At 38.9% G+C, this 144179-nt stretch overlaps 1 protein-coding gene, 1 long non-coding RNA gene and 1 pseudogene across 2 annotated transcripts; 2 read left to right on the top strand and 1 right to left on the bottom strand.

Annotated features, from left to right (window-relative positions):
- Positions 1 to 9376: 9376 nt before the first annotated feature.
- Positions 9377 to 13262, top strand: LOC116704555 (uncharacterized). The gene is made up of 3 exons (XR_004335710.1): positions 9377 to 9482; positions 12696 to 12935; positions 13030 to 13262. It is a non-coding gene; the product is annotated as an uncharacterized LOC116704555 (long non-coding RNA).
- A 13582-nt stretch (positions 13263 to 26844) lies between these two features.
- Positions 26845 to 90467, top strand: trabd2a (TraB domain containing 2A). Its single transcript, XM_032540128.1, has 7 exons — positions 26845 to 27525; positions 28876 to 29436; positions 56302 to 56448; positions 56897 to 57071; positions 79537 to 79627; positions 82630 to 82899; positions 88718 to 90467. The coding sequence occupies exons 1-7, from the start codon at positions 27421 to 27423 to the stop codon at positions 88920 to 88922; spliced, it is 1554 nt and encodes a 517-aa protein (XP_032396019.1). The 5' UTR covers positions 26845 to 27420; the 3' UTR covers positions 88923 to 90467.
- A 43166-nt stretch (positions 90468 to 133633) lies between these two features.
- On the bottom strand, positions 133634 to 135399 carry LOC116704549 (tripartite motif-containing protein 16-like; annotated as a pseudogene).
- Positions 135400 to 144179: the final 8780 nt, after the last annotated feature.

Raw genomic sequence — 144179 nt, 5'->3', positions numbered from 1 at the left:
ACGTTTCTTAAATCCTGTGTTCATGTTGTACCCATTCATTATTGCATTGGTACTGTATTATTGTAATCATTTGTAATTAATTCCTGTTCATTGTTCATGCACTTGTATATTGTTGTTGGTTTTGATACGGGACACTGATGATATGTGAGGGGGGGGGGGGGTTACTGGCCAACAGGCTTCAGACTGGTCTGGAATATCAGAAGAGCTGTAGTTAATTTGTTTGTTTGTGGCCTTGTTTGTATTTTTTAGTTTTACACATTTGAAGCCTTTTTATGTGTGTGACCTGTTAGTTATGGTTCTAATAGTTGATAATGGTTCTGTAACATAATTTCATGTAACGTTTTTGCCGGTTATGTTCAATTTATCACCAAGAAAGACAGATTTTTGTCAACAAAATGTTTTTGTGAACATCAATGACATTCTAAAGGTTGATAACTGAAACAGATATACACACACCATGTATACAGGTTGTATATGTATGTATACACCCTGTATACAGGGTGTATATGTATGTATACATGATACATGTGTATACACATTTGTATAGCAAACAGACCTAAGTACTACACGGATAACAACATCTACCTCTGCACTACCAAAGTGAACCTAAATATATAAATATTTAAATACATATGACACTGTTGTCCAAACCCACACAATCAACAGACAGAGACGGCATCTTGGAGGTTTGTGATCAATACTGCATGGGGATGTCACCAAGTGGTGTCCCATTTCAAAGGGGTATGTTTTCACCCTTACCCCTTGGTTTCAAGGGCCAAGGGGTAGGGGTAAGATGGAGAAATGGGATTCAGCCTAAAGTTAGTTGCATTCAATAACTTCTGCTGTGTTCTTCGCCGTGGCGGCCGCGATAGCAGAGTTACCCGCGGAAACACTGGGACAAATACAGGTTTGCCCCTCATACTTAACAATATACAGCTGTGTTAATAAAAAATGAAAACTGTGGTCAGAAGTGTGGACCGAGCCGCTGTGTGGCCGGGGGCGGAGTAAGAGGAGAGAGAGTAGAGGAGAGATCCAACACAGGCACGGCTTTACAGACGAAATGGGTCATGTAACGCAAAATTAAACCATATCCATATAAACAGCATTGCAGCGGATGCGAGGACATTAGCACCGGTGCGTCCTAGAGGAGCTAACAGCTAACAGACGCTACTAGCTAACAGCTAACAGACGCTACTAGCACCGACTTGCACTGGTCACTGCTGTTGTCTGAAAAACAACAGACGGGACAAAATGTTGCATTTACTGGTAAACTGGTAAACCTTGAGACCGATGTATAACCAACTGCTATCTGTTGAGTTTTCCTCCTCTTACTCTGTCCTCTGTGACTGTCTACATCTAGAATAGGGATGAGCCGAATGTTAAGAATTCGTATTAAGCATATCTTAATAATTGCTATGGACGTTGATATTTTAATTTTAATATGACTAACATGTTGTTTCCAGCATAAGTTGTGATCTATGAGAACTCCCAGAAATCTGTTATCTTATACTCTTTCTTTTTCATTATCTAACGTAATCTGCCTAAAATTCTTGAAATTCCGATGTACAATATAATGTTTTTAGTTTTATTCATATTCAGTGACAGCTTGATAAGCTTAAATAGTTTTTTAAAGAGTCAAGTTCTGTTTCCACTGTATCCAAAAAGCTGCACAAGGTTTTTGCCAGAACAAAAGAAATTGGTGTCATCAGAAAACAAAACAAAATTTAATATTTTAGACACATTACAGATGTCATTTATGTACAATGGAAACAATTTTGGACCCAGCACTGATCCTTGTGGGACCTGTTGGGATTAAAAATGTTATATGTGCTTAAACATTGTGTGTGATTTGCATTATACATTCAAGCTAAAAAGTAAAATCATAATTTCAACATAAATGAAGACATGTTGGTCATGCATTAAGTTTGTTGTTATAAGTATGTAGTTTGTTGTTGGTTGTTTGTTGCATTAAGTTGTTTTGCAATACTCTGTTCTATAACATAAGATGTTGTGGTACATTCCATTAGAATCCAGCCTCTCCTAAATGTGTCAGAAGTAGAATTGATTGTTAGAGACCATCCTGAATCAGGTTTCAGTCCCACTTTTACGTCCACTGATCTTTTGCTCTGCAAGTCCTGAACTGAGGGTCATAAACTTTCAGTCACATTCCAACTGAAAGATAACAAATAAGCACACAAACACATCACTGTGACCTGAAGACCCCACCCTTTGTGGATAAGACCAGGGGTACAAGAGCCAAAGAGCCAAACAAATTTGGGGGAGAGCTGGGTTAGTTTGACTCTGTATTTGTCTCTAGGATATCCTATGTAATAAAAAGGATTCACACATCAACATCTGAGATTTTAAATACTACAGTGGCGAGGAAAAACTTTTAGGCAGAAACCTCGGACAGACCCAGGCTCTTGGTAGGCGGTCTCTGACGGGCCGGTTGGGGTTAGAGTGAAGAGTGGCAATAACAGTCACAAATAAATAGTAGTTTGTACTAGTTCTTTGTAGTAGTTCATGGCATAGCAGGGCACTGTGCGGCAGTACAAGTCACTGCAGGACATAGCAGGGCACCGCAGAGCGTAGCAGGGCACAGCAGAGCGTAGCAGGACGAAGCAGGGCACCGCAGAGCGTAGCAGGGCACAGCAGAGCGTAGCAGGACGAAGCAGGGCACCGCAGAGCGTAGCAGGGCACAGCAGAGTGTAGCAGGACGTAACAGGGCACAGCAGAGCGTAGCAGGACGTAGCAGGGCACAGGAGAGCGTAGCAGGGCACCGCAGGGCACCGCAGGGCACAGCAGAGCGTAGCAGCACGTAGCAGAAGGTAGCCTAACAATATTCAATTCTATGCCCTAACTATAAGCTTTATCAAAAAAGAAAATCTTAAGCCTACTCTTTAATGTTGGGACGGTGTCTGCCTCCTGAACACAAACTGGAACCTGGTTCCACAAGAGTGGAGCCTGATAGCTGAACGCTCTGGCTCCCGTTCTACTTTTGGAGACTCTAGGAACCACAAGTAACCCTGCATTCTGGGAGCGTAGTGCTCTTGTAGGGTTGTAAGGTACTATGAGCTGTTTAAGATAAGATGGTGCCTGACCATGAAGAGCTTTGTAGGTGAGAAGAAGGATTTTAAATTCTATTCTGGATTTTACAGGAAGCCAATGCAGAGAAGCTAAAACAGGAGAGATGTGATCTCTTTTCCTGGTTCCTGTCAGAACACGTGCTGCAGCATTCTGGATCAGCTGAAGAGTCTTTATAGACTTTTTCGCGCAGCCTGATAATAAAGAATTGCAGTAATCCAGCCTAGAAGTAACAAATGCATGAACTAGTTGATCAAAAATAACTCCAAGATTCCTCACAGTGGTGCTGGAGGCCAGGGTGATGCCATCCAGAGTAACTATCTCTTTGGATAATGCGTCACGGAGGTGCTTGGGTCCCAGAGCAATAATTAATTTATAATTAATAATTGATTATCATCTGCATAACAATGAAAGTTTATGGAGTGCTTCCTGATAATACTGCCTAAAGGAAGCATATATAAAGTGAACAGGATTGGACCAAGCACAGATCCTTGTGGGACTCCATGACTAACTTTGGCGTGCACAGAGGATTCATCGTTAACAAACTGAGATCGATCTGATAAATAAGACTTTAACCAGCTTAGAGCAGTCCCTTTAATACCAATTAAATGTTCCAATCTCTGTAATAAGATATGATGGTCAATGGTATCAAATGCAGCACTAAGATCTAATAACACAAGAACAGAGATAAGTCCTTTGTCTGATGCAATTAGGAGGACATTAGTAATTTTCACAAGTGCTGTCTCTGTGCTATGATTAACTCTAAATCCTGACTGAAAATCCGCAAATAAGCTGTTGCTATGCAGGAAGTCACATAGCTGTTTGGCGACTGCTTTCTCAAGAATCTTAGAGAGAAATGGAAGATTTGATATAGGTCTATAGTTAACTAAAACATCTGGATCAAGGTTGGGCTTTTTCAGAAGAGGTTTGATTACAGCTACTTTAAAGTGCTGTGGTACATAGCCTGTTAATAAAGACAGATTGGTTATATCTAGTAGAGAAGTGTTAACTAAGGGTAAAACTTCTTTGAGTAGCCTACAGTCCCTGACAAAAGTCTTGTCGCTTGTGTGCAAATTGACCTGAAGTGCCGCTGAAATATATTTCTAATCAAGATTTATTTTCAAGAAATGGCTCATTTTAATCCCAACAGCTTTTGTAATAATGTTTCAGTGCAAAACGAAACTGTCAAAAAGTATTCTAATATTCACAGCTTGGTAAAGCCCATTGAGTCAATTTGTGCAAAGACATAAGTGTTGTCGCCTTGTCATATGAGCTTCACCTGTGACTAATAATGGATCAATTAGGTCTCAGGTGTGTATAAAAACAACCCCAGTACACTAGACCTTCACATCAACTGCAACTAGACCTCTGCAAACATGCCTAAGATTCACCCTGAGACTAAAACATTTGAAGACACTGGAGATGTTTTTGACAAGCCCAGGTCAGGCAGACCCCGCAAGACAACTGCTCGAGAGGACCGTTTGTTGGCTCGAAAATCCAAGGCCAGCCCATTTTCCACTGCAGCAGAGCTCCACCAGACCTGGTCCCCTGAAGTCCCTTTGTCAACCAGAACGGTTTGTCGGATTCTGTCTCAAAATGGCCTCCATGGTCGAATCAGTGCCCAGAAGCCGGCACTAAACAAAAGACAATTGAAAAACCGTGTGGCATTTGCCAAGGCCCACAGCCTGCTAAAAGGATGGACGCTGGAGAAGCGGAAGAAAGTGGATTTTTCAGATGAATCTTCTGTTGTATTACACCACAGTTGCCGCAAATATTGCAGGAGACCTACTGGAGCCCTCATGGATCCAAGATTCACCCAGAAAACAGTGAAGTTTGGTGGCGGAAAAATCATGGTCTGGGGTTACATCCAGTATGGGGGTGTGCGAGAGATCTGCAGGGTGGAAGGCAGCATCAATAGTCTCAAATACCAAGAAATCTTAGCTACCTCTTATATTCTATATATATATACTATAAAAGAGGCCAAATTCTCCAGCAGGATGGTGCTCCATTGCATACTTCCATCTCCACTTCAAAGTTCCTCAAGGCAAAGAAGATCAAGATGCTCCAGGATTGGCCGGCCCAGTCACCAGACATGAACATCATGGAGCATATGTGGGGTGGGATGAAAGAGGAAGCATGGAAGACCAAACCAAAGAATATTGATGAACTCTGGGAGGCATGCAAGACTGCTTTCCTAGCTATTCCTGATGACTTCATCAATACATTGTATGAATCCTTGCCAAACCGCATTCATTTGCTGACATATTTTATTATTTGCAGTAAATTTGTTCAATTTCTGTATAGGCGACAAGACTTTTGTCTTGCCAAAATTTGACCTTTCTTTCTTGTTTAAATTATAAATCTTTTTTCAGTGAAACTAATTTATTTCAGTGCAATGAACATCATTTGGGAGGGTTTTAGCTTTTCATATGAGCTATTTCTGACACCAATTGATTAATTAAAAGTCAGGTTAATAGGTGTTTCTACAAAATAGATAAGCAACAAGACTTTTGTCAGGGACTGTAGTCGGGATGGGGTCTAAGAGGCAGGTTGATGGTTTAGCTGAAGAAATAATTGAATTAGATTGATAAAGATTGAGTGAAGCAAAGCAGTCTAAACATATATCTGGTTTTAGAGCTGTTTCTGAGGTTCATGAGTTTAGAGATAAGTCAGTGTCAGTTAAAGGCAGGTCTTGGTGAATTTTGCTTCTAATAGTTATAATTTTATCATTGAAGAATTTCATAAAGTCGTTACTACTAAGAGCTATGGGAATACCTGGCTCAGTAGAGCTGTGACCTTCCGTTAGCCTTGCTACAGTGCTGTACAGAAACCTGGGGTTGTTCCTATTTTCCTCTATTAATGACGAGTAGTACGCTGCTCTGGCATTACGGAGGGCCTTCCTATACGTTTCAAGACCATCTTGCCAGATTAAACGAGAATTTTCCAATTTGGTGGAACACCAAATCTTCTCAAGTTTCCGCAATATTTGCTTTAATTTGCGAGTTTCAGTGTGACCGAAAATTAGCATAGGAGTCCTCCGTTACTTTGTGACTTGGTAATGTATTAAATGCTAATGAAATCACATCCTTAAATTTAGCTTCAGCACTATCAGATAGACATCTTGTATAGAAGGTTTTGCCTGCTGGCGTGTAGTTCAGCAGTATAAACTCAAAAGTGATCACAGTGGTCAGATAGAAAGGGATTCTGTGGGAACACTATTAAATGTTCAATTTCAACACCATATACCAGAACAAGATCGAGGGTGTGGTTAAAACAGTGAGTCGGTTTATGAACACTTTGAGAGAAGCCAATAGAATCTAATAGAGAGATAAACACAGTACTAAGGCTATCATTCTCATCATCCTTGTGAATATTAAAATCCCCTACAATAAGAACTTTGTCCGTTTTTAGCACTAAGATTTTAAGATATAATTACATTCATACTTAATTTTATATTATATCATGCTGTGTCTCAAATCGCGCACTTCTGTACTAAATACTAACTATTTGAGTACATAGTGCGTTCACATTGTCGAAGTGCGGTCAAATGCAGTGTACTTAAAATACCCGGATGGTGTACTCAAACCGTTAAGTGTAGATTGATGCACACTTTCCACACTCAACGGTCGCCATCTTGGCTACGTAGCGGAAGGGGCGGAGCTAACAACCGTTGAAAAACTTTTGATAGCGGCGGCCGAAGACGCGTTAGCGAGACCGACGGAGCAATACAAAGTTGAACGTGAGTCTTTTTGCTAAACATATAAGCCACTTGTAAATGTATACTTGGTTAATTTTACAGTAGATAATAATTTTTGTACCACGAATTATAACGTTTATTAGTACCGTAATTTGACGTGCTAGCAAGCCAACCTTAGCTAGCTAACAGCGGCAGTTTAACCATATTGGCAAATAAGTTATAAGCTAACGTTACATGTGTTGTAGTATACTGTTGTTTGTGTTAAACTTTCGTCCCATTGTAGACAATTTTAGTGTTAGATGTATGATCTTAACAAGTTGTACACAATCCGATGTGAGCGTTAGCTCAGCAATACAGCGATCAGCTGATTGTCTGCAGGTAACGTTATGAGTGGCGTAACGCTAATGGTAAAACGTATCTGCTGTTACTGCCTCCACCTGATGTAGATCCTGTTTATACTGCCTCCACCTGATGTAGATCCTGTTTATACTGCCTCCACCTGATGTAGATCCTGTTTATACTGCCTCCACCTGATGTAGATCCTGTTTATACTGCCTCCACCTGATGTAGATCCTGTATAACCCGTCTCTTCAGGGACCAACGAGGAATAGAGGTCCATCATTTAGGGGCGACGATGGCCATCAGACCATAGAAGGATCCCCTGGAGAGTCTGCTCCCCCTCAGGTCCCTGTCCCCATCAGACTATCTACGGCCTGGTGGGGGGGGGGGGGGGAGACTGCAGAACTACAAGCACATTTTTAAATAAAATTATATTAAAAGTATTTAACTTTGTTATCTTTTGTATTACACGTTGCATGACTGTAGCAAACATATAATGAATATAAAGGAATGGGTCCATTTAAATGTCTATTCTGTTCCCTCTGCTTTCACTATTGTATTGTCACTGTATGAAGACCATTTAGAACAAAAATACAACTTATATAAAAGATTTAATGATGGTTTGTCTATTAGGTAAGTTGTAAGGGGTAATGCTTCATAACAACAGTCTTATCTATGGGCAACAATGTCCTCATGAAACCGTTGAGCATTAAAATGAACAGTAACGTAATATTTACTTTACTTATTTTTTTAGAGCAGAAACAAGTATATACATAAAAGAGTGGACTGCAAAGAATAGGTATAATTAAGAGTGCAGTAAGAACGAATAATACGATACAGTTGTGTGTACTGTTTTCAGCTAAGGGGGGGGGGGGTGACATGACGGCGGTGTCGCAGTCGTCATTCTGGCGTGACACGGAGCAAATATATCACATTTATTTTTGTTAAAATATCAAAAACAAAGCAGGAATTATTTTTCGCGAAACACAATAGCAGACTGGAATGCTCTCCCTGGTGAAATTCCCAATTGTACAGAAGAAGAAGGGATGAAATGTGATCGTCATTTCCGGTAAGTGCACATGGAAGTGCGCGATTTGAGACAACACTCCTCTGTCAAAATTTACGCACTATGCAAGATAGTACGTAGTGCACGAAGTGTACTTCTGTAAGTGCACTAAGGGAAGTGCGCGATTTGAGACAGCCCATGTGTATTACTTATTTATGTACAGTTTTATAGTTAAGAATTGAGGTGACTGAATGTTTGAAAATTTAATCCTAAAAATAAATAAATACATTTAGTTTTGAAGGTAAATCCCTAAATTAAGCCTGTCAGGAGATCTCCCACCCTGCCTGGAAAACAATCCAACGTCCTTTACATTGTGGCTGCATAACTCCATGGAAACCTTCCATATGTGTATATAGCTAACCATTTGAAGAGTGCCGTTTTGCTAATAAGAAGAGTGACATTTACTTAAGCATATGTCAAATGTCAAAGTATACTAGGCGCAAGTGTAGTGGGTGAAATGGTTGCCGTGATGATGCTTGGCAAAAAAATCCTTCTGATCTGCTACCTGCTTTACCTTCTTCTGTTCCAGTAATTTTTCGTCCGGTTGCCCTGGTTCCTCAGCAACTGTTCCAGTAATTTTTCGTCCAGTTGCCCTGGTTCCTCAGCAACTTTGCCGGTGTGGCACATCTGTTCCAGTAATTTTTCGTCCAGTTGCCCTGGTTCCTCAGCAACTATGCCAGTATTTACATATATACATAGGGCAGTAGCATTAAGGATCTTGCCCAAGGATCCACCTGGATACACCCACCATGACTGGGATTCGAACCATGGATCAACTGTACCGACGTCAGTGGCGTAAACCACTGAGCTATCCAGGGGCTAATATAGATTCGATATATACATACTATATATACATTATATATATTAAGATTTAAAGATATAATTACATTCATACTTAATTTCATACTATATCATGTGTAGTACTTATTTATGTTCAGTTTTATTGTTAAGAATTGAGGTGACTGAATGTTTGAAGATTAATCCTAAAAATAAATACATTTAGTTTTGAAGGTAAATCCCTAAATTAAGCCTGTCAGGAGATTTCCCACCCTGCCTGCCTGGAAATTGCATTGCATATTGCAGATTGAGTAACGCCTCAGCGTGGCTGGTCACCATAGCTACGCGTGATGTTGTAATTTTCAACGCGACTCACAACAGCACGTCAGCTACTTGCCACAGCCAGAAGAAATGTTTTGTTTCAAAAGAAGCTGAAGGAAGCAACAAAAATCACCGTTAAAAAAACAGGAGTTTGGGAATTCCGACGGAGTTCAGACGGTTGTTCGCCGACACAAAAGGGTAAGTTAAGTTTCCTGGTAACGTTAGCTGACATTTGCATGTGTTAGGGGGCCCGGGGCCTGTTGCACGAAACTAGGATAAGGGATTAAGCCGGGATATTCAAGTTATCCTGGATGAATTTAGCTTGGACTCGGTTGCACGAAACCAGATTGAATTAAGCCCAGCCAAGTAACCATGGAGATTTATTCTTTGCGGCTAGCCTGGTCCAGAGCAGGCTAACAGCCAGGCTAAGATTAATCCTGGAGTCTCATGTGTCAAATCAGCTGCCGTCTGATCCGAAATAAACGTGTTTAACAGTTATTGCGTTGTCTTCTGCATGTGTTCTGCTTTATTTTTATGAACATGCATTAGCCTACTTGTCACTATTGTTGTCGCGAGTTTGATTTAAACCCTACAGTTGTTTAGATGGTCAGAAATGGTTGCACTAGCACCCTGATGCGGAGTGGGACTTTTCCCGGTGGGACGGTACTATGTCGAGGCTGCATGGCGTGCGGCCGCTGCCCGGTGGCCGGTGCCCGGTGGCCGGTGGCTATTGCCTGCCAGCAGACTTGCGAGTTGTGTCAGTGTCCACTCTCTCTGTAAAAGTAGAGATGAGCAGCGCAGCGTCCGTGGTCTCCGCTTCAGGTTTCTACAGGACGCGCTCCGGAGATTAAGTGTAACGATATTAATGTAGCGATATTCCAGATGATAATAATGGCAGACTGGTCAGAGACCAATACATTCATGATTTCATTTTCTTGTTGCTTGTCCTTCTCTAATGAAGGGTAGTTTGTGTTACTCCTTAATATGTAGGCATAATGTTTTTTATTATAGCTTACATTAGTTTCATAACCTTCTCAATTAGTCTCACATCACCGGACTAATAACGTGGTCTATATACAGCACGTATGTGGTGGAGTTTACATTCATCACACTGGGAACACCACAATGCTTCTTAATCTTTAAATTTTGGTGCGGTCACTTGTCAGAAGAATAAAAAAACATGAATATTGTTTTACATATATGTTCACAGCGTGTATTGAAGTCATTTACTTTTTTTCTAGTTGTTGTCCCTTTCTGATTGTTCGGTATGAACATTAATTGTACAGCATTAGATATGTCTTATAGAGATTTGTGCATGGTTGTAAAACATGTTCTCACGTTGTAAATAAGGGTTTGAAATTAAGCCTAAAGTCCGTAGGGTCCATTTCCCGAGGAACATTAATTCCCTCTGCTCACTTTTGAGGCAAAGTAGATATTTTTAAACCTCCACACATTCAGTAGGGTCCGCTATGTTGGGCTTTTTTTCTCCGTTTGATAAGAGCCGTATTTCCCTTTTTGCATATTCTTCCCTCCTCGTTATATTCCATTAGAAGAGGCTGCTCATTGGGTGAAACATTTGGCGCATACGTCTTCTCATCTCTGCATCAGTAAATCTGTGATCGATAACGTGGTCTATTTGAGAAAGACGTGAACGTGCACTTATCCTGGCTATCTACACCCGGCTTGACATAGCTCCACCTGTTTATCCTGGCTCGGCAAACGTGCAACCGATTAAGCCGCGATGAGCAGGTCACACTAAGTCAAGCTGCGCTTTTTCACTTATCCTGGATATCTTTATTCTACTTTCGTGCAACAGGCCCCTGTTGGGTTTAGGGGGGGGGGGCTACAATGGAGTTTTATGTCCGCCCTGCCATGCTACATATGTGTACCAAGTTTCGTGAGTCTACATTAAACGTAGTGCAGGGGCTGAATTTACGTAATATTGTAGGTGGCGCTAGCGAGCCATTTTTGTGCGCCCATTCCCGAAACCATTAAAATACGTAAATTTTCACCAGACTTGATGCGACCGCCAAATTTGGTGAGTTTTTGAATATGATAGGTCCTCCAAAAAGGCAATTCATTTGACGGAAAAATAATAATAATAATAATAATAATAATAATAATAATAATAATAACAATAATTCCTTCAGTTCCAATAGGGCCTTCGCCGCTGTCGGCGCTCGGGCCCTAATAAAGACAATTTCTGAGCAAGAGCAACTTGTGAGTTATTTGCACGCAGTGTGGTGTGGTCACCAGTTGATCTGGATGCCTCTTCATTTTAAGAGACGCTGTGTGACCTTTGAGTTGATATAAGACCATGCCCCACACTTACCGATGCGATGCTGTGGCGTGCTGCGTTAAGCCCCTAAATCTCAAATATTTTCTCACTAAGGCAGCTACGAGTTCGAATCCAAGTTGAAGCATTCATTTTTTTCCACTTTTAAAAGCGCTAAATACTTTTCTACGTGACAAGTGTTTACTTAAACAGGCTCTGAAGACGAATAGGTGTATTTAATAAAACGTATTCTAGACATTAACAGGAAGAGCAACGCTGTGTTTGTTTTCCTTAACAGCAAACCACATTCCAAACGCGACGGACAAGTTTCCTCAGATTAGACTCCAAAGAGAAATCAGAGAAGTAATGTACGTCGTTATGTTGAACATTTTAATGACAACTTAATAAAAAGGCATTCACGCGGACAGATAGCAGTTACGTATTCTCTTCCCGTTTTCAACAGCTGTCGTCACTACGACAACAACAGACGCTTTTGGCTGACGGTCGCCAGTTAAGATGGACTCTCGTTGGACCAGGCTAGCCGCAAAGAATAAATCTCCATGGTAACTTGGCTGGATTTAATTCAATCTGGTTTCGTGCAACCGAGTCCAAGCTAAATTCATCCAGGATAACTTGAATATCCCGGCTTAATCCCTTATCCTAGTTTCGTGCAACAGGCCCCAGGTGGATTTGAACGTGCTTACAATTGACAAACATACAAGGCGTGTATTTTGTGGGAATTAAACAAAATAAAGACAATTTCTGAGCAAGAGCAACTTGTGAGTTATTTGCACGCAGTGTGGTGTGGTCACCAGTCTATCTGGCTGCCTCCTCGTCTTAAGAGACGCTGTGTGACATTGGAGTTGATATGAAGTCATGCCCCATTTCTCTTGATGCGATGCTATGGCGCGCTTCGTTAGGTCGCTGAAACTTATATTTTCTCACATAGGCTGCTACGAGTTCGAATTCAAGTTATTACTCATTATTCATTTTTTTTCTACTTTTAAATGCGCTAAATACTTTTCTACGTGACACGTGTTTACTGAAACAGGCTCTGAAGACGAATAGGTGTATTTAATAAAACGTATTCTAGACATTAACAGGAAGAGCAACGCTGTGTTTGTTTTCCTTAACAGCAAACCACGTTCCTAACGCGACGGACACGTTTCCTCAGACTAGACTCCAAAGAGAATTCAGAGAAGTAATGTGCTACACGTTGTTATGTTGAACATAATGACAACCTAACAAAAAGGCATTCACGCGGACAGCTACGTTTTCTCTTCCCGTTTTCAACAGCTGTCGTCACTACGACAACAACAGACGCTTTTGGCTGACGGTCGCCAGTTAACATGGACTCTCGTTAAACCGGATAACCGGTCAGTATTTACTATACGCTATATAAAGTACATGAACTTTAGCAACCATGATTACACACCAAAATATGTCTGCTGTGTACTGTTTGTGTTTCAGAGCATTCACGCTTTGCAAAATCGCCGCCGCAGACCGTCTGGTGGGCGTTCGATGTCCGACCGGAGAGATCTCTGGTTCTGATTAACGGTCTATGGTTCTGACCTGCTGAGCTTCGTATAATCTTTATGAGAGTCATGAAGAGGCTTGTGACTGGGATGCATGTGGGACAGCAGAGCCGGTGGTGACACTGTCACAAGGGGCAGAGGAAGAAGACCGGGTTGTTACTTGAAAAGCTAAATAAAAACTTTCTTTGATATATTGTCTTGTTTTTTTAAAGTAACATTGTGCAATATTGGAAACGACATGAAGCCCCTAATAGCCCTTAATATTGAACAGTTGATAAGTGAGAATAGTGCAGAGAGTAGATAATCTGTCAGTGTCTGGCTAGATTTTTTTTAAATGTCCCGTTTGTTCTGGACACACACTCCGCACTCTTGTTTGCTATAAACGCAGTGATCCGACCAACCAGCAGTCTGGAGGTTTCCACGTCACCTTTTGGTATCCCTCAGCTCGCTTGGAACCTCGACTGAGGTAGTACTAAAAAAAGTACCTGGTAGCAGGTCCCAGGGACTTTTTTTCGTAATGGAAAAACAAAAAAGGCGAGTCGAGGCAAGTAGATACCACGCAGTGGAAAACCGCCATATGTGTGTGTTGTCTGGAACTGCCCCTTGTGGGATTAGTACTTATACTTAAGTACAAATGTGAGGTACTTGTACTTTACTTGAGTCTTTTCTTTTCACGCCACTTTCTACTTCCACTCCACTTTATTTGAGAGAGAAATATTGTACTTTTTACTCCACTACATTAATCTGTAAGGTTTAGTTCCAAGTTACTTTACAAATTAAGATATTTTACACATACTACATGTTTACATAAAACAGTTTTGATTGTTTCTAGTTTCTTAAATGTCAGGATTTTTCTGCATAGAGTACTTTTACTTTCAGACAGAACATTTTCCTGATGATACATTACATACTTTTACTTAACTCACATTTCCTATGCAGGACCTTTACTTGTAACTGAGTATTTTTACAGTGATGTAATAATACTTTTACTTAAGTAAAGTATCTGAGTACTTCTTCAACCCTGGTTATATATTACTTTGACTGTTTAGGATGTTGTTTGCACATCAGTGTAATATTTTAAACAAGACCATTGACATGTTCTTTATTAATAGCAAATCTGTTTTTGTGCTGCAGGACTTTGAGAGATACACCACGGCAATTCTGAAGAGATGTGTAGATGATGGGAGGTAATGTAAAGATACAGTACAGCAGTGTCCTTGCTAAAATAATGATGTGTTTATTTATGGTATATTATTTTTACGTTTTGAGTAAAAAAAATACGTGTCCACATCACAGATTCCATGCTGGCTGTTGGCCTGTCCACCACTTTGGTTGGACTGAAATATTTCAACAATTATTGTATGGATTGCCACAACATTTTGTACAGGCGTTTGCAGAGGATGAGTCCTACAGATGCCGGGGATCACCATACTTCCTATAGTGCCAACATGATGTTAAAGCTTGAAATGACAAACTCTCATTTCACACTTTCAACAGCTATGTCTTACTGTAAATCATAGTTCCAGTCTGCTCCATTACGTCATTATGGTTTTCAAAGAGGAGAAAAAAAAGTCAGGGAAAATCAATGAGAAATGAAACGACACCATGGGCAGACAGTGAGTCATGAACTTTATGAATAGGGTGGACAACCAGCAGCACTGACACGGTTCCACTTGTGTGGTCCAGACAAAAGCCCCAAATTCTGCTGTTATTTGAAACATGATCACAAGGTGTCTGATTTATCATCATTCCCTTATGGTTAGACATTTCCTCAAATATACGACGTAGAGATGAATTCATCTTAAAAAGCCAAACTCTGTATAGATGCAACTATATACATGTAGTTTGAGATGCAGTGAGCTGTACAGCATTCATATTTATGAGAATTTCATTTTATATGGCTTAAATGTATTTTCATTGAAAAAAAGGTCTGACACATTTAGCCACTGTCAGCTAAAAGGCAATGCAGAAGGTGCAAAGACTGCACACTACACTCATTTTACAGAACATTGTTGCTGCCAGAGTAAGAACATTGTTTTTAATATCCAAAGAAAATGTTGTCATTGATCCCAGATGTTTTACTCTCAATATTAAAGTAATTACGGAAACATTCCATCGGGAGGAAAGTCAGAGCAAACAAGAGCTGTCATTTCCCTAATGAAAGAGGCTGTTAATATTTCTCCATAACTTAACGTCTGGCTGACAATATTGAGCTTCATGACACTTTCAATTTCCATTTCAATCAACCTGGTGGGGGGGGGGGAGGGGGGGGGGGAGGCCTGATAACACAAGGCTCTCATTGATGCACACACTCCAGCGTGCTCCACACAATCAGACACACACAGATCGGGTAGAGTTTCAGCGCTTTGGTTTCACAGCCCGGCTTAACACACATGCACACAAATAAGACGGACACACACCTTCCGACACATACACACAGGGCACTTTCACCGTGCGCCAACACGCAGGCAACCTCCCCACTTCTACACGATCATTTTTGGCCCGACTTCAATGAGACGCAGGTGAGAAGTGCACTGGTGAAACTGAAACCTCATGTGCTCTGCATGTTGACACAGTCAGAGAGTAAAAGGAAGGCAGAGTGGCTCTTTGGATTGACTTGACCCCTGCGAGCTAGGAGAGCCAAGCAGAGTTCAAGGGGGAGCAGTTTGACTGACAACCACTGTGTACATCTTTGTAAAAGGCTAGCAGGCAGGCTAGGTAGGGTTAGGATATTTCTTTGAGACACAAAACTTTTTTATTTGGCACTGAGGTTTAATTTATTCCGGGCAGTTTTTGGTCTCCTCTCAGGCTTGGTGTTGAGCGATAGGTCACTAGAAAAACTACTGGTCTAATTTCCTATACAAAGGCTGACATTTTCATTCAGATTCTCAGGCTTGACCCTACTGTCTTCTAGACCAGTGATTCCTAAAGTGGGGGTCGGGACCGTACAGATTTTTTTCACAAGCTCTCAAGTCATATTCTACAAGCGCTCACATCGCATCTACGCGCTCTCACTTTTGCACCAAATTTACCTTCATAAGAGGGACTCACGGCAGCTCCCGTGGTTGAGCACAGTTTTTTTCCCCTCCCATCCTGTAGTCTACTCGCGCCCCCCCGGGAGAGAGTCCGCGCCCCCCCCACCAGTTGAGAACCACTGTTCTAGACAAACCAAGACCACTTGTTAGCCCTTGTGTTTTCTTCCCGTCAATCATGAAACACACCAACATTGCTTTTTCTGACATTATTGTCACTTTTTCAATGTTGTGGGTGCTTTTTTTAATGGTTTTTTTCTAAAGTTATTTGATATTTCTAATGTTGACCTTTTCAGCGCTTATTCCGAAGGCCCATTTTTTGTGATTAAAAAAACTGAAAACGGGTCAAATTTGACCTGAGGACAACATGAGGGTTAATTATACACATTTTTGTTGCTCATGTGCAGAAAAAACTACTACTAGCAGATAAACGTGAATGTAAACAAAAGCATGTTTTAAATGTATTAACTTTGCTAATATTGTATTAGGGACTTGCACACGTATAGCTCTGGGGACTCATTGATTCAGGGGTGAAGTTGTAACGTTGTTGCCTTTTTTATTTGGTTCTGTTAGCGACACTTTGTCAAACAAATGTCACGCGGCCTAAATGATTGTTTGATACTCGCCATCGCTTCCTGGTCTTAGAAATGAAGGAGCAACACTAAACTAATGGGCTTTCTGGTTTTGCTTTAGCGTTTCTAATATTTTATAAGAAGGTGAACAATCTGAGGAGCTGACAAGACAGCGAGTCAAAGAGAGAGCGGGCCCTAATGAGAGAGAAATTATGCCATGTTGTCCCACAGACGACAAGCGATGTCATCCATTAAATCACATATAAGTTTGTTAGTTGTGTGCAAGGTTGAAATCATTTAAATTGGAGGCTAGTAGAAGTTGCACTGTTTTTTCGGTTCAAGGCAACCGAACTCTGGTGCACTTGGAAGGGAACCAAGACCCGCGTTTTCAAGTGGACCGTTTGGTCCGCAGCAGAGTTCGAATGAGCTTTCACACCACCCCAAACAAACCAGACTAGCCAAAGAATTGGGTTCAGTTAAATCGGCCCGAAATGCTCAGGTGTGAAAGCACCCTTATGAACTTGTGTGTTAGGCCTTGTACACACAATAGGTCTTGGTGAGAAACACTCAATTTAAACAGAAACTTTGTTTGTCCACAGACAGATCCACAGGGCGTGTTGAATTAAAATTTATAATTTCACACGTAAGCGTGCGCACGCACACATAGAGGCCGACACAGAGCAGAAAACCCCCTGGACCAGAGGGATGGACGTCTGAGTGATGTCCACGGTGTTATAGCCAGAGTGAGTCACGCTGGGCGCCCTGACCACTAAATCAAAGAGCTGTTTGAACAGCTGCATTCCTTCACACCCCTTCATCCTCTCTCTCTCTCTCTTGCTGTGCAGTGATACTAACTTTGGTTTTCTGGCTCCCCCTCCCTAGTAATGTTCTGGTGTGATGGAGATCAAGCTTGTCCCTTGTGTTGTTCCTCCGTCGACCATGCAATTTTGTACTTCTGGGTCAAAATCTAAAATTAGATCTTGGGGGTCTATTTTGACACTTTTCGCTTTTCCTGATGTTTTTGTCACTTTTCTGCATTGTTATTTTTAACATTTTTGGTTATTTCTTTTCAACATTTTACTCACTTTTTTTCAAGAATTTCCAAATGCTATGAAATTGAATAAAACACCCAAATTCAATGAAAGTAGTGAAGTGAACATTTATTTTACTTGTGAAGAGCGTTATAGGAAACTAACCATCCACGTTATTTCTTTTTAGTGGGTCAAATTTGACCCCCGGACAACAGGAGGGTTAGTGGAAAAAGAGTGCAAAAGCGAGGCGAGTCATCCTTTGACTGTGGACAGGTGTGTACTACAGGTCGTGCGTAAAGATGAAACGGAGAACTCTGTGAGGCTTCACAGCAGCGACTGCAGCTGATTTATGGACCCATGACAGCCCTGAGTGAGTCATTATGGAGCTTCCATTTCTTTTCACACATATACAGCTGGCCACCTCCAGAGTCGCATACTGTTGGGCCATTCATTTTCAATGACAGCCACAGTAATTGCAATTGTATGGACAAACCCGGCACTGAAACCTTTCTTTTGAACGTTTCCAAAGTTTTGTTGGTTCTCTGGATTTGTTTAGACATGAGTCAGCAGACAGTAGGGAGTGATGGTTGCTCACTGAACTGCTAGCAATAAGGTTGATTTAGTGTTGCTTAATATTGAAAATGTAGTGCGTCTTAGCATAGCAAAATTCAACTAAATACAACTTGGTCAACAACTTAAAGGAATACTCAACAGATGATAAATGCATGATGAGGTCCTTAAACTACCACCCTTGATTTAAGATAAGATTAGATAGACTTTATTTATCTCACACTGGGGAATTCCCTGTGCTGTGTGATTTGGTTTACTTCTGTAACCATAGTCTCGGAACAGTGGACTTAGTTAATAACAATAACAATTAAAAAGCATTGATTGGTATTGATATGTTTTATGTAAATCACTTTGAATTGCCTTGTTGCTGAAATGTGCTATATAAATAAGGTTGCCTTGATATTGGTGTTTGGATGGTTTAACAGATTATAAATAAAATGAAAGTAAGACAGGCTTGTAAAAACACATGTAGCCGTAAAGAGTGACTTTTTCCTTTTTTTTCAGTTTGAAGTGGAAAGAACTGTTGGTTTTGAGCATGTTGAAGCCTCTGGCCGTGACAGAGAACTGAGACATCAATTTAAGCATATCATGGAACCTAATGATCTGAGTCCACATGCACACTGCACATAAGAGAGAGAGAGGGAGAGAGAGAGAGGGAGACACTTTTTGGAATGGCTGGATGTCTAGGGTGGAGTTGGAATGATAATAGTAGGAAAGATAAATTATTATTGTTCTTTACCTAACACTGGCTGGAAGCCATAAACAAATCTAAATCAACTTTTGACCTCAACTTGAGACAATCTTAGGAAAAGCAGCAGGATAGATTTCAACTGGATTTTGTTTTCAGTAAATCAAATGAGCAAAACGGAACATTCATAAGACTGTCTTGGTCTGTTTGTGATTTGATGCCAAACATACCAATAAACTAAGAAATCAAACCCACATCTGAACAGAATCACCACTCACGGATGTCGCATGTAAGGGCATGTGCAGTCTTAAACTATGTAGTGTGATACAATGTAACTGAGAAAACACCGTTGTATTGATGTTTACAACTTTTTGTAAGGAAGACACTGACACCAGAAATGACGTTTCACTATTGACATTTCTTATTGATCAGCCATAAGACTTTGTTGACCAAAATATTGGCCCTGCCAATTTATTGGTCTGTAATCACTAAAAATCAGTATCCAGTTGTTAACAACTTTCATTGTCCACTGATTTAATCCGTCCATAAGTCCTACAGTAGAGGTGACTCTAGGTGGAAAAAAGGACTCATGTTATTTTATTTTTTTGCCCGTTGAAAATATAAGTGCATGAATATAGATTTTCCTCTAAATAGGATTAATCAATAAACCTTAGATCCCTATCTTACATGCCTTGGTAGACTCGGACTCAGTCAACCAGGCAGTAGTCAGCAATACACTAAATGAATTACTGACAAACAAAAGGGCAAAAAAACTTCACACAAATATACCACACTATTGACTTAAACTGCCAACATTTAAAGACATTCCTCAAGATTAACTCCTTCAGCAGTTGAAGTTTAAATTAGTTTGGTTTTCTTATTAGAGGTTTGAAAGGAGATGAGCCTTTTATTGGTATTATTAAGTGGCATGCCCTTGGAGACAAGAAAGATGTTTCCTAATGAAGAGTGGGGGAACAGAGCGATGGTGGGGTTGGTAATTAAGTACATGAGCTTGGGGCAGACCTTTGGATCTATATGTGGCATAGTTGTCTGCCCGCAGAGCTGCCACGACACTCTGGATTCCAGTAAGTGCTTTTTACCGTGAACACCATTTTTGCTTTGAAGCTGTGACTAAAGGCTCACTCACAAACCACATCCATCACAACTAACCCTTCAGTCGTGCCTCTTCTGCTCTGTGTGTCATTTGGAGTTAGTGTCGTGTTTGTTTTTGAAATATGAAACTATAGATGTTTACAAGAACCGGATAATTGAATGTGTTGTGAATATCAAAAACAGCAATCGTGTGGTTTGCATCCCTGCTTAAACTGGAAGGCCAGTGTATAAATCTCTGTGACGTTGAGTTATTTGGAAGGTCTGTTTGCTTGTGTTGGGAAATCACAGATTAGAATAGATGGCATTCCTGTAAACAGCACAAAGAAATCCCTTTTAGATTGTAAGTGTAGTCAAGTTAGATTATCATTTCATAGTTCACATCTCCGTTTTTTTTTTTTTTTTTTACTAATGACTCTACTATTGATGCTGTTGAAATAACTACAGAAATCCAGATCAGCACTTTGTAACCACCACAATGGCTCTGACTCCACGCTTCACTCAGAAATGGAGAATTTCAGGAAGTCACTGTTTACTGAGATCACATAGATCAAGATTTGTCTGTATAACACATGCCATAGAAGAAAGCTCCCATACTTTACATAAACACTAACATGTCTGGGCGCCGGGCTAGCTCACCTTTAGAGCAGACGCACATATGGAGAGGTTTACTCCTTGACTCAGCGGTCGCAGGTTTGACTCCAACCTGCATGTAACCCCCCCCCGTTCATGTCTTCATCTGTCCTATAGAAATAAAGGCCTAAAATACCCCAAAAAAAGCTTCAGTCACTGTTTGAGTTGTGAGAAATTAACAAAATTGCCTTCATCATGAGACATTAGACACTGAGGTTTGTGTCCTGGGCGCCTTTTTCATAATGTACTGTACATTGTAAGTGAGCTGTTTGAAAATTCCTGTTTAAAATGAATAGATAAGGAAAGTCCACAAGTCCAACAGGTAAACAGATCTGTACCAGTGAAGTAGACAATAAGATGCTGAAGTCAACAGCCATGACTGATGGAATCCACAGACAGAGTTGTGAGTGTCTTGCAGGTGGTGGGGCGTTCTGCTGAACCACTGAGGGAGAGACCGCGTGAGCCCTGCATCCATGGACAGTTCCGTAAGGTATGTCCATGTCCTTCTGGTATGTCCTGAAGACCTGTGAGATTCTTAGTTTGCTTTGAACCTATGGACACTATCCTGCAGTGTGTTTGTTGAGCGACTGCACCTAACATGACTCAGACCAGGAAACCATTAACGCATTCATATAGCTTAAAACACAAATGCTGATATTAGATGGATACATATTTGCAGATTGTTAGATTTGTTAGTTTAAAACATGATAGATTAGACATTTTTAAATGTAAAAATAAAAGAAATAAAAAATTAATTTAGAAAGCCTTTTGTAAAAAGAATATACAGTATATGATAAATTAGATAAATCAATCTAAAAACATTTCACGAACCCCTGGCAGACCACCACAGACCCCCACTTTGAGAATCACTGGTACAAATAATAGATGAGAGAAGAGAGAATGTTGTTGAAATTCACAAATGACACTTTTTGCAGGTAGTTAGATGAAAACACCAATACAACTCTCATATACGTTAAATATTAATCTACAGACAGCAGACTGTTAGCTTAGTTAGCATAAAGACTTGGAGCAAAGGGAAACAATGACGCTAGCCGGCTGTGTCTTGAACCCTCCACGCACACACACACACACACACACACACACACACACACACTTAGAATTCCAGATACTAGTGCCAGGTCTTTTCAATCAGAGTCTAATGGGGTGTGAAGGAAGTGGACCATGGTCGATATGACTGACCAGTTGTAATGGACTGAGTCATATGAGCTCAAATTATTACTGGAAGGCTTACACAGTTGTCCGTGTGCTTCTTTTCACTTCTTGTGTGTAACAGCATGGATAACTCGGTCCAGCAGTCTGCTTACTGACAGACATGTTTTCTGTGGTCCATTTTCAGGATTGTAAAAACATCAGGAATGTGTCAACCGGGTGTACAGTACATGCACACATTCTGTAAACTAGGCCTATAGATAGCAATCTGGAAGCCCTTGCAAGCTTGCATACACACATTTGCTGTCTTTGTTTGTTGCTATTTATATTTTTTCCAACTTTGCTTTGGGCAAAATCAATCAGAGATCACATGTTAAGACTTCATTGAAAACCTATTGAAAAATAAATTAGATATTTGTCCCTATTTTGTCATTTTGCCATGCCAAAGAGGCAGACAGAGTTGTCACCTGACAGGATCAAATACATCCACCTCACAGTCTTTATAAAATGAAACATATGTGATCATTTCCATATATTCAGATCCTTTTGAAGTTTCTAAAGAGGTAGAATCAGATGTTTGCTCGGGAACCCTCAGTAGACCCCAGCGCTGTTTGATCTTCACAAACAGAGACACTTTATAGTGGAAATGGACAGATGTGCTGTAGTATCAGTATTGACAGAGGTCACTGAAGCAGGCTTCAAAACAGACTCGCCTTTCATAGAATAATGGAATGAATACTTTAAAATACATTAAATGTTGGAGAGGAAAAGATTATGAAGATTATTTATGTCTTGAATGGTTTTTACTGGTCATTAGACAACATGTGAAGGGTTCTGCAAATTAGGTATCAGTCAACAAAAAAATGCAAACAAAGAAGGAAATTACTAATAAAACATCAAAAGCAAGGATTGGACTTTTCATGAAAACCTGTTTTACACAACGTGTTGTAAAACTTTAAATTAGCCTTCTTTTTAAAATGAAATAACCATCATTCAAAATAATCTTAACTGAACATCACATTAAAACCACATTAACATAACCTTCGCTATAAAAGAATAAAGTAAACTAAAGGGGTCACACAGGTTTCTAGTCACCTGACGAAAACACTTGTCAACTCCTATGATTAGGCCATTATTTATCATTATTATTATGAATAAATCTCACATGCTGGTGTGTCATATATGGTTTGAGTTATTGAAACAATGTGTGTGTGACATTATGTTGTGCTGGCTAGTGGATTCCCGACTATCCGAGGGGTCGTGACCCCCAGACTTTGTCCTGATCCCATATTTAGTTTCAGTGAGGAGCTAAAATATGTGGATCCAGTTCCTCAGACAAAAGTAATGCTGCACAGAGCTAGAGAGGATGATGTGTGTGTGTGTGTGTGTGGGGGGGGGGGGGGGGGGGGGGGGGGCATCTATCTACAAGTCTCAGGCCTCTTGACCTTTTTGGAAATGAAAGAGGAAGCAGCTGCATGTGTTCTTTTTACCTTTGTTCAAATGGACAATAAAGCTGAACACACACACACACACACTATTTTCATTACACTTCCTTTTTCGTTGGGATTTTACAACAGCTTGTATAGATTACCTTGAGACAGAAGTAATTTCAAAATAAATGATTGGCATTTTCTTCATTACTCAGACAACATGACTGGACAAATTCATGTTTTCAAGGGCCATTGTTTTTCAGATTTTCACACATATTCTTGGAATTATCCATCTAAATAAGTGGAATCTGAACATATTTTAGGTAAGGAACAGGCTATGCATTCAAGCTTTAATTTTATATCTGCTCGGCAAGATTCAGACTTAGAACTTGTTGTGAAAATCTTCTGAGAAGAGAGCCTGGTACTATATGATGTATTTCTTAAAAAATTCTCCTAGCATTTCACTGTTGAAATAATTTCTTTTGTTGAGTCAAAAGGTATTGCAATTGATTTTGAACAGAGAAGAGGGCCCAAAAGTTAAAAATTGAATAAGACATTTTTTGGGGGACCAGTGAGGCTGACCCAGCCACATCCTGTCTTCAGTCTTCAGATCGATGGATGCTGGCGAGAAATCCATCACAAAGTCTGTATCTGTGTCCAGTGAGTGGAGGCTAAACGCACGTAAACGCCGTTTATGCACCTCTCAAAATTCGGAAATGGCGTTTACCCACCTCCAAAGTGCGTTTACCCACCTCTGAATAGCCTATTGTCCCAAAGCCATTCTAAATTAAGCTTATGTCGTTTTAGTTTCATATTGTTCATTATTAGTTTCATAGGTTGTTAAACCTAAAACGAAGTCCATCATATTGCGCTGCATTACTGTCAGTGTTGACTAATCTCTTGCGGTGTTTGGGGTACTGAGCCCCCAGCGTTGCCTTCCAGGCAGCGCTACCTGTAATGTACTAGGATTGGGCAATGGTTGGGTGCCTTGAAGTCCCGGTCGCAGCGTTTGCCTGGAAGTCAAGTTCAGGGCTTAAAACATAAGCAGGAAGCGGCAGACTAAAGTCAAAGATTCGTCAGTCATGTCATAACTATCCTACATGTAGTTAATGATGAATGGGTTTGAAAATGGTAAACATGTGACTTTATGTCAGATTGTTGTGTCTTGCAAAATGTGTGTGAAGCATTAAATATGTGTAGACTTTGGGGACTTGAGAGAGGTTTTGCTCTGTGTGTCAGTTTAAAAATTGTTCTATGCATGTCATTTTATTGTGTTAGCAATTGGAAAAAACAACTATGTATTAGTTGTATTCACCAACTATTTTGTTAATCAATTAGTTGGTTTGAGTAATTTTTGTTAGAACAAAGTAAAAGGTCTTTGATTCCAGCTTGTTGTATGTGAATATTTTGCACATATTTTTGTTGTCTCTGTTTTGTCATTTAGTAACTTTATAGATTTCAACCATATAATTCCTTCTAGAGTCTTTTTAACAAGAACTTTGATTAATGTATGAACTGAATACTGATTGTGCGACCTATGAGGGAACAACCAGTGATAAATTGCCTGTAGCAATGTCATCAGGGTGCACCGGTAGGCCGTGGCCCCCCTTATCGGTGATCGCGTCGTGGTCCACCTGATCGCAGAATTTATAGTTTACCCACCTCTTTTTTTACCACTACACCTCTGTCTGTGTCTGATGCTTCTCTTCTTGCCTGTGTTTTGTCCTTGCGTCTTCTATCCTCATTTTCACCTTCCTGACTACTCTTTCTTCTTCTGTGTTTTTAATTCCTCCAAGTCACTGAATGACCAGACCAGACCTGGTGCAGTGTTGACAAAACACAGACTATATACAACTGTAAAACACAGACGTAGAGAATCCAGCTGGCAAAAGTATTTTGTCCACAAGGGGGAGATGTAACGGGGCCACAATACAATCAAGGGTCCTTATTGCACTACAGATAGAAGCGCTGTAGCATGGGTCCAATAATCATGCGTATGTAGGCTATTTGAAATAAATACAGTTTAGTCTATACATATCCCTATCAAATTCCCCTTTCCTATTTTCATTTCAATTTTAAACTGGGTAAGTGTGTTCTCCCCTTATTAGTAGGCCAGCTGGGAAAAGTCAGTGATGAAACTGTCTGTTCATGTACATGCTTTTCCCAATCACTGTTTTTTCGCAGCTGGGAGATCGCATTTGCCTGCTGATTCGTCTTGCCAGGAATCCCGGCCTGATCCCGTACTTTTGCCTTTTCTTTGTCTGCGTGATGAAGCCCCTGAAGTCGTTCTCCGCGTAAACAACCCGCTTAATATTTACTCAGACGTCTGACAACACCAACATGTGTTCGCTGCCATCGTGTGAACCAGGAGTTTGACGCTGTGGAGCATAGATTCCGAGCGCATAGATCGGCCTTCAGCTGCACATTTTGTCAAAAGATTCCACTCTCGACGTGTGTGAGTAGGATCTGAAACCGGCGCTTCTGCGTGAGATTACTGACTCTAAAGTCCACACAACGAATGTTGACTTTGTCGATTCTGTTCAGAAAGCTTTCTGATATAAAACAGTGAGTGATGAGCTGGTGTAGTCATATATTTGAACATTCCTTATCCAGGTTTCACTAATATCTACATTTGTACTTAACAAGAGTGTAGGCTATTTTGTTTATTACTGATTCATTATTGTGGCATGCAGTGTCCAGCTGAGCGTGTAACACAGCACTTATAGGCCATAGCGTCCTTTCCCCTTTTATAACCATTCAATTAACACAAAAACAAAGTCAAATATGATTTCAATGCAATCTTATACTCAATTAATGTGCAAAATTATCAATTTTAATAGCCATTTACCACTAAAACATCAGTAGGCTACTATAAACATAGATACATTTCATAGAGCATACATGTGATAGAGCAGCAGTTATGTCATGGCAGTGTGACAGGCTCCATAAGGGTCACCAAACTACTGTATTGAGGTAGACGAGCCTATGCTTCCCAATGCCGCGTAAAGTCTGCTGATCTTTTCTGGGGTCTCCATGTCTGGGCTGTGAAGCAGACAGCGCTGATCTTGCGGGCTTTTTCTCATGTTAATGCATCCAGTTTGTCAGGCATTACCAGGGCATGGCAATCTAGCCACGGGATCTCCACTGGCACCCTTGATTGCCCGAAGGCCTCCTATAGGGTGACAATAAGAGACCCCATCAGTCTGAAACTGAAGATATAAAAAGTAATGGTATAGGTTACCACTGTGAATTAAAGATGAAAAATCCTGATGAAATAGGCTATGACAGTAGTTATTAAGTTATTGTGATTGTTAAACGTGTGTGAGTGAGTGAGTGAGTGAGAGAGAAAGAGAGAGAGAGAGAGAGCAACGCAGGGGGTAGGTATCATAGAATTGCCCGACAGATGCTCACACACGTCAGAGAGAGAGAGAGAGAGAGAGGAGAGAGAGAGAGAGAGAGAGAGAGAGAGAGAGAGAGAGGAGAAGAGAGAGAGAGAGAGTTGCATATGCAGACAGGGAGGACTGGGCAGACAGACAGAGCAGTGTGCAGAGAGGTTTGGGGTTTTAAAGTGCAGGTCAGCGGTGCAGTTTGCTCATTCACACCAGTCTCATCATCACTAACTATCCTAAACAACTAGGAATCCAGATTTAGACGCTTTGTTGGGCTCTAGGTGCGTTAACGCGTGCATCGACCTGTTGGTTCAATCTGGCTCGAAACTCTCAATTCTTCGGATAAACTCGCGCAAACTTCTTTGCAAAACGCCGCGAAGAAGGCAATGTAGAGAAGGAGGTGTGGAGAGAGCTGCCTCGCTGAGAGGGTGATGTGACCCTGCGTAAACTCCAATGACCAGCTCTCTCTCGCGCTCTCTCTCAAACACACGTGAAACAGCAGCAGCGTGTCCGTGTCCAGGGCTGGAGCCAGCATGACTCTGTCCGGCGGTTTGTCGGATACTTGTCAGCTCATTTTACGCGACCGCACGGAGCCGGAGATGTGGAAGTAGGCTTCTTCACCCATGCTTTCTGGGGAATAGTTGCTGCAACACGTCGGGAAGTGAAAACAAGCTACCTTGCACACTTTGGAGAGAGCTACGATGCGGGGCACTTTGGGCGCATTCATTCAGTCCTGTGCGCTACTGCTGGTCCGAGCAGACCAGTGGAGGCTGAAGGACTCCGCCAACTGCGAGCTCAACAAGAAAGTAAGTCACTATGAAGCGAAAATAAATAGGGAATTACACTGCTCCAATGCTGCAGTAGGCTATGGTTATATCCACTGTAAGTTATTATCTCTCGGAACTGCCACATTGTATTTTATATTGCAGTAGCTATAAAGTGTCAGTAAAGCAGCCCTAAAGTGCCATCCATCCTCTTTTTTGCTGTTTGACATAGGCTGCTGGTACATCAGGGACACAATATTTGGTCCAACTTCCTAATGTTTAGTTGAACCTCTATGTGGTATACTTGTGTAATTTGGGAACCTGGTTCCCACTTTGTATTGATGAAGTGTATTGTACTGGTGGAAACCAGCCTTGTCTTATGTTTTGTATAGGTTTGTAACAAATGACTATTTTCATGATTGATTTATTATTTATATCATATTCTTTCAATGAATCTATTACTTCTAAAATAAGGAAAAAGATTTTGCCCATCACAAGTCCCAATAGCCCAATGTGTTGTCTTCAAATAGTTTTCAAATAGTTTAATAATCATATAATGGTAATTAATAATTATATAAACATTAATCAGTTATCAAAATTACTTATGATTTCTCTTCTGTCAGTGGACAAATAGACACATTGAGTCATCGTTCCAGCTAGTTGTGCGCATTGGCTTTTAGTAACATGCAGGTCTTTACACACTCTAAATGTGTGTATTTGGGGGGAATGGCATTCATTCAAGACTTACTCTGTCCTTTTGTCCCTTTTATTGATCAGCTTTCATGCAGTCAATCACGCCCTTTAAACTCACCCAGAGCATTTCAGGAAACAGGAAGTGGGAACTTTCTTAGCTTAGCTTAACATTCTGGGCTCACAGTCTGACAATCACTAACATGTGTATTGTTTGTTTGGCACTTGGGTCCTAAGTGGCCTGTTAATAAGTCATTATCAGTCTGTTAGCAGTCTGTCTAATAAACAGCCTCTCACAGACAAAGTGGTGGCTTGGTGTCAGACAGGCCCAGCGTCGGTTCAAGTAGATGGCATAAAGCAAGTCTTTCTGTTTCCTGATTTCTCTCTCCTATATGGGGATATCATCATGTTCTGACTTACTCACTTATTTACGGGTAAAAGTGTTATAAAATTGAGCAACAACAATTTTGAAAATCAACATGGCAAACATTTACTGGTTCCAGCTTACCAAATGTAAGGGTTTCCTGATTTTCAGTGTTTTATATCACTGTAAATGGAATGACTTTGGGTCACAAAATAACAAGCAATTGGAAAACAACTCCTTGGTCATTTTTAACTATTTTTGACAAGGCCATTAATAGATCAATCAGAAATACAGAATACGGAAAGTAATGTTTTTTTGCTTATTCTTATCCCCCCCAGCAAACTGACTTAAACTCCTTCCTGTGGACGATCAAAAGGGATCCCCCGTCATATTTCTATGGTACAATCCATGTTCCCTACACACGCGTTTGGGACTTCATCCCCGAAAACTCCAAGCAGGCCTTCCAGGAGAGCAACATCGTCTACTTTGAGCTGGACCTGACGGACCCTTACACAATCTCAGCCCTGACCAGCTGCCAGCTGCTCCCTCAGGGCGAGAACCTGCAGGATGTCCTGCCTAGAGACATCTATCGGAGACTTAAAAGACACCTTGAGTATGTAAAACTCATGATGCCTTCATGGATGACCCCAGATCAGAGAGGGAAGGGACTCTATGCGGACTACCTCTTTAACGCCATTGCTGGGAACTGGGAGAGGAAGCGTCCCGTGTGGGTGATGCTGATGGTGAATTCGTTAACCGAGGCAGATATTAAGACACGAGGGGTGCCGGTGTTGGACTTGTACCTGGCTCAGGAGGCCGAGAGGATGAGGAAGAGGACGGGGGCTGTCGAGAAGGTGGAGGAGCAGTGCCATCCACTCAACGGGCTCAACTTCTCCCAGGTGAGTTCCGGCTTGTTTTACATTTGCACCCTGTCAGCAGTGTTTGGAATTGTCTCTGTGTTTCTGTGTGACCAAACAAGATAACGGTATTGACATAAAAACAGAAATGCATGTCAGCATTTGTATTGAGCCAGTTTGGTAAACACAATGGGTGAGGGGGGAGAAAAAGTTAGATTTATGCAACCTTACGGTATGTGTTACGGGTGTCTAATGGTGGTTGCTTTGTGACGCAGCTCGTGAGTTTACCCTTCACACTTTTTAGGTTGTTTCAATAAACTCAATGTCACATCTACTCCGCTGAAGGGGCTTCACATCTCCTAAAACACACCAGCACTGAGATGTGTAATGCAAATGACAGATGAAAAGACCAGATGTATAGATTCAAAGTCAATTTTTTTAAATAACAGAGGCCTCTAGTTTAGTCTTTTCCTCTCTTTCCCATAGCTCAGTTGGGCAGAGAAAGGTGTGGTGTTAATAATCAGCTGTACAAACATTCAGCCGTGCTCCGCCACGTTCTTTGTTATTAAAGAAAAATGGATCCTAATGACTCGAGTCTGAAATTGCCAGAAAAAAAAGAAACCTTGTTCCCAAAGCACACTTAAGTCCCCTTGTCTGCCTGTCAGTCTGTGCCCCTCTGTGACCCTTTCATTATTACAAACATCTCTCCAAAGCAGCAGTCACTATGAAATCATGTTGTGTATTATTGAGGAATTTCTGCTAATGCTGGTCAGGAGCTAAGGGGATTACACTTGACCATTTACCCTAACACCCATAAGTTTAAAGTGTTGTTATTTTAATGCAGCTAGGTCGGCCCTTCAGACTATAAGTCTCTTCCCCAACCACCAAGCAGCACTTTTATTAGCATTCTCTTAAATCCTAGATGAACAATGTGTACGGCTTGATAAACACATTGAGTTTAAGTCGCAAGGAGGGAAGATTTTATTCTCTGACTGAGATGAGATGATTAAATTTACACTTCTGTTAGGGAAGCATTTTCACACAATGAACATTTAAGTCATTATTTCTTGTTATTACACCCTTTTTGTGTTATGTAGAAGTGTTCTGGATGTGACCGTCACCACCAGAAATACTGCAGCAGTTGGTTTGGTTGATATTTTTTTGTGGTTGTGCAAATAATGACTTTGATATTTGAGACTAGGGTTTACATCACGTCCCCGTCGTTGGTTTCTTTGAGAGCTGGATTTAGGCTTGACACAAAGATTAGCAGGAATCCAGTCATAGATACCTATGGCATGAGTTTCAATTTGGAATTCAGCGTCAGATTCCAGTTCATATCACATTTTTTTTTCAAAAGTATTTTTTGGGGCATTTTTAGGGATTTATTTCCACAGGACAGATGAAGACAGAAAAAGGAGGAATGACATGCAGCCAAGGGCAACAGGTCGGAGTTGAACCCACAGCCGCTGCGTCGAGGAGTAAACCTCTATATATGTGCGCCTGCCTTACCAACTGAGCAATCCCAGCCACAGAATCAGAAAAGTTTACGCGTACATCAGCTGTGGCGTACTGACTGAGCAGCCACAGGTAGAGTGTGACCACTAACCTAAAGGAGGTAGCAGACCATCATAAATCATTCTCCTAATGGTCGTATTGCCTCTTTTGGAACTTGGAAGACATTGACAAACTATTTAGCCATTTAAACATGGGGACTATCTGTTATGAATATCACAGAAATAAAATGGATGGCTGAAATTGGGTTTGTCAACAGGGCTATTAAGAGAGAAAACCTCCCATCATCACAGCTTTCATTAATTAGATCCACAAAGCCTCCAGAGGGCTCGACAATAAATTCTAGTGTCCCAGAAACAACCCTGACACTGCACCAGGACAGCACACTGCTTGGCACTCCATAATTTCCACACTCGGTTTCAATCTGATCAACAGCGGCTTGATGAACGCCTTAACCGCGCCTGTAACAGCCCGCTTGATATTTCACTAAACATTTTCTTTCACAGTCGTCACAGTGTAGTTGAAAAGAGCAGTTCAATTTAATGCCTTTTAGCTCAACTCAAGTGTAAGATGTCCTGATATAGTGTGATGAGTGAGATACACTCTTGGCTAAACAATACTGCCGCCTCAGACGCCATTCTTGACTGAAAGTACTGTTTAATGAGGCTAAAGCTAGTGAACCATATTTACGGTCTGTAATAGTCTCTGCAATGTTTTCACTGGCCATTGACATCTGGCATTAAATCTACTTTAGAGGAAAGGCAAATTGAAAATAAAATATTCATGTATTGAGGAAGAGAAAATTCCTCTCCTCCTGCCTTTGTTAAAACATGTGCACAGCTGATTGGATGAACCCATCGCTCATAGGGCTGCCACTGGTCTTTGTTTCTGATATCCACAGTGGAGAATGTTGATGGTGATGGCTGTTCTGGAGTCATAGAAATCTAGTTCTTAAGAAGTTTGGGGTGAGAATAGGCTTCATATGTCCTCTACAGCACAGTTTGAAAAGTTGTTGGTGAGGTTTGGGAGTTTTAATGAGGTGGTGAATCCCACAGGACATTTTTAATTTCACTGAGGCACTGGAGAAATTGGTCAGCAGAGTGGAGCCTTCAGCTTGTCAATACAATCTTTAGCTAATTCCGATGAGGAAAGGCTCTCATCCAACCTTGTTTTCTGTTTTCTTAACATTGTGATGTGCTGCTTTGATTACAGCTGCAAAGCAAACACCCATACTGTGATGACCAGTCACCTGCTGAGCTAAATCAGACAGATCCTGATGCATTGCATCTTATCAATGTGGTTGTTCAACAGTTACATTATGTATATATATATATATATATATATATATATATATATATATATATATATATATATATATATGTGGCCTTTGGCGTAAGATGTATGGATATAACTCATATTTTCTCTAAAGCGAATTACACATTATGTTTCATAAATATGCAATATATCCTCGTAAGAGGAGTTTTGTTTTTAAAAATAATTTTTTCGAAATGTTTATTGTGTTCATCTTCACAGTGTTTCTTCAAATGCAGTTAAAGGTCCCGTGACATGGTGCTCTTTGGATGCTTTTATATAGACCTTAGTGGTCCCCTAATACCATACATGAAGTCTCTTTCCCAAAACTCAGCCTTGGTGCAGAATTACAGCCATTAGAGCTAGTCCCACAAAGAGCTTTCCTTAGTATGTGCCATTTCTGAGTCTGTAGCTTTTGAGGAGGAGAGGGGGGGCCTTGACCAACTGCCACTTTGCTCGTTTGAAATCCATGATGTCTCTCTCTCATGGGTGGGCCAAATTCTCAGGACGGGTAAAGCAGAGAAAGGGAAGGTAACCTTGCCTCTTATGACCTCATAAGGGGAAGATTCAGGCCCGTCAGAGCTTTTATTTTGTCTGGGGGGGGGGGTATATTAATGGTTAAAAACCTCATAAAGTGAAATTTTCATGCCATGGGAAGTGTAAAGAAATATGTTGGTACTTTAGTCCTGGCTTTGTACAGCTTTAACGTTTTGTACTTATAGGCTATAAGATGCAAACTAATGCATTTAGAAAATAGGGTGCTTTTTATCTCATATAACAAGTGACGTGTCCATTTTTGCCTGCCACTATATATCAAGCCCATTAAGCTCACTATTTTCAAACCACAATGGATTATACTTTCTATACTGGGATCCCTAATCTGGCTAAGCATGACTGCTCTTATTCTTGCATGGTGCCCCTCGTCTTTTGAAGAGCAGGCTCAGCCTTGCCCATTACACTAAGTGAGCTTGTTGAGGACAACAATGGCCGTATGAAGGCCGGCATTCTCTGACGCTGTTGTTGGAAACCCGCGGGACATTCCACACCTCAGTGGAGCAGACCTGCTAATGAAAGTGTTGTTTCTTTCCTCCCATCACTGGGAGTAATGGTGCATGGAGAGGTGATGAATGCAGGTCTCAGTGTACGTCTATGAGAACAGGGAAGGGGAATGTTTGAAGCCCATTTGGTTCATTCATGACAAAGAGGGACTGGAACAGGGAGAGTTGAGATGCAGACTGAGATCAGTAGAGGAGCCATTAAGGAAGGAAGGCGTGACTCCGTCTCCATTAAAAGTATCATGACGTTACCTCTGTTTGACAACCTTGCTGCTTTAGATGTGGTTTTTTCTTTTCCCTTGAACTGAAGGCCAAAGGGCTCTGGATCTGCTGGGCTTAACTAGGCAAGGTCTGATGTTATCCAAACATAAAGAAGAGATAGCCCCCATAACATTTCACTCAATTATCATATTGTCCTGGCTGTCTGTAATTTAGACTTTTCCATACCCAATTTCAGAAAGAATGCTCCTCCTTAAATTTGGCTGTAACAATTGCCCTTGTTCCTGCTTCAGTTCACATGTCTTAACATAACATCTTTCAATATTTGGGGTTAGAATTTTTTAACAGATCAACTTGACCCTGTGGTCAACAAATATCTCTGAACACAGGGAGTGAAGTCTGTTCTCAATTACAGCAACATGGCAGTGTTCTCTTGGTTAGCGGTTTTAAACTTTAACATTGAATAAATCAAAGTACAGTTTGTTACTGACTCTGCAGATTTGTGGGAAAATGACTAGTACCATAAACCAGATCAGAGAGGTCGTGTTTGAACAGACCAAAACTCATTGGACAGGATAGACGGCTGTCACAAAGTGTGAGCATCCCGAAACTCCCACACCATGCACTGTCTGGCTCGTAACGACTGCTAAGTGTGTTGGTCATGTACATGCTATGAAAAGTGAAGCTCGACATCCTGGACAGTACAATGGCAGTCCTTATTTTTCAGCTCTGCATGGGCAGCTCTTTTGGGCAACCCGTCACTGATTTCCAGAGTTAGCCCACAGAGGAAAATATGTCTCAGTTTCCCCTCGTTAATGAGATTAGACGGCAAAATAAGAATGAAGATGACAATGATGATGAGTAAGGGTGACTTTGGGAATCCTGCAATTCATTTTGATTCAGAATATTGGTGTCCTAGTTAATATTGGGCACACTATTTCTTTAGGCTCTTACTCCACAGAAATGCATTCAGAAAATACTTTGCTTGGGTCATGCAAAGCTAATTAAATTAATTAAATTGCCAGTTTTGAACAAAACTACGTGGCATTTTTGAATCGATTTGAGAATCACAGAGGGTAAAAATCACGATTCATAATGTACATTTTATTACTCCCACTTATTGTATGTGTGTACGCGTGTTCGGCACTATTTCTTGACTGATGGACCTCCCATAGTCACTACACCTGGACAAAATGTAGTCCCACACATAACCCCCTGTAAAGCCACATATTGTTGTTTTTACACTTTAGTGTTTGTACATATTTACCTAACAATATGCACGGCAGTAAGCATGATCGAACAATTTGAAAAACCAAAATGTATATTATCCAAGAGTATATGAAACCCAAATTAACTAAAGAAATGGTTACAAAAATCTCCAGGAGTGTCTGGTAGTCTGACTCTCACATTTAAGTTAATGTTCAGCTTGTTTAAAGGTTGTTTGGTAATTTGCTCCTAAACACATCATTTTGGTGCTGGTGATTTTCCCTTGGGTCTGGCTAAAACCTCTTTGGAGGGTGCCAAAAAATTCCTCTATATTCAGGAAAAATCCTGTAGTAACAATCTTTTTATTTCATTTTTGGATGAAAGCAAATGTGTGTATTTGTGTGTGTAAGGGAAAGAGAGAGAACATATGCTTGAATGATGACAGTATTACACAGCAAAACCCTGGCAGCGAATCAGATTAAATCTCATTTGTCCCACTGGAAAGAACCAATTAATTAAGTGGTCACCAGAGCAGAATGGCCGGCAGTGATGAAATGTATACATGTGCTCAAATGGGTAGACACAGCCAAAAAATGACAAGAACAGCAATAAATCTTAACCTGTGCTCGAACGTATTAAGGCATTTCAAGGAGGACTTTCATGCTGTGCCAGATGATTGTCTTGGCTTAAAGAATATTCATTTGTTATTGAAACAAATGATTAATCACACGCACGTGTTTTAGTAAACCGATGAAAGATTTTCTAAGTACAAGTTATCATAATATACATATTAACAGGAAACCAGAAAAAGTAGATGTTTGAGCCGTGAGTTAGATTAAAGTCAGATATGTTAACATATAGGCTACTTGAACAGTCTTTCTCTAAGATAAATACACATGATAAGATGCTCACACGCACATGTATTCCTCCTCGTAAGCGATTTGTTTCACAAACATCTTATTATTTCTTTGTCCTCAAATAGTTTGCAACCTTTAATCTGACTTCACTCTACTTTGTTCAAAGGGAGTAAACTTTCCATGTTCAGTTGCAGTGTGCTGCGTGTTTGCCCAGTGTAATTGCCTGTATCCGTTTATTATTGTTTGCGTCTGTGTGTGCATGAATGTTTGTGTGCAGTGTGCACATGTGCACTTCCGTGCATGTTTGCAGGAGTTTATGTTCACGTGTAAATGAGCGTTTGTATGTATGCATTTATAAAGTTATACGGTTGAATTTTCCAACATGTCCTCACAGCTTCCTTCCAGTCCCTGGTTTCATGTGGCACTGAGGTGCTTGATTTCTTCCCCACTGTTGACCAAACAGTCACATATTAGATGTCTGACATTCCCTTGTCATTATCTGTCCATCTGTGTGGATACTTGACACCAGAGACAAAGATGCTGAGCTCCTTTTACTTCCAAAAAACGTTTTTTGATATACATAGAACGAAATTGAAGAGTAAGGTCTGTCAACAAGTCATCATGAAGAGAACTGACTGAACAAGGTCATCAGTGGGATTTGCTTACTGTATGGACTATTGATAGACATTGATGCCAGTGAGTTAGTTTTATAATAAGAGGATTTGAACCAGCCTTGCTTCTATTTTTTAGGGGTATGTCCGTTTCCACTAAACACTTTTTGTATGATCATTAGCAAATCCCCCCTCTTTGCTGCTGTCATATCAAGGTTAAATAATTTCACCAATTTGATTTTCCATTCCTGTGCAAGTCCACCCATTTGCAACGTTTTTTTCTTTTTCAAGTGTATTTGATTGAAAGTGGATCGGATGCAGCTGGATGGTACCAACTGCGTGCCAAGAAAAAGAGCTTAGATCCTTGAAAGTATATACAGTAACACACTCCAGTGGAGGGGAGTCTGACTTCTGGAGACTGCTGCAGGCTTTTCCTGGTTGTGTAACGCAGGCTTCTGCAGCTCAAATGGGGATTTAATAGCTTGTCTCTCTGACTTAACACCGGGTCATGAAATCTTGTGCAGGCTGAAGAGCCTCGTAGCACGGTCATTGCTCTGGACCCATGCTAATGTTCAATACTGTAAAATAATTTGATGCTTATTACCACGTTTCATCTGCACTTATTAATCATCATAGAAAGCTGCATATTGAGGCCGGTAAAGCCACCTGGCAGTAAAGGATGTACCTTACTGATAATGGTTTAGTTGGCCAAATGGGTCCAAGGAAACACTCAAGTTAATTAATTAATGAATCAATTACTTGAGCTACTCCAAAGACTAATGCATAATAACTCAAATGAAATAAGTAGAGATATCTCTGCATGTAATTGCAGACGAAATATCAAATATCTCTATCACTGCTTTGTTTTAGGAGGCAGTTTTCCACTCACTGTTCCAACATCTGATTGTGAAACCTGGCAGAGGGCGGCCAATAGAGAAACACATTTGGGATTCTGCTGTTTCGCAGTGTGCCTCCACCTTAATTTAAGTAATAAAAGCTCAGCATCTACAATTGTACTTAACACTCACTAACAGCGGCCTTCCCATATTTAAAGCTAATGTAAGTTATACGTAACAGCAATTAGAGTCAATACGATGCTAATTTCAATTTGTGTGGTGCCTATCATTCCTTCCATTGTTGTGTTAAATTAAGAGTTTTGCAGGCCTGAATGTGGCCAGGACCCCGGGGTCATTGTTTTTACTAAGCTATGACCAACAAGCACTGAATTAGCATGTGACTGACAATAATATAGGAATGCCATACAGGCTCTTTTTTTGGGAAAAAAGTCATTATATGAATTCACGTGTATTAAAAAAAAAAAGTAAATTTGCAGAACTACTGTAACATTGTAACACTGTAAGCTACAGTATCAAAATACAGTTGTGAAAAACGTTGAGGTTAACATATCTCCTGTTACATCAAAACACTGCAGATTTCAGTTAATCCTTGATGTAAAACACGTATATAACACCTTGTATGAGGTTTCTATTGTTTTAACATTTTAACTTACAATGACTTACCGGTGCCTACTTTTTTCCCTTAATGATACAATACCGATATTTTGTTTGCAGGCTGAAATAGGGTTGCGCGATGTGAGGAAAATCTCCAATTGCAATTATTTTGACTTATATTGTAATTGTGATACGATTCACGATATTGGAGGGAATGATCATTTTTGCATCATTATTCTCATTTTCATTTTAAAATTATTAACATTGAAAAAAATTAAAATGATTATAGTGTGATTTTTGAGAATCGATTTGTAGGCCGGGACATCTCTGCAGCACCACAATACTTAATTCAGAATGGTTTGACATATTTGCTATTAACAAATATTGCGCGCCCTTGCAATTTGGATATTGTGATTTATTACAGTTGCGATTAATTGTACAGCCCTAGGCTGAAACATTAATTCATCGTGTTCACTTGGGCTTTTCATTAACACTTGTTAATTAAAATTGTTAAATAAGATAAACATTTACTTGACTAATAGCTGTCATTTGTTTTCACATATGCAGCATTCACTATTGACACTTACTTTTGGGGCTTATTTAATCCTCTATTAAGAAGATACTGTATCAGTTGCAGTAATTGGTCAATTCAACATCAATTTCCATGCTGCCACATTGTGTGAATTAAGGCTACACCCACACATATATGGATTATAAATATGGAAATATAGTGATAGGATGGAGCCTAAGTGTTAAAGGAATCCACAACTTCAACACGACACTTCTATTTTTCTGTAAGAATGGATTTGGCTGCATTAAACAATGTTAAGGTGTTGCATATGTGTGAGAAGAAAGTCGGTGGCTATATGCCAACAGATAAAAGGTGGTCCCCGGACATGATAGCTATCTGATATGATGGTAACAATGATCTTCTTTGCATTCCTATACATCAGTCGTGAAAATATTTATGCATTTTTCCAAAGCCTAGTGTTAAAAATTCAAGAAGTCAAAATTAGAAAAGAATCTTATATCCGCACTGTTTATAAAATGTATTGGATTTTTAGTTTTGAGAATCCGAGTCATACAGTTTCACAGTAATGAGCACAACTACAATTATTTTAATTAAAATGCATATAAATGAAAGATAAATGTTTTTTTTTAAGATAGGGTAAATTACTACTGGTATACGCTTTCTCTGTACTGGCCAGGTTTGTGGCTGGTCTGCATTAAATCAACACTGTAGAAAAGAGCCAAACCTGGCTGGACTTCAGCCGAGCAATACGAGGCCAAAGTTGTCCACAAGCTCCCACACAGGATTAATAGTTAGTGCTTCCTCGCAGAGTGTCACCTGAATCTTGTGGAAAGGTTTTGTGCAGCAGCCACTTTGTGACTTAATTGGTTTGTTATTTGACTGTAAAACGAAAGAGGATTCTTTTTTTTCCAACTATTTGCTTTGAGGAAACTTTACTTTTGCATAGAAATGTTGAAACCTGAGAGTCTTTAGCTGGTTAGTTAATACAAATATACATAGAGTTTACTCAATAATGCTTTTACTAACTAAAGCTAAAACTAAGTGATATAAACAAAAATTATATTAATCTTATAGAGGAACTATATGCAGTTATTTTTTAGTTTAATTTACCTTAACTGAACAGCTTTGGAGTCATTGGAATAGTTATATGACTTTTTTCGAGTTAAATGGTGGTCGTCTCACCTCCCCCTAGCGAGCCGCCGGCCTCAGCATCACGAAGGATTGCGTAATATCACACATACGGCCATTTAGGAATCGGTTAACAAGGTAGCGAAGCGGCAGACTGACCGAGCGAGGAGTCAGACACAAGTATCTGCCAAATATCTATTCCGAAGCTGTAGGGGGAGCTCTATAGAGTAACCTGTGAGGAAGAAATGGCCAAAACTGCATAGTGGCCCTTTTAAATTGAGTAATAAAGGGTGATTTCACATGAAAATACAGATGCTGAAACAACATTTTTAAACCTATAGAAAGTTGAACCACATGGTTTCTGAGCTAACCTGCCCATAAATCCACTTGTGTCATTCTGGCTTCCATCTACATTTTAGGTGGCTCTAGTGGAATTTCACAGGTGGGCACGACATAAGAGGGTTTTGTGAGACTTCTCCACAGATGTTTTGACCAGATTTAAATTCAGACAAGAAAATATCTTGGCACTGTCATGGGTGTTTACACAAACCTGGAGTGAAATTCAGTTTCTTTCACTCTTTCTTACACTGCAAAGTTGCTCTCTAAGATAACTTGCCAAGTTAGCATTGCTGTCTTAATAATTACAGGCTGCTTAAGTCATCATTAGGTGCTTGTAAGATATTTGACTGGATAACAGTTTCTACCAATTGGCTAGAAAGTTTAATGTAACAACAGTTGGACAAAAATAATTCCAATAGAATCGCCACGATCAGGTGTTTCACTGGTGGAGCTGAAATTATTCAGCACTATTGTTCTGCCGTTGATTGACAAAGAGAAAGCCATCTTGACAGTGTTGGTCGGAGAGCTGGAGAGTCTAGAGATAGAAGAAGCTATCATAGCTTATTAGCATTGTTGCACCATTCACTTTTATTTAACCTCCTCTGTTGGACTAAAACTTTTCCACAAAAGCGAATGAGTTTGCTAGCTGACAGTTAGCATTAAATCCACTTGCAACAGAGGATACACAGTACCCAGCATGTTAAAAATGGTTGAGAACAGTGTTGCCTGCTCTAAAAGTCAGTTGTTGTATCTTTTTAGTGGAACACATTTCATCTTGATTCATAGTTGTTGCCTCATGGATGACTGACAGATATAGGTCCGAACACAACTGGAAATGTGATGGTCTGCTGCTTTCACTTTTTTTGCCCCCGTAAAGGAGAGAAAGGAAGCAATATTGTATAAACCCGTGGTGTGTGGTTGAGTTTTTATCTCTGAAGTTTCCTGTGAAGCAAGCAGCAGATAATGTTTCTGACTTCTAATGGAGACACTGCTATTTCTCTTTTTTTCTCACACACTTTCTTCCTCCCCATTACTGTAGTATATACACCTGACACACACACACACACACACACACACACACACACACACACACACGCACACACTTTAAGCATTCACATTAAAGTGTCCATACACGTCAGACCAGCACATACATAAACATGTGTATCAGATTACTCCTACCACCCAGAGTCAGTTCCACGCTGTGGACGAAGTTTTCAGGGTTGTCTCTTCCCAAAGACTGTTTGTGTTTTGGGGGTTTGTCTGAGCTGGGGTAGCTGAGATCATAAAACTTGAGAGAGCTTAACAGCGACGCCACTGTTTGGCCTCCCAGCTCATTTCACCACTCTGTTTCCCTCTGTGTGTGTCTGTCTTCATGTTTTGGTTCCTTTACAAAGGTTTTTACAACCTTGGTGTCATTTTCATAGCTTTGGACACCGTTCTGGATATGAACACTTTTTTAAAAACTTTTCAGATAGCATGGCTTTACGGATGGCACTGTTGGTCTGTCCACCACTTTGTTACAGAAAGAAATAACTCAGCATTAAGATAGATTGTCATGAAATTTGATACAGATATTTATGGTCCCAGAGGTAGAAATACACTGACACCAATAGTTCAACAAAATGTTTTCAGTGAAATGTCCAGACAGCTATGGGGTGGATTGCCATGAAATTTGGTACAGACATTCATGGTCTCCAAAGGATGAACATTAATGACTTACGTGATCATGTGACTTTAGCTCAAAGCCACTGCTATACCTCAGTGCAGCATTGCAGAGCTGCTAGCGTGAGACCTGAGTAGACTGTTGATCTTGTTATTTAACAGATAGAAGATCACTCAGTTGTACCATAAAATGCATGGGACGTAAGTGAATTTTTTTAAAGTTAAAGAAGTTTTAAACAAGTCCAGTGCCACTTGGGACATACAAAAACTAAAATTTTCCATAAATACAAATTCATTTGCAACAGATAGATATGACCAAAAATACAGAAAAGCATAATCCTTTAAGAATACTTTGCAGCTGAATCCCACAATTGTAATCTAAAATCTGATGCAAACCACTCTCTGTCCCTGTATTTCTCAGTGTGTCTTTCTCTTCCCACAGCACTACACTGATCTAAAATTAGCAGAAATCTTTTTTTTTTTGTATCTTGTGTCGTTAGTTTAGCTTCGACAGTTGTTATTTTGGTCGTAACCTCACATGACAGCAGCATGTTTATGCGAGTACCATCCTTAGTGAATGCAAAGGATACACTTTTCTGAAAACTGAACTCTCAACACACAATTGTTTGGATGCTTTTCATATTTTGTTGGCTGTTTATAAGTCTGTGATTGTGAGGATGTGGGTCGTGGCAGACGTCTGCACAACAACAACCATCTCTCTCTTCCCTCTGTCTTGCTCTCTTTCTGTCTTTCCATCTTGCCATCTTGCCACCTATACCTCTTAATCACTTTCTCTCGTTTTCCCTCTCCTTGCTCCCACTGTCTGTCTCTGAATATTGATTTTGCCTTCTGTTTAATCCTCTTAACCCTTTTGTCTCCTTTATTGATTAGTCTTTCACCACAATACACAGATGCATTTCTCAGATGGTTTGGACGTTTGGTCCCATTTCCTTGACATAGCCTCATTCAGTATGTGTGAGGTTTAGGATTTGTACTGGTGGTTAAAGGTCGAGTGTCTTGTACTTTGAGTCAGTGTTGTTGTTTAGAGCAAGGGAACAGAGGCAAGCTGACAGAAAGGGTTTACATGCATGGCTGAGTGCTAGTATGTGTGCAAACCCGTTCAGTTGGGTTTGCCAGCGGTGCTTTGGTTCTGAGTCCGGGCCAGTGGTTTAAAGGGAATTACAGATACTCGTAAATAGCGCTGTGTGGGTTTTTGATTCCTGCTGTCTCTCTATCTGACTTCTGCACAGTCAAGAAGTTGGAGATTGATTTCTGGCACTGCTCGGGTGATCAGATGAGAATGGGTGAAATGTGGGACTGGATGATTTATTATTTATATTCAGGAATTCAACTGTCTGCCATGTAAACCCAAACCTACAAATAATAAATCATAAAAATTATGAACTTAAGCGTAATTCTGAAACAAATAAAACAAACACAAAGTTTTGGTCTGTACAGTTGTGCTGTTAGTTATATACTAGGCTACTATCACTAACTTATACTGTGTGTAGTTTGCTGCTAGCATGCAGCCTGACGTCTGACTCTCTCCCATGTGAAACACCAAACTCCTTCCTACATACATTGCAAAACGCTTTGTTTGCATCAAAATTTGAGCCTAGCCTCCTACGTAAGGCCTACATACTTTTGCAGCCGCCTCATTGAACTGTTTTTAATGTTCTATGAGAGTACAATTACTCAAGAGTCTGCTCTTGAGACTTGAGACTTCCTCTAATTTTTGGGACAGTTAGGGCAGAATTCGGGATTTAGGACAACTGCTTGGATTTCGGGATTGTCCCGAATTTTTCGGGACGTCTGGTCAACCTAGGCACTGCTGTCAGAGCTGATTGAGAACATGTTGTCTTGACAACATGTACCCGTCATCCTTTGCAGTAGGAGACTGGATGTCTTTAAGACCAAAGGCATTGTTTCGTAAATGAGCTGTGTCATTTAAGATAAGCTGTAATCCTGTTAACTGAACACGTTATTATTATAATGTTGTGACTCCTGAATTGAAACCAAGCAACTTATGGCATGAAATGTAAATCTAACAAACAATAACAACAACAACAAGCTCAGAAGAACAGCACCGTTTTCAGCCTTTTACCAATGCATTTTTCAGAAAGTCCATTGTGGATTTATTTGTTTTCATTTGCTGAAGAACTAAGACAACATCAACCCAGAAACACTTTATCCTTTACTTCGTCTGAAAAACAAAACAAAATGTAAAAATGTATGTTCAGCACATGTGTATTTTATTGGAAAATGTGAAATGTGTTGCTGAGGGCTTTTTATTTCCTTTCCATTTGCATCATTAAAGGTTTTTTTTGTTGAAATAATTCACAGTACCAATAGGCCTGCACAATTAATTGGTATAAAATTGCAATCTCGATGCAGCCTTTATTTTTTTTAATTTTTTTTATTACTTCAATTCTCATTTAATTTTACGAGCCAACTGCATCAAAAACGCTACTACTTTCTTCTATGAGGTTTTAAACATTGACTATTATAGAATATAATAGTTTTTAAAGTGCTTCCAAGCGCTTCAATGCTGTCTCGACACTCTTCATTGAGGCCTTTAGGCTTACAGGCTTGTGGTGATGCGGTTCATGTGTGCAATAAACATTACACTTCATGGTCAAAAAAAAAATGGCAGAGAATTTTGATATCAATTGTAAGCTAAAAAAATCACGATTCATATTTTCCCACGATTCGTTCAGGCCTAGTAACCAGTCTCTTCTTTACTTTCTTACTTGTCTTAAACTCACTGCTGTCTAACCTTGGGTCACCCAGCAACCCCGGGAGATGAAATACATGCATAAAGGACACATATCGCAAAAAGGTGTATACATTTGTTTGAGTTTGTAGCTCCAAAATTAGATATGTTGAAACATTAAAGGAACATTTGCTGTATGCACGGGTTTTAATTTGAAGACAGTCCTTTGTATGTACAAACTGCTCTGATGGAGCAAATACTTCCTATTATTAGTATTAGGGCCAGAGCTGGGAGAATGTTGAGAATTAAGTCATAGAGAATACTGAGAATACTGTTGTAGTAAACAGGTGGGATCAGTCTGGCACCTTTTAGCTGTCCAAAGATACTTTAATGAATTATTACCTTTTTTCTCGAAATATAGCGTTCCTCCAAAAAATAACTATTACTTTATTCCCTCAAAATATTATGACTTTATTCCTGAAACAGTGGCTCTAATATTCTGTCTTTCATGGAGAATAATAACGTAATAAAATAAAAAATACTAGGCATTTATGTCACTCTTAAGTTAAACCAACAATGTTGGTTGCTAATTTATAAATTATCACAAAAAAAGATTAACAATAGTATACTTACCTTGTGTCCTTCACGTTCGCATGCATGACATAATTAATAAAGGATAAAAATGAGTCAAATATGAACCATTCTAATGGCGCTTTTCCAATGCATGGTACCTACTTGACTCGCCTCGACTCTACTCGCCTTTTTTGGTTTTCCATTATGAAAAAATGTCCCTGGTACCAGCTAACAGGTACTTTGTTCAGTACCACCTCAGTTGAGGTTCCAAGCGAGCTGAGGTGATATCAAAAGGTGAAAACCTGCAGACTACTGATTGGTCGGCGAGAATCGTCTCTATTCACTTCGTCATCATTCTTGCGACAGATTAGAGGGGGGTGAACTGAACAAACCCGCCATGTTTAAATAGTTTAGCCATCATTTTTCTTTTTGCTGCATCCAGCTTCTTTTAAAACTAAATTGTCTTCTGGCTGTGGCAACAGTCCCATGCTGAAAATCAAAAGCAACACACCTTTGACATTCTGTGTGTGTGTTGCGTTAGGTCACGTCAGTTACCTGCTACCAGAAGACCAGCTCGAATCGAGTCGAGTCGAGTCGAGGCGAGTTGATTTGAGTCGAGCTGAGCTGAGCCGAGTCAAAGCACCATTAATGGAAAAACACCACAAAAGTATTCCCAAAAATGATATAGTGTCAGTTAGCAGGTGAATCTTTGGTGCTGACAGTGGTTGCAACTTGGCTACATTTTTATGCATGAATACAGATAATATTGATCTTATTTGCTACTCTTTTTCCGTTTGCGTGACAGCACACACAATGTGAACACTTGGATGGTCAGTGTGTATCCACACTAAGTGCTTGCAGCTGTATTGGTATGAATCTCGGCATGAAACAGTGTTGTTCTTGACTCGTGCCGTCCTGAAGATTAACAGCGTTCCTTCAGTTGACAGACAAGCCATGTAGATTGATGGCTGTTTTCCTTGTGGCTCGCTGTGTTTTTAAGAGCCTTGTGTTGTTTCTTAGTGGACTGATGGGCTGAGGGAGAGGGAGAGGGAGAGGGAGAGGGAGAGGGAGAGGGAGAGGGAGGTTAAGTCTGTGTACAGTAGATATCTGTGGTTGCCAACTCTCACAAACTCTTCTCTTGAAGGTTTGTGTGTGTAATTATCTGCATACTAATATAATAATGAGGGAATTGACTTTTGTTGTCAGGCTTAGAACTCATCTCATGTTGACATTGTTTTTCAGTTGATAATCAGATTATTCTAAATATTTTAATTGGTTTTAATATTTTGATTACCGATTAATCTGTCAGTAAGTTTTCATTCATTCATTATTTAACCTATAAAATGTCAGAAAAAAGTTCAAAGAGCGTAAGGTGATATCATGGAACTGCTAGTTTTGAAGAATTGTTGGCAATTAATTTACTGTCGATCAGCTAATCACTGACTGTGAGTGACCCTTTATTTCTTTAAATTTTCATTCTTTTATGATTCAATGTTTTATCATAATAGAAGTGTACACATGTTGGCATGTCTGTGTCTCAGGGTGTGTTGGTTTGGACTCATGTGCAGCTTGTTCATCTTGTAGTGCAGCATGAGAGTGGGGGTTTGAGAAGTTGACATTTCAATCACCACAATCCCCAAGACACACACACACACACACACACACACACACACACACACACACACACACACACACACACACACCACACACACACACACACACACACACACACCACACACACGAACCTTCAGCCATTTGGTTTGAGGCTGATTCCCTGTGACAGCCTAAATATTTGGCTGCGTCCGGGCACCAGGGTAAATGCACCCCACAAGAATGTTTTTATAGGGAGAGAGAGAGCGAGAAAGAAAGCGAGAGCAAGAGAGAGAGAGAGAGAGAGAGAGAGAGAGGCCATCAATGTGATCTACGCAGATCATATGTTCATTGTAACAGACCCCCAGTTTTGCATTCATAGGCAGTATACACTGTCAGCAGATAGACTTGTTTATAAACAGATAATGAATGACAATAATAAAATGCAAATGTAATACAAAGTAATATTAATTTGTATTTATGTTTTAAGCGTTGACAAGTACTGTATTACTTAAAATGTCTAGATGCTTACAACTCTTTGGTGGACTGACAGGAAATAATCAACAATACATCTGATAATCAGTTAATCTTTTCCTTTACCTATAATGTCTTCAAAGGGAAATGTGTCTCAAAGACATGGTGAAAGATAGTGTGCACACAGACTTTCACATTGGTTACATAAAACAATACAAATCCTTATGACAGTTTGATGTCATGGGATTTAAAATCATTTAAAAAAAGCTGTCCTTCTGTAACGCCATATTTCAAGTTCAATTTTGATTGTCTTTGCGTTTTGGACTGTTGATCAGCTGCAACAAGCAATATGAAGACGTCATTGTCTGCTATTCAAAGATTGATTGAATGCTCAGAAAAATAACTAACTGAGTAATCAATAAAAATGACAACCCCTGCTTAATTATATCCGGTACAGTGAAAACCCATTTTTTCACATTTTGAAGAGAAAGAAACTTTGTTTGTGCATAGACCCCAGCTGTCTGGCTCTATGAGAGAGCTGTTCATTAACATTCTTTGATTTATCTTAACAAGATCAAAAGGAATAAGCTATATCAATTATGCCAGAGGATGGATTTTCCTTTCAAAGAGAGGAGAAAAAAATGTTTTTGGTCATGATAATTGCCAAAGATGTAGGCCTAGGGATTTTCTCTGTGTGACTTGGCGATGATATCATCATCTTTTTTTCTTTTCTTTTTTGTTTCATATCCTCCTGTGTAGAACTCTAGGCCCCTTTTCCCCTTTCTTTTGTCTCATATTTGAAAATTAATATAGCTATCTTCAAAGGACTGCTTCGAGCTCAGCAGAGGCTACGGTAATCCACAATGATGAAGCATTTAAACACACACAAACATACACACACACACACAAAATCACACACACACACATGTTCATGTGTACATGGACAGACACGTACATGCACATACAAATCCGTAGAGAAAAGTCCTAATCTTGTACAGGTGTACACACGCTTTAATGCACAAAAATACACACACACACACACACACACACACACACACACCACACACACAACACACCACACACACACACACACACACACACACACACACACACACACACACACACACATCATGAGGGACCTAAGGAATGCAGGGGTCAAATCTTTAAAGACCTGGCTGATAGAGGGGATGTATAGGATCAAAGGAAAGAGAAAGGGAGGGATAGATGGATGGAAGGAGGCACAGGAGGAGAGAGAGGCAGTGAATGTACAGGATCAAAGGGGAGAGGAAGGGAGTGAAATGATGGAAGGATGAATGGAGGAGCGAGAGCTAAGGTGCAGGCTACGGGGGAGAAAACTCAGGAGGGAGTTTGAAAGAGGGTTTGGAGGAGAGAAAAGAGGAGACGGGAGGAAAAAGAGGTAGATGGGGAGAAATATAGTGACAAAGTGTAAAAACAATATAGATAACTGAAAGGTAAGTGTGTGTATGTGTGTGTGGGTGGGTGTGTGGGTGGGTTTGTGTGTGTGTGTGTGTGTGTGTGTATGTTTAAATGGTGGGGTCTCAGCCAGAAAGTAAAAGTTCACTTGTGCAGTGGTGAGAGATTTATATATGTGTGTGTGTGGTGTGTGTGTGTGTGTGTGTGTGTGTGTGTGTGTGTGTGTGTGTCTGTGTGTGTGTGTGTCTGTGTGTGAATGCCAGTGAATAACTGCTGAATGAAGCTGTGATAGACGCAGTACCCATTAGCTACTTTTGACACAAATTTCTTTTAAAAAATGTTTGTTTTACATTTTCCCTGTCCTTAATAAGCAGCTTTCGCATTTTCTACAACCAAAAACATTTGTTGAAGAATTTGAAATGAAAAACATTTAACTTCAATTATGCTAGGGGAATACTCCACCAAATGTTTTTGGTATTCCAAACCAACATTACTTGGAGGCTTTAGAAGTGACTCTGAAAGATTTTTGAGGTTACTTCTGTCAGAAGATGGCTGCTGTAATCAGCTTAGATTCACAGGAGTTACAATGGTTTACAATGCAGACTCAATGTCGTGGCTGTGTACAAATTGTAAATAGAAACTTCTCAAACTACTTGTGCAGCAAATCAAATTCTCCACTGTTTATTGGTGTAGTATTTAATATTATTACATGGCTTGGTTGAATTCTAAGGCATTCTGCGGTCTGTGATGTCTTGATAATAGACCTACTACTTAGCTGTAGTCTACTGCTACTACTAGCCTACTACTTAGCAGAGCGTTGCCATGGAGGCAGTTCTGTTCACTCTTTAAGACAGCAGCTATCAATCCGCTGAAAGACGTCCGGATAATTTATCAGCTGTGGCAAAAAGTGGGAAAATGTGGATCAACTTCTGTCCTCCAATTCAAGTAAACAGCAGATCCGGTTGAGTGTCCATCGCTACATCTTTATATACGCTCCATGATCGCTATGCAGTAACAGCTGTAGGGACAACAATGCTAATTGGTCAATGTTACAGGTGTGTCAACTGCAGCGGCTGTGCAAAAAGGAAACAAGCTGAATGAGGACATAAACGTTAACATAAATGTCCCCAAAGAAGCCATTAAACGTGTCTCACTTCACCGTCAACAGAAATGTTCCTGCAGTGATTAAAACAGCAGCTGGGTGATGTCCACTGCGCCCCCCCCCTGGGGTCAGCTGAGAAAAAAAACTCTGTGTGCACAGAATAAAAACCTGTTCCCTCAGTTTAATAAACCGTACGCACAGATGCATAATCCATGCTCTGGGTTTTATAAACGTGAGCAAAGTTAGAATAATATTCACAGATTCAAACTTTCAATTACAAAGATCAAGTACTCTATAGTAAAATTATATTAAATCAGTTTTAACAAAACGAGCCGTCCTCCAAGCTGGAGAAATAAGATTGGACCATCTATAAACTACAACACAAAAATATCTATTAATTTAATGATTAAATAAGGTAGTGTCCATCCATCCATCCATCTTCATCCGCTTATCCGGTATCGGGTCGCGGGGGCAGCAGCTCCAGTAGGGGACCCCAAACTTCCCTTTCCCGAGCCACATCAACCAGCTCCGACTGGGGGATCCCGAGGCGTTCCCAGGCCAGGTTGGAGATATAATCTCTCCACCTAGTCCTGGGTCTTCCCCGAGGCCTCCTCCCAGCTGGACGTGCCTGGAACACCTCCCTAGGGAGGCGCCCAGGAGGCATCCTTACCAGATGCCCGAACCACCTCAACTGGCTCCTTTCAACGCGAAGGAGCAGCGGCTCTACTCCGAGCTCCTCTCGGATGACTGAGCTTCTCACCCTATCTCTAAGGGAGACGCCAGCCACCCTCCTGAGGAAACCCATTCGGCCGCTTGTACCCTTGATCTCGTTCTTTCGGTCATGACCCAGCCTTCATGACCATAGGTGAGGGTAGGAACGAAAATGCCCGGTAGATCGAGAGCTTTGCCTTCTGGCTCAGCTCTCTTTCGTCACAACGGTGCGATAAACAGAATGTAATACCGCACCAGCTGCTCCGATTCTCCGACCAATCTCACGCTCCATAGTCCCCTCACTCGCGAACAAGACCCCAAGGTACTTAAACTCCTTCACTTGAGGTAAGGACTCAATCCCTACCCGGAGAGAGCACTCCATCGGTTTCCTGCTGAGAACCATGGCCTCAGATTTAGAGGTGCTGATCCTCAAGGTAGTGTCTCCAAACTTATTACAACTAGGAGGAGACATATTATAATTGAGGCAAGTTTACAAACATTTGTGTCAAATTATTGATTTCTTAGAATGCTCATCCGATTTTGTCAACTAATCTATTAGTTGATTTAATCGACAACTCTGTAAAACTGTGATTCTCCACAAAGGGTAACGCTAAAGCATCACTTTAAATCTTGTTTTTACCAGTGACATTCTCATATGTTTCTCAGAAATAAGTCATTCAACATGAAAAACCATAAAAAAAAAGACTATGACCAAAATGCCAGATTAGTCAAATAATCCACTAAAAGTGGACAGTGTATGGCAGCATAATCAAAGTTAGGGTTATGGGTGGAACTAGAAAACCTTCAGCATGGACAGCCGTGACCTATGACCTCATCATGTATTGGTATGTATTCTTTTACAATCAGCCCTGAAATCCGCTGCTAAAATCAGTCCCTTAACCCCCACATCACCTGGAAGATGAAATAGAGGACAAGTTACTTCCCGCAGTTCAAATTAAATAATGTAGTCAAATAAGTAGGTGTTGGCATGTAAATAAATGGGACTGCCCGAGGACAGAGTCTCTGTAAAACCCTGGCAGTGCTGCTGTTCTACTAGGTCTTGTTTTAAGGCTGACTGCTCACATTTCAACATTTCACTGATAACATCCCTCATACAGTAACTCAGAATCCCTATCTCTGTCTATTTCTGTCTGCCTTCATGCTCTCCTCCTCTGACATTTCACTGATATCATCAGTACTTAGAGGCCATTTCTCTCATTATCTCTCTCTTTCTGTCTGTCTTTCCCTATTGGTTCAGCTGTAGTGTTTCTTTCTCTCCTGCTTTCTGGTGGAAATGATAGCCTGCTCGCCCCACTCTCTCTCTTACATCTCTCTCTATATGATGAATGGATTGAATGAATGAATGAATGAATGAGTCATTTTATTATTGTGTCATGCATACAACAAAATATGCCCAGCCCACACAGGCTTACGAGACACCATTAATTAGAACAAAGTATCAGATGCAACTAACAATAAACCCTTAACAAGTAAACCTTCTAGTCTTTTTTTGCCAAGCTTTAGAAACAAAGTCGCCAACTTATCTATATTAAATTTAAACAACCACTCCAATTGGTCATCATCCGTGCACCAAAACATTTCAGGAATTTGGACAGACATTTCATGTAAGGTCATGTTCTTAATTCATCATAATACGGACAATACGAAATAAAATGTGATTCGTTTAGAGAGAGCCTTGTATTACTCTGATATTATCAGGGAGTCAGGAGGAAACAGAGGAGCTATTGGAAGTCTTCATTTGTACTTGGGAGATGGCCAAGGCTCATTGAATTGGCTTCAAGTGCTTTGTGTGTGTGTGTCTGTGTGTCTGTGTGTCTGTGTGGTTTGTGGTGTGTGTGTGTGTGTGTGTGTGTGTGTGTGTGTGTGTGTGTGTGTGTGTGTGTGTGTGTGTGTGTGTGTGTGTGTGTGTGTGGGGCTGTATGAGCACATGGTTTGTCATCAAAGTGTGGACAGGTTACTTTTTGAGACTCTTGTTTCAACTCATAGACACGTTTTTCTGCTCACACAGTTAGTCGGAAAAAAACACACTCACCAAGAGAAAGATAGTTGCATGCAGGCAAACACATGCTCCTCTTTAGTTTCCTACGAAGTTAAATTGGAAATGTCACTGAAACATTCTCCAACTCCAGATTCAGCACGTACAATCAGAATGACATCAATTAGCCTGAGGCTTTACCATACAAGGAGTTTATCTTGATGTTTACGAGCCGCTCACATTGCACCAGATTCATACTGTGACAGGACCTCAAATACAGTTTACATACACTATACATTTATATACAGACAAAATGTGTTTCTGACAAATGGAGATTAAATACCTCAAGTTATGTTATCTATTAGACAGCAGTGTTGAGTTTGAAATAGTATAGCCTACTGGGGATGATAGTGACGTGGCGTGAAAGCAGTCTGATGTTGAACAGCGGTTTGAGCGTTGCAGGCTGTCGTGCGTTCATGCAGTCCTGCTGTTTAAAGTGGGCTTCCTCCTCAGTAGGGCTGAGTGATGAATTACAACTAAAACACACAGTAAATAGCTCAAATTTCAGCCCATAGATTTCAACACCTATTTAAAGAGATCCACTCTTTTTACATTTTCAAATGATTTTCAAAGAAAAAATGAGAGGGCTACTACTCACTATTGCCGTTTTTCAATTACATGGTACCTGCTGGACTCGGTTTGACTCGACTCAGCCGCGGTGCCCCATCCTCCTTTTTCCATTGCAGATTAGTACCGCCTCATGCGTGAGGCAAGCGTGGCTGGTCGTCACGGCAGGACCTAACGCAATATGCCCAGAACGTCAAAGGTGTGTTGCTTTTGATTCTCGGCATGTAGCTGTTGCCACAGCCAGAAGACACATTAAAAGAAGCTGGAGGCAGCAACAAAACACAGCTGGCTAAACTATTTAAAAACGTCGGGTTTGTTAAGGACACCCCCATCTGTTGATAGCAATGACGACAAAGTGATTAGTGACGATTTTCTCTGATCAATCAGTAGTCTGCAGTTTTTCACGTCACCTTTTGGTATCGCCTCAACTCGCTTGGAACCTCAACTGAGGTGGTGCTAATAAAAGTACCATTTAGCTGGTACCAGGGACTTTTTCAAAATGTAAAACCAAAAAAGGCGATTAGATGCAAGTTCTGCAGGTACCATGTAATGGAAAAAACGCCATATAACTGCTGAATTTGTATGATGTATGGCTTGTGTTAAGTGTGTCTTCTTTTGTGGAACTGTGAAAACTGGTTGACATGTCTTGCTTCTAATGATGCTGGCAAATTGATTATTGGCCCTAGTGCGTACAGTTGCTAAGTGGATATTCTCAACAGAATAACGATTGGAAAGTGAGCCAACATTTCATAAATGCAATTAATTTAACCTCTTCTCAGAGACACTCCACTAAGCATGCTTGCTACTTTTCTTGCAAATGCTAAGCTGAGCTAACACACTTCAGAGCGAGAGCAGAGTTTTTTCAGCCGAGCCACCGAACACTCCAAATCTCCACATGTGGGAATCCGACTGTGATGATGTTTGCTCTGGATGCACACACCCACCCCACTCCATCTCAACAAGAGGGGACATTTCCATGACAAAGGACAATTATTGACTTTCATTGGCTGCGCTTGCTTTGATATCAGCAAGGGGTGTGTCTGTGTGTCTGTGTGTGCGTGCTGATGGGGGTGGGATAGGGGGCAGCAGTGGAGGAGAAGAAGAAGAAACAGGGGGACCTGATGAAAGGAGCTGAGTGGGAAAATGCACCCACTGACCCACAGTGCACTAACAGAAGAGGAGGATCACAGTAGAAAGAAAGAAATCATTCATTAAGGGTTTCTTTCTTTCACTCCAGCTCGCCGCTCCTGTTTTTTGTATCCTTCCTCACTTTCTTGCTTGTGTTTTCTTTATATCTCTTTCCATCCCTTAACCTCCCACTTTTTTTAACTTTCCTTTTTATCTGGCTATGGCTGTTCCTCCCCCTCTCTCTCCCCCTCCGCCTCCTCCCTTCACAGCCATAATTTAAGGGGCTGAAAGGCACGGCGAGTGGAGAAAGAGGAGAAGAGAGAGCTCAGAAAAAGGGGAGACCCTGCAGATGAGGGCCTTCCTTCACGGACGTGGCACAGATGTGAGGGTGTTTTGTGAAATGAGTCGGGGAGGGGCGGCGATAGGCTAATTTGCGTGGCATAAAGACGGGGCCCTTTTCATATGCAGAGCGCTACTTTGATGCGCGGCCGATGAAAGCTGGATGGAGCGCAGGGGAGAGGAGAAGAGAGACTGACCGAGGGGTTCTTTGTCCCCTGACAAGAAGGCATCTGCTCCAGGCTGCCCTCCTCTCCTCCTCTCCTCTGCTATACCGAGGCTCCCACAATGGGCCAACCGAGAGAGAAAAGTGTCATCAGAGCACCTTAGAAAACAGAACTTGAAAAAAAGAAAACAGCCGCTTGGGTTGGCCTGGTTGGCGTACGGGTATGCATATCAATACAGAATTCACTTGACAAAGATCTGAGAGTACACACACACACATACACACACACACACACACACACACAGACAAATACATACACAGTATGCATACTGAATTGTAAAAACATGCAGACATACTGTAGAGACATTTACATAGTTCCACAGCTGACAAAACACATCTTCACTTTGACTGATAGCTCCCATTGAGAAACAAATAAGCCATACAAACTTTCCTCTTTTATTGGACTAAAGATCAATAGCTGCAGGGTAAAAGGTGTGTGTGTGTGTGTGTGTGTGTGTGTGTGTGTGTGCGTGCATGTGTGCGTGCTTGAGAGATCAGAGGGAGAGCGTGTGCTGAGGTGAGTGGTGGTGGTTTCTGTGTATCTCTCTTTCTCTCTTGCGTATGTGTGTGTAGAGACCATAGAACCTTCAGAGTGTGTGTTTAATGTGTATTGGTGTGCATGTATGCATATGTGTGTCCCCGCGTTACTGATCATAGGCGGCAGGCTCACCAGGGTCCTCTCACCAAACACTGGCTGATTTCACGCTCGCACAATAGCTGAATCTCTGCAGCAGAGCACAGAGGGTTTGGGCAGGAAAAACTCAAACGGTCTCCTTTGCTATATTAGTTAGTTCAGAAAATCTAAATACTTTTTACTACCTGTTGGGTTTTAGACATCACATCACATCTGGACTTTTGTCACTCAAGATGGTGTAATAAAATAATATGTGTGAGTATTTCTGAATTTTATTCATGCTAGCAGCATAGCTGGAGTGATGGCAATGTTTTTTTTGGCCTGTAAGTTGGTTGTCCCACTACTTTGGTCCAGACTGAAATATTTCCAAAACTATTGGACGGATTGAGATGACATTTTATTTACACATTCATCCCAGACTCCTTCCGATTTTAGATCCTCTGACCTTTCCTCTAACGCCACCAGATGGTTCACATATGGTTCTGCACAAATATTGGATGGATACAGACAATTATGTTTCCATCAGGAGGAGTCCTAATAACTTTGTTACAAAACATAATTTTCCCAATGCTTGATAACCAGACACCTGCAAAACTAGTAACTAGATATTCCCATCAGCTTCAAATGCACTGTGGTCTTCGTTTAGTGCTGTTGCCAACAAACTAAACTAAACTAAAGGGGATTTCACACCGCTGCACGCTTTTTTAGAAAAATGCCCTTAAAGGTAGGCAGTTGTCTGGAAGGTTGCCATGTGGCGCTGTGAATTCAGCTTAAGATAATGCATCAAGCTTAAAGTACCACTGTGCTTAAATACAGCCTCACAAAGCTGTTACCATGATTGCAGACTGTTTGTATATGTTTGCATTTGTGACCGGCTGTGACAGATGAAACACATCTTCTACTTTTAACTTAACAGCTTCCATCTATAACCCCCCTCCAGAGCCGGAAACATGAGCATGAACATAAATGGGCATTTAACTCAAGGAAGTTCTTTAACTTAAGGCCAACATTTTATACTTTTGAAACAGGTGATCATGAGCAAGGTTACTTAACCTTACTTTGTTAATCCTGTAACTTAATTTACTTTCTCATCACACTGTGTGACACGTCAGTTGCACCCATACTTTTCAGTCAAATTATTCTACGTTTACTTGCTCTGGCTTAATCAACTTTTTTTTTTAAAGATTATTTTTTGGGGCATGTTTTTCCCCATCATTAGATAGTGACATTGGATAGACAGTAAAGGTGGGAGAGAGATGCGGGGTGACCTGCAGCAAAGGGCCGCAAGTCGGACTCTAACCCGGGCCGCTGCAAACGACTCAGGTTACATGGGTTGCACGCTCTAACTGGGAGAGCTAGAGGTCGCCCCTTGCTGAATCAACTTTAATGTTTGCGAGGCCACAGGGCACTTCGGTCTTCTATCAAGGTAAAAAAAGAATAATCCACCAATCAATAATAAATTGTTGTTGTCTCCTTCTAGGTCATCTTTGCCCTGAACCAGACGCTATTACAGCAGGAGTCTTTACGGGCAGGAAGCCTACAGGTCCCGTACACCACTGAAGACCTCATCAGACACTACAACTGTGGAGATCTCAACTCTATCATCTTCAATCATGACACCTCACAGGTGAGTCTTATCTTATGTAGCAGTGGACTTTACGTACTTTCCCTTTAGTTAATAAACTAAGAGTTATTTTGACACCTTAACCTTTTGGAGTGTTCCCAGTGACACGACCCTTGACCTTTCACCTCCACCCCTAACCCTTTGACCGACCTTTTTATCCCCCACACCTCCTCTATAAACTCTACCTTCTACCAGATTCTCCATACTATGGCCAATTTAGTTCTTCTGTTATTCCTTCCACCAACCTTGCCTTTCTCTCTATTATTTGCTGTTTGTCCTCCTAACGATCCCTGCGCAACGTGGTCAGTTCAAATACAAATTATAGAGTAATGCTTTCTTAGAATTTATTTTTCTTTTGTGAAAATTGATTGAAAGTGCCGGGAAAGGCAAAACAAAAGAAATCCCGTCTCCTTTTCACCTCTGTGGCCTGACTGAACCATCACCCCTGCAGGTCCCTAACTTCAATAATGTGACACTGCCACCCAGCGAGCAGGAGACCGCCCAGGAAATAGACAGCTACTTTCGACAGGAACTCATCTACAAGAGGAACGAGAGGATGGGGACGAGGGTCAAGGCACTACTTGAGGATCACCCTGACAAGAGCTTCTTCTTTGCCTTTGGAGCAGGTTGGTGCTAAATACACACAAGGAATAAAATGGAATAAAGTAACAAAGAATAATGTGTTAGCGGTATGAAAGCATCATATCCACAGATGCCAGTGTTTTGGCCTAAAATGTCAAAATAATATTTAACATTAACTTAACTTATTAGTCACCATTCAGCAAAGCACTTAATAAGATTACTTTCCTCTTTTTGCTAAAAGAGTACTTCTGCAAATTAGAGCTCAACCAACTAAGAAGCTTAGCCAATTCATGTAGCGGCAGAGAAAACAAAGACAACAGAACAGAAAGTGAAGACAGAAATCCCAGCGGATCAACTTTCTCTTTCTAATCTGCAAGGCAATACAGCTCCTTTCAGATAAAGAAATATAGAAATATAGTATACAATATAAATGTACATGTCTTTCTTCTTCACATCTGTCTTTTTCTACCTTGTTCCCCAGGACACTTCTTTTACTTACCTTTTATAAATTCCCATTTTTCTGTTTCCCCTCTCAATGTTTTTTTGTTATTTTCCTGTTGATGAGCAGCCCTGTAATTAATCAGCGGCTTCATTCACTAAACTAGACTAGACTGGGCTAAACCATTGATCTACAGCTTTATCAGCTTAGGGTCCAAACAAACCAGAGTTGTTGGATGTTTCTCCAAAGCAGAGGTTCAATAAAACACCCTTTCATCAGTTCAGGACTGACCATGTAACCAGACATGTGGCCTGTTTGAGTCCTTTCACATAGTTTTAAAAATGTCAGTTCAATTCTTTGAATTCCTCTATAACCGTGCTGCATCCTCATAAGTAGCTCCCACCTGATAAGAGTCTTGACTTAAAACAGGGAGGATAAAGCAAAGCAGATTCCACAAAGTTGTCTTTTCAAGCGTGGATGCCTCAGTGTGTGTGTGTGTGTGTGTGTGTGTGTGTGTGTGTGTGTGTGTGTGTGTGTGTGTGTGTGTGTGTGTGAATTCCTCTATAACCATGCTGCATCCTCATGAGTAGCACCCACTTGATAAGAGTCTTGACTTAAAACAGGGAGGATAAAGCAAAGAAGATTCTACAAAGTTTTCTTTTCAAGCATGGAGGCCTCAGTGTGTGTGTGTGTGTGTGGTGTGTGTGTGTGTGTGTGTGTGTGTGTGTGTGTGTGTGTGTGTGTGTGTGTGTGTGTGGGAGAGAGAATGCATTTCATGTTTCTTGGTTGGACAATGTCCATCCAAGGCAGATATTATTTTCCCTTTGGTTGTTTATACAAAGCATTGCTCAACAAGAACCATACCACTATATCTACATACTGTAAAGTAATAGGTTTATGTTAACCATTTCAAATAAATGATGCACTGAACAGCAGAAGAAAGAATACAAATGCTACAAGCCTACAGATAAACTTTAAATGTAAATTACATGTAGGGACTGTAAATAGTTATCATGTGAATATGTAAAACCTATACTTGGGGTTTTGAACCTAACACACATCTGCAGGTTAAGTACCATTTCCATGAACAAGTAGTTTTAGTTATTCTCGCCCTACACAGTTTATTTCATTTTGTTTCTAGCAGGGTACCTGTAGCAGTAAATATGTACAGTATGCATTTAGTAAAACATTTTAATTATTTAATGGAGGAACATCATTTATAGGGCTGCACCTAACACTTATTTTCATTATTAATTCATCTTTTCTTGATTAATGATTTTGTCTATAAAATGTCAGAAAAATGCCCCTCATATTTTTTTCCTGCATCCCTGAGCGATATATAATTACCTCTTTTAACTGACCAAAAGTCCAAAACCCAAATATCTTTTATTTTCTATCAAATATGACACAGAGAAGCATCAAATACTAGGTATTGTAAGCTGAGAACTACAAATATTTTGTGATATTTTACAAAAAGTAACTAAAACGATAAATCTGTTATGAAAACAGTTGCAACTGAATTACTGTTAACTATCGTTGCAGCTCAAATTACTTTATTTATTCATTGATATATTTATATTGATATCTCTACCTGTATTGTAAATCATTTCTTAAAACTTCTACTCAAGTGTTCATACATCAATTTTAAACTTAACATCTGGAACTCGCTAAGTCATAAATTTGTAGTTCATAACATGTACACGTAAATGGTACAATATGGACTTTGGAGTTAATGTTCATAATGTGAAACCATAAAAGTGTTACTCTAAGACAATTTATGATAATCTTACAGTCAACGTCACATACACTTTGGAAAAAAATCTGTTTGGCCAAAATTTGATTTAGCTCATTATAGCATATGTATGGAGGAGAGAGGATCAAATTTTAGTGCTATCAATTTCACAGTCATACTTTCCTTGTGATGACATCGTCAGAAACTCATCGCATCCAAAAATTCTTTGGTCATTTAGAAGAAGCACAGTTTGAGGAGAGAGAGAGAGAGAGAGAGAACGAAAGAGAGAGAGAGGCCTTCACAGTCTGTTGCTCTCCGAGCTGGCAGGAAACAGCTGAGGAAAAGCAGACACACACACACACACATACACACACACACACACACACACACACACACACACACACACACACATATGCACACTCAAGCCCTAACAAGGAGTACATTTCACGGAGCGTCCCTGAGGAGGTGCCTTTACAAGGGCTTGGTCTAAAAAGGTGTGTGTGTGTGTGTGTGTGTGTGTGTGTTTGTGTGTTTGTGTGTTTGTGTGTGTGTGTGTGTGTGTGTGTGTGTGTGTGTGTGTGTGTGAACCTGTAAGTGAAAGCGATACGGGCAATCAGCCCAGAAGCACTAGTCTTAGACATACGGAGGGCAGGTTGGGTCGGCGAGTACAAGGGACGGGATGGGGAACATTAGGGTGGACGCACATATGCATGAATACACACACACACACACACACACACACACACACACGCACACGCACACACATGCACACACATGCACACATACTCCCCAGCCCCCAAGACAGACCTGGGTAAAATGTGTCCTTAATTATCCCTGGAGGGGTCAGAGGACACACACAGACACACACACACAGACACACAGACACAGACACACACACACAGACACACACACACACACACACACACACACACATAGACACACACACATAGACACACACACACTCACATACTACAATGGAGCCCATTATGTTGGCATACCCAACTTCCCTGTTACAATTAGGTGTGAGAGCAGTCTTATCGGTGACCATCTCATGTCTCTCTGAATTTGTGCAAAAGGAAGTCTCAACAGGTTCAGGGTGTGATTATTGTCTTCTGTGCATTATATATTTGTTATTTAGCTAATAATTTACTGAACTGTCAGTGTGACATGTTGCAATGACCAGGAACTTGGAAAGAACCTAAATTGTAATGCTTTAGGTAAATTACGATTACTTGAAATTCATCCAGACTTCAAACTAAATTGGATTCAGAGGAATTAGCCACATATTTAGCATACTTCTCTTCCCCAGTAATGATCCCATTACCCTGCAGGGATTGGCCAACGGATTCCTGACTGACCTATGTGGAAAATTGTTGAAGGTTTTCATTTTTCTCCATTATAAGCTTTATTGCCACAACAAATTAACAGAACAGTTTATACATAATAATTTAGTCCCTGTCAAATTGGATGGATGCAGGAGACTTCAGGAGATATCATTAGAGTTGAGAGTAAACGGGATTGGGTATCCTAGCGATATAATGTTAATGGAAGCCTAATGTTTGTTGTCAGGATTGATGAACGAGGAGTGAGCGTCTAAAAAACTAAAATGCATCAACATCAATCTAATAAAGAAAACTTTGTAAACATATTTGCCAAAAAGACCACAAAAGACCGCAACAATAAGATCATGTAGTATTAAAAGGGGATACATGTGCTGTTTTTCATTCTTATCTGTGTCTATGGGGAAGCAACATATAGTTGTATTTTGGGGTTTTGGGAATTGTTTATGGAGAAAGCATTACTGGCTGACAATCACACACTGCCAAACCAGAGGTAATGTTTTCTAACCCTAAATTATTTCTCAATTGCCTACAGCCTCACACATACACACACACACAAACACACACAAACACACATACACACACACACACACAGACACACACACACACACACACACACACACACACACACACACACACACACACACACACAGCCACCCACTCATTCTCTCTCTGTCTTTTTTGCATGTTGTGGACCAAGTCTTGAGCCATTGTTAGAAAAGAAAAAACAAAGATACAAATCTATGATTTAACATCTATATTTTATCAGAGTAAAGACATCTATCAGGGTTCCTACTGTATTTGTTACCGAGATAGTTAGGGCTTAGACAGTAGGACTGTTTTTTTGTCTGTGGAACCACATGCCATTTGTCAATAGTCATTTACATCTTTGCGCCAAATCAGTAAACACACTGGAAGTGGAACAGCACGTTACGAGATGCAGTTTGTTTGTAAGAAATCTATTTAGAGATATCCCAAATGTAAATCAAGTATTTAATTAGTCAGCAAAATCGTCCTCCATAAGAGTACTCCTATACAAAGCTACTTCATACTTACTCGAAGATTTTGATTCTTTGGTTATATTCAGGCCAGAATCAGACCTGTGACCAATTTTGCATCCCAGCATGTTTTTTGGAGAACCGTTGTTATTGCAGCGCTCTGGTCAGAGAGGTGGTCAGAAAGGCAACAGTCAAATAAACATAAGTGGTCACTGGCCAGCCCAGAGGAACACACACATCTTTCTCCGTCTCTCTCCTTCTCTCTCTCGCTCTCTCTGCACACTTGCTCTTTCTTTGCCCCCACCATACCAACACATTCTCAATCCTATCTCTTAAAAGACGGACGCTTGGTCAGGTGCCTTTGTTGTTGTTAATGCCGCTAAAAGTCTCCTTTAGCGTCCCTTTTGACACTGTTATGTGAGGGAAAAGGTTGTGGGTGGGCTTACGTATCTGTGACACACGGGAATAACGGTACGGTTAAAGAAGAAAGTGGCTCATGTTTAATCCATCCACCACCTTAACCAGCCTGCCTGTGCTGTCTTACATACTACACGCTAAACCCTGTGTAGCTGCTGCTCTCCCCGGTATGTTATACAAACACCCTGAAGGGCACCTTTTTTGTCACTTTAGACACTGACAGCCACTGTGCAAACGTCCATATTTTACAAGTTTGGAGTGAGGACCGGTTGACCATACACTGATGTCTGTCAAAGATCTGTCTAAGATCTGTCTTCATCTCATCAACTTTTGCAGACTGCAATTTTAGCTGAATTACACAAAACAGACAGAAAGAGAGAGACTGGAAGACGATAAGAGCTCTTTACAACAATGTTGCGCTTATGTCGCGCACACTTATGACGACCACCCAGTAGTTTGTTTTAATATTATGAGGATGTTGTGAGATGATTAATGACTTAAGAAACTTAGCATGAAACACAAAGTTCCTTATCATATAATTTTCCCCCTGATTTGTGTGAATATTTTTCATCCTCTCTGTGCTAAATGAAACAAAAAAGGGTCAGAAGGGTAACAGAACCGTTGCCTCAACCTTTACTGACATCCATATCCAACAGTTTGTGAATTATAAGGCTCTGACCGAAGTTTTGGAATCTGGCAATCTTACAGTGATCTGCTTATTTTTGTTAAGCAACATTACTCAAAAACTTGCTTACTGGCTGGAGTAGTGTTTTTGACAGATACGATTTGCCAGTTCTTACACTCTGTCAGAAAGCATTTGAATCTCAGCAGGCCTGCAGTGTTTTAGAATAACTTAGATGGAACTTAACATAAAGCACTCTATTCTATCCATGAAGATAGAAATATGAACATTTTTCCAGTTTTCTGATAACTTAAACGCTGCTCTATCCTACCCTGGTTTGAGTTTAGTGTATTGTCCTGCATCGCTATACTTGACTGTACTGTAAGTAAATACCTCCTTGAAATTTGTCTATTCCATCCATCTGTTTGTCTGAAATACCATGGCCATCACTCAACGTAAATGATTATGTTTAAAAAGGGCCATATGTTCAGACAAGCATATGGAAACGGTTATTGCTGCTCTGCAAAGGTACAGTAACCCAATCCATGAATACAATCCGAACCAGTATTCCCTTTATAATCTCTGCCATGCACTTTTGACGTTAATAAAATGATGTGTTTACATATCGCTGAAGGCCAACGGCTCCGTTTCTGCCGGCTCTTACTACTTTTTGTCTCTTTTTTCTTCTCCAGGCTGATCTTGAATGCGTTCATGTTTCAGTCTCAACCCCAAGCTGCTTAGCACATCATGATTCCCCTCAAACTGCGCTCCAAAACCACAAATTTAAATATGTGCGGTGGTGTAATTGCCGGCGTGGTTGACAGGCTTTGACGGTTACTGTACTTTGAAATGTTTGACTCTTTTCACAGACAATTAAGGTTTTGCCGTTGGATCATTTGGTATTTGGTTGGTAGGGCCACGCTGAAGTGTATACCCCTCGGTCACCAAGCTGTTTAGTGCAGTGGGTAGGTTGTAATAAATGGATGGCTTGGCCTGTGAGCTGTGGCTCATGACAGAGGTTGACAGGAACTCATAACTCACACAGAGGACCTTGACTTTTCAGTGTGTGGGTAGCTGTCGGTACTAGAGCAGGGTAATAGTCACTTAATACAATGTACAACAATGCAGTTTAAAAGTCAGCCCTGTGTACTGACTGAGCCAAATTTGTATTTAATGTAGTACAGAAGGCATATGACATAATGAGTGTTAAAGGTGGTATTTTGGAAATGCCTTCTGGTGCATAGTCACCTTTAAAAAAAAATCAGACAATGCGCATTTTGCTGCCCGAGGCAGCTTTTTGTAATTCTTTTTATTGAGAATTAAGGGTTTTGTGCTCTTTGCAAAATAACAATTGTCTGAGGACGGTTGATTCACTGGTTGTGAGCAAACTGGCATGAGTCTTTCTGATCGTGGCATCTTCAACAAAAAAGGCAGTATTTTGCAACCTGCATATCCGCTCTGTCTGATCTGGGCCTAAATCAGCAGTCTTTTATGTTTTAATTTACTAGGCCATATTGTCATCACTGGTGCCCAGGAACCACAGAAGTTTTTAACCTTATGCAGTTCATGTATTGTACACTTCCCCAGATAAATTAACGATAAAATAAACAAACTTTATTAAAAGGTTTTAATAGTGACCCATGGTAAACTGTGCAAATAGTAAAACAACTGCAAAATGCTGTATATCATTATTACGAACTCATGCAGTGCAGACAAATTTTGTTCAAACCCACAAACCTTTATTTGGAATTCTAGTGGAGAGAATTCTAGGAGCTTCAATAAAGATTTGGAACAACACACACAGCGTATGAGATATGTCAGACAGTGTGAAATAAGATTATTTTAACTCATTGAGAAAACAGTCCTAAACACATTAAATATATTTCTATATAATGCATTTTGTATGTAAACCATTCTTTAACTACCCCTGTGTGCGTGATATTTTAGACTGAGAGTTATAGCTGATTGACTGGACTTTTCTTTTGAAATCCCCAGGCCAAACCTTACACATACCTGGCACAAATCCGTCAAGTGTGTTTTCACACTGAGCACTACATCGTTGCGGTCACTGCCCTCTTTCGCTTTTTTCTTCCCCAGATGGTGTGAAAGTCAAAAATGTGGTGCTTTTTTCACAGCACCTCACACTCATAAACAGCCAGTTTACAACTGTTTGGGGCAGTCGCTGACATGAGTACACACATGTCATACAGCACCACTAAAATCCAGACCAGACCTACCACACACTTGGTAGGGAAGAGGGCAGGCAGGGGCGAAACGTCTGCCAAAGTCCCGAGTTTGGCAGAAGTTGGAATTACACCTTTTTTCTGCAACTTTTTTTTTTTTTTTTACTGGGATAGAGACTGTGCTGCTGTTCTTTTTTCCTACTAATTCCACACATGTTTAAACTTACTGGGACTTTATTTATTTATTTTGCGTTGGATCACATATGTTGACGTTTTCCTGACATGGATCCTCTAGTGGCCATGGTAATTAATTATGACTCTTGTCTGTGAGGACCAACGGTGGAAGTAGCAGGAGCTATATATTTTGGGAAGGAGGTCAGGGTGGGTTGATGGTTCAACAAGGCATTGCTTGACATGGAAGACCTGTCTTCCTTTTAACGGTAAACATGGTTTCCTTTTAACCATAACCACGGTATTTTCCTAACATTAACCACATATCTTTTGCACCGAACACTTACCAAACATTAAACACTGAAGTAGCAGAGGACACATTTTTTGTTGTTTTTCATTTGTAACAGTTTTTACCCATAGACAGAACATGCTCATATGGGTGATTTTGAACAGCAATGACAAACAGCATACAGCCGATTTGTTAGTTTGTTTTTTAACTACTCCTTGCCATTCCACTAAACAATTACTTTCTAATCAAATTGGTCTTGGATTTAAAGTTACAATCCTTAAGATTTCAACCCTGTTTGATTTGGCGACACCCGTGGTTCCTGGTGGCAACCATGTTTTAAAACCACACGTGAGAATTGTTGGGGGCAGAAAACTACTTTGTCAGAAATAGAATAAAGAAGCAAATGGTGTTCCCGTTTACTGCGCAGACAAACAAACCTGCATTTTTTTTATAAAGAAGTCAGTGAATAATCAGTCTAATACACTTTGTGTGACTTCGTCACAATAAAAGCCTCATGTTTTGCCAGTTGAATGCTTTTGGTGTAAACAAGTAGAAAATGTTTGGTTAGCATTATTGGTAACTTAACTTGACTGATTGAATTACAACAGTTATGCTGGATTGCATGCATGTAATCATGCATGCATTGTTTCCTATGAGTCCCTCCCTAGATGTACATATCAGAAAACACACAAACACACACACACAAATATACACACACACACACACACACACACACACACACACACACACACACACACACACACACACACACACACACACACACACACTGCTTCCCAGGCAGTCTGTGTGGAGCTTCCTCTTAATCTTTTTCTTCTTCAGAAGTATAACATTATTGTACATATTTCCAATCCTAAATTCAACCATGAAAAAGCATTTAACCAGTGGGATGTTAACATGTCAGGAGCATCTGTGATGTATCATCTGGTTCATCTCTGTCTCTTCTTAAATGGGGGGATAAACCTGTCAGCCACTCTGAAGAAGTAACTGGCTGTTAGGCTGCTGAGTGAAAGACACCTAAACATATATATTTTGTTGCACTCATCGGGTCAAAGGCCTCAGTCTCTGCACTTAAAAGACATATTTCATACAGCACACACTTCTCTACCAGTGATTACAGTAAACACTTGTCACAACAGCTTGTTTTGATTTATTGAAAGAGTTGAACTCCTCACCCCTGACCCCATTCAAACCCAGCAGTATTTCCGTATGCTCCTGGAACAGGCTGTTAACGTGCCTGCCAGGGGGCTTAACTTTCATTTGGACCAGAAATACCTCACTTCTATTAAAGGAAAAGGGAAAAGAAAATTATATACATAGCTTACAAGCAGCCGTGAATCTATTGATGATTCTGAGTGGGAATTGTTATGAAGGAGCTGTCCCTTTTCATTTTGGGTCTAAAACATGAAGGAGAGCAACACGTTGCCTGGAGGGGATGAAGATAGGAAGAGACAGAGGAAAACATGACTTGTGTGATTTGTGGCTTCCACTCTCTCCCTCTCTCTCTCTCACTGCCATTGAATACTTTTTTTGTTTTGCTGGAGTAGGAAGTTTTCTGGTTCACTGTAGGAATGAGCGTGTGTTGTTGGCCGTGCATGGCGCAAATGCTTTGTCTTACAAGCTGTGTGAGTACATGCATGATTTTGGTATGCCACAGAGCACCAGTCTGAGTTTTTAGGCTCAAATTAGCTTTAGTATCTAAACTTTACATTTGTCATCATCTTGGTGAGAGCACCAGCTCAAGAGTATGTATCTCCTTTGCTTATACTCACAACCTTTTGCTATTCAGGTAATTACCATGTTTGCTGTAGCTGTTGCTGTAATTTATCAAACTCAACACAATCCAAAAGCAAAGATACTCAGTGCAGGTCTCGCCGTATTTTGAAGTAAGTTGGGGGTTTTCAGGTGCTGCGGGATATCTCTGCGCCCTAGTAACAGTGCTGCGGCTGTGCTTTGCCCCAATATAGACCCAAGTCAAAATCTGCATAGGTAATTGCCTTGTATTAATCTACAAAGATGTTGTGTTACTTTAAGAGTTATGGTTTTCTGTAGGGCTGCACAATATGTGATTTTTTTCATCGTCATCACAATATTAACTAGCAGAATACACATCACGGAAGGCTGTGGCATATCGCGAAAGACACTCAGAGATTTCTTATCAGGAGAAAACTGCATTTTAAAATTTTGTCCTTTTTTTAGTGGTGCCTCACATTCAATTCAATGTTGAATTTCTTCAGTAAATGTCCATTGGAAGCGGTTTACTGTCTTTTTTTTTTTATTCAACAAGCAATATTACAGCAATTTCTACAAACCTTTTTCTCAGCCACATCGTATACAGCATATACATATATCTTTCACAGTGTAGTTTTTAAAGAGTTTTAGATCAGCCATATATGGTAATATATATTAATCAAATGAAAGAAAAAGAAAGATTTGTAGAATGATATGATGCCATTCTCCTCAGCGGCAATAACAAAAACAATCTTCTGCATTCCACACAAACAGGCTCGACTTTCAACTCATGTTGAAATGAATGTAGCAGGTTTTGTAACTTCTGTTTTACGTCACTAAAATTGATTTTCTGTGTTATTGTTGAGGCTGCTTCAGATGCTTTAGTTGGTGCAGATGTGGAAGTTGGCCATGTTTGATTGTGATTTGCAAGGAGGCACGGGGCTTTCTAGAAAATTAAATCCACAGTTTTCTATCCAGAACACACTAGTTAGTGAGAGATAGAGAAGATAATGATTAGGGATGAAATGGGATCAGCAGATGTTTGGTAATTGACAAAGAGAGACAAACTATGTGTCATAGTAACAAAATCTGACAGAAAGGGAGATAAAAAGGGAAAAAAATGACACAGAGATAGGGTGAGATATGACAGCCAAAGACAGAGTGTGTGTGTGTGTGTGTGTGTGTGTGTGTGTGTGTGTGTGTGTGTGTGTGTGTGTGTGTGTGTGTGTGTGTGTGTGTGTGTGTGTGTGTGTGTGTGTGTGTGTGTGTGAATATACAGGCCTCTATCCCGTGGATCTGCTCTTAGTTATAATCTAGACCTAAATCACAGATGATCTGCAGGCCTCATTTGACATCGGCAAGATCTCTTGCAGATTATGCAAACCAAATAGGCACAAAATTGCCCTCTAAGCCACATGTTTTAGATGGAAGCTCTGTGAGAAAACATCTGAGACAAACTACGATGTGGAATGCTTTTTAAAAAGGGAGCAGCCGTCCGACTCCCCCTTGGTTTCCCTTTTCTGGACTGAGACAGTTGAAAGGACTGAGCAGAGACTCGCAGCAGGATGCGAGGCTTGCAGGGAAACGTTTGTTTTCAGAGGAAGCTGTCTGGAGGCCGCAGTATGCAAACTGCAGGAATACATTTTGGAGGGTTCAGACAGGCAAAAGCACACATTTGTAGAAGAGAAACACTGTTATGGCTTCAGAGCTCCTGCTGGTTGAATGAGCTGACTGATTCTTGATTCTCGACTGAGTCTGCAGTTGATTTAAGTGTAACATGGCTTGCTGTGTTGTTTGGTAGGAGCCAGTCTCAATTTCCTCCTTAAGTTCTCTTTAGATTCATTTGTCTTTAAACAATTCCAAACAGTTTGGTGTCATTTAAGAGTTATGGTTTTACAGTTGAAAATCCTGTTCTTTTTAACCTACAGTGCACCCTTAAACTCTGCAGTGTGTAGCCTAATTCAGTCATTGTAGTCTATCACAGAAGTTCGCAACTTTTTCTTTTGACTTGTAACCATAAACAAAGCTTTGCCTTGTGGCACATAGCACTACATGTGTGGTGGCCATTTTAACCAAATACTAAAATCAGTTTATTTGTGCTTGATATGCAATCATCCAGTAATTCACAAGCAACTGTATGGTTGACGAAAAGTAAAAAAGCATTGTTTGCACACTGATATTGTCATGTGCATGTTTAAATAAATAGCTTTTACTCAACAAAAAGTATATCAGCAGCTTACTGAATAAGCAGAAAAAATAGAACTAAAACTATTGCTCCAATGTTGATCTGATAGTGTGCAAGTAACAGTACAATACAAGTATGTACATTTTAAGACTTACAATTATACTACTTATACTTAAAGTCAACACAATAATCAGTGTAATACTTGTATGTTGCACCTCACTGCATTTATTTGACAGCTTAAGTTACACAAGATAAATTCAATGACTGTATATATGGGACTTTACTGTCAACATAAAAGCTCAGCCACACCATAGGTCAGGTGGAGGTATCCCCCACCTCATAAAGCTAGTTCTATAAAATTGTTTCAATCGTTTTATAGGAGATTTCTGAGACAGTACGCTAGTAAGCAAGGGTGGAGGTATTCCAACGGCAATGCATCCGGTTTAATGTTATCAAAATGCAGTCCTGTACAGAAGGAGTGCATTTTCGAACTTTGATCACTGTTTCATACGACCACAGTGAATGAGCTGGTGTGTGCTTAAGCGCCATCATTTCTTGGCAGAAAAAGCCAAACTGAGAGAGAGTGTAGAGACTATTGCAGCCTGACAGATGTAATCCCTAACACTGCTCCAAAGTGCTGTGTGCCACCACAAATTTTGAGCGAGGGTTTATTTAAAAAACAACCTCACACCACAGGCCTCTTATGTGCTCTGTTTCTCATTTATTCTCAGCATAAATTCAAAGCTGAAGTTGCCCAGCACAATCTTAAGAGAACTTGTGCAGAACATTTAGCCGTTTTTACTCTAATGATAAACACTTTGACACTTAATTCATTTAAAAGAAAAGACAAAGTAACAAAACTGTGGGCATGTTGAATGATCCATCTGTTTAATTTTCACAAGTGAACATGAAGGTGCAGAAAATTATACATTTTACATGGAATTTTACTCATCAAGTTGTCTTTGTAAGCTGAAAAAAAAGCCTCTCCCAACATCCCTGTCACATTCCCCCAAATACTATACATAATAAATTTCACTTGTATTCTTTTTAACAGAACATCAGTCCTAAACATTTGTCTGGGGCAGTGACATTAGTCACTTTGAGAAAATAAATTAGCCCAAGGTCATTTATGAAAGTTACATGAGGTGGAAGTCAAGAAAGCCAAGACTCACATTTCCTCTGCTATAGTCACAACTACTGTATGTTTAACATTTTCTGTTAAAATATTTTAAGAGGTGAGAGGTTCTTTAACTTACATCTCGTCAAGGATTTGCATTTTTTCACTCAGTCTACATGGTTTAGCTTTGGAAATGGTTGGTAAAGCTGCATGCCAAACGGAGATACCACTTCAAGCAGCTCCGGCTCCACTCCTGTTTTGTATAGCAGACTTTACATGGGCATCATGTCAAAATACAGTCTACATCGTCAATAGAGAAACTGAAGGCCTTAAAGGATACTCTTATCCCCGACTATCACAGTCTGGCATCTGACGACTTAACATTCCTGTGTTGTTTTGCATGCCCTTTTCCTTTGTCTCTTCTTCTGTTTTTCTTTCCATGTTAAAATCTGCAATTGACATCAGCGCTTATTCCGCTCTCTCGTCTCTGGTTCTGTCTGTCTTGAATTGTCTTGTGTTTTTTATGTCTGCGTCCCGTCTGTTGTTGCTGCTTGTCTCTTTTCTTCCCTCCATGTCTCCTTCAACAGCCTATGTCTGTCCATAGCGATCGGTATCACTTTTACAATAAAGGAATGACCTGTTGAATTCAGGCTGTTTGTGAAGTGTGCGTCTCACTATGGCTGAGAGAAATCCAAAGAGAAATGTTTTGGGTGTGATTGAGATGTTAGCATTTTTGGGCTTGGTTTAAGAAAGGCTTATGTCATGGAGCAGAGGTGTATTTGTTCCTTTGGCTTTATGTCTTTCATATTCACACAACCATATCACAGCTGTCTTTTATCCCAGCTTTCTCATATCACTGGTATCTTGCATTCAGAACCATATAATGGAAGAATTCCAATAGAAAAGCTGTCCGATTCTCAGGATAAGTTATGTTTTAAGTTTTGCCAATAATTATAACAGTGATTTTTAAACTTTTTTACCTGTGAGGAAGTCATAACAGATGATGAAATGCATTTTATTGTTTGAAATCACATCACTGCTCTTATGTTTAAATACAGTATATCTCCCAAATGTTTAGAAGATCATCACTAAACACTCATAACATATCATTAAAACTTCCAGCATCTCAAATAAACATTAATATGTTTGATCAAATTTGAATAAATTGCACATAAATATAATATAACCCTCATGAATAATCTGTGAATACACTGAGCATGGTTCATTTATAGTAAAATTACTTTAATTATACCATATATCATGTAGAGACAAGCTGAGTAAACCCGTTCAGAGTGTAAATGGGGCTTTCACAGCATCTTATTCATTGTCTGTAGACCATAAAAATCATCATGAATGAATCATTATTTTTTCAGTGATTTACAGTCATACATGAACTTTAAATAAAAACGAACAAAAAAGTAGATTGACAAGCCAGACACACATCATCATGATGTTGGGTCTGGGAACTCCCCATTGGCAGGGCTCAATCCGAGGGGCGGGATAAACGGTTGTCTTTCAAATACCCTTTGCACGCAATAGGATAGCGCTACAACCAACCAGAGCAACGCTAGGTGGCAGACTAAACTTTTGTCGTATCCAGTTGACAACTCCAAACACATCTTCCTTTTTTAAGAATGACTTCAGTGCCGTTCTTTTTTCTTTTCTCAAAGAAAAGCTTAACTCCAAGTCTTCCAGAGTCGCGGCCAAAGCCGATTTGAAAGACCGCTGTTTGCCAGCAACAGTCATCTTCTTTGTTTTAGTAGCAGGTTATTCACGCCGAACCATTGCAACTCTGCCGTCATTATGTTAGGCCCGCCCACCGACTCTATACACGATGTGATTGGCCTAAATAGAGTTTGTTTTTTCCAACTCGTAAGCCAACCGAGTTGCTAGACTGACATTTGCTGCCGATAGATCTCTAGCCTAACAGAAAGGTGTTGGGGTGAAATAATCACATGTAAACTTGATTACAGTTTTTTATGTGTATAAAAGTCAAACAATATTTTTTACAACCTTCTCAACTGTTCTATGATAATATTTTGATTGATTATCACGAATAATGTGTACATTTTTACAGGCATCTGTCATTTTTCTTAACATTTGGGTTCCTGGTCGCTTTATACTTTATTCAAATTAATAAAATGACATGTCAGACTTACAGTTGAGTTTTTGCTGAAGAAAAGGGTACCATGCATGCCGGGTAAAGACAGTTTAAAGGTGCTCAACAAAGAAAGAAATGCACAGAGACTCACCATAAATTAATTAATATCAAACTGAACTGAAGGTTAAATCAAATATACAGATGATTTGTTTAGCCATGCCTGCTCCCCTTGCAATGTTTTATTTATCCATGACCTAGTGTATTGTCTAAAGGTTTGCTCAAAAATGAAGATTTTTAATTTTCATTGACTGGGAAATTATGACATCATTTTCAGAAACAAGGCCCATACAGTAGGTCATTAATGACTGAGCAGCAGAAGCACTAAAACAACATGTGGAGTTTAGTTTGGCTCAGTCAATAGTTTCAAACTCACGTTGGCTACTCTGGTTCTCAATCTTTTTTTTTTATTCCTTATACACACAATTGGTCTAAATCATATTTGTTTTTGTTCTTAATGTGTATCAATTTTTTTATGAGAGGAGGGAGGATTGCGAGACACAACAGATATAGATATCAACTTAATATGACGTAGGTTTTGGACTACTTTTAACCAATGACAAAATTATTTTTTTTCCAGTGACAAAAGATGGATTTGTGAGCTTGTATGCAGACACATTTAACCAAACATATCTTGGTTTTCCCCACTGCTATTAAATTAAGAGCATCCTTATCCTGCAGGGAGTGTGGATCCAAATGACAACAGATAGTTGCAAGTAACATCATCCTAAATTGATTCCAGGCGAAAACATCCATTTTTGAAACTTTTTTTCCATGGCCCATCCAGTGGTAAAGAATCTTGGTGCCTGCTAGGATGAATATTATATTAACATTAACTGACTTTTAGGGCTCAACACCACAAGTTGGCTAGGTTACATACAGTACATTATCAAAGTTTGACTTAAAAACACAACATTAACTGCTGCTATCCAGTAATTGAATTGTGGGTAAGAAGAACTCTTAACATAAAACACTTAGAGTGCTTCTCTGCTGCAATTCCTGTCTTCCTGTCGCCTTCTAACATTTTTAGCAATGTGGCTTTAGGGATGCCAGTGTCGGTTGGTCGGTGGGTTCACCACTTTGGTCCGTACTGAAATATCTAAACAACAATTTGATGGATTGACATTTTGTATATTCATGGAGGATAAATTCAATTGATTTTGGTGATCCCCTGACTTTTCCTCTATCACTGCCATGAGGTTTCTTAAAATGAATAAAACATACCATTATCAAAATATCCAAAAATACAGTATGTGAATGCAGTGTTGAATGCTATGAAAATGTGAACGTATCTTACCACAAATGATTAAAGAATGATGAAGTAAATACTGATTTATTCCATAAAAATGCTACCACATGTAATTATTCTCAACCAGCCGACAGTATTTAATCATATTGTCTCTTGTTCTTTTAAGCAAATTGTACTTGATTGATAATATATGAGGTTTAGCTTTAATACAGGGAATAAAGGACTGTCCATCATAGACATAAAACATTATGATTTACCCAGGGATAAGAAGAAGTGCTATGCAAGCACAGCCTGTTTTTCCAGACACTTGATATGCGTGTTCATGTAGAGCTGGCATTGTTTGCAAAACACCAGGATGACTGTGTGATCTTTATGCGGGTGGATAACCAATAATTTTCCTGTTATTTGTCTTTGACATGCGTGTCACTTTTATGGATGACTGCGTCTCCTTAACTGTTGAAGACAAGGTTTTTACTTGACTGTTAGCATCTCGGTGAGCCAAAACACTGATTTTTCCAGTAAAATCTTTGGCTGCTTCCACTGTCCTAGAAATGTCAAATCCTATACTTCTACCGCCTATTATCTAGTTTTGACAATAGTTTGAATAGCTTAACCCTCTCTTTTTAACATCTCTCTTCTTGCCTGTGTAATTTATGCACAATTGATGTTCCTTAAACCACTGTAGGTGTCAAATATCTACACAAGAAGAAAAAGCCTGAAAAATTGGCCAGTTGCAAGGTTTATTCAAGCCGTTTGTGGCTTTTTGTCATTTCCAATAAAAGTTATTTCCACAAAGTAACAAACAAAAGCACTGCATACTAAAGACTGAAGAAGGTAGCAGACACCTCGCTGTCATCTGCATCAATACAAGGCTTCATCCAGGTATTAGTAATGGTGATGCTGGGCTGCTGTGGCCAGATGACTTGCAGGGAAGATGTGTACATAAAAAGCTAGCAGTGGCTATAAGGGGCAGAATGGCCTCAGTGCTGCCTGTGGCGTTTGTTTATCCAACATGCTGTAATGTTATGAGAAGTGCTCCTTGGGCTGGTTACAAGTTGTAATGTAAATATTGATGTGTATGGAAAAGGAACGCTATTTAAGGCTTACCATATGTTCTAATAATTTGAGCTGCTGATTGTAGTGACTTGATGTCTTTCTAAGGACGGATACCGCCAAGGTTCTCATCTGGGGTTCCTCTGCCTGAGTACAGGTGTGCAGAAATGTTTTAGTCGAGTTAAATACAAATCTGTTTTCTGACTTACAACAGTAGTTACAGCTTACAATCACTCTTCTACATTAAGTAATTATGTTGTCAAGTGGATAGAATCATACAAAAATCAGTGTTCCTCATTCTGATTAAAGGCAATTCTGTAATAAAACAGTAATTAGTGGAAGCCATGTAGCTAAATAAAAGTATCTCACTGTAATAAAATATATATATTTTTAAACTAGTGCTGTCAGTTAAACGCGTTACAGTGTTAACACAAAACCATCAAATTGTAAAAAAAAAAATATTGCGAGATTAAAGTCCTTTTTGTTCTAGCAAACTTTGTAGTTTTTTTCACATGCTGTTGCAACAACTATTAGAGTTAGAAAACCTACAACACCACACTGGAACTAGCTAGACCGGAAACAAAACTACAGGCACGCCGCACACACTTGTTTGGGCTTGCGATCCGGCCAAAGAGTAGTAACGTTAGGTTTTGAGTGGATGGCAAGCGCGAGACGCGGAAATGGATGCGAATACGATTCTGAATGGAAAGCTCACCAAAGTGATCTGTGTGTTTTGTCATTGTGAACTGAGCTATCATCGCGTGTGTGATCGACTGTGTGAGAATGTTACATGTGAAATTGAACACTACAGTAGCCTATTTGCCAATGTTGTTTTCAATAAAAAAAACATTTACACAAAGCAAGTCGATCCACTTTTCCGTTTATAAGAGCATTAAAATGAGGAAAAATAATGGGACAAAAAGAAATCAAGGAACATTTAGAATAGATAAAAAAGTGTGATTAATTGCAAGTTAACTGTAACATTATGCGATTAATCAAGATTAAATATTTTAATCGTTTGTCAGCACAAATAAAAACTAAGTGAATTGTGATCTCTGGTGTAAAAGTCGTGTGCATTGTACACCCAGCCATACAGTCCATACAGTGCCACCTCCTCCTCCAACTTGTGTGCAGTTAGAATGTCTCACTTCCTGGATCCAGGCAGCAAGTGTGTTTCCTCCAAATGGTAGACATGTATAGACTGTTATAGAAGCTGTCACTTCATGGAAACGTTCAGTAAACATATAAAAACTCAGAAAGTTTCTATAACCGTGACATGAGCTAATCTGTGACCCTCTAAATCACATGTATGAATGTCGCAGCATGTAAGGAGTTAGCTGTGAATGAGTGCTTTCAGGTCTGTCCCTGGTCTTTATCTCTTCCATCTCCTCTCTCTAAGTGCTGCTGGAAAGACATACAGTCTACACATTGTGCATTGATGTACATATGTTGGCCCATTTCATAGATTTAAAATGTATGAAATTTGCCCAAATAAATAATCTGTGGAAATATATGTCAGACGCCACAGATCTCCAGAAGTGTGCTTCTAAAACTTTGGGTTGGGCCCAAACATGGGCCACTGGCCTGTTGTTAGTAGGAACATGAACGGATATGACTGCTACTATTTCTTAAGGAGGGAATATAGAGCTAAACTAAAGTGACACATGTTGGGCCTTAAAGTGGAAACCTGTAATAATCTCCAGATCAAAACAATTAGAATTGGATTATGGAAGTTAAATAGTGAAGAGAGTACAAGTATACTCAGTCAAATGATCAAAGAATAAAAAAAAACAAACTATTTTGAGCTGGGGTATGAAGAAATGTTTCATTTGTAGCTGTTGTGAAACAACCAATAACCAGAAAAGCCGATGGTGATTCAGTGAGTCAACATGCTTAACAAAGACATGCAACGGAAACATCTGTGCAAACAGCGATGCAGAACCAAACCAAATTCAGCACAAAAGAACGCCAAAATGTTTTACGAGCTTGCCAAAATATCAGCATTTTTACAATTATCATGTGTTTTTTGTTTTGAAACAAATGTGGAAGTATTAAAGGAGAAAAAAAAAAAAAGGTTTTACTTTATGCAGTGAGTCAGTGTGGGGGTCCCAAAATGTCCTCTCTTACCCAGACATTGATGCCCATCATAAAACCAAGATTACTATTTAATTAGTTTTCTATAGTATTCTACAGAGAAAATTAATTCACCTCTATGGGCCGAGGAAAAATGTTCATGCATAAAGAATGTCAATTAAAACTAAGAGAAAAAGGGTGGAAATGAAAAGCATGCACTTTTACATTATGCACATCATACATACATACATACTGTACATTAGAAATTTCAGACATTGGTTATTATATTGGGATATACCATACAAATAAGTATTGTTTGTCAGACTGTGTTTCCTTATTTCGGACAGAAAAAAAGACTAATGCATTGCTTGGTACCAATTAGTAGCAGTATGAGAGAGAAACAGAGAGAGGCAGTTGTCACAAATCACCTGGCGTATTTAGGCCCTAAAGTTCATGCCAGTTGCCAAAGGCTACATCATGCATGAGGCCTCATTTCAGGAAAATGCAGACCTTCTAAAACGTAATTTTCTGTTAGTACTTTCTGCCTTTTTCCGGGGCATCAATCATTTTTAATCAAAGGTGTCTGAATTTAGCTTTTTGTTTGTAATTCCATGACTTTAGCGCTCCGGCAAGCTGCAGGTTTGGCCCTTTTTCAAGTATGAGATATGTTCTTTTTAAGGTGGACTGTTGTTCATAAAAATAATCATCATGTGAAATGATGCAGCATGGTGGTTGCTTCAAAGCCATACTTTTTTTTTTTTTATACCTGAAATTGCAGTAAAAACATGTTCCAGTAATGTAGGTTCTATGATTTGCTTTGATATTGCTAAAAGACACACTGGCTGAAGAAAATCCACCATATGGAAGAAGTTGTGTTTATATGATATCTTGATCCCATAAAAAAAAGCTTCTTTTTAATTTTTAGATTTGGGGTTTGGATTTGTTATGTCAAATTCTCAAACACATTTTAACCTTTTCTTGAGTTTTCTTTTAGTTGTGCCACATGATTATGGTAATATCTTCTTTCATCTCAACCTTAGAATAACACTGTTTTTTCTTCTTCCAACTCTTCAAATTCAGTCCCGAACATCACATTAAAGCCTTTGGGGACATGTCAGAATTAATGGTTTACCTCCCATTAGACTTTGTGTGTGTGTGTACGTATTTGTATGCGTGTCCGCCTTTGAAGTTTTGATGTCCGCCCACCCTTCTGTGGCCCTACATTGTGCCGAACAGCTCCATTTGTCCCACCTTAATCCTCTGACATAAACTCACATAAATCACACTGAGTTGTTTCTAAACGTGGGCAGGCTGGGAAACTCTGTCTCTGTCTGCTTTCCAACTCCCATTGAGAGTTTAAGAGCTGCTGGGTATTCATTTAACTGACCACCTGTATTGATAATGATTTCAGCACAAAGTATAAAATAAATGCATGTCTCTTTTGCATGGGAACTGTTGGTTATACTCCCCCAGGAGCTCTTAGAGGATTTAGAGAGGTGCCCAATTCAGATAAAGGCACCCTCACTCCTCAAAAACAGTAACTTCAGTAACTTCAGAAACAGACCAAATACAAGTTAAAAGCATGTAGAAAGAATGTCCATTTTTAAAAGGTTCACCAAGCTTTATTCTAAGTTTCCCTACCAGATCAGATATTTGCTCATTGCGTTTTTCAGTAGCACCCCCTTAGTCATCTTCCATGGCCATTACTTTGTGGGACATAGTTTTAACCAAGACGTATTTGTTAGATAGAGAGATGGGGCAGCACCATGGCACCCATAGTGCATCGAGGCCAACTTCTCTCTATCGATGGCTCTTGGCCAGATTAAAGTGGCGGGGTTCATTGTTTACACAGCTCTGTGGTGCCACGGCTGAGAAGGCCCAAACAATGGGCCCCTGCTCCCCCTTGTCAGAGTGAGGGGAAGAATGGAGACCTCTTGACATGGCAACCTGAAGCCTCAATGACCCCACTTTATGTAGTTGAGAGGGTCAGAGCGAGAACGAGAGGAAGAGGGAGAAGAGAGGAAGTTAGAGATAAGAAAGGAGGAGAACGTAGATGAAAATGGAGAGGGAAGAAAAGATAGTAGATATGAAGGAGGGGGAGGATGAAGAATGATAAAGGATACAGGAAGAGAGATAACGAGGTGAAGAGAAATGAAACAAAGGATAGTGCATGAAAAGAAAGAAGCTGAGGAAAAAGATGAGGAGAGGTGATGATGAACGGAAAGGGTGTAAAACGGAAGGTGTAAAAGTAGGAAATGGCATCTAAAGAAAAGCCGAGCATAAAGTCTTTAGGAGGCAGCGGAAGTATGGAAGGGCATAAGGAGAAAGAAACAGTTAAATATTCAGGCAAACAAATTCACTTCCCTATGTGTAAAAGTTATAGCTTAAGCTGTATGGGGATTAGCATCGCTTAGCATTAAGACTGAAAGCAGGGGAAACACCTAGCCTGACTCTCTCCAAAGTCCGACATTACAATTATTGACAACTTTTAAACTCACAAATTAACATATTGCTATGTTTATGCTAAGACAGGCTAACTGCTTACCAGCTCCAAAGTTATATCACCTTTATTTCTGTGTTAAAATCATGGAACAAGATTTGATTACACATTAGCTATGATCTTCTGAAACAGTGCAGTTAGAAGGGTAGTAAATGTCTTGTTTCAATTTACTTGCAGTCCCTTATCATTAGAAGTTCAGAAGTGGATGTCATCACTTTTTTTTTTTGGTCGCAGGTCATTTTCTCGGCAACAGCACAGTCATTGATGTCCTTCGTCGCCAGGGATACGAGGTGGAGCACACCCCTGCTGGGCAGCCGGTAAACAGGTAACTTTACGGCTCAAATGCCCTTTAACACACACACACACACACATACATGCGTACAAAGTTACTGCAATTTACCCTCCTTAAATCAAAATTATGGTTTTCTTATCATTTACTTTTATGCAACAAACTGCCAACAATCATTTACTGTAAATTATTCACATTACAAAGAAGTGTTGGCCATATTTGCCATTAAAATGAAAAAAAGGCTTTAGTGTCACTAATGACAGTAAATGGTAATTTGCCGGTGAGCCTGCTTTAGGTACAATTTCGGAGATGTCTAACGAAAGGCATATTGGGTTAGGTCAATAACAAGATTAGATACAATTGAATAATAATTTTCCATAAAAAGCAGATGAAGTGTCTGAGAAATAAGAGAAGGTAGAGGAGACTGACCAAGAAAATAGCAGAAAAAGTGAGAAACACAGAGATGACAGATAAAGAACTAAGCAGACAGTATAATGTTTCGCCATAGTTGTTGCACATTATGATTTCTTCTGAAAACATGAGTCTATAAAACTCCAAGGCCCATATTTTATCACTTAAATGGGTGTAAGGTTTCCTGTCACAGCCACATTATACAGGGCAACCGCTGCCTCATGGCCCTGACAGGAATATAGATTTCCTTCAACTTTTTAACTGACTGGATTTCAAATGGCAAATCTTTTTCCAAGTAAGCACAACTCCATAGTTGGTCGGTATTCATTTGCAGACCCAAAACAGATGTTCAAGTTCTGCTTTGGCCTTTGTGAGAAATGTGTTGTCTGCAAATAATAAAAACTTCTACTCAGTAATTATCTGTTGAAGGATTCTCCTTTTTCCGGAGAATCTCCAACAAATTTTGGAGTACTCTCTCATCACCTTGTCATGATTTTAGTTATTTACCAGCAGTCAGCTTAACATCATGGTAATTTGCAATGTGTTGTTACCATTTGTATATTCTTATATTTATTATTGTTAAATTGATCCATTAGCGATGAGCTTTAAAGTTATAATCCTTAAGATTTCCATGAAATCAAATTCCAGTAATATCCATTCAAGTCATTTACCTTTCCATATATTAAGTTTTCCTTGTAGGTGGCGTCTTCCACCATTCCCACACTAAATTTAATTTGCAATGTTAACTGTCCTAATGCTGTATCAGATATTTTAAGTTACTGATACTGCTGCCACTTCACATGAAACGTGTTCAACTAGCAAAACACAGACTGGCTATTTCTGTTAAAGGCAGTCACAGGAAACAGCAAAAAGCGCTGACTGTGATTATTTGTCAAAAAAAGACTCACACCTCAAACTTCTCAGCAAGATAAGTAACTTTACTGCATCCTGCCGCTGTGTGGAAAAAATGCAACGATTAAGGGAGAAGATTCAAAATGTGTCTGCAGCCAAAGAGGCTACATATAAATCAAATCCACTCAAAGGCATACAGTACTATACTGAATATTAGGTGTAAAGTAAATACATGATTCATTAAATTAAAGTGCCTGTGATACATTTCATGCAAGCAGTAATGTACTTAAAAATACTAAAAGAAAGTTATTTTTTGTGTTTTTGAGGTTTTCAAACATTTATTATGAACCAAGCTATTTGTAATTGTAATTATTTTTGTATTGAGTTTGGAAGTCAAAGTGTCCGGGCTGCGGTCCTGTATGTGTAATTGGAAATGTGGAATCAAGGAGTGTGGAATAGCTGTAGGGATCTCATATTTGGATTGTTTTAGTTTAAGGGAAAAAACATGCTCAGCGATGTCCCTTATTCACTGGGGCTTTCTATTTTTTTCCTCACTATGTAGATTGTAGTGCAGATAAATCTGACAAAATTCCCACCGGCCACCAATGAAGTGTTGTTGAAAAGGCCAACATAAGCAGAGCTCAGAGCTCCTGCTGTGAAGCATGTAGTGCAGCCTACCATAGCACACTGTGCGGGTGGCTATCTCAGTGCAGATCTGTGTTCTTGTGTGTGTCACGGAATGAATGAGTGAATCTACTTTCTCACACCAACTCTGTGTTTGATGCCGGTTTATAAGCCTGAGATGTATGATGATTGAAGAAGATAGTTTCTGACCTCATTAAAGGCGACCAGCAGCTCTGAAGAAGCAAGACTTTTTTATTTAAAAAGATGAGTTTTGGGTTTGCCCTGATACTTTCCATTCCATTTCCTTACTTTATTTTGTTTTTTCTCAAAAAATCGTGGATATGTTTTCTGTTAGATTGCATGTTAGATCTTGGTAAGTCATCAGCTTTCTGTTCTTACATAGCAGGAATATCTCTCCTCTCCTCTCCTCTCCTCAAAGGAAATCTAGAATTTGACCATCTGTAGTTGTGAAAATGTTGTAGCTTGCCCCTTCGTGGAGAAGGGCAGCTGTAGTCAGGCTGGATTTCCAACAGTTACAGTGGATTCCAAAGGCAGAGTCACAGCAATAGAGGCAAAAAAAAGCCAAAATGTATCACAATGTCCACAGAAACCACTCCTGCAGTATTATCAATTTCTCTGCCATGAATCCATTTGTTCAGGATCTAATACTCACAGGCAGTTGATATCTAAAAGTTTTAGGGTGGAGGATTCCACCTGAGGTGGCTTAGCCGATCTCTCCAAACCAAATTCAATTATGAATTGGCATGAATTTGCCCCATATTGAATTGTTGCCAAGATTCACTTTCATTTACCATGCACCCCACTGACACGGACACAAAAACCTAGAGAAAACCAAAATTATTGCTGAGACTTACATTTGTCTGCTGTAATTTGCATGCAAACAACACAAATCTTAAATTTACAGTCTTTGCTGAACTTATAAATCTGCAGCAGGTCCTAGTTCTATAGAAGACATTTTATTCCAGAATTACTAATAATTGTATGTGGGCGAGATAGGTCAAGTCCCACATGCTGACATCACAGGTCACATTTAACTGTTAGGCATAAACAGCACATGCTGTAACAATAAAATCTCTTTCAACCTTTTTCTTTCAAACATATCTCATGTTCCTTTGATGTGCACCCTCTAGGAGATCATCATCCAGACCTGACTCGCCAGGGTCAGGAGACCATGATGAGTCCCCTCTTTTGGAACCTTTCCTCCACGAGCTGCCCCACAAAGAGGACGATCAGGGGCGTCCCCTGGAGGACGATCTGTTACCCCACATGCTTCTGCCACCGGATAGCCTGGAACTTCTGGAGAAAGCAGAGAGGAAAATGCTGAAGAAAAAGAGGAGGAACAAGCCGAAGAAACAGCGGCACCGGCATTTTAATGACCTTTGGGTTCGCATCGAGGAGAGGTAAGAGGACAGGGAGGGGGGTTGAAAGGATAAGCGTAAATGGTGTCTTGTTTCTTAAATACTTCTGTCATCAATGACTTGTCTGTCTCTTTTGCTACAAAGGGGGATGCGGATAAATGTAGGAAAGGTGAGAGAAAAGAAATGGGTTTAACAGGAAATGCTGCGAAAAGAAAGACAGAGGATGTGAGAGGAGAGAGGGCAAATTGGAAGTGTGAAATGCAGTCTTTCCACCTGTCTATAGAATAGAACTGTCACTTCCTAGTGTGATGCCGCAGGCTCAAACAGCCAGCATATCACATCACCTTACTCTTCATGCAGTCTGCCCACATTTCACCACACAGACACACACACACACACACACAAACACAAAAACTCCCTGCAGTGTGGTATGAGTCCAGACTAGTTCCTAGCTGGTATAAGTGTCTTGAATGTGAAAATAGCTGCCTGGGAATTCTTACTAAGTATCCGGATTTGGTCTCACAGTAGCTCCAGGCAGAGACTAACCGGACAACAAAACAGTCTCACCTTTCAGACAAAAAGGAGACCTCGGCACAACGCATGGTGTGCCATGTAGAAACTTACTTTAGTTTGGTGTGATGGCAAAATGTTACGTTGTCATGGATATGATTGTGCATTTGTGCATGAAGCAAAAATGTTAATTGGACACTACTTTAAATTTCTACTTCCACTTATGCTGCTCAGAGTTGGAGGCTTTTCCAGCATGCGTTGGCGAAGATCTATAATCTATTACAAGGCCAACACATATAGTCAGACAATCATTGACACCTACGGGCAATTTAGAGTTTCCAGTTCACCTGACCTGCACATCTTCCAACTGTGGGAGGAAACCAGATCACCTGAAGAAAACCCACTCAAGCACAAAGAGAATGTCACACAAAAAGGCCCTAGGACCTTTTATGCTGTGAGGAGACAGAGCAAACCACTGAGCCACCTTGCCAACCCCTCACTGACTAATTGTTTTTGTACACATACTGTATATTTTACAGCTATGTGTCGAAACAGCTTCCTTTCATTTACATGTGTACCGTACTGTCTCATTGACCTTATTGACCTTAACATTAAGGAAATTTCATTAACTGCACAACCATTAGCCTAAAGGCCGAGGTCTTCAATCAAAAAAAGTCATTTAAAAAGAAAAAAAAATATTTTCGCGTGTGAATAGGTCGGTTTTATTCTAAGCATGCATATGCATTTTTGGCATGACTTGAGCCCCGCGTGAGACGTGCATGTCATGCAGGCAATGTATGAGCTCTAACCTGTTGGGGGCCGAAATAAAAACGGACACGCCATCCAGCTGACACGCTCGCGCGACGCATCCAGTGTGTAGCCAGCCTTAGTTTGTGTGGAACATACAGTAAAGCTTGTTTTCTATGGCTAGCATTAACATTATACAGATGAAGACTTAGGCTCTTTACACAGGAACAAAAACTCTGGTCCTGTCCTAGCCACAGGCTACCATCACCAATACCATAACATTTGAGTATTTGAAATCTGTGGTTCACATTTCTAAAGGCCCTGACACACTAAGGTCAGGGGAATGGGATAATATAAAACAAGCATGTTTCTCTGTGTGTTTCAGTCTAGTAGCCTGGATGCTAGGAAAGTCTCAACAATTCTGCTATAGGTTTACAGTGTAAGCAGATCTGAGTGGCTCTATTCCCTAAATTAGCCGATGGCAAGTTGGATACGAACAACGAAGTGGACCGTGAGTCCTGCAATTCCTGAGTCCTGAGTCTACAATTATAGCAGTGATTTCTCAATCAATAAATACAGCTAACCTGCGGTTAAGGGTTTGCATAATTGGACCTGTGCAGGAATCTGCTCATAAGAATCTAGTGATTTTTACCTCTATATGAATATGTATTTTCTACAGTATACACTTTGGAAAAATGTCCAACCATGCTGCCTCTGTTCTTCAAGGGAACAGAGGAGGTTTGTGAACGTTTGTGTACTTTATGTCTGCAGAAATGTTTTCTCTCATTCTGAGAGACCCTGTATTTTGAACTGAAAGGAAACAGACTGTTTGTGTACACATGTTACAAAGTGGACACGGTGCACTTCTTTGTATATTTGAATGTCTGGAAAGGTGGCGGAGAGAGAGGGAGTCCAACAAACAGAGGTACTACAGCGACACAGTTCTCTGTTGTGTTTGATGCTTGGCCACAGAGCGATGTGCCCCACGAGGTTTCCTTACGCCTCTTCTTGCCCTCAAACCTAAAATAAACCTAATTTGTACCTTCTTTAAAAAGCCTCATATTTTGGACTTTTAAATATCTGCTTCAGTAATTTACTGAAACTTTGAATATAGTAGTATTGCTGAAAATAAGTGTTTTGCTTGGTCTGAAATAATCTACCATATTAAAATGTATTAAATAACCAAAGCCTGAAGCTGCAGGCAGTACAGCCTAACATCAATCAATGCAAGGCAAATATAAATTTACTCCAAATATCTGTAGTCAGTCAACATTCATTTTTTAGGGAAAATATTTTAAGATTTCAGCTCAGCATTTCAAACTGATCGTCACCAGAGAGTTTAATCTGCTTACAAACTCCTGTTTGACTCTGGAGAGCACAGTTAGTCACTGGAAGCTATGTGTTGTTGCCTATATGTGTGGTTGTTCTCTCTCTGCCATCACTGACTCTAACACAGCCTATTTTAGCCATCTTATTTTGACTGGCGCTTAACCCTTCAAACTTTTCCAACTGTGTCACTACTTCAGCTAAGGAGCAGTCGGCTATCCAAACTGAAGCTTATTTCCACAACAATCCCTCTAAGCATACTGTCATTTGTCTGCCGAGTCAGGATGAAGACTGACGACATATAGTATTTACGGCTGGGAAATAATTGAATTTCTTGTATTTTAGACTTATTTCTCTTTATGTTAAGCCAGTAAAATGAAAATACTATCTTGAAATCCCTTTTCTTTAATATTGAGTGCTGTAATGATGTTGCAGCCCACTGGTATGAGAAGATCCTGATTTCAGGAACTTGTGCATTTGTTTTGCCTGGCCTCATCCCAGCCAAAGCCACATAAGCAATGCAGTCTCTGCATCAAACAGGAGAGCAGAAATTATTTAATTGCCTGACTTGTTTAGAAAAGAAAAGATAAAGAGAAGCATATAGGATATATAATATTGTTAGAAAACGAGACTAGAAGCAGACTAGGCTGATTGGCTGTTGGTTTATAGCCACGAGCTGATCAATGATTTACCGCCCAGGAGTTTGTAATTTGTAAATTCTCTGCTGATTGGTCGGTGCTGGATCAGTGGATTCCTTTGTCAAGACATTTTCCTTTGTAGCCTTCACCATCATTAATATTTCCATTGTTTTTTGCTGCTGTCTGCATATTTTCTCTGCAATTGTGGATGTTATGGGGATGTAGAGTCCTGTTCTTCTGTAGAATACACCATGATTTTCCTTTCAATGCCGAATAACAGTAAAGTAGCCTAGAAGTGCAAAGAAAGAACAGAATTCTGCATGTTAAAAAAAAGAAATTAGTCTGGAAATAATGAGGTCTTACCCAGTTCACTGTAACTCCATAATATGGGGGGATTTTTTAGTTGAGCCCAAAAGAAATGATTGGTCACAGCTTGTTTACACTGTCGTAACCTTTTTTTTTTTTTAAATATGTTAATTCTAACTGGACACCCGGTTTTGCAATACAAATCACAATTAATTAATTGTTATGCTTCCAACCTACATTAGTGACCCCTGAAAACTTGGTTTCAAATTTAAAGTATTTTATTATATGTTAAATAGCCATGTTTAAATAAGCAACAATCAAATTTAAAGGTAGGACAAAAACACCCTAGGTGTTTTTTTTGTAACATTCCAAAACTGAGCTAATCTGCCTCATGAGGATTGAGTTGGTATGTTGCCGATTTGTGTGTTATCAGTTGCTTATCACTACCATAGATATGAGGCGGTAGGGCACTACTTTTCCTTCTATTTGGCTCAGTAGGTCGTTATCCATCGGTCAGGTGGATCACCCATCTACGTCAATATTTAACGCTGTAAGCTGACGTAGTGTGAAGAGCTACATGGGAGGGAGCAGTGTTGGGCAAGTTCCTTTTAAAAAGTAATTAGTTACAGTTAATAGTTACTTCTTCCAAAAAAGTAATTAAATTACATACTCAGTTACTAATGATAAAAGTAACTAGTTAATTCAGGAAGTAACGAATGCGTTACTTTCAAGTACATTTTTAAATGCTCAAATGTGACCCCACCTCCACCCTTCTTTAATGTAACTTAAAATACATGTGCATGTTTCATTATTTTTGATAAATCTGAATATTATAATGTAATGGACACTTAATACAATACATTATTAACAGAAACAATGTACACACATCTAAACTATTTTTATGTTGCTGTGGGACAAAGTGAGACAAGCCTCCAATCAAATGCCATGTATGTAGAAATTATGTCTAGTGGATCAATACAATTAACAACATAGATGTTTTGGAACTGTTGATATTTATTGCTCCTCAACAGGCCACAACTGGGCAAAATTTAAATAATGCTTGTTAAGCACGATAGCAAAAATAAATAACAAATATATACATTTTTGGAGTGAAAGTGGCCAGATGTTAAATACTTTTGCGCTGGTGTGTGTCGAGCCGGCGTGGGTTTGTGTGTGTGTGTGTGTGTTGTGTGTGTGTGTGTGTGTGTGTGGTGTGTGTGGTGTGTGTGGTGTGTGTGTGTTTGTGTGTGTGTGTGTGTGTGTGTGTGTGTGTGTGTGTGTGTGTGTGTGTGTGTGTGTGTGTGTGTGTGTGTGTGTGTGTTAGTGTGTGTGTGTGATAGAGCAAGAGAAACGAGAGACAGTGACTAGCTTTGGAGCGAGTAGCGACTCTCCTCTTTTTTTTTCTGACCATGGTGGGAAATCTTTAGCTCTCCTTGATTTCATGACGCCATGCTGACTCGCTTGCGTTGTTCGTTGTGTCCGACAATGCGTGCTTTTAAACACCCGCCCAACTCTACCTCTGATTGGTTTACCAATACATTTTACTCGACCTCAGCCAATCCTAAGCATTTATGCGCTTGTCTTGTGCACGGCCCACTAACCAAGGAAGAAAAAAGAATTTGCCTCTTCGCTCAGAGATTAAGGTGGTTTGATGAAAAAACAGCTTCTATTATAGTAATGCGCCGACAGTAACAGTAACAGTAACGGCGTTATTAAGATGGGAAGAGTAATCAATTATGTTATTTGTTACTGAAAAAAGTAACTGCGTTTGTAACGCCATTATTTATAACGCCCTTATTACCATCACTGGTAGGGAGCAGTATTAAACAACATGACAGGACTTTTACTCGGGAGACCTTTTTTAAGTGACTTTCTTAACTAGCGCCATGAATGTAAGTATTTTAACACAAACCACAATCTTTGCCTAAACCTAACCAAGTAGCCTTTGTTTTGTTTGAATTCACAACGGGACTCCAGGGCATTAAAAGGTAATGCCAAGGGGTCCAGACCACGCCTATGGAGATAGTACCATATTAATAGATGATAACTGCTTTCTGAACATACTAGTAGGTGTAGCAGGGCCTTTGTAACCCATATCTACAACACTGATAAACACTGATAACACCCATTGAATGGAGTGAAACAATAATCCCATTTGATTGAGGGCGACCTGGTAACATGAGGAAACTTTTGTAACTTTGGCAGAAGATTGCCCCCGTTGCTCATAGCAAGAAGGTGATGTTAAAAATAAGTTTGGGGGGCCCTTTAAAATATTAACAAAAAGATTGTTTAATCTAATTTGTCTTTTCTACTCTTTTGTCTTGTTTTCACAGCACTATGGTCCAGTCTCCACCTCCCCCGCTGGTTCGCATCATCAATGGTTACATCACTGTGCAGCCACCTGACAGAGTTCACAGCCACTACAACTACCAACCCACATCTTCGGCATCAACCACCTCCCTGTCCTTACTATCTATTTATGTCTTCATCTGCACATTGCTTACAGTGATCCCACAGACCTGGACTGCATTCCTCTAGTGGGGCATTAGTTGGGACTGTATAAACACAGTCAGTCTTCATGAGGATAAACTCTCACATGGGGTGGTTTCATGTATCATCTCATGTAAAGCGAGGTCTGATCATGTATCATAAGACCTAGAGGAGACTGCGAAAGTGCAGTGACTCATTCACGGAAAAAAAGCATGGAGAAAGGATGTGAAATCAGTTCTAGCAGTCAGGTAACAGTACACTCCATGGATGTTAAGTTAGATAAAGTTTGTGTTGAATGGTAAATAATGTCAATAGAGCATGTCTCTTACAAATTGAGGCCTTGATGAGCATGTAAGTTTATATAACGTTAGGTTTGTTGGAACATAAAGGGTTCATAAGGGTTCAGTTATTTTACACACACACACACACACACAAAACACACACACACACAAACACACACACACACACACACACACACACACACACACACACACACACAACACACACACACACACAACACACACACACACACACAGCCAGCAGGAGCTGGTACACAGAACACATCCGAAAAGACAAAGCGAAACTCACAAACAGGATGTGTTATCGTACATCTCTCTGACATTACACAACATGTCAGTTTCCTTAGTGTTACAAAAGACACTCATTCAAACATTCAAACCTCTGAGAATATGAGATCTTACTAAATTGCTGAAAGTATTGCTGAATATCAAATACTAGAACCGTGTGCGTGTGTGTGTGTGTGTGTGTGTGTGTGTGTGTGTGTGTGTGTGTGTGTGTGTGTGTGTGTGTGGTGTGTTTTGTGTGTGTGCGTGTGCTTGCGTGTGTGCGTGCGTGTGCTTGCGTGTGTGAGAGAGACAAACAAGGTCTATCAGCTCTTAAACCCCCCTGGCCTTACAAACAGAGGTTTTCTCTTCAGACTGTAATTTATTCTTCCATTTTAGAAGAATTTGTTTAATGTTGCATAAATGCAAAGTGGAGGGGGGGGGGTTGTATATATTGTTTCTAAATATTATAGATGTATTTTAGAATTATAAAAAAATTAAAATTATCAAAAGTTTTGTTGTTGTTTATATAAATATATAAATATTTGCAGTATATTTTTGAAAAGAAAATCAGGAACTAACCACCATAGCCCATGTCATGTCTCTCACTAAATTGACATTTTGGAAGGGACATATGATTGTATTGTACTTTATGTGTATCAGTGTTATCACTTGCTTTGCTGTATGTGTCTGCTGAAAGGATTCTCCTTACGTATGTGTTTTTTTCAAATAGATCATTTGTTTAATTTATTTAACTTTTATAGTTTTGCTGTAGGCCATATGAAACATCCACATTTTTTCCTCATATTTTTGCAATAACTAGGATTTCCAAATGTGTTTTTTCAAATGATTTCAAGTAGGATTTCAAATGCATATGATGGTCATAATAATAATTCAGTTTTATACACATAAGGATGTATACACAGGTAGGCCACAGTGCTTTAGATCTTTCACATTTCACTTGGTATGATATGGTATGAGATGATTGTAATAGTATTATCATGACAACATTAAAATATTTATCTTGATTGAAATCAAATTTTATTGCTCATGCTTGGCCCAAATGTTAAATTGTTGGGAAGTCAGTGATGACCTAGTCTTGACGGATATTCTGCTGGATGTCCCTCGCCTTGCAAAACTCGTTTTTGGAACGACAACAAACTTAGAGCTATCGAGCTGTTCGCTGAGAATGGCAAGTTTTGAAGAAAACTTGAAACGCCTAAGACGATTGTGATTGGTTGGATGAAATGCAAACAACCCAGAGAGTTTTTCTCCTATCCAGGAATGTATATGTATATGGAGGAGCTACTTAGGACCTTACTCTGCAATTGCTGGGGAGATAGGTCTGGCAATGCAAGACTAGTGATGACCTAACCTGACGCGCCAGATGTTGTTTTTTAAACACAGAACCATCTAAGGTACCATCATTGGAAACTGTTTGGGAAAGGGCAGGCACTTTAAAAAAAAAAATACCTGATGAGCGATTGCATGAACCCTCTGTCTATCACGTCCACCGCTGTTGTTTTGAAAGAACAGTCACAGCTGTCACACACACCTAAACCCTGCCCAGAGCTGGCAGTTGCTCCTCCCTGGACTCTGATTGGTTCAGTCTGCTGCTATTCAGACACAAATGCATTACACAAAGCCTGCCAAGATGGATTTTTGTGTGATATGTGATCCCTTGAATTTCGATGCTTTAAAGCTGCTATAATCAATATTTTCATATTAACAATGCATCAAATGATTATGTGCAGTATGAAAGGGGTCACTTGTAATAACAATCCCGCAGATAATGTGCACCTGACTGCAGTTTCCCTGAGCTCCTCGTAGCATTTTAGCGTATTCTTACTGTTGTTAGAATGCAAAGTGTTTGGACTCACAACATCTATACTCAGGCATCAGGTTTATTCCTAAATGTAAATCTAATAATAAAAAAATGCATTAAAAAGCCAAATAAATAATAATGTAATAAGTCACAAGGCATTTTAAGACAAATTATCATACGAGTTATTAGTTATACACTAATCATGTGTTCTGGCTGTCATGAACAAATGTGTGGGTGGGCACACACACACACACACACACACACACACACACACACACACACACACACACACACACACACACTCACTTGCTGCCCTCCTGCTGTGACCTAGGGTGCATGGCATGTTAATGTGAGGTTAATGTGCTGTGATAAGGCTGCTATTAGAACATGTTTGATGTGTGCATGTGGTCCGTCACAAACAAGGCAGCTGCTCTGCCAGCGCTTGTGGATCCTGCAGGAAATAAACAGGAAACCAGAGCTTACAGACTCTTCAGATGTACAGGAAATGAGAGTTAATTGATTTGTTATATCAACAGGAAAAGAAAGCTAATTGACTTGTTAGTTCATGCTTTGATTTAGGAGTGACTGTGGGCTAGAGGAGGTCATAGAGGTCTGTGAATGACTGATGTGCATGAGCAATGTTAAGACAGGAAACACAATTTACGGGTATAAATGAGATGTGAGGTATGGGAGGTAAGTGATTCAGTCCACAAAATACTTACTAAGATGTGACCCAGCTTTTCCTCTGCCTGCTTTGTTTTGATTTCTACAGTAAAACATTGAAAAATGCCAAACAATACATTTAGAATCCTGGGTACCTATAGTATTTTTCAATTCCTTCTTTGTCTACAGTATCCCCCCCCCCCCCCCCCCCAACAGGAGAGGAGCACGTTCAGCTAATGGCTTCATGCAGAGTACAGGCCATTCCTTTGGTGAAATGATCTTTGGGAAAAAAAAAGTGAAATCACTAATTTCAGTTTGATGATGAAAGTTGACCTGACATGAAAGGAACAACTGGAATGCAAAGCCCATAACACACTGATCTTATTTAACATTAAGAACCTCTGGATTTTCCCTCTGTAAATTATTATTGCCTTTACCGCTGACACAATGATAAATCAGGTAGAATTTGTAATCTGTCTCGCTAACAAATTATACCTCAGACTTTTTTCTGTTGATCCTATATGTAATGCAAAATGGAACGAGCATGTGTCACATCTGTAACTATCATTGTGTGATCGTGTGCTAGAAAGGAAACGGGCAGAGAAGAACCACATTTCATCATATTTCAACTAAAGTCATAACCGTATAGCCAATGCAAACTGCACAAAAAAATCGTAATTAAAAACAGCATGTGACTCTAAACGAGATCTTTCCTATGCCCCGTGTAACACAAAACTTTCAAAACAACAGACCATGTAAGTCACTCAGTCATTCTATAAAAGAATAAACAAACAAAGGTGCAGGTCCCTCCTCTGATTGCCTCCCGTTGAGTGCTTTTACTGACAGATGTTACAGCTCATTTACCATCAGATTCTTTGAACAAAGATTGGTGATAATCCCATAAATCAAACTTTTTTTTTTTTTTTTTTGTGGTCTTTTACCTTTTGTCCTAACTGTGTTCCATGTGTAATTTAAGCGTGTACATTGATAACAGGTATTTCTAATTTCACATTCAAACCCAGGAGTCCATTGCCTGCAAACATGATGGACATGAATAACCGGAAATTAGGGTCAGTATGGTAGCATTTCAACCAGTATCACTTGGATCACTTTTGCATTACTTGCACATGAAAACATGCGCTCACAAACAATTCAATTTAAAATATTATCAAAATAAACAGGGAATTATTAGGTAAGACATTCAAATCTGTTCCATCACACAACATTGAACCTTTTTCAGGATATGTTGCTACATTGGCTTGTGTTTTTTTCTCTCATTATCCCCTCATTCTTCACAGTCATAGGAAATAAATATGTTCTTGACTGACATCTACTCCTTAAAACACAATCAAATAAGAAAATGGTTCTTATGAAAACACCCCACACTGGACTGGAGGTGGGGTTGCCAGATTGGAAAAAGTAAACCTGTAGGAATTGAAAGCAGATGTCCATGCAGACGTCTGTTTCCTGTGGAGCACAACTTTAGGTAAAAATAAAGAAATGGCATTGAAAATCTTGGGTAGTTTATGTCCTGGAAAAAAAATGGAATTGTATGCAATTTATTGGCACTAGCTAAAGGCCTCATTAAAAATATCAGGTCCCTTGGGAAAAATTGCAAAATCACACCTTGCCATGCCGAGCAGCATGTAATGAAAGACAGGACCTGTGGACTGTATGATGACTGATTTTGTAATCTTTGATGATGTCCAATTAAAAAAAGAAACAATTATAGACTTTCTATGAATCTGTTCACTACATGATTTGGACATCTTCTTGCCTTTGATCCAGATTACTCAGTAAGTCTCACCTTTTTGTGGCTTTTATTATTTAGGACAAGGCTACTAATTTCACCCATTATTACGAATCCATTAAAACATTCATCTACATAATTATGCTTTTGTCCAGCCAGTTCCTCTATACATTTTGAGCCACTTGGTCAAATCACTTTCCCATTGTTAAAACAAGCCCAGCATGTTATTGTTTATCTGATGAAGCACTGGCCGATCCTTCACAGTCCTGCACAAATAAGCCCATGTGTGTAGAGTAAGTCTCATTGTGGCTATTATTACTGCATTATTCCACGACTCATAGCAGTGTGTTAACTGAGATCCATGGTGATAAGTGCTCTGCTGAGTCCTCTGTATATTTATATAGTTAATCTCACTGGGGTTATATATAATATGTTATCTGTGCAGGTTAAAGCCATGACCAATACTATGACTTACAGTTATATAAAACAGAAGGAAGCAAATTGTCACAATTGCAAACCTTCTCAATATTTGTATTGCCTTCATACATGCATACTACAAATTGAGAGTACACTCAAAGAAAGGTCCAAGGAAAATAAAGGTACTTAGAAACATGAATTTAAACTGATTTAATTTAAATACGGAGGCAGCTTTACGTAAATACTTAAACGTAATTGAACCCAATTAGAAATCATTAGTTTAGCCTTAGCATTCAGTGTAGGTATTCTTTCACAGGGGACAGCGTCCCATGAGGGCTGGAGTTTTAGACCCCATCACCTCTACATGTGAATGCTACATCTGCAGGGTTTCAAGTTTTCATAATGCTTGCTTCCTCTGTGTGAAACTGCCCACAGCAATACTCAAAACTTAAGGAACCTATTAGTCTCAGTGAATTCAAAGCAGTTGTAAGGACAATGGAAGATGCATACAGTGTATTGGAAATATTCAGGGATTTATTTATTTTGATTGCAGAGGTCTGTGCATCTGTTTCTCCTCCTCCATCTCCCTCTGTGCTCTGTACTTTTCCATGCTGTTTATTCTGAATTATTATTAGTTATTATGACATTTTGAAGGTACTTACAACAACTTATTTAAAGGGCCAGGACGAGGAATTAGGAAACTAAAGGCTAACTTTAGAAGATCCATTTAAATATCAATTGTTCATTCTGAAGTACATATAGATAAATAAGCTACACGCCTAAAATTTTGCTGGTTGCCGGCAACGCATTGACATTATTCAGAAAGCAACCTGACCAAAATGAAACACTGCCACCTGTGTGTGCTTGTGCAGATCTCCATTGAAATGGTCATTCTGTCCAGTGTCTGAGTTGTTTTTGTGAACAGTAAACACTGACATAAAACAACAGACATTCTGACATTTCACAGTACACAAAGCACAGGCGTAAATAATAAAATGGATGATTTGGTTTGTTGCTTCAGTTACATTCTCCTATTGTGCATGCAGGCACACAGTCTCACAGTAATGTCTTATTGGGGCACCTGGATAGAGCAGAGCTATCCATAATGTTAACAGTGGACACCTGTGCGTTTCCTGCAATGACTAGTCAAAATATCTATTGTAAACAAGTATTATTTCTACAAGGAAGTAAGGATTCCATGGACCATGCCTTACTTGAAAATGTATTATTTATGAATTATTAGCATTTTTTTTACATTCTGATGCCAGTAAAAAAGTGTGGTAATATCTGTGCATCGCAAAAGGAAAGCTTGCTTTATAAGAAGCTAATACAATTCTTTAATTCAGTGACAGTCTATAATGCATCATGTATCATTAAGTCTGCAGTGTTTCTCTTTCCCTTTGAAATGTAACCACAAAAGAAAAAGAAATTGTATTGTAAAAACATTAATGAAATATCAAAGCAACTATGTAATCCTTGTACACTTAGTGGCTCACATTTTCTTTCCAGTACAAATTTTTAGAGCAAAACACTGTTTATGTCAGTGCCTCTCTGTATTGGTCTGCCAGTGATTGTCAGCTCATAAACAAATGAGCCCTTTGTGAGCAGGCAATACACCACAGGGTGTCACTCAGTTACAGCCCGGGTCAATGAATCCCATTCACAGGAACAATTTTTTATTGATGAAAGGAAGCCCACACTGGGAGCTCAAACTTGGAGTCATAACACACACAACACACACACACACACACACACACACACACACACACACACACACACACACACACACACACACACGCACACACACGCACACACACACACACACCACACTGGACCGTACAGGTTCTGAGTGGGTTTGGTTGACATCCATTTTCACCCTCAATATACTCTAACTCAACTAAAAGTTACCCCCCTCAGAGGTTCTCAGATTCAGCTTCAGGAATGTGTGCTCAGGGTCAACACAGTCACTAGGAGGGAGACAGCTGGAGCTTAAAGGTCATAATGGAGTTTGCCACTTTCCTCCAGCCAGATACCTGTGTCTCTTGCTGTACAATGCTCTGTCACTCATATTTTAGGATGCCCTTATTTGTACTCTGCTTTACATTACATATTTTTCCCTTTTACTTTTGGCATTTTACACCAAAGTATTGCAGTATGAGTGCAATACACCAAATCCATTTACTGGATTTATGCCTCTTCAATTACAGTAATACCTGTTCAGCAGAAGTTGCATACATTAGCTTTACACCTGCTTTGCTTTGAACAAGCACAGCAGAATTGCTTTTGTTCATTACCATTCAAATCTGAAAACTTGCATTCTCCAATACGGTCTATAACAATTTGTTGTCAACCATTGCTTTGTTTGTATTAACATTATACATATATAATGATTATAAAATCTTAAAATGTCCCAAACATTAAATTATGTTTCACAGATAAGTGGTACTCAAAGATACAGATTCAAAAATTTAATTAGAGAAATTTAGCAAAAGGGACCAAATTAATACCTTAACATGTAATAGGAATTATTTAGCTTAGATTAAAAGATACAGTGTGTAGTAAGCATCAGTAAAGATAACAAAATGAACATATACTAGATTTAAAAAAAAAATGGTAATAGCAGTAAGAGATTGGGGGATTTCTGCATTATCAATTTTTGAGTTAAATCTGTAAAGTCAGTACTGTAAATTGTACCAATTATAAAGATATGTCAAGTACATCAGAAAGGGATGATTAGAGCTGACATGAGGCTGAGTTTTATGTAAATCACTCTGCAATAAAACTGTGCAATGCTCCCCCTCTGCCTGTGAGCTGGGGTACTGTATTTCAGACAACTCTCCATCAGCCATCTCAGCAGATGAAGCTTTTGCTGCCTCCACATCCTAAATTATGTAACAAATGATCTCACGATTCAGCCCATCAGGCAGGTTTCAGCTCAGAGCTTTTAATGTATTTTGTCAAATGACAAATGTAACAGCTGTGGAACTAATGCATGCTTCTGGGTAAAAGATTTTAAAAAATGCTTAACCACAGCCAAAACTCAGGCCAGGATTTTTGACCACATGAAAATGGGCATTTTTACATACTACAAATAACTTTTTTATGGCAGTTTGTATGATATACTATACTATGCCTTTTCACATGACATTTTTAAAAGATACCGTACTATGAGTTTTTATACGACATTTCGCATGACAAACTATAATGTGACTTTTTATTAGACATTTTGATCAAAGTACTATACTTTTTAACATGATTTTGCATGACATATTATCTATGCAATTATAGTATATGCAATTATATAATTTTGAATGACATGAAATCAAGACTTTTTACATGACATTTTGAACATTTTGTGTGTGTGTGCCTGTGTGTGTGTGTGTGTGTGTGTATGTGTGTGTATTTACGTTTACTTGCGTGTGTATGTGTGTGTATAGAGATGTCTTTCTTTGAAAGTTTAACTCTGAAAATTAAACTCTTTTCCCATTCATTTCCTATGTCATTTTTTACCGTAAAAAAAGTGTGACCAAGTGGAATAAATCACTCAAAATTCAAAAAACGCAGTCACGATGAATTTTATGTGTTCAAATGACTTTTGTCAAGGATCATATCATGGGGTCTTGAGGTAATCTGATGAAAAAGGTCATATTTATTGTACAGGAAATGTGTAAATTGGTTTGACCAGAACAGTGCATGATAATATTTTCATAGCATTTTGTATGACATATGACAATTTGGCTTTTTTAATGAAATGTATGAAATACTATGCTAGACTTTTCGTGGCGTTTTGAATGACATACTGTGATTTTTTATGGCATTTTGTATGAAACACTATGACTTTTTGTGACTTCTTGAATGTCATACTATATGACATTTTTATGGCATTTCGGATGACTTATTGTACTATGACTTTTTACGTCAAATTGTTGTGTAAGTGTATTGTAGAGAAAGGCGTTTGTTAGCAAATAAAAGTGACAAAAAAATCCATAGTGTGGTATGTCAATAAAAGTGATAAAAAAATTAATAGTATAGTAAATCGAAAAACAACATTAAAAGTCATTGTATAGTAAGTAGAAAAATTGAAAAAAGTCATAGTATAGTATGTCAAAAAAGTGATTGTCTTGTATGTCAAAAGAAATGATTAAAAAGTCATAGTATAATATATGGTAAAATTGCAAAAAAAGAGTCATAGTAAAGTGAGGAAAAGTCATAGTGTAGTTTGGCAAAAAAAGTGACAAGAAAGTCATAGAATAATATGTCGAAAATAGTCAATGAATAGTGTGTCAAAAATGGTGGTAAAAAAAGTCATTGTGTAGTTTGTCGAAAAACAACATAAAAGTCATAATATGATAAGTGGAAAATATTCTAAAAAATTCCTAGTATAGCAAGTGTAAAACTTTTTAAAATAATTCACAGTATAGTGTGTTGACAAAAGTCATAGTAAACAATGTCAAAAAAGGGAAAGTATAGTATGTTAAAAAAGGGAAAAAAGTAATTGTATAGTAGGAAAAATGTTTTAAAAAAGTCATAGTATAGTCTGTCAAATCAAGTGATAAACAGTCATAGTATAGTATGTAAAAAAGTCATATTATAGTATGTCAAAAAAAGTAAAAAAAGTCATAGTATAGTATGTCAATCAAGTGATGAAAAGGCATAGTATAATATGTCGAAAAAAGTGATAAAAACCTGATTGCATAGTATGTCAACATTTTTTATTTAAATATAAATTATACTATGTGGAAATAGTAATAGTAAAAAGTCAGAAAATTGTATGTAAAAAAAACACATAAAAAGTCTTAGTATATAATTGTCAAAAATTATTTAAAAAATGGCACAGTATGTCGATAAAGTTGTAGCATACTATGTCAAAAAAGGGCGAGTATGGTATGTCAAAAAACGTGATAAAAAAGTCTCAATATTGTATATCAAAAAAAGTGATAAAACATCATAGTATAGTATGTCAAAAAAGTAATAGTATAGTTTATCAATTAAAAAAAAAGGTATAGTATAGTACGTCAAAAAGTGGTAAAAAAGTAATAGTGTAGTACGTCAAGAACAGTCATAAGAAAGTAAATGGAAAAATGGAAAAAATATATTGTTATATTTGATACATATAACAAAAGTGAGAAAAAAGACATAGTATAGTATGTTAAAAATATCATAGTATAAAATGTCATTTAAAAAAATGTATAATATAAAAAACTTCCTTTTATAGTATGTGGAAATTATTCATAAAAATTCATAGTATACTATGTAAATTATACTATGTGGAAAGTAAAAAGTCATAAAATTCTATCTCAAAAAACGACATAAAAAGTCTTAGTATATAATTGTAAAAATGTTTAAAGAAGGCACAGCATGTCGAGAAAAGTGAAAGTATAGTATGTAAAACAAATTGATAAAAAGACTGTATAGTCTGTCAAAAAAAGTCATAGTACATCATAAAATGGTTAAAAAAAAGAATCATGTAGAGTAGGCCTATGTCCAAAAAATTGATAAAAAGACACAGTGTAGTTTGTTGAAAAAAGTTATAAAAACGTCACGGAGTAATATTTAATAAAGTCATAGTATATTTTGTCAAACAAAGTGATTAAAAAGTCTACTAAAGTATGTTAAAAAAAAGTGATAAAAAGTCTTAGTATAGTATGTCAAAAAAGTCATAGTATAATATGTCGAAAAAGGTTATAGTCACAGTATAGTATGCTGATAAAGTCATAGAATAGTTTGTCAAAAAAAGTGATAAAAATGTCATAGTACATTATGTCAAAAAAGTGATAAAGAAGTCATAGCATAGTATGTCAAAAAACTTCATTTTACAGTATGTCAAAAAAATCATAAAAATTCATAGTATACTATGTAAATTATACTATGTGGAAATAGTAATTGTAAAAAGTCATACAATAGTGTGTCAAAAAACGACATAACAAGTCTTAGTATATAATTGTAAAAATTGTAAAAGAAGGCACAGTATGTGGAAAAAGGGATAAAAAAGTCTTAGTATAGTACATCGAAAAAAGTGATATAAACGTAGTATAGTATGTCAAAAAAGTCATAGTATAGTATTTCAATTTTTAAAAAAAAGTGTAGTATAGTACGTCAAAAGAGTGGTAAAAAAGTAATAGTGCAGTACGTCAAGAAAAGTCATAAGTATGTAAATGGAAAAATTTAAAAAAGCCATAGTATACATGTAACAAAAGTGATAAAAAAGACATAGTATAGTATGTCAAAATAGCATTGTTTAAAATGTTATTAAAAAAAGTTTAATATAATATAAGTGGTAATAAGTCATAGCATAGTATGTAAAGTAAAGTAATAAAAGTCATAGTATAGTATGTCAAAAAAGGAGAGTATAGTGTCCAAAAAAGTGATAAAAAAGTCTTAGTATAGTATATCAAAAAAGTGATAAAACATCATAGTACACTATGTCAAAAAAGTCATTGTATAGTATGTCAATTTAAAAAAAAAAGTATAGTAGTACTTCAAAAAAGTGGTGAAAAAGTAATAGTGTAGTACGTGAAGAAAAGTCGTAAGTAACTGGAAAAATTGAAAAATTCATAGTATACATATAACAAAATAAAATAATAAAACAGTCATAGTATAGTATGTTGAAAAAAAACATAGTATAGTATGTCAAAAATATTATAGTTTAAAATGTCATTTACAAAAAAAACGTTTAATATAATACAAGTGGTAAAAAAGTCTTAGCATGTATGTAAAGAAAAGTGATAAAAATTCATAGTACAGTATGTCAAAAAAAGCCATGTTATAGTATGTGGAAAAAGTGATGAAACAGTCATAGTATAGTATGTCCAAAAAGTGATAAAAAAGTCATACTATAATACGTCGAAAAAAGTCATATTATAGTACATCAAACAAATTGATAAAAAGTCATAGTATAGTATGCCGACGAAGTGATATGAAAAGTCATAGTACAGTATGTTGAAAAAAGACATAGTATAGTATGTCAAAAATATCATAGTTTAATATTTTAATATGTTTAATTTTTTTTTTTTAATATAATATAAGTGTTAAAAAAGTCTTAGCATAGTATGTCAAGAAAAGTGATAAAAAGTCATAGAATTGTATGTCAAAAACAACGTAAAAATCTTATTATATTAAGTGGAAACACAAAAATATCACAGGATGTATGTTGAAAAAAAGTCCTAGTATAAATTGTCAAAAAAAAGGATAGTACAGTATGTCACGAAAGGTCATAGTATAGTATGTCAAAAAAAGTCAAAGTATACTATGTTGAAAAAAGTGATAAAAGACATAGTATAGTTGACGAAAAAAAAGGGCATAGTATGGTATATTAAAAATTGTAAAAAAAATGTCATGTAAAGTATGTCAAAAAAATTGATAAAAAAAACCCTAGTATAGTAGTAGAAAAAAGTCATAAAATAGTATATCAAAAAATTGTAAAAAAGAAAAAGGCATCTGGAGTATGTCAAAAAAAAATGAAAAAAATGTCATTGTTAACATCATGCAAAAAAGTGATAAAAAAAGTCATAGTATAGTATGTCAAAAAACTTTATTTTGTAGTAAAGTCGAAAAATTCATAACAAATTCATAGTACATATGTAAATTTTACTATGTGGAAATAGTAATAGTGAAAAAGTCATAAAATTGTACGTCAAAAAATATATATATAATATAATATGTAAAAAAAAAAAAATCATGCATTAAAGTCCAAAAAATTGATAAAAATTTCATAGTATAATCTGTCAAAAAAAGTCATAAACATAGATTCAAAAAATTGGAAAAAAAAAAAGAAAAAAAGTGATGTGAGTATGTCAAAAAAAAATGATAAAAGACTAGTTTTAATAGTTTGTTGAAAAAAGTTTTTAAAAAAGTCACAGAGTAATATGTTGATGAAGTCATAGTATATTTTGTCAAAAAAAGTGATTAAAAAGTATCCATGGTAGTAAAAAAGTGATTAAAAGTCTTAGTATAGTATGTAAATTATATTATGTGGGAAAAAATAGTAAAAAGTCATAAAATAGTGTGTCAAAAAACAACATAAAAAGTCTTAGTATATAATTGTAAAAATTGTAAAAGAAGGCACAGTATGTCGAAAAAAGTCGTAGCATACTATGTCAAAAAAGGGATAAAAAAAGTCTTAGTATAGTATATCAAAAAATGTGATGAAACGTCATAGTATAGTATATCAAAAAATGTGATGAAACGTCATAGTATAGTATGTCAAAAAAGTCATAGAATAGTATGTCAATTTAAAAAAAAAGTACTGTACAGTACGTCAAAAAAGTTGTAAAAAAGTAATAGTGTAGTACATCAAGAAAAGTCATAAGTAAGTAAATGGAAAAATTTTAAAAAGCCATAGTATACATAAAACAAAAGTGATAAAAAAGTCATAGTATAGTATGTTGAAAAACAGCATAGTATAGTATGTCAAAAATATCACAGTAAAAAATGTCATAAAAAAGTATAATATAAGCATATATATATACAGCAACAGTATATACAGCAGTGGTAAAAAAGTCATAGCATAGTATGTCAAGAAAAGTGATGAAACGTTATAGAATAGTATGTCAGAAAAAGCCATCATAGAGTATGTCGAAAAAAGTTATAAAAAATCATAATGTAGTATGTTGAAAAAAGTGATGAAATAGTCATTGTATGGGTTGTCAAACAAAGTCATAGTACAGCATGTCAAAAAAAGTGATTAAAAAGTCATAGTATAGTATTCGAAATAAGTCATAGTATAGTATGTTGAAAAACATTGATAAACTACAAAATGCATTTCCTGCAGAAAATGCCTGGGAATGCTGAATAGCTAAATTGCAAAAGCTAACCTGGCTTTAATCAGTAAAAGTTGTAGAAAAAATTGAAATGCTAAAGCTAAACTGGAGAAATAGCTTCAATCAGTAAAAGTTGTAGAAAAAAATTGAAATGTTAAAGCTAAACTGTAGAAAAAGCTTAAATCAGTAAGAAGATGTTGAAGTAGTGAGAAGAATGGAAAAAAGTAGGAATGGTTTCAATTAAGTTTCATAACACCACTAATGCAAAAAAAAGTGAAAAAAAATGAAATGCTAAAGCTAAACTGGATAAATTGCTAAATCAGTAAGAAGATGTTGACGTTTTGAGAAGAGTTTTAACACCAGGTGATGAGATAACACTGTGGGATTTGAACCCTGGTCTCTGGCACAAAAGGCATGTGACATGACCACTGCGCCACCACTGTAATAGGTCAGAAAATGGAAAACTCAGAACACACTGCTGGGGTTAGACTTTTCAGAAATTACTACACCCTACTATTACTAACCCTTCTTGACATAGTTTATTGATACTTTTATGACTTACTATACTTTGACTTTCAATTGACTTTTTCAACATACTATGCTATGACTTTAGATTTGCACGTACTGTATATATTTGACTTCTTTATTTAAATTTTTTTAAACTTAAAATTCCTTGCTTTTTCAGGGGTTTGAACCCACAACCTTGAACATCCAGATAGATCACCACGCAATTATCCCAGTGAGGCATATGTGAAGCCAATGAAGTTTGTGGTTTGACGTATTATTTATTGTTCAACATCACCGAAGACAGAATATGACATCATAGTACTATATGTCGAAAAAGTCATAGTTTAGTATGTTGAAAGAAACTCATACAATAGTATTTGGAAAAAGGAATCAAAAAGTTACAGTATATTATGTCAAAAAAGTGATAAAAAGTCATTGTATAGTATGTTGATAAAGTCATAGAAAAGTCATATTATAGTATGTTGAGAAAAGTGATAAAAAGTAATTGTATAGTCATTGTAAAAGTAAAAAAAAGTCATAATATAGTATGTCAAAAAAGTGATAAAAAGTCTACTAAAGTATGTTAAAAAAAGTGATAAAAAGTCTTAGTATAGTATGTCAAAAAAGTCATAGTATAATATGTCGAAAAAAGTTATAAACAGTCACAGTATAGTATGTTGATTAAGTCATAGAATAGTTTGTCAAAAAAAGGGATAAGAATATCATAGTACATTATGTCGAAAAAGTGATAAAGAAGTCATAGTATATAATGTTGATAAAAGTGATGAAAAGGTCATAGTACACTATGTCAATAAAGCATCACAATTCAGAGACAGTAATATTGTAATGTAACTAATTACTCTTAACTGACAGTAACTAGTAATAGATAATGTATTACATTTTTTGCAATTAACTTGCCCAACACTGCTTATATGGAAGTGCAGCGTTCTAGTGTCTTCCCTCTGCTGCAGTTCACTATTTGTATTCATTCCCCTATCCTGTGTTCACTTGCCTGCTGCATGACTGGAGAATAAACCGTAAGGGTCTTGATGAAAACAGCAGCATTTCAATCACTTGCAGATGCAGACTGACACCACACACAAATCATTACCTGTTTTTGAAACCTAAAAAATGCCTGTTGCCATTCTGATTCATATCTCTCAGTGTAAATAGATAGATAGATAGATGGATAGATAGATAGATAGATAGATAGATAGATAGATAGATAGATAGATAGATAGATAGATAGATAGATAGATAGATAGATAGATAGATAGATACTTTATTCATCCCAAAGGAAAATGTAGTTATGCAGCAGAGGAGTGAAACTGTATGTTTGGGTATTGTCAAACACAACAGAAAACGCACTGTCTTGGTTTTATTTTCTGATTTTAAAATGTTGATACATTTTCCGTCCTTGTCCCATTAGCTGTACTTGGTCGTTAAAAAAACACAGTGAAACATCCATTTCCTATCCCCCGCACCTGCTGCTGTCTTTTGCACCGATTCCGTAGTCGTGTTTTTAAATCACTATCTATTAAAATGCCATTGTAAGAAATGCAGAGTGATGTTGTCCCTGGGAGGAGTTTATTGAAGAGTAAATGCACACTCCCACAAATGGAACACCTCATTAACCCAGTGGATATTTACAGGCCTGCAGCACCGAGGCAGGAGCTCATCTTAATAGTGTCTCAGCTGATAAAACTAACTCCTTTCCTAGTCATACCTGCACTTTTAATGGGACTCACTCTACCACTTGTGACCTTTATTGATCCATGCAGGGTGGCTGCCTTTTGCTCAAACCCCCAGAAATGGAACATAAACAGCCACAGAATAGCACCGCTGGAGCTAGTAGGGATTGGCTGCTTTACATAAGGGCACTTCAGACTCTTTCACTGACTGGCAAAGGCTTCTAGTCACTGATTGAAACAAAGTTGCTGAGAGTTCATCTGGGAGAGGCTACAGTCTTCACTTCACTGATTTACAAGAGCAAAAAAGTACAGACTAAAAATACTGTCTGAATCAAAGTGGGATGGAGGAACACAAATGGTACAAACTTCAGTGGGATGCTCAGCACTTTTTCATTAAAACTTAACTAGACACAAGGCAAGTATCTTTACACTGGCAACACTGTGGAAGAGTTGGACAAGTACATTTAGGGCAGTGATAACCAAACGGCCATTCCATTAGCACAGTTCCTTTTGCTTATACAGCTGTCAAGCCAGCCAGTTATTGTATTCATTTGGAAATGTCTGGGCAATGAAAAAGTTACTGTACCGCCTGGAGCAGGTGATCACAATGAGAAGCTCTTACAGTGGGAGACTTATTGAATTTACTACCTCAACACCATGTCCCCTATGGTTTAAATGGGCACTGTGATATTAAGCTCGACATATGGCCCATTTATTCCTTTCTAGTGCTTCTGACACTTATATACCTAGCTTACTGTATGTGAGGTATATCACATTTTGGATGATTTCCTCGACAATCTCTATGTGTACTTTTGGCACGAAAAGAATCTACGTAAGCGGTTTTTGATAGTTATGAATACTTTAATTTTATTCATACAGTATATATACACACACACACACACACACACACACACACACCACACACACACACACACACACACCACACACACACACACACACACACACACACACACACACACACACACACACGAAAATGAAGAATCAAACAATGCTCAAAAGTAATAGAGGATAAAACATAAAAATGATGCCAGACACACGGTTAACATTTCACCAGCAAGCTTTATTAAATTATTCAGAAATGTTCCCAAAAGTAACAACCAAGGACTGGAGACCCTGGGTCAAAAAGATGGGAAGATGCTGGACCAACCTCACAACAGGCCGTTGCTCCCCACGTCTCCCTCGAAATTACCTGAAAAGGATCAACTAATCCCAAAATAAACAAAAGAGACGAATAACTCAACTATGAGTAACCTCCAGCCAAAACTTACACAATAAACTAGAGTAATAAAACTCCAGCGCCTAAGTGTGCATGGAGGTTGGGAAACACAAACCTGCTTGTGGAGAGATACAAGCGAGGAGGAAACTCAGCCGTGTGTGCCCTCCATGTGCCCCTGGCCCTCCACTCTCTTCCTTCTTATCCCCTCCCCCACTCTGCATAAGCACTGATTACACTTAGGTGTGTAATAGGCAGGGGGGGGGGGGGGGGGGCAGTGGAACAAAGGACAGAAAGAGAGACAAGGAGAAAACAAGACGCACACAGCAGAGGCACATGTAACAATATTAAATCAATGTTTTGAGTTTTCCATGAAACAAAGATATCTTATAAACATGTTTATATGATTATGGTGTCCTTGGTCACTTTAAATGAAATGAAAGCTGTACAGGTATTCCTTGTATTGAAATTTCAAAGTATTTTTTTTGTTTGTATTTTTCTATCTCTCTGAGATTTTGTTCATGTGCACAAGGCTGTTCCATAGTTTGGAAAATTCACCACCTCACTATCCTAAAATTAAAACCAAAAATGCCAGAACAGCGAGAATAAATCGTTTGGATAGTGTATTAATTTAAATTCCAGACACACTTTTGACTCGTTGGACAAATAATCATTAGGCATGCTACATTTCACTGAGTATAATTTGATGGGCTACGTTAAACAAAGTGCCTTATCTGAAGTTAATGTTTTTTTTTCCAAGTTTACCCTTTGTAGTCCTTCAGCTGAAGTGAACACATTAAATTGTCTGTCACTCCAGTTAAATGTATGCTTTGTGACTTGGATTAAGGAGCAGGAAGCAGAATACTGCCTGTCAGACCAGGATCAAGTATCAAAACCTCTGCGATGTAGCCTTTTTCAAGACTTTTCACCTCTTTCCTTTTCGGCTGAATCAATCACCTTTTTAAAGGACAAATTGCAGTGCTACCAGCCCCTCTGAAAATTACTAACCATTCTTTCCACCTTTGAAATGTTAGTTTGAAGTCTCTCAAGGTTCCCTGTCTCTTCACCTTGGGTTATTTCTGAGCAACTGGAGATAACATTATTAAATATAAATCACCAAGGACTGGCTCCTCACCCTGGCAAGATTATTTTCAAGTCAAAGGCTGTGAAAAAGTAGCGGTAAAGTCTCTGAAATGAAACTGGGAAAGATCACCCCATCCCAAAACACCTGCAAACACAGTGATTCCTGCTGAATCGGACGCTTACAAAGCCATTGGAGGTTGCATTGACAAAAGTTGAGACAGTGAAGGACATCTAACTGAAATTAAAGGATCTGCTTTTTCCTACTTTTTATATCATTGTGAGCGTGTGTGAAGTGAAGTGTGTTTCAGCTCGCAAATGATGAATAGTTTCCTGTCACCTTTTCTGATTGGAAAATGCATGTTTTTGCACATAACATTTTTCGACAAATCGCTTCTTTGTTAAAATGAGTGTCTGGGCTCTAATTGAACCAGGCCGTTTTGTTACCCCCTCTTAATAATCTGCCTGCACTTCTAAATGTAAATAGCCCATGATTGCATCTCACAGTGCCATTGTCGCTACTTGATTCAGCTATTCGAAAGACCCTTCTTTATTTGCACTTTTGACTTGGTTTCAGAAGAACAGGAAAGGGACACACTTCAAGTACAGTTCTTCTGCCCGTCCGGGCTTACCATGAATAGATCTCATCATGTTTTCATGGAAATACAACTATCATGTTGAGGGAAATTTTCATCTAAATTCAGCATGGTAATTGAAAAGTCTCAAATAGTTGCCAAAACAAACCCAGAGGACAACTGCAAATAGTGAAAGGGAGAGATGTGACCTATCTTGGACCGGAATGCATCCCAAGGCTGCTGAAAACTATGAAAACTAATATTTACTGTGAAGATATAGCAAAAACATATAGCCAGAAATTAAATACATTCATACAAAAAAAGGATATATTTGACAAGAGTAATTAATTTGTTTTATAATCAAAAGCCTTACAAGGTTAATGCTTAATATAAGAAATTCCTTTTTATTAGCAGTAGCCTACATCAATGATATCATTAAACAGGTTTTAAGTGCACAAAATGAGTGACATATAATGTATTTATGTATTAAGCTTAATTTTCTGTTCACTCAACAGGGGATCGAGTATGTAAATCCTTACCCTCTCCTTGACAGATTGAGTCTGCCTGGAGACCTTAACATGCTTGGTGATCATTTTAAGAGGATGGGAAATAAAAGGTTACTCTGACCTGAAAAACTCATTAAAAAAGCATCTCAGCATCAACTATGAAATATTCAGCTCATGTTGGAAGGCTTATACCTTTAAATAAAGAGGCAACGATAATCCAATTAATCAAAAGAAGTTATTTTTAATAGCTCATGCATTCACTCCATATCCTGGTATGGCTTAACCACAGGGCTGGATTGATCATTCATTAGAGCTGATTTTGCTTCCACGGCGGATGATTGAGCATCGTGCTGCAGGTCGAGGCTCCTCTTCAAAAGTGAAGCTCTGATAACTGACACTGACAAGGCAAAGCTGGAGCAGATGAACCTCATCGACTCCTGGAAGCATCGCTGATCACAGCCATGACAGGGCTGGAGGGGGGGGGAGACGACTGACATCAGAACAGAAGATAAGGAGGTGCATGTCGGAGCTGACACATCTATTGCTCCTTGGAACAGTTATGACTACCTCGGTTCAGAATAGATGATAACTTAGAAGACAATATAGAACCCTACAGTGATCCACGACACAAAAGAAAAGGGTGGCCGGGTTAGCTCAGTTGGTAGGTTAGGCGCACATTCAGTATGTAGAGGTTTACTCCTCAATGCAGTGGGTTCGACTCTGACCTGCGGGCCCTTGTTGCATGTCATTCCCCTTCTCTCTCCTCTGTCATGTCTTCCGCCGTCCTGTGGAATTAAAGGCCTGAATGCCCAAAAAAACTCAAAGGAAAAAAGAAGACACTCTCAGCAAAGACTGTTTACCAGTTGACATAATTGAACACTAGATGGCAGTTTGACACAGAGGAGTGTTGTCATTTGCAAGCCTTGTGGCAAAGCTGAAATGTATTTAGAAATAATCACTGTAATTGCTGTTGTTTGGTGATGTTGATTGAAGCCATGTTTACCTCCCTCCAGATTCCTATCAGCTCTCGATTGTCCCAAGCCTCATTTTATCCTCAGGTCTGTGTCTGGAATATGAAACTTAATTCCGTTTATGTGTCTGTAAGTAGGAAAATGGTCAAAAAGACAAACCTCTGGTATAAGGTTTTGATCAGATGTATGTCTCATGTGAGACGAAATCAGTCAGAAATGCTACCCAACAATCCTCTTCTGTTCCTTTATTGAGTAGTCACAGAAAATATTTATAGATTTATTTTGGAGGTTCACAGCTTTCACAATCATGCACTGACTGTGTATCTGCATCCAGTGTAGCACACTTTAGCTGTTTTCACATATGAACTATGTCTGAGATATTAGGTATCAGCTTTGTCCGGAGTTTCCCTTTTACACATTTAGCACACAACAGGAGATTGTCAGTGTAAGATGAGTTCTCATTTACCGGAAATACTCCGTTATATTTAGACGAGACGTGGTGCTGGCTACCGTGTGCAACAGACAGGACATGATATACAGTAAGTTCTTTTATTGTAGGAGTGTGAGAAAAACGATCCCATGTATTACTCTGACGCAAGGTCAGAGTGAGGACTGAAGAAGTTAAACTTGATATTTACCACTGACATTTAAAACATGTAAGAGTGGAAAAAATAATTAAAGAAACAGAGGCATCATTGCAGTTTTGAGCTTTACAATTTACTATACAATGATGATTAGGTGCAGGTAGACGTGTCAAAAAACAACAGCTAACAAATAACAGGTGTGTCAGCTGATTGCTCAGTTAGGCTGATTACATCATCCTGTGACATCATGAACTATTTTGGAGGAACTTGGTATTCATCTAATGCTCCATTTCAGTCACATAGAGCAGTAAGCAGGGACCATGGCTTGATAAACTTGTTCGGGAACACACTCTAAAAATGTACTTCTTGGCTGCCATTGACCTTCTGCCCTGTACCCGGTTAGGCTTTCAGTAAATTCAGTGCACACAGCATGGCTAAAAGTGCAACTACATTCTCTATTTCTCCCCAGAAACAAACCAGTGCTCCTATGCTGGAATTCTACCTTTCTCAATCAGTTAGTTTAATCCACAGAATTAAGTAAAAATGCACAAGGTTTGCTCAATATAAGGTAAAATAATAAAAGATCTTAACACTAGATTTGGACCCACAGAACCACCAGACTAGGTGAAATTGGTAAAAAGACAGGGTTACCACAAATGGGGCGATGCCTGCAAGCTAGTTCAGGCAGCCAACTCGAGCTGCACTGCGTACACACACGTGACATGTGTGACGCCCAGCAATGTGTGGTCACATAATGTATTTTATTTTGGATGTTTTGCATAGTAAGTATATGATGTATATTGTTTTATGAGAGCCTCAGTTTTTACGCTTGGTGTAAATTTATTTTGTAAGTTTTATACCAAAGTTCACCACAAGGGGGCCGCGCCTCCCAGTGAGACGGCATATTGTGATTCTAGCCTCTCGTCTTCAGTCTGGCAGAAGCGAGAGAAGGAAACACACTACATGTTGCCGGTCTCATCATTTTCCTGTTCTTTTCAGGTTAGTTGCAGATAAAAACACACATTTGTGGCCGAAATAAGGTCAACACTTGATAGAAATGCTTTTCCGTGTTTGAAACTGGGGAAAGAGTGTAATTATGAGTTGTTTAGAGAAACACAAAGTAACGTGGTCGGAATGCTAACGCTAAAGCCAGTAAGCTAGCTGCACTCCCTGAACGTGTCACAGTGGGTATATTGTCCCGTTTTGAGGCTCCTTTGTTATTTCAAGTAATGTTAAATGTTGTTCAAGCGAGTGTGTATTTGAAAGATTGTGAAGATGTATTGAGTTAACTGTTATCTGTGTAATATCTCACGCCAGCTGTACCATTTTGTTAACATAATTAACAGCATCTTGCTAATCTGTTAGCGCCCAACTTGCGTGTTAGGAATCATAGTGGCAACGAGTAACGTTGTAGTTATCTAGCTTAGTACAGCTATCAAATCTGTAAGCAGCAGACAAGAGAAAAACTGAGTTTGAGTTATGTGGTGATGATACTAACTTAAAGATGTTCTGTTGAGAAGAATTGTGAAATTGAGAATACATTGAGAAGACATGTTTATGTGAAAAATAAAGTCTGGCAGAAGCGAGAGAAGGAAACACACTACATGTTGCCGGTCTCATCATTTTCCTGTTCTTTTCAGAACAACATTTTAATCTGACCACAGGCCTCACGCCCGGGGCCTGTTACACATGCATCACTCCCTGTATCATTTACAAAACACACCCCTCACTTTGGCGGTCTATGTGAGCTGCACAATTCCCCCATCTTTGCCTTGTCAATGCTACTGCTGCCCTGTATCTGTATTGTTGCCCGCTGTCAGCCCCACCACCACCCCAGCATCCAGCCAGGGGGAAGCTGCTTTATCAGGACTCCCCAATATCTCATGTAAAGTGTTGAGGGTGGAGTCTGGCCGCCAAACACAATGTTCTGCTGTTACACTAAACATTTCAAATGTGAGTTGTCTAAATGAAGTGATGTAATACTTTGATGGTAAACATTTCCAAACCAAATGATAATCAGTCAAATAACAACAAACCAAATGACACAGTGAACCTTGAGACCCCCGACCATTGCTCATCTAGTCTTGGCTTTCATATGACAGAATGTGGTTCACAGACACATTTGGTAAAAGGGGGAACAAACTGTTATTTGTTTTTAATTTGCAGGCCTAATGGCAATCTGTCCCAGTAATCAAATGCTTTTTGACTTTAAGAATGCAGAACATATTCAATAGTCCCAGGTTTACTTGAAACCACTGGCACAATTATCCAACAGACCCTTCAGAATAATGGTATAAAGCTACAGAGCGAGGTCTTTGGGCTAAGCTAGAACCTGAAAATTAAAGACTACTTTGAGAACAGCATAACTTTTAATATACCCGGATTGTAAACGCTGAGAGGTTTGATAATGGAAACTGTGGCACATCAGGATGGAGCCCCTGGAGAGACTGCGATGCCTGAGGAACATAACAAAAAACTGATTTTGCCTTAGTCTATCAGCACTCATGTGGATGTGTTTCATTAGTAGGGAAATTGCTTACAATTCAAAATATTATACATGTTAGGCCTTCACAAAAATGACTGCAGTGATTGCAGATCATTTTCCATTGTTGCAGTCAACAATCCCAGATGGAGGCTTTCAGTTCTCCCTATCCAAAATCAGCACAAAAGTAACTGAAAGTAATAATTCCCTCTTTTAAATTGGCATCCTGCGCATATAGCACCAGTGCCCTTTTCAAATCTTTATTTACTGTTGTTGCAGTTAACTTATTCTTATCAGTCCTCTTACTGTCCTTGGCACTTTCCTCTCAGTCTTGCGGATATTTAAATGCAATTTCTTGAAAAGTTGATACTGCGTAGGCGTTATGAAGCTCTCACACATACCTTAAATCTATAACTCTGCTCAAGCAGCTTTTTTTTTAAATTTGTTTTTTAGAAAAGGCAACAATTTCTTTTTTTCCAATGAAAGAAAATTCTGGGACAAAATGCCCTTAGAATGAGTGAATCTTGATACTTTAAGTCTTAGAGCCTAATATGTGATGCAGTAGGAGGAACAAGCAAACAACAAAATCTCATCGGATTTATACTTCTTGACTGGCTCATACTGTATCTCTACTCTTTCCCTCTGGTCTCAGAGTGAGAGTGATCATAGCCTGCTCATGATCTTCACTTGCTGTCATATCTCATTTCTGCAACTATTATCATCCGTTCCTTTGATTGCCTCTTATTTTCATCTCTGGTTGCTCATCTTGCATTTGTTTTGCTCTCAGCTGTTTCCTGCTGCCACGCTCAGTGTTCACAACAAGGCAATCACTTCTTCATTTTTTCTCCACTTACCTTTCTTTTCTTTGTTTAAAGAAAATGAGACCAACAGAGAGAAACAAGAACGTGATCTGTGAACTTAAAGCATATCATTTGCAGTTGCAAGTATATGAAGAGGGCAGGGAATGTTTCTTTTCTAAGACCTGTTGGTGGCAGTGTTGATGCTTACAAATCTGTGAGGAGTTGTACTTCAGTGAACCCTTACCACACACGCGCGTCCCCTCTGATAAATGATAAGGACCACAGCGCAGCCCAAGGCTGAATCGGGGCTTTAGGCAGAATTTGATTTGGGGGTTTGGGAACCTTTTTATTTCATGGTGGTGAATCAACAATTCACAAAATCGATTTGTCACTGTGATATAAAATAAAATATGTTATGTTCTGTCATAGGATAATAAGAGATGAGTTGTTGATCATAAACAAAAGAATCAAACATTTCATTTGTATTTCATTTAATCCACAACACGCACATCTGACCTGCAGTCATCATTTTTATGTCTTCAGAGGTTCACACTTCTTTCAGAAAGCTCACAATAATAGTATGCTCGGACTGGCCGGGAGTATTTCAAATGACTCCTCACATGTTTTGCACAGAGAATATCAGCTTCTGCCTTCAAACAAACACTTTAGAGTTCAAGATTTTAAACGCAACAGAATTAAAAACCCTTTCATACATCAATCCATTCTATTGCTAAACCTGCAATCTAGTGCAACATTTATTCAGGGTTACAAGCCTCCACTACCTTGTCTGTGTGTATGTTCATGTCATTTTCTGTTGTACACGTATGCTTTGTTTCCTTACTTAGGTGTTGTTGTTATTTGTGATCATGTTTCATGTGTGTCCTTTGGCATTATTCATCTTATGCACGTTTGTATGTATGGCTATGTGCTCTTTATATATGAGGTACCCAGGGATGCAAAAATAATTTCATCTATGGCTGACAATAGTTGTATTGTTTCATACCGTAAAACATTCCCACTTACTTTGCTGGTACCTTTTACTCTCTCCCCATGGACACACATTACACAATCTCACGATATCTCCACATTGTGTGCTGGACTGACCATCTGGATAGACTGGGGTTTTCCCAGTGGGCCAGTCATCCTGGCTCTGCAGGGAGTCCAGCTACACTTATAAGAGCAAAAAAAACCTAAGTCTTGCTGCTGTTCGATACTGCTATAGACTGTTGTGTGGGTTGCACGCATGTACGGACATAAAAACCTCTCATTTCATGAGTCTGTCACCTTCACCTTCTTCTGCTACATCCACCTGATGCTGATGGGCTAATTGTATTGTGTATAAACTGTGACAAAGTCAGCTTTACAAATTAACTTTATGCTGCTTTTTTGTAACTCTTTGGAAATAACTGAATTTCAAGCTGAAATGCTCGAGACAGTCAGGAATTGGAATTTTGTAACCTCCATTGTCAGTTTGATTGTTGGATATTGAACTTTATGCGTGTCTATCAAATGCAATTCAATTTCTTTTTGCACTCACAAAATATCAAACATGCTAGGACTTTGAATTTGTAGGAAGATTATTTCCAAAAGAATATATGACGGATGCCTAAGGAGCTCATCTTTGAAAAACACCAAGAACATCACAGGGTTTTTCTTTTGTTTTTTTCTTATACTAAAAGTTATTAGAAGAAGAAACAGTTAAGGGCACCACAAAACAAACTGCCATTATGGTCTCGTTCAGTGGCCTGGAGCTGTTTACTGACTGAAGAGCAAAATAGAATTAATAAAGCGACATGCGTCTTCCAAGACTAAACCGGTGAGTAAACACAATTTCAATGCAAATTCCTTGGCTGGTGACCATCTATTAATGAACAATAATTCCACTATCCTATTAACTTTGGTACACAGATGAACAGAGGCTTTACTTTGCATTTAATGGTGCTCTAATTCATTATGCAATTTTAGTTTTTTTGTATGTTTTTATTTGTGTTCTTGTGCCATTGAACAGGTGCCTAAAGGTGAGGCTTAAACATCAGTACAACAGAAAATCAGACTTCAAAGCGAGCTGGCTCAGGCTTTTGACTTTCAATATCGTGTCTGAAATCAAGTACTCAACATTTAAATGAGCTAGTAGAAAGCAAGCCCACACACACACACACACACACACACTGGCACTTACACTACAGCTAACAGCCCCACACATCTTGCCTATTGTATTTTCTGGGGTGAGTCATTAGTGATCAAAGCAGGAGCTGATCCACAATAACAAACTACTGCTAACAGTCAAGCCAATTAACTGACTGTTTTGATTTTATTCTTTTAATGAACATTTAAAATGATGTCAAGCTCTGTCTGGCTGTTTATGTAACTAGTATATTGGCTTTAATGAGCTATGAATAGAAACTTTGCTTTGCTATTTATTTCATAAGAGTCTCTCAGGCTGAATGGCATGACATACATTTATTTTGAAACCAAAGTCTGCAGAGGATTGTCTGGAAGAGAGACTTAAAACAATGCAACCACAAACACACACACACACACACACACACACACACACACACACACACACACACACACACACACACACACACACACACACACACACACACACACACACCACACACACACACACACACACACACACACACACAACACACACACACACACACAACGCTAACTGCAGAAGGAAATGACAAAATAATCCCACTGCAGAGTCAATAGGGGATTTGTATTCAACTAGTGGTTGGTTGGGAAAATGCTACAAATGCAATGTTACTGGTGTTTATGATTTAATAAGTTCAATAGCTCTACAGATGCATTCCACCTGTTGCACCCAGGGAGTCTTTCAGACTTAATGACATGGAACATTATTATTACATAAGCGATGTCTGCAGACAACTGCATCAGAGAGCTTATAACAAAGCATTCATCTAACTCCGGCTTGACTTGCACTTCATAGCAATTTTAACATCCAAGGAGAATTATTAAGCGGACAGGTTCAGATGTGTTTGTGTGTGTGTGTGTATATATATATGTATATTTGATGGTGAGATGAAAGATAAAATGCACCCCACAGATGAAGTTTTCAGTCAATGAATCTATTTGTTTGTCACATGAAATCACAAGGTACAATTCCAGTGAAATGTAATCCCATCAGTTCCTTCAATTTGTGTGCAGTGTACTGAGTACTGCGTACCTAAGGGTAGCTCCTCCTGAGCCTCTCAGTTGTGGCCTGGTGTATCCACTACTTTCTTCCTGACATCAACAGGGACAAAAGGCTGTTAGCTGGGTGTTTTTGATCTTTAATGATTTGCTTAGCCTTATTCTTGCATCACCTCGTGTAAATATCCCTTCGGCAGGGTAGGGCACCGCCTGTTGTATGTTTAGCTGATTGAACCACTCTCTGCAGGGCCTTGCAGTCCTATTCTATGCTATATCCTTCCTAGCTAGTGATGTTCCCTGTCAGGATGCTGTCAATGGGGCAGGAGTAGATAATCCCTAGCATTTGATCTCAGTTTTTCTTCAAGCTTCTGAGGTGAAAGAGTCTCTGCCTTACCTTTCTCACTGAGACCCTCTGTGATGTGGACACCAACGATGCATCTCAAAGCCCTTAAATTGCCTCCTTGAATCCTTCCAGGGATCATCATGGGAGAGAGGCACCAAGCAAATGTGTTTTTGGAAGGATGAGAAGTTCTTTCTTCTGAAGCATCACATGAATACAACAGCTGTTTGGGCTGGTTTAGCATGGCTTCTGGGAAGGCTGCTCTCATGTTTCCTCGCCTATAGCTCCACAATGATCCCTTCTTGATGCTCGCTCTTGGGGGCAGAAATAAAAGATTTGAAACAGCCTTCAACGAGGAGGGACAGCACAACTTGTGGTTCAGCCAAGGACCGAGGAGTTAAGGACCTATCAAATAAGGGTTAGGAGGTTAAAGCTGTCCACCCTCTCCACTGAAGACCCACTAGTATTAATGGGGGCATGGTTCCTTTCTTGCTTCTTTCCAGCGTGAACACCACGTTTAATGAGCAGAATCAGCATTCATTTGGGAGTGTTTGTGGACATCTGAAGAATTTAAGTCCAATATTCACTCTCCTTTCAGCTCTATTTTTGGTCTCCCATAATGTCTGATAGAAGTAGAAGGCTCTTTAGCTCCTACATTAAATGCGCCATTGTGTTTAGAGGATAGGAGCTTACTTACAGTTAGCCGTTTGGTAGCATACAGAGGGTTTTTGGAACTTTTCCCTGTGAAAAATCTGCCTGCTACCAAGCTCTATAAGTAGAATATGATGAATTGATCAGACTAGCTACAAGATGATTGTACCCAATATATCTCATTTACAGTATGCTCTTCTCAGGTTAGTGTGAAAGCCAATGCACTATAACCCCCCCTACAGGTCTTTCAGTTAGACTCCTGCAGTGAATTTTTGCATTACTATTCCTGCCACCATGGCGATGGGACATGTTAGAGATCTGGGCCTTGTTCAATGTCATACTTTGACTATGGCATAATAACCGTGCTCCCTCTGGAAGTGTTTTCTCTGTGTGCTTATGTTAACTACAGATGACATAGTCTCCGCTTATCTTGTCTTCTTCCTCTTTCCCCTCTGGGTGAATATATTTTCAGTCCTGTCTTTTGATTTCATGGGTATCAATACTTACACAAGGTTTGGGATGTGTGGCTTCAACTTGTCTGTGATCACATGCTCTGCTTCAAAATCAGTGGCCGTTAGAACACTTTACTTGATGAGAGGGAACAACCTTTACACCTACTGCAAATAATCATTTTTGACTACCTAATAAACAAAACAATAGCATACAACAACATCACTTTCTTTGAGAGAAATTTTGAGATTAAAGTAAAGTCAGAGGAATAGTGTAAAAGAAAACTTCAGGACAACACTTCTTACAAATTACAAAAGTATTGCAATTGAACATGTTCTTTTTTAGGAGGCTTGCTTCAAAATCAAGCCACACTACCCTATTGAGTTATTTAAAGACAATAGCGCAGAGGAAGTGAATCAGCCCCACTTATCTTTCTAAGAGCCTTATCTCTCTTTAAATTTTTTATTATTCAATTTACAGCAATGTAGTGCTGCTTCCATTGGAATTACCACTGAAATAGGAGAACCCAGATCATTTGCAGAGAAATTTTGGCAGGAAATTATTTGCAGGCCTGAAACATAAAATAGGAGAAACTGCATTTGTCTATGGGGAAGTAAAAAATTTGTAGAAAGTTAATATAGAGAGCCTTGTGATTCAGACTTAATATACTGAGCTTTTCTCTGGACTACCTTTAAAGTATGGCGGCTCGAGATTTCATAAAGCAACTAGCAGGTTTACAGGGTTTAAGGTTTTTCAGTGATGATGAAGTGTTTCCAATCAATACTTCCTTTTTGGCCGCTGATATTGCCGGATACTGCGTAATATTCCACAAATTCATAATCACACCACATGAAAAGTCCAGATCAAGGTGATCTATTTATATCTATTTACATAACACATTTGACAGACAGCAAGATAAACAGGCTTTGCATTTTCTTTCATATTTTGGCTGGCTCTCCGCTTGGGGCTGACTACCCACCTTCATCTGCAGGACACAATACTCTATGAACAATGACAACAGCGATCCAATCCCCACTGCTGTTATTCTCGCGGAGCATAATCACAGAGTGTGAACTCTATTTAATGAAAGTCCCTTTCTGACTGATCTTTCCATTCTCGGTATGCCTTTCACACACACAGACGTGTTTGTTGCATCCCTTCTCTGCATCAATATCTATGTTGTTGGCTCCATGCAGGTCGGTAGAAGGGATGAAACACCTATTGAAATAAAATGAAACTGGATGTCTGAATGATAAGTCCATTTTTCTACCGCCACCATGAGGTTGACATTTGCGGTTGGATGTGAAATATGAAATATGAAATATGCAAATGTGGAATGTACTGCCACCATATTTGGTGCGGACATTCAAGTCTCCCTCAGGATGAATTGTAATAACTCTAGTGATCTTGTATAGTGCCTTCATTAGGTCAAAATATTAATTTGTCCAATAAGTTAAGGTCAAATTTGTGCAAAACTAATGACAATTCTATCAGCCTCAGCTGTACTTTGTGTTAACTGCTAATTAGCACGTTAGCAGAGTAACACGCTAAACTAAGGTGATAAACATGAATATTTTTTTCCAAACATCAGCAGCTTATCATTGCCATTGTTACTATGTTTGCATGTTAACATTGGAAATTAGCATAAACCACTACTCTACAGTAGTACAGCCCCACAGAGCCGCCCACATTGCTGTAGACTGTTGGTCTTGTTAAATCAAAGTTCCTAAAAGGCCATGTTTTGTGTAAGTTATGCTTTAAAATAACTAAATTTATACAAAACATGTTTTTGCCAAAGACAGTGGCTTGCTTACATGTCAAGATGCCTAAAACTAGCACTTCCTGTTCAGAATGAATTTAAATGCAAAATGTATAGTGTTTCCACCCACTGGAGCAGATCAAATGAATGTATTTTAAAAGGATCTTATTTCTCCACTGCTACAAATTCCAAAAGAGCAGATGCTCGATATGCTTTCTTCGTCACTTTAAAAAATAGAAGAATAACTACAGGGAGCAGAGACCAGGCGGACTGCATCACTTCTTACAGATGGTCTGATTTTGCCACATTGATGAAAGACAGGCTCTCATTTCGGGTTTGGGGTTTATCATCATTAGTTGAATTGACAAGGCCTAAGTATTGTTTTTGTTCCTCTGCTCCTCCCAAACACAAACAAAAATCGCTGACTTTTGTCAGACGCGCTTCAAGGCTGTCTCCCCAACTTGCTTGTCATGGAAGTAGATGCAGAGGAGATTTATGAATAGCTGCACTGCTAAATTATTACAAGAGTTCTAGAGGACATATTGCAAACTGCCTTAATTTAAAAAAAATCTTTCTTCTCTTCTTTCTTACCATGACACAAAATTGCAGAGAAGTGCAAATGACTGAAAGGAGGACTTTGACATACATTTAGTTAAACTCTTCAACTGTAAAACAGAAGCCTCCCCTTTCCACACCTCTCCCGAGGATTCTTTATCTCTGCTGTGAAGGGGAGCTCTCTCATGTCAGCAGCTGAGGTAAATACCATTTTTTATCAAAGACTCTTTTTACTTCAATGAAGCCTCAAAGTGTGCTTTCCTTGCCACTGTCAAGCTTTTCCCTTTTCATGAACTTACTGTTTTAACTACCAGTTATTGGTGAGATTGCATTTACAATTTGTGGCATAGTTTTATGTAGTGGCTGTTAATCCATACATAGTGCTATACAGTACAATGTATGCGTATGCATAACTATATGCACATGAAAGGGCAATCACATGAAAGTATTTGAAAAACCTTTTGAATGTATTTTTCTTGAACGAAAGCTTAAATTTGGTGATGCCTTTAAGTTGGGAATTTTTTTTTTAATCAATGACATGTATTAGTATCAACTGTGTATTAATTTTAATTGCAGAAATCATCAGTATATTACAAAGAAACAATGCACACTACAGGCCATAAAATGGTAATTATGAGTTATTTTTAGTTACATTCTAAGTAGTTATACTGAAAGTATGCTCATCTATATAATGAAAGCTGTAGCTTTCTGTTGGGCAGCAGTGATGGCAAGTTTTAATATCATGACAGACAAGTTATTACCTAGTAAGAATATAACAAATACTGCTGAAAATGTACATCAATCATCATAACATTTTTAAAGTAGCACGAGAACATCACTATTCATTGGAGCATGTTACTAACACTTTCTTCTTGTAAGCACAGCAAAGTCACAATGATGCACAGAAATTGCATGTTGGTACCAAGGAAGAGTTTAAGCAAAAAAAAATCAATTCACAGGATCAAACTCACGCTTACTGTGTGTATAAAAAGCCGCTGGATTTTATGCCCAAAAGACCAATATATTTATGTATTATGCATTTAAAGTAATTTTTAGCTTAAAATGTGCCTTAAATGCACATTCATTGCCCATAATTGATGTGCTGATCGAGGCACAGAAGACAAGTTTGCATTTTTGAAAAACTCAGGATGCTAAAATGGTGAGCAGGGACAGAAAATATAAATGTCTACTGTTTCATAATCTCTCCTCTGAGAGACAGTTGAGTTATTCTGCTATACTTAGTCTGTTTCTTTCCATTGTTATCATCTCTCCCTCTGCTCTGCTGCCTCACTTGATGTGTTTCCTGTATTTGTTGTTTATCCCTCTTGTCTCTTTATTCTGCACATACTTTGCCTAACACACCCATTGTATTTCATACAGTATTGTTGCTACTATCTACTTACATCACTTTTTGGTTGGTTGTAAGTCTTCTCTTCTTCATAACCCTCTGACAGAAGAACGAATAATTCATTTTTTGCACGCGTTTTACTTAGACTTTCACCAGACTGATGATTATGTTAACTTCTATGCCACATCTGACACTAATGATTCCAAACAACAAAAAACAAGCTTTTACATTACAGCTTGTGCATTTAAAAAGAAAATACCACTAACGATAAAGACATCCTTATACTCATTAAATTATTTTGCATGAAACTTCTGCAGGAAACAGTAACTTTAGGTTTAGAGACAAATACATAATGTATTTTTTTTACAGAAAAAACAAAATAGCTCAATACTGAGATTGGGTAGGTGACCTAGCAGAAGTTGGAGTGTGTGTGTTTACAAAGTAGCCACCCTTTGCTCTGATTACTGCTTCGCGCACTCTTGGCATTTTCTTGATGAGCTTCAAGAGGGAGTCACCTGAAATGGTTTCCCAACAGTCTGGAAGGAGTTCCCAGAGATGCTCAACACTTGTTGGCCCTTTTGCCTTCACTCTGCGACTGTGGAGGCGCAGCACTCCATCACTCTCCTTCTTGGTCAAATAGCCCTTACACAGCCTGGAGGTGTGTTTGGGGTCATTGTCCTGTTAAAAAATAAATGATGGTCCAACTAAATGCAAACCCGGGGGGTGGAGCGCGCAAGATGTTGGGGTAAAAATGGGTTAGTATCCTTCAATTTGGAATAAATCCACAACAGGTCCCCCAGAAAAAGCCCCCCACCCATCACATCCTCCTCCATGCTTCAGGGTGGGACCGACAGTAAAACCATCCTCCCCTTTTCTGCGTTGCAAAAAAACCCTGGGGGTTTGGGAAGCAAAGATTCAAACTTGGACTATCAGCCCAAAACCCCAGTTTTTTCCGGTCAAGTCCTTTCCCTTATGTTTCTTGCCCCAAAAAAACCCTTTCTGCTTTTTTCCCCCTCCTTGCAGGGGTTTTCCAGCGTTTTTTTACCATAAAGGTGATCACGCGGGCCCTTTTAACCCTTGTTCTTTGAGTGTTACTGCTAGAATTTAGGGGATTCATCGGGTTTCAAATTGGGGCCTTTTAAACTTGCGATTTCTGGGGCTGGTGACAAAGAAAACCCATCCGCAGCAAAGGCTATGGTCTTTTTTCCTGTGGCGGCCCTAGTGACCCCAGTTTTTGTAGGTTGATTTTTTTGGGGGACTGCACTGGGGGACACATTCAAATTTTTCTAATTTTCCGGCCCGATGACCGCATTTGCTGATTGGTTCTTGCCAAAATATGAATTTAAAAAAGGTCCAATAGGGCTGTGGCGTGTATAACCCTGACTCTGAAAAATGATGGCCCCAAACCCCTTTAATAGGCAAAAATTTCCCCTAAAACCCTGCAAGGCCCCCTGTGAAGTGAAAAACCCTTTTTGGTGATTTCCCTAAAACCATTAGAGAACACCAAGGGTTTTCGCACTATCAAAAAAACAAAGGGGTTTTACTTGAAAAAACAGAAAATAAGACTTTTCATTATTTGCCCCTTTTTTGTTAAGTCTAACCAAGGGTTTATCACAGTTTTGATGCCTTCGTGATAAACTACAAGTAAATTTTTATGAAAATAAAGGAAAACATTGAATCCAAACTTTTGACGGGGGTGTGTGTGTGGTGTGTGTGTGTCTTTCTCCCCCTTGGCTAGCGAAGCACCTTTATGGGGGCACTCCCAATATTGGATCCTTTCTTTTCCATTTCCCGTTTTTCCGGTACTCTGCAATTGTTTACCCAAAAAGATTTTTATCCCCTTCCCCGGTGCACGGTGTGGTTTGGGGAGTGTTTGTGTCGCCTATATTTTACCCCTCACCCGTCTCCTCTGCACTCCAGTTCTCCAATCCCGGAGGGAAAATTTATACACACACTTAGTCGGTTTTTGATTGGGACTTGTCCCCCCCTGCTCAGCAATAACACAGACACAGGAAGTAAATGAAACAGGATTTAGACAAATACAAAGTGTTTACATACTAAATCATCCCATGACTTTCTACTTCATAAACCTATCAGCTAGAAAATGGAAGAGGACTCTGTCTCCTGGGGACTCATTTCCATCTGCATTATCCTCTCAGACACCCAGAGGGTTTGAAGGCTATTTAACAAAATCTGCAGCAGAAAAGTAGGTGTTTTGGTACACTGGCCAAAGACAACAAATGAGAGCTTGATGAAACCCAGACTAATAGGACTCTACCAAAACTACTGTCATTGCTTAATAATTTACCTCTAAATTGTGCTGCTTCCATCTCCCCAACCACTCTTTTTCAAATTGTATTTTTTTTTTTTTTTTTTACTAAAGTCTGCATAATGCTCTTCCTTTTCAAGCTCTGTTATCACTTAAGCTGAAAGTCATGCTTTAAATTTGCAGTATATTTGGAATCTTGTACAGCCACATGCAGGTGAATCATTTTTAATGGGAAACCCTCTATATTTGCATCCAGCACTTAAGGGTTAAGTTGGCAACGTTTATAAAAAAAAACTTTGCTGAAAATCAATTCAACCTGACAATAGCGCATGAGACAGATTATCTGTGAAAGAAATAAATCACATAACTCTCAGCCAATCAGTTCTGATTCTAACGCAGTGTGAATAGAATCATTACACTCGTTCGAGATGAGCCAGGTCTGCGCAGAATCATTCACCGCCGTTGCATGCCAGTTAGATTTGTGTCCAACTTGATCCCGACTTGCTCTGACGTCATGCACAGGTAGGCAAGGAAAATATCACGAGAGCAAGGCGGCCGCGGGTTTGAGATGCAGGCAGCACAGTTGCTTTTCACCGACTGCGAGACCGAGGCGGACCCAGATCATGCTGGGAAACACTGGCCTCTCATCTGATTTAACAGCTGATTGGTTCACAATCAACGTTTTTGTATAAAAGACTAAATCCGTTCAGATCACGGACCATCTACAGTATGTTGTTAAATAAAATTAGCAACAGATCACATGTAGAGCATTTTTGACAGCTACTCTGTCATAATAAAAACAACTGGAGACTAGCTAATATGTGGGTCTGATAACATTTTATTAAATTGGAATGAGAAGAAGGACCGTATATGAGGGTTTCTGTGACTTCCTGTTCGGACTGAAGGCTGCTGGAAATGGCTATGAACTGTCCAACTTGACAGCAAATTTTTGTTTCCACCCCCACTTTTTTGTCTGCCGCCTGCTCTCCTCCACTTTACAGGCGAGGTGCAGTTAATCTCTAACGAGCCTAATGACTGCTCGTCAACTGCGATCAAACATTCAAATTATGCTGATACTACGCTGAACTACGCTGATCAAATATGATTTAGGGTTCTGTCTATTTCTTAGCTCAAATTATTTTAGAAACATATTTTATTGGACTGTTTAGCTATAAAATTTGAGTTTTTGACCAAGTCAATCAAAAATCTGGCACCGATTGGTGAAGAACACGTTAGGCTTGTTCAAGATGAACCGCGCCTCCCCTGTAAAGTGAAACATGTTCTCCCCTCTTCACACAATAGCTGGCTTAGGGAGGTCCTAACTCATATCAATCTTGAGAATGTTAGATTCTCAATGCGTGTTCTGGTAATGTTTTTAACAAAACCTGGCAGCCTTTCATAGAATACTTAGACTACTATTTACCCAGAAAGTGACTAAATGTTGCTGTGGTTCACATTCTTTTTTCCCCTCAAACAGTGGTTGGGAAAGGATAATGGGTGACTACGGTTCAGTCATAGAAGCCATTCTGGCTTAGTTAAGCTGGTTGTTATGTTCAACATAAACTGTAGGATAGGGTTCTTGCTACCTTCCAACAAGACTACTTAGATGAATTGTATGTATCAATTGTTGTGAACGGATTTAATCTCTTGTTCCTAAACGTAACTATCAGCCACACAAAATGTTTTGTACAGAATAAGTCTTTAAATCAGACAAATAAAAATGAAAATCCCTCAGATCTTATGTTTTTTTTCTAGTTGTGTTAGCAGCAGCATAACTGCAAATGCTATTGTATTTGTGCAAATATTTTCAGCAAGATAAGAATCCTGCATTTTCCCCATACCTTGATCAATTTTTCTTAGAAGACAGATGAATGTATTTAGCCCATTTAATATCAGCATATAAGTGTCTCTTGCAGGACAATCTTTTTTATCATAAGATGCAATTTCATAAACAGTACAATACAGTATTATATATTGAAAGTCCCTCAACAATACGCTGAGGCTGTGTAATGTAATTGTACTGGATTATATTGCAAGTTGCTACCCTTCTTCCATGATACTATTGGTGATGTAATACATTTGTTCCATTGGATCGTCCATGCAACATGTGTAAGGCACAAAGTCCAGTGCAATTTTTTTTTATTTTTTTTTTTTTTTTTAACTTGAGGCATCCAGGGCACTGCAACAAAAAAAAACTCGAGAATCTCAGCAACGCAAAAGCAGAGAGGGGAATACTTCACTTTCTTTGAAAACAATTACAAAAAGACACCCTAGTCTCATAAAACATGCTCTCTCTCTAATCGGGGCCTTACACCATTCATTAACATGCGCAGGAGGAAATGTCTTTTCAATGATGCCTCTTAATCGGTTGCCCACTGAATGATAGATGTTTTATACTTTCTGTCACTCTGTTAGAAACAGCTTTTTTCATCTTGCCATTTTCATTTTCTTTATCTGGCAGTGTCATTTTTTTCTAATAGTGGTAAAATATTTTCATTCAAGACCTAGACTCATCCTTAAAGTTATTTTGTACACTAATGAAATCTCACTCAATTCCACTGAGACAATCTGCTACATTCCTTCTGCTGTGTATGTGGTGCATGTTGTTTAAAGTGTTTTGAGCTTTTTGTCTGATATATTGTGAGCTGTTTTAATAGATCTTCCCTTTTATGGAGATGATCCAGCAGTCACTACATACAAGGTATATTGGAAACGGCCATTTGTCCATGAGTTATGGCAAGATACCTTGTTAAGGACACCTTGCTGGTCAAGGAGAAATTTTGACTTGAAGGTGGTGCATTATGATCCCAATGGCAACTTGCCTTGTAAAGATATCTTTCATCAACTACAAAATGCTAATGCTATATATTTCTTTGCAGGGTTAGAAAGGCAGAGGTAGGCATAAACCTGACAGGTCTGTAGGTGTTTTGATCAAATAGGATCTCCTGTAAGGTGAAGCATTGATGCTTGCCACTCTGCTTAATCAAAAATGACAGCACCGCCTTTTATAAATTCACCACACATGTGCACTCATCTGCACAGTATGCACACACTCAAAACACTTGCATACAAAAACAGCCATTTACGCCCTCCTGTAGAAGGTTATTACAGATGCAAATTATGTTTGATGACTAACACTTCTTTCACTTTCACCTGAAAATACCTTGTTATTTTTCCTTCTTTTTATTATTTTCCTAGCTTATTACTTTACTTAATATAAAATACACTGTCGGATACTGATGATCAGGTAGTCATTGCAACAGACAGATGACGTTTAATAAACAAAACACAGCCCATTTAGACTTTAGGCCATTTTAATCTCTCCCACATAACCAGAACTGGAACTGGTAATAAACATTCACCCTGATCCCACTCACGTTTAACCAGAGTTAATTGCTCCTTACCATGCTGTTAAACAGCTAACAGCAAGCAAAGAGACAAAGTTCAGAAGCCTGCCCAACTGTGAAATAGACAGCAAATTGCACGTAATCACTCCATAATGAACTCAATATGTTCTATACAAGACCCCTACAATCATATTGAATTAATTAAAGTTTTAATTACCAACTTACAATTTAGGTATTTGAATGCTAAAAAGAATTGCAAAGTTTTGTATAATCTGTTTTAGGCCACATCTAAAAGTGTTATTAATTTCCATAAATTACAAGCATATTTAAAATAATAGAATAATAAAGCTGAAACTAAATAAGAAAATCCTGAATCTCATATCAGCACCCTCCTTACCTGAATCCCTTTGTATTGATGTTTGGGTGTTAAACCCATGTTAATCCAAGGATTTATTATAGATCGTTACTGAGACATCCCATTAGATTAAATTTATAAGGTTCTATCTGACTTTTTTGTCAAATATATTTACATGAAACTTTTTTAAAGATTATTAACATTAACTTTAATACTGCAGCAAGGTGGGGCCAGGAAAACAGGTAAGTGATGATAAACTTGTGCTCATGTATGTATGTATGTATGTATGTATCATCATCAACAAGTCACTATCTGAATTGCTGTGACTATTGAGGCCCTGAATAAACAATAATTAATTTAAGAAGAGAAACAATGGCTTTTCTTCTTTGTCGTGGGAACATTTGTCATACTCAAAACTCAATATTTAGACTTTAAAAAATGTGCAGACGTTTTATCCCAGAAACAACTGCAAGTTAATAATTACCACAAAGCCAGTTGGTGGTTCCAACAGAACTCTGGCTTCACCTCCCTATGGAAGCAGCCTTCATTAGAATACAAAGTGGAGAAGGGTGAGTTTCTCCTCGGACATGGTTGATGGTTTTCTTGAAAAGCCAGACGATTGTTGAAATGATGGTCAAGTGTCACCAGTGCATCTAAAATGAAAAAAAGAATGAACAAAATACATCACTGCATGTGAAACCCAGGTAACAAACCAAGCAATACATAATAAAACAGAGATTAAAACAGCAATTGATAAATAGAAAATAATTAATGATATAATCACTCATCATTCTGCTGGTCTAATACAATTTTCAAGTGAGGTTAGGAAAAAGGTATTTTACTGACTAACTTGTAGGCCTAATTAAGCATGTCTTAGTTCAGTAAAAGAAACTTGAATTTAGAATTTGTATGGTTATATTTCCCTAGTTACGGTAATAAGGAAAATGGGCATTAGAATACTTTTTTTTTTTAGCTCTAGAGATTTACTTTTGTTTAAATTGAATGATCCACATTAATTTTTTGAAGTGAAAAGTAAAACAGACTGAAACATATCTTTTTAGTTAACTGACTTTTTTCCTCATTCTCAGAGTTGATAACATTAAACTAAGACTAAGCGTTGGAACTAAAACTAAAGGAGTATCCTGCTTGAGTGTGACATTGCATTTAAAGTGAGTTAAATTGCTAATGTACTGTATGGATATATGAGTTGAATGGGGAATCTTGGACTGGGATTTCCTATAAGGTTGAAATTACTGTAAGGGTTCGATTACAAATTATTTTAAATAGGGGCTTCCTGTTCACAAGGAAACAAAAAAATACTAACAAAAAGAAACATATCTTTAATAAATGGTTTCAACCTGTTAAGTCGAAGCATTTAAGAAAATACAGAAAAGTCTCAACTTGAATTACACTATCTAGTTGACATGTAACTAGACTATTAACGAACCAAAATAACCTATTTTGATCAAGAAAAAAAATTCCATTCAGAGGCTTTAGTCTCAGGTAAACTATTTCATTGATTTATTAATCACATGTTCAAACCCTAGAACTGGCCCAGTAGATTATAGGCCTCTGTAATACAGTGAGAAAAGTGCAACACACGCAACTTCTTATTCTTCTTCTTCATCTTGCCAACATAGAAACATGATTGAAGTCTTTACGTTCCCCTTCTTGTTGTGCTTTGCAGTCTGATGACACGATAAATTCACATTTGAGTTCTATCACTGCGCTGAGGGATTTGCAATATGAAAGGTACTACTGATTTGCTTGTACTTAAAAGGCCCAATGTGAACAGTGAAGTTGAAGTAAGTTTTAGACAGAACATCCATAACAAAGAGTTATGCCATTAAGGAAAGAAATCAATTACTTATGCTCCAGGCAAAATTTAATGTATCACTGCTGTGAGGTGTTGTAAGTCTTTCAGCTTATACTCTGAGGTGATTAATTAAAGCAATCCAACTGCTGCGGGCTGATTGGTGAGTGATGCAACGGTCAACAAAACTTGCCCATGCAGATGTATTAAATATATACAGGGATCATTATGTGTGGAAATATGTTCCGCCGACTGAGTTTCAGTTCACACTCAGGAGAACTACTTTTTTGTGTTTTTACAACCTGCTATTTACCCTCTTTGAGGAACTGTAATTCAGTCATCGTAAAGTTGATCAGTCTATTTTCCATGGCTACGTCTGCATTCATCAAGGTATTGTTTGGAAGGCATACGTGGGAGTGCCATTGCCGCTGCTGCGAGCCATATGGGCCCTTTACAACCGTATTGAGTATAGTTCACATTCTTGGCACAGAGTCAAATTCAAAGTGAGTGATGGATTCCAAAAATGATCTCCAATATCTTCAGAGCTCTATGACATTAGTGTTTCTTTCTGCAAATGATGATGAAGTACGTCTGTCCTGATTAAATTGTGACCTTGACAGTGTTTCAGAGTGTGTCACAGTTTGGCTAAGCATGCTAAAACCTTGAGTGCCTCTACAAATTTAATGCTATAGCCTTTAGGTGGGGTGTGACACTTCCCTGAGCAGAGGCGTTTAACAGTTGTATGGTCTTACTAGATTCGGTTTGCCAATCCTTACCCCATAACTCTGCGGAGGAGGGTCTGGCTAGTCTACACAGCATTAAACGTGCTGTGTGTTTATTGGCATAGTCGCATCCAGATGACACAAGCCTTACCTGATCGTGTTCATTGAAAATGTTACTTAAGTAAGTAAGTAAGTATCTAATTATTATCAGGAAAATGTACTTAAAGTATTAAAAAAAAAAAAAAGTACTCAATGCAGAAAAATCCTCACATTTTACAAACTGGAAACTGTCAAAACAGTGTTTAATCGGCTAATCATTTCCCCCGTACTTATAGGCCTGTATATTGTTGGGTAGTTTAATGTTAAATAAAACATTGTATTTTAAAAACGGCATACGTTGTGTGTGATGAAAGAAATCTTTATCTGTGAAGCAAATAGTACCTAAAGCTGTCAGATAAATGTAGGAGTGAATAGTACAATCTTTCTTTCTGGAATGTAGTGAAATAGAATTAGAAAGTGAGGTGAAAATAAAAGACTTAAGTAAAGTACATATCAACCTCAAATTTGTACTTAAGTACAGTATTTGAGTAAATGTGCAAAGTTTCATTCCACCGCTGTCAATCTGTGTAATGTATGTGGTTTTGTGGACGTCTTCTTTCGCGACACAGATGACACATAGGTTTTGTATTCTTGAGATTTAACCCATTGATAACATCACCCCATCATTACAGCACATGATGGATGTCTCACATATTGTCAGGTCATGTCATGATTTATTTATTATACACATGAAGAAATTGTGTTTATATTCTTTCAGCCACTTGGTGAAAGAAAGCATTATTTGCATTTGAAAGGTGTTAGCTATGATAACAAAAAAACTATTTATTTCTAGCAGTTCCAAAGGAGATGATTGATGAGCAGTAGGATCATTATAATAACTGTAATCCTGTTTGATTGATTACAAAATATACTGTAAATACTTCTTTTTCTTAACTGGAAAAAGAATGATCATTTTTCTTTTTTGTCATTATATATTCATATCATTTATCAACAATATCCAGCACTGTAAACATGTAGGAATCAAACAAAAGCTATGCGGTTAGCCTTCTGTGAAGCAATGGAGTCAGTCTGCACATTAGAAGTAGAAACATCTTAAATCACAACAGCCGTCATAAAATCCTTGTGCTTTTACTGCAATAGCTGTATTATATATTGCTATTACCCATAGTGATTAAAGACATGTGACCATCAGCAGATTGAAATAGGTTACATATCTGCTCAAGTTCCAGGGACACTTATTAAAGCTGATTTTTGTGATAAGTGAAAGGTTTAAAGACAGCCTTGCCCTGCAGCGGGGGAAGCTATCTTTTCTTTTCTCTTAAATCAGGTTGCACTTCTGCCAACCGCCCACTTGTTTATTTGTTTACCATAGCCTTTGGTGCTATAGAGGATGCCAGCACCTGTGAAAAAAGTTGTAGAATATCTGATAAAAAAGGCTATTTACCTAAATCTCTCAGTCATCAGAGGGGAAGTTATGTTCAATGTTCTGTACTAATAATATGTACAGTATAGTAATATGCCTATTTTTAGACTAGATGGTGCCCTCTCTGTTTGCAGGAGTTAAAAAAACAACATCTGTGCATGAACAGGAAGTGTTAAAAGGATAAAAGAGAAAAAGGGATGGATCTATTAATGTTTATGTGCCATGGACAGATGTCCACTCCCAGACACAAAAAAACTATTTGCTGAGTTTGTATACTTTTTACATTACATGTCATGTAGCTGACGCTTTTATCCAAAGAGACTTACAACAGCTATACACAGTATGTCAGAGCCTCTAGAGCAACCAGGGGTTAAGCGTCTTCCTCAGGGACATATTGGTAAATATATTTAAACCCAGGTCTCCTACACCAAAGGCACGTGACATATCCACTGCACTATCACCACCATTTTGTGCTTGTTCTGTCGTGCAAAATTGACAGAGTAGCATTTTACATGGGGGGGGGGCAATGAAACAGTTTGATGCTTGATGTAATTATATACAAGTTAAAGTAGGCCGAACCGGAATATTAATGTGGGATTAACATGTAATATGCATACATGTTTCCAAGAAATACAGCCTGAATTAAGTATTTAATTTAAACACTTAACAGTAATGTGTGTCTGATAACAAAGCTGTTTCCAATGACATTTAAAACCTCAGACCAATTTGTACCTGTCCATTCTTGTTCTGTTGATTCTGCAGTGTTTTACTCTATGCTATTAAGTGTTTAGTAGTTTTAATGGCAGTTGCGCCATTTACTGCTGCAATCTAAGACTGAGTACCATTTGAGATGCCACAATGCCATTACCAGACCCAACAGAAAATAAACAATGACACACAAGATGGTTAACCCTGCGGCTGGCAGAGTGCTTGGGGTTTAGCACAACATGTTCTTTGGCACAAAGCAGTTGACCGTCTGGCAGTCCCTCCAGGAGTTCAGACGTTTTTTGAGATTGTTATGACCCAAAATGCCTGATGTTGTAGGAGCTTTTGTTAAAAATTGCGATAAAAGTTGCAATGTTTTCTGATGTAAAAAAAAAAACCCATCTCATTTCTCATCCTGCCCATCGCTGCAACTCTTCTGCCTAAAACACTTGGCCTGCCTTCCCAAAAAGTCCAGACTGCTCTGATTGGTCAGCTGGCCCTCTCTGTTGTGATTTGTCAACCAAATTCAAACAAGCCATTGAGAAAGCTGTGCTTGCTCAGGCAGCACCTTTGTGTTTTAAATTATATTATATTTCAAAGTGCACCCACACTTTTGATTTTCTTTTCCCAGATATTTTCTGTTAACGATTTAAATCCCGGCCGCCAAGATGCTCCTCCATCGGTCACAGATCATGGAAAATTAAACTTAAATCTGTCATGGAGCGATTGGATTTGCTTACGCACTTTAAAAAGATTTATTTAAAAGTTTCTTTTCAAATTTTTAATCACAACATTATACATTGGTATTTATGTAACATCATAGGCTGTATATTAACATATTGGGGAAAAAACAGCTAGTTCTATGTAAAATCAGCGATCATGCACCCCCATATAGCGAAAATGGCACAATCCTCGTTTTATAACACCTCTGTGAAGATTTGACTGTGAGATTAGCAGTCGAATCAGGTTCTTTTGATCGATGCATCAACTATTCGACTATTTGTGGTCACCCCTAAACTCATTACATTTTTAGCATTCTAGAAATAAAACTACAATAAAAGAAATTGGAGTGGGACTAGCAGCTGGCTTAATTGCCCAGTAAGTGTTGCCATAAAATCTCAACAATACTTGGAATTAGTCGGCGCAATGTTAAATACAGTCAATATACCCATATGTGCAGGACACCCTCTCCAATCACAGCTGTGAACCTGCAGACACACCTGTCCAACCATATCTGGACTTCCTCTGCAGGTAAAATAACAGATCTCAACTGAGCTCATTGAGAGCTTGTTGATAAAAGCCAAAAAAATAAGAAAAAACACAAAATGTGGGAACACATGAAAAACATAAAAAAATAGAATGACAACAATCAGCTGTCAGCAACAAACATGGAAACTAAATAAGACGAAGAGTTAAAACTCAGAATTTAACCCTTAAATGACTTCTGTCTATTTCACTTTACACAACTCGGCAGAGAATCTAGGAGACCAATAAAACCTTAGTCCAGCGTAGAGCGGCTGGGTGAACGTGGTCTGGACTCTGTGGAGGAGAGTCATGGTTTTAGAGACGCTGTAGAAGGACAGAATGCCTGCAGTGTGATCCAGGTACACTCCTACTCTGGAGGACACAGGACCTGAGACGCGAGTTAGGACATTGTTGTGACAAAATGTATAACTGTTTTTGTTACAATCTAAGGTCCAAGATTTGTCATTTCGTCCAAATAAACATTCAACCGACCCCCCCGCTCTGCTGATATTCTTGTATGCGACTGCTACAGAAATTCCTCTCCCTCTCATCTCCACCTCCCAGTAACAACGTTCAGTCAGATTCTCTCTACTCAGGACCTGATACCAGTCAGTAAATCTGTCTGGGTGACTAGAATAAGACTGTTGTTGTCTCATTACTGTTGCTTTCCTGTTCCCCTCAGATAATAACAGATATGTGTTTGCTGTGTTTGGATCTAGTGTGATTTCACGTGAATATTTTAAGAATCCAGCTCTGGTCTTGGGCTCTGGTTCTGGCAGTAAAATGTCCACTTTAGTCCCCGTCAGTGAGACGTTTGTCCCCTTCTCTCTCAGAACATCCTGTAGTTTATCTCTGAGTTCTGACACGGCCGCTGTCACGTCCTCAAAGCCGCTCAGAGGACTGATCTGAATGCTGGATGTTGATTGGCTGAGTGGTGCCAGCGAGGGATAGTTTTGCAGAAACTGGTTGTGATCCTCTGTGTGTGAGAGCTTCTTCAGCTCAGCGTCTTTCCTCTTCAGCTCAGTGATCTCCTGCTCCAGCTTCTCCTGAAGCTCTCGGACTCGACTCACTTCGCTTTCCTGCTGGGATCTGACCTGCTGCTTCACATCAGAGCTCTTTTCTCCAGGAGACGGATCAGCTCAGTGAAGATTTCTCGCGTCCTCCACTGCTTCATCAGCAGAGAGATTGATGGCCTCCGCCTGCTGTTTAAGCAGCTTCACATCTTTCTCTCTGTCTGGATTCTCTGTGGATGTTGAGTCGACTCCCCTCGAGCTCTCTCTGCCTCTCAGCTCTCTCTGCTGCAGCTGAGACTGTGTTGTGGCCTCTATGTTCCTCCATAGAGCAGAGATAACAGATAAGCTGCTGATCAGTACGGCAGAACATCTTCATCACCTCATCATGACGAGAGCAGACGTTCTCCTGGAGCTTCTTGGACGGCTCCACCAGCTTGTGTTTCTTTAATGGAGCTGATTCATAATGAGGCTGAAGGTGTTTCTCACAGTAAGAAGCCAGACAGACAAGACAGGACTTGTGTGCTTTGAGTTTCCTCCCGGTGCAGACATCACAGGCCACATCTTCAGCTCCAGCATAGCAGTGATCAGCAGGAGCAGCTAGGAGTCCAGTCGTCTTCAGCTCCTCCACTAAATCTGCTAATGTGGTGCTTTTCAGCAGGACAGGCCTCGGTGTGAACGTCTTCCTGCACTGAGGACAGCTGTAGCTGTACTTACCATCCTCTCCATCCCAGTGGCTTTTAATACAGTTCATGCAGTAGCTGTGTCCACAGGGAGTAATCCCCGGATCCTTCAGTAGATCCAGACAGATGGAACAAGAGAAGGTTTCCCGGTCCAGCTGAACTCCTCTCTGCGCCATCTCACCTCTCGCTCAGTGACAACTGTCTGAGTCTCACTTCCTGTGAAGTGAAACTAGTCTGAGCTCTGATGTAAAAACATCATGTGATGTGCAGTTGTACTTCCCCAGCATGCTGGCTCCCCCCATCTGCAAACTGTAGCTCTGAAGGGGAGGGAACAAGGAAATGTGTGCACAGAGTGGAGCTGGCTGTGGGTGAGAGCAGGAAGAGGGGGGGGTGGTCATCAATTTGTGCTTCCTTCCTGGAAGAGGAGCGCTTTAAGAGAGAGACTGGCTGTGTTGCAGTGCCCATACTACCATTAGTATGACAGAGGAAGATTTTATATGTCCCAATCCATAGTATATCAAATGCAGTATGCCAAAAAATGTCCTAATGCACCCGGTCACATTGTGCAGTATACAAGCCAGCATGATTTCTGACCCACAATCCTCTTTGCAGCATTTCTGAGCAAAAGGCTCAAAGTTCAAGGTGTAATGTTATCACAGAGTTTGACGTCCTGACTGTCTGCAGACTGTACTGCAGGCAACAGTATGTCCTTGGTAAGAGCAGCTGGAAGGGTCATCAAGTTTAGCTTCATTAATTTAGTTTCATTCCTGGACGAGGAGCAGTTGAGAAAAGACTGGGTGTGTGACAGGGTAAGATTTAAATGTCCCATACATAGTAGTCTAAACTTACAGTATGATGTCTCATCGTGGGTTTTAGGTTCAGCTTTTTGTCCTTAAAAAACGGGGAGGGGTTCAAGCTGGGATTAATGCCAGTAGCAGGAGTGGCATTTTGGGACCTTCTCATTTAAGAGGCCGAAGTTAAAGGCAGTACACATCTGAAACGTCATCTTTTACGTTGTAAAATCATCGGGGGATCTCTTTCTCTCCATTGACTTGTTTTGTGTCTTTTTTTACTTTTGCAACAAACAACAGAAACATGTCTGAAGCTGCTGTGTGCTGATATCTCCCAACAATATAGAGAACCCAGAACAGTGTTTCCCACTCAGAGACTAATTTGTGGAGCCACACAATCAATACCGGCCGCCAAACATTGTATTGCGTCATTTTTATATAATTTTTAACGGTATACCCTATGCCCTATGGAGAGCAGTCTCCAACATGTGTTGGCCAACCTGGGACTGTGGCCAGATGTTATTTTTCAGCCACTCCGTCAATTGGATGGCCCGCTCTGGAGTTATAGTTGGTTCTGTGATGAGCAGAGAAATTAATAAGTTCTATCAAGTTGTGACATATTAGGACATCTAATTTTTGAATGGGGTGAGGACGGTTTCCCATACAAGAATCAAGTTTAGCCCTAGACTACAAAAAAATTAAGAGTTACGTAAAAAGTTCAATCTCTATATATGAAACTGGCCCATAGAGTTCAAGAAAGAAGTACTATTCAAACAGGATAGAGGAGAAGTCAAATTCACTTCTAAATGCATCAGCATGATTTAGATTGAAATGGAGGAGCAAGACATCTTGCTGTAGGCCTACCTGGCAAAATGACTGTTTTGTGGCACTTGTGATGTTAAATGTACTCGTCTGCCAGAGTGGAGCCTCTTTCGGACATTGCGGAGATGATTCCAGAAAGCCTGTTGCGGGTTTATGCCTTCTCCCTGGGGTGAACCATGCGTCCTAAAGTTCAGAAGTAAACGATTTAAAAAAAATTAAAAAATTAAAACACTTTAGATAACAACTCAGTCAGAAGCAACTCTGAAATTAGGAGCTGAAGTTAACATTAGAATAAAGCTGAGCCAACAATGGATCAGCTTAGCACTTGCCTGATTCTGCACAAAAAGCTGAAACTTGGGTGATGTGTTGTGTTGTAAGGTTTAAGCCCATGATTTTTAAGGGCAACTCCCTTAACTTTACCGGCAGTATCAACACATGAAGCCACCCTGTCTTGAGAAGCTTGAGGTTTTGTTGTTTAACACACTTTGCATTATCTTTGCTCTCTCTTTTTCCTCTCTCTTTTACGTCACGGACTCACTCATATACGCTACTCTCACCGCTCGTTTTCCTTCTGCAGCCACACTGTCAATGATTTAGGGAACCTGCACGCTACTCTTGTAACAGGAGGGGATCGCCATTAACCCCCACATCGCATGATACATTGCTTTTTGCAACAGTCACAGCCATTGTATGGATTGTCACATTTGCTTTAGGTCAGTTCATTATTGTGTGGTTAAAAACTTACATAGCCTGTGCCTTGACAGTCCCTCAGGCATGGAAACTGATCCACAATGGACGATGCCAGCAGAGCCTTTGCACCTGAAGATGGACGTTACAACAATATGCATTTTATTAGCATTAAACACTACCCCTTAATACAATATATTGACAGTTATTTCACAGTAATCATAAAAGAAATGACATTAAATAAAATAAACCAAGATTGCACTAACTGATCCCAGATCAAAAGGATGAGGTAAGTAGTTTAGACGCAATTCACATTAGTATAACATTATGTAAAATAAAAATGATCTGTGTGTAAAAAAAAAAAACTTCTCTCCAAAGCGCTCAATTAAGTGGGACACAAGCATCCGGACCATGGAACATCTTTCATTAACTGATATATGATTCTGTTCCTCTAGACCGATAACCATGCATTTTCCATCAGTTGTCTTGTTAAGGATCTCACGGATATTCTATAAAAATTATTATTGAACAGAGAAAGAAAGTATACACATATATATGAATATCATGACTATTGTCCCCCAATTAAAGTGAAGCTTTTAAGAAGCTTCTCACTCAATTAAAAATAGGTTATTCAAGATAAATTACCATGAAGCTCAGCCAGGTTCCATTCAAGAAGTTTCTCCTTCACAAAATCATCCATCTTTTAGAAATTTTAGAAAATCCTCCATCTTTTAGAAATGAAGAGACATTTTTAGGGTCACACATGATTTTGCACTTATGGATTGTTCTATAGGTCTATAGCTCATTGGCCATTTTGACCAAAATAGTAGCACTAACACAAGAAGTGCTATCACAACCACTAGAACGCCCATGTTGACTGTTTAGATTCAACACTGTGTAATCTCTCGTGCTAAATACCCAAATGAGAGAACAACTTGTCTGTTTCCTGAGAATATCTAGGATGATCAAAATGAGTCCAAGATGTACTTTCAACAAGTATAATTATGTATTCATTAATATAGATACTACAGCATGTAGCAAACACTATAACAGTGTACATTCACACTAGTACTTTTCTGTAGGGTAATAACCATTGCATTTTTAAATTAACCTAGAAAAGAATATCAACATTTTCCATAATCTATAACAGAACTAATGCACAGCCTTAGCAGCCCAGCCCAGTGGAGTCAGTGCAGTACAGACTGTAACATGAATTACATCTTACAAACATCATGAATAGGAAGTATAAAGGAACGGGTTTGTATGATTTCATTTTTGCATTTGATCCTAGTTAACACAATATTTGAAAAATTCTTAATAGATAAATTTTTCTGCACATTAATTTCCTTCGCCAATATCAATGGAAAACTGCAGTATGCTTATGACATTATTTGACACAAGACAGCAACTTCAGTACAGCAATGTAACAATTTTGTGCCTCCAGCATCTTGGCATAATAGCATGAATCTGTTTCCTAGCAAATTGCATACATGTGGCACAAATGCACTTGTTCTCACTTATCTCCAACCTTTCAAATTATGTGCAGTACATAACAACCCTTGTTGGTCAGAGACAGCTAAAGACAATCTTGCATGCAAAGTCACGCACACTTTGGTGTTGTTCATGTATATACCGTAACACACTCACTGAAAGCTCATTCAAACTTAAGTGCAAGCTCAAACACCAACATGACTCATGTGAACACAAGGACTGTTGTAAACATGAACTAGTGTAGTGCTTGCTGACGAATGGGAGAAACGGGAAGTTAAATTAAAAACACAAGAATCTTGACATGAAGAAATATTTATATTGGAGAGATTGAAGACAGAAACCTGCAAGATGTTATGTTGATGGACGCTCCGAGTCTACTTCCATCTACTCCCTGAGCTCCGTTAATCAAGTGGTTAGAAAACTGCTCAGCCTCTATTAGTGTCTTAATGGGTTATATAACGCAAATTAAGCCAAATATCTAAATCATAATTGCTTGTGAAGTTTTCTTTATACATTATTTACAATAGCAAGCATTAAACAACATTTGTTTATGCTCTACAATCTACATAGTCTAATGTTTTGTGAGATCTTCTACGTTTAAAGCAGTAATGTTGAGGCAGTGAATATACCTACGGTATATAAAAGATTTCCTCATCAGTTGAACTTCTTTTGGGATGGCTAATTGGACAGTATCTTGACCGTTGTTCCATTCAGTGTCGGAGTCACCTTCATCATTATCATGCTTCAGTCCTGCTTTTAAATAATCGGATTCATTAAAAGGCACAAAATGCCTAGAAATGTGTTCATTTTATTTCACTGCTGGGTTTGTTATGATTTTTGTTTTGCAAACAAAGTTTCTTTCATTGACCTTTCTGAGTAGTTAAAACATCATAGGTTTCCCCCACTCCTATACCATAGTGTTTTTTATGACATTGTAATTGTGGGTGAAAATGAATCAAATTAATCATTCAGCTGCGATGGAATCGTTACTTCTGAATAGCAATCATCCTTAAGGTCTTGGTCAATCACATAGGATTTGCTCACAAAAATACTGTATATGGCTGTGTGGCATGTGTCCTACATCCATATTCTTTGGGGTTTTGTACTAATTACCAATGCATATGTAACTGCTGCATGTTACATAATTAAAGGATCATTAATGTGTCCTTGCTTGCTGAGTTATTAATCCTTTGGAAAACTGCTGGTATGTTTCACACCTTCAGGATAAAAGGTAGCATGCCAATGATAATGAGAAAGTCAAAGAGTAGCCTATATATCTTGATCATTTATAGTGATTTTAGTCACAACTAATCTGCTGAGTGAGTTGTCAGATCATGCAATCAACAATCAGCAGGAAAGCAATTACACTTGTACACACGAGGTGATCCTCAAGACCAACCTATTAAAAAAATGAATGACTCATTAATAATTAATCATTGTTTGGAACGGAAGTCAGAGTAAATTCAAATATTACAGTATTCAACATTGACTGTTTCACACACTTGGAAATACTACTAAGTGCCCTTTAAAAGTTTAAAAAACATGTATCACTATTCTTCTTTAGTCAGTATCGACAGAATTAAAATTAAAAATAGTGAAAAGGGGAAATCAGTCCCTTTGCATGAATTACAAAAAGCAAAAATCACACCACATAATGTCAGAAAAAACCCACTGTGCTCAGCCATCAGCTTGTGTTATTTTATTGACCAGCTATAATTCACAATGTCCTCCAAGGGCACTTACATCTTCTACGTGCAGCCACTCTCCTTAATGATAAACAGATCACATTCAACAAGTTTTATGCTTTACATTTGAATGAATAACCGGCTAGTCAGACCACAAAGAAGAGTAAACTGGAGGGATACGGGTCACACTGAGATGAAGATTGTGGACCTATTTAAAAAAAATATATAATCCCAAAGAGTGTTGTTTTACAAATTACAAACTTCGGCAATATTCTTCGTAAAATTATTCCTGGTTTCAAATTCAAACTTTCCCTGACGTTATAGTGAAACCACTCTACATATACTGTTATATATACTCTAAAATAATGTAATATTTTCTGTAGGAATTCTTATTCTACAGTAGCTTGTTATGTTATTGTGTAACCCTGTGTTGTACAATGACAATACTTCAAACTAATTTAGATTCTTACTGTTAGCATCAATTCTCTTGTAGTTTTTTTGTATTGCATGTGGCACTTGCTAACGGAAGGTGACTTTTGTTAATTCAAGGTGAGCCATATATGTGGTTTATTATCTAGAAATGTTGGAGTATTTGCATGCACTTTTTTAACAAAGTGTACAGACTATGGCCTGGTTTGCAAGACTGCAATAATGCTGACATGTTGTGGTTTGGAGAATCAATAAAGTATATTTGAGTGCACAGACGTGCTAGGTTCTGTGCTATAGAATAACTTAAAATGCTCTGCAGCTTGTTTTCTCTCAAAGGTAAGTGGTAGAGGCACTAACAGGGCTTGGGTATGTGTTGGAATAGCATGAGAGCTTGTTGTTACACAGTAATTCTGGCTCAGCTTTAATAGTAAGGTATGAGGGAATTGAAACCAGCATGAGCCACTTGCCAACCTTGGCAGAAGACAGTCTCCACAGACTTGCACCTTGCTGTGTTTTTGCCCCTTGAATAGTCTTGGGAATAAATTAGCTAATGAATTTGCTGATTAGGAAGTAAATGCACAAAGAGGAGCCCTTTATTAACCCTTTTTTATTTTAACTTTTTAAAACTTTATATCACTTTCTACATTTACATTTTCTTAATGACCAGAGAGCCAAGTGAATAACAAATACAATACTGATGCTATCGGACATTTGAGATACTATTGGATCCATTGGATGGTTAGCACAGTTGTACCATCTACAATACTTAAAATACTTATTTTATTTATTTTTAATTTATATAAAAAAGGGACAATGTACATAAAATTGACATTTTTGTTTACACTCAAAATGTATTGCTTCCTGTTTTTTGTACTAACCTGGTTTGAATCCTATTTAAATAATAGGCACTACTTTGTGTCTATAGGTCATTATGCATATGAACATACAAATATGACGTGTGGAGTTCCCCATGGCTCAGTTCTGGGGGCCTCTACTGTTTAATATCAACATGCTTCCACTAGCTCAGATTATGGAAAAAAACCAAAATAAGTACCATAGTTATGAGGGCGATACACAACATTATATAACCTTAACCCCTGGGGACTAAAGTCCAATACAAAAATTTAATGCATTAAACAAATTATGACTGGATGTGCCAACACTTTCTAAAAAGGAAATGAAGAAAAAAACTAAGGTGGTTGTTTTTGGAGCAAAAGAGGAATGATTGAAAGTTAGCGCTCAGCTTCAAACAGCAATGTTAAAAACAACAGAAGCCAGAAATCTTGGTGTAGTCATAGACTCAGAAACATTAAGACAAAGTCAGCCTATTACCACCTTGAGAATATATCAGAGGTTAAAGGACTCATGCCTCAGCAGGATTTAGAAAAACATGTCCATGTTTTTATCTTTAGTAGACTTGACTATAGGTCTGCCTAAACAATCAATTAGACAGCTACAGTTGATTCAGAACGCTGCTGCTCGAGTTCTCACTAAGACAAAGAAAGTGGATCACATAACTCCAGTTCTGAAGTCTTTACACTGGCTTCCTGTGCCTCAAAGAATTAATTTCAAAATACTTCTACTGGTTTATAAATCCGTAAATGATTTTGGGCCAGAATATATTTATATTCTGTTAATGCACTACGAACCACCCGGACCTCCCAGGTTGTCTGGGACAGGTCTGCTTTCTGTCCCCAGAGTTAGAACTAAACAGGGTAAAGCAGTCTTCAGTTTTTAGGCTCCTAATTTCTGGAACAAACTTCAAGAACACTGCAGCAACACTCAATTCTATTAAATAAAGGCTGAAGACCTTTCTTTTTGATGTCGCCTTTCTTCAATTTTTTATACTGCACTGTGAATTTTATTTTCAAGTTTTATCTTTTAAATTGTGTATTTATTTATGTTTGTTTCTTAATGTTTGATGTTTTGTGTAAAGCACTTTGAATTGCCCTGTTGCTGAAATGTGCTTTATAAATAAAATTGCCTTGCCTCGGGCCATTTTACAGATAGAGTAGGTCTAGACCACACTATAATTCAACAAGAGACAACAATTCCACAGCTTTAGGTGCAACCAAATTTGACCACTTTAAAAAGGAGTGAGGTAAGTATGAGAGTGCCAAATTCCACATATGGAGGCAAGCTAGGGTTAGTGGATGGGTCAAACAAACACTAAAGAGACCGGTGTTTGTGTCCTTTGTGAAACCAAAAGTTTTCTTTAACTCACTTTAAGCCAATATGTAAGTTTGGTTGCCCTAACTTAACTAGCTCTGTTTCACAATGTTAACTACACGTTTAAAACTGTGGCTGTAGAATGGTTACGTTATTAAAATGTTGCGTCACAGCGTTAAATAGAGCGTTCATATGCAGTATGATGTTTTGGAAGTCATTGGCAACCGACCGATTCTGTTGTTTAGCTATGAGGATGTGCTGACATTTTGTTTTTTAGCACAGTTGCATTTTAGGTTGTTGGCTAACGGTTTTAAGGTTTTCTTTAGATTACAGCTGTGCTAGCAGCTCTGTGAGGCTGTGTTTAAGCACAGCAATGTTTTAAAGTAAACTTTAATGTCAGCACGCAAACCTGCAAACCAAATTTGAAATGCAATCCATCCAACAGTTTTTGAGATGTTTCACTCTCCATGACTGACTAAGTGACTGTACGGATCACTCTTTTTAAAGAGTCTATGGACTATTTCTACGCATTTTTGGTTCTTTTTTTGAGCTCAAGAAGAAAAAAAACATTTTTTACATGGACTATTTATTCTAAAAAAAAAAAAAAAAAGGGGGCTTGTCGGTCTCCTACATAATGTGTATTTATGTAATTATTGTGGTAAAATAATTAGGGGCCGGAATGTAGGAGCCACATTATATTGTTTATGGTTTCATTTATTGATTATGGTATTATGCGCTAATATTGTAGGTGGTGGGCGTTTTCATGACGGTTTGAGCTGAAGTGATATATTTGTTTGCTTCACCTGTGCACCTGGTTCTTTGGGCTTTGACGGAGAGGGGGTGAAGCTGGGAGCGAACACTTTTGTTGACCGCACCGCGCACCACGCAGCACACAGTATAATGCAATTATTATTATTTCTACGCACC

This window comes from Etheostoma spectabile, chromosome 16 (genome assembly GCF_008692095.1).
Source record: "Etheostoma spectabile isolate EspeVRDwgs_2016 chromosome 16, UIUC_Espe_1.0, whole genome shotgun sequence".
In the NCBI taxonomy this organism is placed as follows: domain Eukaryota; kingdom Metazoa; phylum Chordata; class Actinopteri; order Perciformes; family Percidae; genus Etheostoma; species Etheostoma spectabile.
This window is presented reverse-complemented; position numbering and strand designations above follow the sequence as displayed.

Coding starts and splice junctions, on each gene's coding strand:
- trabd2a (XM_032540128.1), top strand. CDS start 27,421: ATGCGGGGCACTTTGGGCGCATTCATTCAGTCCTGTGCGCTACTGCTG. Junction 56,449..56,896: donor TCAATCATGACACCTCACAG/GTGAGTCTTATC, acceptor TCACCCCTGCAG/GTCCCTAACTTCAATAATGT. Junction 57,072..79,536: donor CTTCTTTGCCTTTGGAGCAG/GTTGGTGCTAAA, acceptor TTTTGGTCGCAG/GTCATTTTCTCGGCAACAGC.